General features: G+C 37.4%; 3 protein-coding genes across 8 annotated transcripts in view; all 3 read right to left on the bottom strand.

The window, feature by feature from the left end:
* The window catches only part of LOC121317405 (BMP-2-inducible protein kinase-like), a 56,661-nt gene extending 47,596 nt beyond the window's left edge, over nucleotides 1–9,065 (bottom strand). For 3 of the 4 annotated variants that reach the window (XM_041253305.1, XM_041253313.1, XM_041253331.1), the window contains exon 1: nucleotides 8,255–9,065. In XM_041253305.1, the coding sequence (XP_041109239.1) occupies nucleotides 8,255–8,405 (151 nt within the window). In that variant the 5' untranslated portion in view covers nucleotides 8,406–9,065. Of the gene's footprint in view, nucleotides 1–4,602; nucleotides 6,903–8,254 lie in introns of those variants that run through there. The other variant, XM_041253322.1, reaches the window with a different exon arrangement.
* Nucleotides 9,066–18,712: 9,647 nt separating this feature from the next.
* On the bottom strand, nucleotides 18,713–31,153 carry LOC121317399 (annexin A3-like). The gene is made up of 13 exons (XM_041253292.1): nucleotides 30,960–31,153; nucleotides 27,895–27,943; nucleotides 26,775–26,862; nucleotides 26,397–26,491; nucleotides 25,831–25,944; nucleotides 25,607–25,697; nucleotides 25,174–25,253; nucleotides 25,016–25,072; nucleotides 22,573–22,666; nucleotides 22,392–22,487; nucleotides 21,852–21,910; nucleotides 21,020–21,142; nucleotides 18,713–20,430 (listed from the first exon to the last, which is right to left on the bottom strand). The coding sequence occupies exons 2-13, from the start codon at nucleotides 27,907–27,909 to the stop codon at nucleotides 20,371–20,373; spliced, it is 972 nt and encodes a 323-aa protein (XP_041109226.1). The 5' UTR covers nucleotides 27,910–27,943; nucleotides 30,960–31,153; the 3' UTR covers nucleotides 18,713–20,370.
* A 2,813-nt stretch (nucleotides 31,154–33,966) lies between these two features.
* Nucleotides 33,967–126,808, bottom strand: LOC121317383 (extracellular matrix organizing protein FRAS1-like). Of its 3 annotated transcripts, XM_041253277.1 has the most exons (74): nucleotides 125,925–126,808; nucleotides 123,095–123,126; nucleotides 98,537–98,644; nucleotides 98,230–98,322; nucleotides 97,348–97,507; nucleotides 95,804–95,937; nucleotides 94,950–95,033; nucleotides 94,116–94,217; nucleotides 93,762–93,953; nucleotides 92,776–92,865; nucleotides 92,437–92,475; nucleotides 92,194–92,341; nucleotides 90,781–90,924; nucleotides 90,092–90,226; nucleotides 87,971–88,114; nucleotides 87,366–87,506; nucleotides 86,364–86,504; nucleotides 85,663–85,836; nucleotides 84,362–84,502; nucleotides 83,216–83,359; nucleotides 79,216–79,368; nucleotides 77,832–77,978; nucleotides 77,253–77,399; nucleotides 75,814–75,954; nucleotides 75,544–75,684; nucleotides 75,101–75,241; nucleotides 74,731–75,001; nucleotides 74,133–74,217; nucleotides 71,288–71,608; nucleotides 67,390–67,549; nucleotides 66,708–66,886; nucleotides 65,077–65,196; nucleotides 64,543–64,657; nucleotides 64,111–64,248; nucleotides 63,608–63,640; nucleotides 61,971–62,102; nucleotides 61,558–61,683; nucleotides 60,695–60,942; nucleotides 59,565–59,713; nucleotides 59,042–59,204; nucleotides 58,658–58,790; nucleotides 58,038–58,228; nucleotides 57,368–57,521; nucleotides 56,231–56,494; nucleotides 55,894–56,082; nucleotides 55,383–55,502; nucleotides 55,048–55,227; nucleotides 54,235–54,359; nucleotides 52,784–52,924; nucleotides 51,999–52,226; nucleotides 51,723–51,836; nucleotides 50,880–51,030; nucleotides 50,346–50,505; nucleotides 49,847–50,015; nucleotides 49,261–49,507; nucleotides 48,564–48,908; nucleotides 47,619–47,779; nucleotides 47,098–47,245; nucleotides 45,611–45,816; nucleotides 45,070–45,226; nucleotides 44,771–44,971; nucleotides 44,310–44,497; nucleotides 43,293–43,568; nucleotides 41,649–41,881; nucleotides 40,935–41,095; nucleotides 40,183–40,397; nucleotides 39,751–39,901; nucleotides 39,248–39,355; nucleotides 38,656–38,815; nucleotides 38,448–38,564; nucleotides 38,012–38,178; nucleotides 37,124–37,329; nucleotides 36,774–36,920; nucleotides 33,967–36,359 (listed from the first exon to the last, which is right to left on the bottom strand). In XM_041253277.1, exons 1-74 carry the CDS (start codon nucleotides 125,998–126,000, stop codon nucleotides 35,775–35,777), a joined length of 12,030 nt encoding a protein of 4,009 aa, XP_041109211.1. In that variant the 5' UTR covers nucleotides 126,001–126,808; the 3' UTR covers nucleotides 33,967–35,774. The 3 variants fall into 3 exon arrangements, with proteins under 3 accessions (XP_041109211.1, XP_041109194.1, XP_041109202.1); XM_041253260.1 differs by lacking the exon at nucleotides 71,288–71,608; XM_041253268.1 differs by lacking the exons at nucleotides 63,608–63,640; nucleotides 71,288–71,608.
* Between the last annotated feature and the right edge of the window lie 6,969 nt (nucleotides 126,809–133,777).

Below are 133,777 nucleotides of genomic sequence, written 5' to 3'. Positions count from 1 at the left end.
TTTCAACCCAATTTATGCTGCTTTAATATACATTTATTACAAGTTTCTGTTTTGTATTATAAGTATTATTATTCTGAAGAAGCCAAAACATAAGTGTGATTTTAAACTAGACTTGTAAATTTAATTTATTTTATGTATCTTTCAAAAGGTCACTGCATCAAACAAGTTATTTGACACTCAGAACTAGCCATGATTAGGATGATTATGCCAAGTGGCTTTGACAAGGATGCTTCCATTAAATAATTTTATTTGATAAATCTAAGTGCTTAAACAAAAAGAAGTGCAACAAGCCTAGTGGCAACTGGCTGAATTCACATTAATTCGAATTCCAAAATACACCTGACAGTAGCATATTTTAGAAACTGGTTCCCTACTTTATGCAATTCAAGGTATTTTAACGCACATAAAGCACGTACATGACCTCAAAACCCACCCAGCATGCTCAGATTTCTAGTTTGCGTCCATACTGTCCACTGACGAGGAACTCCACCTGCATACCCAAAACAACTGCTTTAGCCATATACAATTATGGTTTTTTTTTCTAATATTAATAAAATAACACTGATGAACAAAAAAGGCAGTAGTAAGTTTTTAAATGTAGCTTATATACACACACAGTAATGGTTTCTCACTTTCATTTTGCTTTGAATTGTTCATACCAGTAACTAAAACAGACAACCCACAAAAGAAAACAAATAGGATTTTCTTGAACTCATGAAACAAATAACAAGATTCTAAATAAGGGAGTCTCTGGCTCTTTTTTACATGGGTGAAGTCAGCACACATTGTCCTGTTTTGTATGCTGCCCCTGTCTGCTAAGGATCTTTCTGGAACCTATTTACTTAAAACAGAAAATAAACTCTTTGATGTTTAGTTGTTTTAGAAATTATTTTGTAAACAAACATAATGCCTCAGGCCAATGTGACCGGACATGTTTATCCATGAAACTTTGCATACTTTAAGAAAATACTTTCAATTGGTCTTTTATTGTATTTGTAGTACTAGTATGTCTAAAATTGGTTGTACCTGTCTGAAGAGTTGTTTGTAAAAGGGCTTACAAAAATCTGTACAACAAGGCTTAGGTTAGTAGACTCATTGCCTCTGCAAGTAACAGCCTCTCTGATAATGTACCACAGTTATACTTAATTCTGCACTATGCTTGTATTTTTGTGCATTAAAATTGCCAAACTATGAGTTTAATTTACATATATTAAAATAAGAATAAAATCAGTAATAAACAGTTTTGAATCGGGGGGGGGGGGGGGGGGGGGGGGGGGGGGGGGGGGGGGGGGGGGGGGGGGGGGGGGGGGGGGGGGGGGGGGGGGTATACACACTTTACGTGTGGATTATGATGCGTAGCAGTTCTGGTTTCTGATTAAGTTAATTGTATGTTGAAGCAGAATCTGTGCAAGTCGAAGCCACATCCCAAGTTAGCTGGTACTTTGCAAACATTTGGCAATCGATGCGCTGACGGAAATAGGATCCAATACAGAAGGTATGAACATGACATCAGCATAAAACAGGCCAGGTTTATTCGCAAAAAGAAAAGAACTGACAGAACTGTACGGTGCACGCCATCGGGAGATGTGTCAAAAATCACACTGGACATTTTCCATCAATGTGTTCCATAAGTTTACCAACTAAATCATCACCATTTTCTGTCAAATATTTACAATTGAGTGTTTTTTAGCCGATTGACAGTCAGTACTGTTGCACAAAGTCACCAATACAAACATCTCTGCAATAAACACTGGCTGAATTTGTGTTGTTTTAGTTAAACTGCTACAAACTATTCAGTTTTTCAAAATTTCTAAAAAATTGGTTCAAGTAAATTAAAATGCAACAGTTTAACAACTGACAAATGGTCCTTGAATGGATTTAAAAAGTAATAATTAACAGAGTGTAAAATCAAGTTATACATCCCACATTTCATTTGTATTAACCTATTTTATTTAAGCTTATCAAAGTACCCAAACAAGTTCAAGACTTCCATTACATGAGAGTAGGTGTTTAAAAAAAAATTGCAGCCGATATTGGGCTCAGCTATCGCCAAGATAAGCACCAACTAAGACACAGCTTATTTTACTGTAAACTAACGTGATCCATTTCCGTCCACCTGATGATGTAGATAGCCTTCTGCCTTGTGTTGATTGCTGAAGTGTAATGCTGACTCTACAGATCAGCCTATTTTGCCTCCCTAGTGCACCAGCACACACAACAGCTGCAACGCTGGCTCCAGGTATCAACCACAGGGTGGCCTTCCTAGCGCATCAGCATGACAACCGTCTGGACTGAACTGAGTAGGGTACTTATCTGAGTAATTTGTTTTGGTATGTAGGTCTAACTATTCACAAACCACCATTTGCAACATCCTAGACCATTAAATGTACATTATTTGCAGGAAGAATTACAACTATGATACTATTAAAAATGTTCCATAATTTGAAAAACCAAAGGAAATCTATTTAATTTTTTTTTTAAATCTGATTTAAATAAAAAAAAATACAAGCACATATACATATATATATATATATATATATATATATATATATATATATATATATATATATATATATATATACATACATACATACATACATACATACACACACATATTATATATACACACACACACACCCCCAGAGAAAAACGTTTACACTAAAGCTCAGTCTAAGTACGTTTCCTTAAGCTTATTTCTAACTAATCAGTTATTTGAATAGACTTTCGCAGGATTTGTTCCAACCCATGAAAATAAAAACAAAAAAGGCCTCTCAGGGGTGGTTTCAACAGTCAGTGAAAAAGAAACTACATTTTCAAATAAGGGTAAGCAGTGTTTTGCTTTCACTGTTCTGGTAACTAGGCAGTTAATTCAAACCAGCATTGACTATGACATTTCAATCTGCGTAATGCACACTAAAACAAAAAAAAAAAAAAAAAAAAGTATTGAAAACTTCTTGGCTTTAATAGATATTCTGTGCATTGTTCAGGAAGAAAACATCCACAGTTATTGTAATGCAACACTCTTTAGGGAAACCAAGGAAGAACAAACCATCACTCAGCTTGAACCAGGGCCAGAGTTACAGAAATCCTTGACACATATGCATCCTGTGCTTATCAATGAATTTCTTGATATATTTTACAGAGCACATCTCTTAACCCTTGTCACTCCTTTGGGGTGCAAACATAGCTCAGCAAAGTAAACAAGCATGCCATCAATCAGACAGATCAGCCGTCACAGAATGCTTTTCAAACAGCAGAATTGTTTCCCACCAGCATGCCCAGTTGCATGGGACTATATATAAACCTAATAATATACTACGCTATATTAATATAACATGTACTGTACACTGTAGGCTAAAAAAAAAAAATCTAGCAAATGCCCTTTGTGTGAGCAGCACTGCAAACAATGAGGACAAGGTAAATTTTCTGTGAAGCTTTAAAACTATCAAAATGAATCACCAGTACTACAGCAATGAAGTAACCTCACTGTTTTCTATGCTAACATTTTATTTATCTTTGTTTTTATTAAATTGCCTGTATTCTTATGGTTGTAATGGTTTAATGACAGCTATGTACAGCATGGTTAATCATCTTCAAAACTGAGAGCACAGCAAATCTTACAAATACAAAACTAAATATGTGACTATAGTGCAAGCGCATTACATGACAGGAAATGCTTGGAACGTCTGGTCTGTCCACAGCTAACACTTTTTGTTCCTGGTGCTAGAAGCCTTCACAAACATAAACAGAGGGTCATAGTCAATGCTGGTTTGAAGAAACATGATTTGTGTTTACTTTTATAAGTAACAGTTTTTAATTAACAGTAGCTGCGTTTGCCTACCCTTTTCAGCGCTTTGCAGAAACTACATGAACAGAGAACAGCGGATATAACCGTACTGTCTTATCTTTGAAGCCTTCTGGGCATCCTACAGTATGAACTTACTGCAACAGAATGTTTTGAATGTATACTGCACGCCCCAAGCTACAGGGAAGCAAAACAAAGGGGGAAATAGTGCTGTAACATCACATTGTTAGCATTTAACAGGACACACACACAAAGCTACAAACAAGGATCTGTACCTTTAGATAGCAGGCTCATATTTAGTGGAAAAGCTGTGCACATCACACAACCCAAATATTAGCATAGCTGTGTCATGGGGCCCCACTACTGACAAGGAGTAAGGGAATTACGTAACAGTAAAGAACATACTGGAACTGAATTAATATTTTTTAAAACATTGATTTATGCAAGTTATGATAGAATTAAATATAAATTATGTAACCGACTAAACACAAAAAGATATTGAATCTAAATCAGTGCAATACATTTTCTTAGTAGATGATTTAAATGTGATCACACCACGCTGTCATCTTCCACTTGAATATGATCATTTATTTTGTGCTTTCTTGCTTTTAATAAGGACATATTTCCTTGGCAAATGCAAACCCTACTTTACTATTGTTACTGTAGGCACTGTAGCTGCATCAGCAACACAGTGACAATGCTTAATTCCATTGACCTCAAAAACAAACGCTGTATACAAATGAGAATCACTTTGTCCTAACAATATTTAATACAGAAATGTACTGCCAGACACACACCACTAAAAACCTTCTGCATGCAGTAGGATTCAGGTAAACGGCAGCCATAGTCAATGATGTTGGCATCCATAAATGGTTACATGTTTTTCAATAGGAGTTTTTGACAGAGATCCAAAACATTTGTTTTACTTGTTAAACATGAACCACAGTGATTTCCTTCCATTTGGTCATGGAACACAAGTAAGCTATCAGACACGAATGCTCTTAGCAGAAGATATTACATTTGTCAACAAAACAAACGGTAAATCCACACAGTACAGTAGCTTCCCAAAACTGACAAAGTACAAAACTCCTTGAAAAAAAAAAAAAAAGAAAATGACATTTCTTCTTGGCACATTGTAGAGTATATTGACAATTATCAAGCCAAGGGTAATTCCGGTATTGCCCGAGACTTACTGAACTAGGAAAGGAAATCAGAACTGCATGATTTATAAAAATAAATAGTTAAATATTTTTTAAGATTGATTCACAGTTGATGCTGTGACGATCCAGCGGTCATCTACTGTCTGATAGAAGCCTTCTAGATCTGGAAGCTGATAATACCGGTCATTTTCCAAAACGTGCTAGGAATACAGTTACTCTACGGTTAACAACAGCAAGGACATGCAATTGCAGAAGATCATTTGCTAGCAATCAAATTAGCCCCATATTCAATTGACTGAAACAAGTCACAATCTCTTTGCATAGTGTAGAAGCTCCAGCAACCATTTACAGACATCTATATGTCTCCCACTGCCCTCCAAAGCAGGGAGAGGAACATTTACTCAGAGTGCTCCAGTGGGAATACAGACTGGGGGAGGTGGGGGTACTTCAAACAGGAACAGCACAGTTACAATAGCTGGCTGTTTTGTTAGCATAGTCCTGCCCTTTTTTATTTTCTAAGGGTGTTCAGAGACACCATCTGCTTTATAAAAAGACAACAGCAATGTAAATGTTCAGTCATGCTTTTTTCATCTACAGTACAAACTGTATTGCTGAAGAACAATTACCGACTGTCTGCCAACTGGAAAACTTGATGAACCCTCCCCCTCCCTTCTAACATACATAGATACAAACTGCCAAGCTGTGAAACTTCATTCTTTATTTAGGAGCATCATCAATGTTTTTTTTTTTCTTCTTTTTTCAATTTATATTTATTGTACACAACCTGCTAGAACAAGGGACACCTCATTATTTCAGACAACCTGTGTCTCCAGACATATCCGGTTTAGCAAGGGGCTACTGTACTAAAAACTATGGATTGCAGTATATGCACATCTACAGTAAACATTTCTATATTTAGCATGCATTTGCATACTGTAGGTTTTGTGTGTATTACTGCATCTAATATCACTTTTGCAGGATGTCCCATTTTAAACTAACTCAAAGGTACCCAGGCTGTTGACTCCAGATACAGTAGGTGCTACTGCACGTGGTGCCAAAGTCACTTCTCTGGGTAAATCTGCCATGGGCAGCACCACTATTTTGATGTGCATTACAACTCAAACATGTGGATGGAGAATCAGTACCACAAATGTAAGGTCTCGCATGACAAGATTGAGTGAGCTCATAAGCAAAGCCGTTGCTTTTCACTGAAGGTCAAATGTTGTCATTCAGTAGACAGAAACAAGGTCAACCTCATGCCACACCCATTCTTCAAAACGGATTCGCGAGAACCTATTGTTTTTTGTTTTTTTCAGATAGATTGTAGTTGTGTCTGAACATGTATTTTTTTTTTTTTTTCACTTCTCAGCGAGAAACATTTTTGGCCTAGTGCGACACAGGCTACGCCTTGCTTATGGAATTTTTATTCACCCTATCATGACAAATTAATATAATACTTTACCTTGCTTTCGATACCCAGATTACTTGGCAAGGGATCTACTGGAGATACTTTTATATTTATATTTTTATTAAATAAAATAAATTGCACCAAATTACTTTGAACTGTAACGCCTTCACCAATGTGTTGAAGAATGCAGAACACACTAAAATGCTTTATTAATGTGACATGCCATATAGGTGTTTGGTGTATTGTTTCATTAATACAATAGCTTTCTCCCTAATTGCCACTTACAGTACCAGGAAGTAGCATCACATAGTATTTGCAGTGATATTGAACAACTGAATATAAACTGAACGAAAGTCATTAGTAAGTTGTACCTTCAGACCAAATCAAAACAGTTCAACTTAATGATTTAATTTAATTGTCTAATCAAAAATGCTTTCTTTTACATTACCAGTTTCAAAGCCCATCTGCTAGTCCTCATTAAAACAGTGATTAAGGGTATATTTTTAAAGTGTTTACTCCTCTTTTTTTTTTTTTTTTTTTTTTTTTAAGGACTAGTTTAAGGGAAAAAAAATGTTTTTGTTTTCCCTAAAATAAGTTAGACTGGAGTAAACGTTTTGAAAATATATCACATTACATTTTAAGGAGTGAAAACTAAAAGCTTTAAAAGTAGTTATCTTATTACGATTACGGTTCTGTATTTATTTATTTCCACTTTAAGGATATAGCTATGCTGCAAAAAAAAAAAAAAAAAAAAAAAATGCTGCTTTCCAGAAAGTGGATGGGTTTAGGTTTTAGGAAGTAGCAAAGTTTAATGTTGTGCTGTTCATAATCAGAATTTCCCCATTTAAGTAAAAAAAAAAAAAAAAAAAAAAAAAAACACAACAGCAACAACAGATCCTCAACATATATAAAAAGGAAACTATAAAAGAGGGATGTGATGCCACAGCAATGTTAAGCATCTCTACAGTACTGTGTAGAAAGTTCTGGTAAGTTACAATAATAAAACCAAACCAGATGGTGACATAGGACACACTGCAGTCATCGTTACATGCTCATTCCACACAAATGTACCCTTAATAAACAAGTGGTTAAACATATGTTCTGTAGCTTATGCATAGCAGGCCAACATGATCCCAATTTTCTAGAATGTTCATAAACCAGAAGATACTTTTACTGGTGTATAATTCCTCCTATGTTCCAATGGAAATGCAGACACAGTGTATGATTACAGTGTAATTTACACCATTCCGAGATCAGCTAACGGAGTACAGAACGTAGGTAAATATTTAGGGCCAGTGGCCTCTACTGTTTTTTTTTTTTTTTTTTTTTTTTTTTTTAAATTCAACATTATCGATAGAGGCCGATGTTGATGTTCCTGTTGTATGAGATTCTTCGAGAAGTTAATTGAGATCACCTTTTTTTTTTTTTTTATTTGCTATAAAACAATGATTTCGATGAGTTAGACAGATAACTGTAACTGGACTGTTTTACCAGCTCTGTGGGCTGCCTTGTAATGTTAAACAATCCTCCATGTTGAAATACGAACTTTACTTACAATATAAATGTTGTTCTACAACCCTCTATAAATAAGTCAATGTTTATTGAAAGTGACTACTTGCATATGGTATCCTGGAACAGCGTGGGTTTATATTTTAAACATACATCTCGAGGTTTAATTACGCAGACAAATTATAACTCTGTCTGTTCTTACAAAGGGTGGTGCTTTGGGCAACTGCTAGTGCTACACTAGACACGATAGATAAGAAGGATATTAAACCTGGCAAAACATACTAATATTTGGAAATGTAGTTCTATACAAACCCAGGCACTCCAGTACACATTTTAAAAGTAGAAAGAAAATGGTAAAAAAAAACATCGTACCTTCAGCAATCAATTCTTCCACGGTGACTTGGTATCGGCCCACACCAAACACTCTTCCAATGTAATTACTGACTCCGGAACCCGAACCGGACCCAGATCCACCTCCTAGTCCTCCACTCTCTGACCTTGGCATACGGGAGAACTTCTTCATTCTTGAAAACTAAATCACCGCCTCCCAAACACTACTTATTGTACCGAGCCACTGCAACTCCAGTTCAAGTGTGTGATTGTCGGTGTGTCTCTTGCCTAGCACTTCATAGCACAATTCTATGTGCTTTCTAAATTTCCAATTCGAATAGCAAAGTGGACCTGTACAAACCATTAAGCTCAAATCAGGTGGGTGTAATAACTTCCCATGTAGATTTTTTTTTAAATAATGTTGATTACTGAGTTTCAGTTTTCAAATGACAAATTGAAACTGAAATAGTTAAAAGAATTGTGTAATATATGTATAATCCAACTTGAGCTCACTAAACCCCCTAATTATATTGCTTGGGTTCAGGAGTGAAAAAATATTGTTATGAAAACTCAGGCACAATTAAGCCAAAGCAAAGGAAACGCCTCCTCTCTCGTCTCCGTTCAACACAACAACACGACTTCCCCACTTCCTTTTACAGTGTGACACTTACACACTAACGTAGCGAAACTGCAGCTACATTCACCTAACAAAACACATTACTAACGATTTCCATCAATATTTCCGAAAATAAATCCTATACGGTCATTTCAAGTCTTGCAGCATTATTCTCTGGTCCATTCCGTTAAACTTCGAACTCTCGTGACTACCAGCACAAAAACGGTGGGTGGTTTGTTATTACCCAATACGCCTAAATAAACCTAAGTCAGCCAATTCCTGCTTTGTCCCTGTGGCGATTGGTGAATAAAGCTAGCGTTTAGGCACTGCCTTTCTCTGATGGGACAAAAGAAATGCCAGTCAAAACGTCTCCTCTTCTTCCATGTTTGGTTGAGGAGGAGCCAGGAGGCACTGACAGCTTCAAAAAGCGGCGAAGCGGCGGGCAGTGTCAGGAAGGTAGAATCTGAACGGGTGTAGGCATGAAAATCTCGCTCACTCAGGATGACACGGATCATTGCTTATTGTCACTAACACATACATCGTTTCTTTTATACAACATAACTCACCTTGAAAGCCAGAATCGCATTGTATTGAATTCTGTTGAACTGTGGTTGACTTGTTAAATATCGTATGTAAAACCAAAAAAAATACTGGGCCCATTCACAAAACTGTAAGGCATGTTTTAGTTTATATAAACATGCTCTTTAACTAAATAGTGCTTTGAATAATGAGAATACCGTAATAAACGCAATCTAAACCATTACAAAATAGTTAATGAACAGTAACAAATTGTAAACTATGTAAACGTTCCTTAAAACAAAATTGTCATAGTTTAGCATTGCAGTATGTACAGCCTATTTTATCATAAGATAGTTTACATTCCACAAAAGTAATTTCTAGCTATAAATCCCTGAAAACATGTTTGCCATGTGTAAGATAAAAAAAAAGTGAGTTCTTTTTTTTTTTTTTTTTAACCTGGTGTTGCTTATTCTAGTTTATATTAAGCACCCAATAGAAATTATTAAAGGTAATGGTTGTGATTAAGATATACCAATAATAAATTCCTATAATATTACCATACTATAAATGGTCTGTTCTGGTCCAAGGGTAAGGTAGTTGACAGAGGTATACAACATTCCTCTCCAAAGCCATACTCCAAGGTGGTTACAATCAAATACATTTTTAAAATATTGAGCCCATGCAGTTCAACAGAGTTAGTTTTACTAACAGATGTGTAGTTTTGGAGTCAATGTCATCCAGTTTTACATCTCTGTTCCCACTTGCTTGTGCCAAGTACGGATTCCGAGAATAAACATACTGGTCACATAGTTTGCATGCAATATCACATATGCATTCATAAGCCTTGGCATACAGTGCCTATAGACAGTCTACACCCTCTTTCAAAATTTTCACTTTTTGTTGCCTTATAGCCTGGAATTAAAATACATTAAAAAATATTGTTTTTTTTTTTTCATGTATCTACACAACCCTACAACTTCCAAGTGAAAATAATATTCTAGAACTTTGTAGAAAATTAATAAAAAATAAAAACTGAAATAATATGTAATAGCAACACTAAATTAGCTCAGGTTTAACAAGTGCCTTCAAAAATCACACACCAAGTTAAGTGGCCTCCACCTGTGTCACACATCAAGTTAAGTGGCCTCCACCTGCATTTCAAAGCAAAGATTCAAACATGAGCACCAAGGAGCTTTCAGAAGAACTCAGGGACAAAGTTGTTGAAAGGCACAGATCAAGGGATGGGTATAAAAAAAAAAAATATCAAAGGCCTTGACTATCCCTTGGAGCACGGTCAAGAAGATTATTAAGAAGTGGAAGGTGTATGGCACCACCAAGACCTTGCCAAGATCAGACCATTCCTCCAAACTGGATAACTGAGCAAGAAGGCGACTGATCAGAGAAGCTACCGAGAGGTCAATGGCAACTTTGCAAGAGCTATGGCCAACATTGGTCAAAGTGTGAATGTGATAACAATATCCTAAGCACTCCACAAATCTGGCCTGTATGGTAGGGTGGCAAGAAGGAAGCCATTACTCAAGAGATCCCATTTGAAGTATGCAACAAAACACTCAGGAGATTCTGTAGCCATGTGGCAAAAAGTTTTGTGGTCTGACAAAAATAAAATTAAACTTTTTGGCCTAAATGCAAAGCTTTATGTTTGGCGCAAACCCAACACAGCACATTACCCAAAGAACACCATCCCTACTGTGAAGCATGGTGGTGGCAGCATCATGTTATGGGGATGTTTCTCATCAGCAGGGATTGGGGCACTTGACAGTATAGAAGGGAAAATTAATGGAGCAATGTACAGAAAAGTCCTTGAGAAAAACCTGCTGCCCTCTGCAAGAAAGCTGAAACTGGGATGGAAGTTCATCTTTCAGCATGACAACGATCCAAAACACACAGCCAAAGCTACACTGGAGTGGCTAAGGAACAAAAAGGTAAATGTCCTTGAGTGGCCCAGTCAGAGCCCCGACCTAAATCCAATTGAAAATTTGTGGCATGGCTTGAAGATTGCTGTCCATCAACACTCCCCAAGGAACTTGACAGAGCTTGAACAGTTTTGTAAAGAAGAATGGTCAAATATTGACAAATCTAGGTGTGCAAAGTTAGTGTGTGTGTGTGTGTGTGTGTGTCTCTCTCTCTCTCTCTCTCTCTCTCTCTCTCTCTCTCTCTCTAATATATATATATATATATATGTGTGTGTGTGTGTGTGTGTATATGAATGTTGTTTTTGCTGTAGTTTCACCAAAACAAGATAGTATAGTATATGTGCAGCCCATGAATCATCATACACATTGTATTTCATATTTGGAATTCTTAGCATCAGTGAATAAGCATTTCAGTGTATCTAAAAAGTTCAATACATTATTTTAAAAGTATGTACAGTATGTGCATGAAATATTCAGATTCAATCCAGAACATTGGGCTGCTTGTTTGCATAGACACTGTCAGGTGATAGCTGTGAGGAAGCTCCCTGGGACTCCAGGTGCAATCCCTCCTAAGAGGTGCTGTTCCCTCACTGAGGAGGTCAGGGTTAAAGAGACAAAAATGATCCTTATTCTTCCAGTTTTATCAACATAATTTGTTGCTGCTACGAACAGAACAGCATTCTTAAATCTCAATCTTTATAAGGAGAGAGGAGTTATTAATATCTTATTGGAAAAGTGAGTTCCATTGATATGGCCATCTTTCATTTGAAGATATATTGTAGCGGGGAAACTAAACAAAGCTGAACTGTGTGTGTTAGCAACATTTATCTTCTTCCAGGTGTTGGACATTTTCATTAACTGGTCACAATGTACGGAGACCTCATAATGTACATTTTGTGAAGTTTCGGGGGCTAACATTTGATGAGGACTTGGATTATTGGTGTTTCATTTTCATATACAGTAAAGTACTTGCACATCTCTTTATCTCTCTCTCCCAGATTCAAATCTGTCAGTCCTAGTCTTGGGCTTGTGCCCAGTTTCCTCTCTCTTGTTGAACCTTTTTGCACTTGCTGGCACCACTTTAATTCCCTATTTGTGCCAGGGCACCCAGAATGTGCCCTCACTGCTGTATACCAAGACAAAGAGCCCCAACAAAGAGAAGAAGCAGTACAAAACACAGAGTGACACACAGGGAGAGAAGAAACAGTACAAAAGAACAGGCTGCCATCATCTGAGTGCTGTGGCAACACTGGAGTCCTTGTGCATCTTTAACACAGTAAATGCTTTAAAAACAAATCCAAAACCACACCAATAAAATACAATGATTTCCAGATGCATCTGGTAGTATAATCATCATGATTATTTCTCCAGCATGTTAATCTTTAAATACCTGCAAAAGAACGGATACAGCAGAGTGAGTTAACATTTGTATGAAAGCAGCAGTGTCTCTCAGTTAGGTTCAGCTATATACTTCATTCCTCGGTTTTATCAGTCTTTTATAGTTTTGCATTCTGTGTACTTCAGCAAAAACAGATACTAATGTCTGTCCATTTTGTTTAAATTCCCACATTGAAGCCTTCTTGAGCAAAACAGGCATGTTTCTGCTACTGCGTGCCACAGCAGAAGGTTATGAACTTCAAATTTCACTGTAAGTTGTAAACAAACCAAAAAAAAGCTATACAATGAAGATATTCTTTTAAAACCCTTTTTACAGGAAATGTTTTATTCATGTTACAACTTCCTTAAGTACTATGTGTAAGAAATGATATATTTCTAAAACCTTGTGGGTACTGTGCCTTTAAATGTCATTATATTTAAATACATGCAGGTTTATTACATGCCAATAAATGGAGTCAGTTTGTCAATAAAGTGGATAGGCTAAAATTCAGCCAGAGCGATCACCAGATACAGCACTCCTCTCTGAGAACAGACAATTGGTACACACATGCGATAAGGGCAGATTAGTTTAGCCAGTGAAATAGATGTTTTTAATGAAAAAGCTATCAGTAGTGAGTACAAGTGTTGTTATGCCTGTCAGAATCACTGCCAAACTTACAGGTTTTGTCTTTTTGTATACTTCTACTTGACTTGAATGTGTTTGCTATTCCCTATCCCCTCCAGTGCAAGCAGTATGACATTGCTATAGCTAATATTGTGTGGAAACTTTCTTTTTTAAACACATAAGAACATAAGAAAGTTTACAAACGAGAGGCGGCCATTTGGCCCAAAGCTCATTTGGTTGTGAGTAGCTTATTGACCCCAGAATCTCATCAAGCAGCTTCTTGATATATCCCAGGGTGTCAGCTTCAACAACATTACCGGAGAGTTGGTTCCAGACCTTTACAATTCTCTGTGAAAAAAGTGCCTCCTATTTTCTGTTCTGAATGCCCCTTTGTCTAATCTCCATTTGTGACCCCTGGTCCTTGTTTCTTTTTTCAGGTCGAAAAAGTCCCTTGGGTCGACATCGTCAATACCTTTTAGAATTTTGAATGTTTGAATCAGGTCGCCGCATCGTCTTCTTTGTTCAAGACTGCATAGATTCAATTATTTCAGCCTGTCTGCTTATGGCATGCCTTTTAAACCCGGAATAATTCTGGTCGCAGCAATATCCTTTTTGTAGCGAGGTGACCAGAATTGAAGACATTATTTAAGATGAGGTCTTACTAATGCATTGTACAGTTTTAACATTACTTCCCTTGATTTAAATTCAACACTTTTCACAATATATCCGAGCATCTTGTTTACCCGTTTTATAGCTTCCCCACATTGTCTAGATGAAGACATGAAGAAAACACACCAGCCTGGAATTCAGAACCAAACTAAGCTGGTTCTTAAAATGTAACATAATAGTATTTGACCATTCAGATCTAGAGTTTGTGTGGTCCATTTAAATCAGTGCTAACCAAGATAAGGAAAATAAATATTTTGAGTGTGCGTCTTTATCACTAATCCCCCTTGCTTGTGTTTGGCTCTTTGCTTGTGTTGTACACATCAATTAGGATATACAGATAAACTGAAGTCAAATCTGTTTTTTTTTTGTTTTCTTTTCTAATATCTATCACTCTGCAAGGTCTTTCCAGTGAAACTACAGCAGTTGGTACCAAGATTCAGCAGAAACATTTATATGGTGCTGTATCTGTATATTACAGATTTAAGTATGAAATACAAGAAAAGAACTTCAACAGAACAAAAGGTGGACTAGTGATAGTATTGCCACGGTGTAAATAAGAAAATTGATTTTTAAACCTGGGCTAGCACTCTAAATGTGTCTCTATTATCAAGTTGTCACACATACGTATCAACAAAACCTTTTTCAGCTTAATTGACTCTTTTACCATGCATGGCAGTAGAAACGTGGTAGTGAGGAAAGGTAATGACAAGACTGCTCCAATGACAGATATGTGTGTTGGCAGTATTTTTAATGTTTAGTAAAACTTATCTCACGACTATATGGATTTAATTTAGAACAATCCGCTTTTGCCTGGAGGCATTGCTTCAGCTCAATAAGCAATAACAAAGCCAATGTCACCTCTCATGAATGATACCTGGGCTGGACACAAAAATGGAAACACCTGCAATGGCACTGCCATTGATTTCATATGACAAGACTGAAAAGATGTGTAAATTATTCTGGAGGGATTCATGAACATTCCTCAATTATTAGCACCCTATTTATTCCTTTAGAGGTTAGGGGTGGAAATCTGCGGAAAAGTGTTTCCCAGAATGGCTTGAATAAGAAAGCAATTATCAATCTTCTCCAAGTACCGTCTGCCTTTGTATCTATGGAGCAAGAGACTGGCTTGCAGTAGGAATATACAGCTTTTATATATTAGGAGAGGAATTCTGTTTGCATAACAAACTCATCAATCATGAAAGAGGCAACCAGTCCATTATTGCAGGTGTTCCTTTTTTTGCCCAGCTCCTGTATATTTTGTATTCTTATTCTCTTGGCACCAATACAACTTGAGATGAAAAAGACTTTCATTAGATGATGGAGGTTATGTATGTACAGTACTAACAAATGTAGTTCCTCTGGGCATTGACTTCTCAGTATTACACATTATTTTGTAATAGCTTAATAACCTACCAAGTACACATCTGCCTAGTTGTACAATCTACTGACTGGTGTTAGCCAGTGAAAGTTGAGGAAGAATGACTTGTTAAAATGAGCTCTCACATTTTATGATACTGCATGTTTGTGAGGATTGCAGTGAGATCTTGCTTTTTTTTCAGTTTTGAGTTGTCATACTAAAACAACACACGCAGGTATTCCCAAATGGCTATATTAGTCAAAACTGAACCATCTTTGTAATCTGATATATTAGCCTTGTACAACCTTGCTGTGTTATCAAATGACACATACTGTTTTTTATCTTTATGAAAACCTGTGGCTGTATGCAATATCGCAACCCCATTACATATCCCATACTGTTGATAGCAATGGTATTCACTATAGAAAGCGATGATCACTGTAAAACTGCCAATCTTGCTGCAGGTTAATGACACATTTCCATCTTGGCTTGTGACAAAAATGGGGGCTGTGGCTGTTTCCATCTGCTGTTCACAATAGAATCTGTAAACAGACATTACAAAAGGGAAAGAATTGCCTGTGGTAAATGTATGACTTTTTTGGTATAAATTATAAGTCTGTCACCTACTTAAGACACTCCTAAGAACTGTGCCCTTTGGTTGACAGCCTCCATGTTTTTTTTTGTTTGTTTTCTTCCCAGCTTCCTATGTCCTTTACTTTGGATGCTTACAACCCTAACTGGGGCTGACCATGATTCTCAATTCTTATTTCATGAACACCGACCGACCCCTTGCAGTATAACCTTTTCTCTCTTGCACTGCTTTCCAGGCCTAGTTATAGACAGGTCACTGCACTGAACAGCTTGTTCTAGGTCAGTTTCAAAGGATGTATATATAAAAAAATTTAAAAAAAAAACACAATGGCGTTTCTGCTGGAAAACAACTAAATAATATACAAGAGGTTGTATGCCGATGTATAGGAAAAGAGGGTTTTGTGCTTTGAACTTATCACTACTGACTAAAACAGCCAGCACTCTTCCTGATCAGCTGTATCCTGTAGCCCCTGTATAGACTTCCTCTTCGATTGTTTATTAATCGCTTGCCTAGCAACATCAACAGACAATCGTTTGGCCATTGATTTAAAAAAAAAAAAAAAAAAAAAAACCTGTAAGAAAGATGAAAAAAATACACCAACTACATGTTTTTTTAGATGATCAGATTAAAAAAAGTGCAAACAAGGGTGATTTTAATCTACATGTTGGGGAAATTCATAAAGCCATTTAGTCATCAGCATTATTCCTCAAATGAGAACACACATTCATTTTACAGTATTAGAAATGAAAACCTAAGAGCCCTTGAATTAAATTACACAAAAACATAAACAAAGTTATTGACTAAACTAAATATAAAATGATCTATATCGTAATATATATATATATATAATATATATCATATATTTATAATTTGGATATATATATATAATTAATTAAAAAATAAATTTTAAAAATCCAAACAAATTGGTTAGTACAGTAGCAATCCCTTTTCCTGTGGTAACTCACAAAAAAACAAACATATAATGTAGCTTCAAACACTCTACAAATGAAGCTTTCTCCAAAGAATATTTTGACAGGTTTTGTTTAACATTTTATTGAATTTCCATTGTAAGAAGTTCATATTGAAATGTGTTTGAACTTGGAATGAGACCTGGATTTCAGGGGAATACCAGCATGTCTAGAACTCAATCTGCAACAGTGCTCTCATTTTTGTTGACCTAAAGGTTTTTTTTTGTTTTTTTTAATGCTGGCTCTGAATCAAAAGAAAATGTACTGATTTTTATAATCATCCATAAACACTATCATAAGAGCCTAAAGACAGACATCTTACACTACTGTTAAAAATGACATTTTAATTAAATGTTTATGTAGACGTTTTTCTTGAGCCCTGCATGGTTTATATCGCGGAGGTAGGGGTAGTTTTGTTGTAAAGACAGATGGCCTACTTTGGAAAATGTTTTCTATCAGGTTTGATTTTATTTTGCCTGTCCAACACACTGCTGTCCAGGTTTGGGTTTCAGTTTTGTTTCTAATCTCATGAGCTCAAGTGTAGATTGAAATGAGATTTCACTTGAGCAGAAGCAACAGTGACTCAATCTCAGCTTCCAATGTGGGAGGAAACCTGTGTTCCTACAGGTATAACTACCTTTGGAGAATGTAAACAAAGCTCTCATTGTGTAAAGTAACACCGAAGACCAAACCAGGAAATTATACAGTAAAAAGACACCAAGGAATTCTATTTTGCATAGTTATGCAGCTTTCAATGGGAACTGCTCTACTTAAGTAGAAAGAAGGAATTAGGGTGCAGAAACACTTAATTAGAAGCGTCATCTGGTCACAAACCTGTGAAGAACAAACAAATATTGCCTCTTAATACAAAATAAAACCGACATGCATGTTTTTATATTTGCCATCTCAAATAAGTTACGCTAAATGCAAAGATTCCATGATTCCATTTGTATTTTGGAAAGAGAACCTAATAAAATGCAAATAATGAGTACCAGCTGCAAAAAGACCATTATTTTCATGGAGTTATAGTCCCATTCTTTGTATACTGTGTTGATAAGAAAACCATAAAATGCAGATGCATCAAATAAAACTAAATGGCTCTTAATTTGCCTAGACAATACAATCTGCCAATTGCAGAATCCTAATAGGAAAGGACAGGACTACATGCTTCTTACTTCCTATTTCAATTGCTATTTCTTTTAGAATTCCCAGAAGGGGAAATTCTAGTCTCGCGCTGGTGGAAATTCCAAGAAATGCTGGTTTGCTTGTAGCCAGCAATATGTCATTTCGTTTTGGAGGACACATTAAAAGGATTCTACGGTAGGTTAGAAAAAACACAGCATGGGGTAAAGTAACTATTTTCAGCCAACAGAAGACTACCTTAGGCATGAAAAGGATAATTTTGTTTGCAGTAATGCAGATGTATGACACAATTAAACAAAACAATATTGCAGAAGGCTAATTACCAGTATTTGGCTATTCTACTACAAATAAACTAATTGGGGTCTGAAATGTGAGCACTGTCCAATGTATGAAACATTTCTCCTCACTGCAGTGTCCCCACACATCACAGACTGTCTGAGGGCATGCGAGTGTCCTCCGATCTCACAAGCCCAAAGCCAGAATCGCTTTTCCACAGAGCAATCCAGCGTAGAGGTGGGCAGGCTACTGATCCCGAAGAACAGACCAGCCCTGCCTCTTATCCACTCTGAATTTGCTTGCTTTCTGGCCAGTAGGGTTCACTGTTGCAAGATGAGGATAAGCAATCCCTGCTGTTTTCCCACCCCCCACCCCATGAGCGTCAGAGCCAATGTGACACCCCCCCCCTCGGGGGTCCCCAGCAAAGTTCGGCCTGTTTGCAGAGCCTGGATACAAACTGATGCCGCCCAAGCTGTGTAACATCCTGCACTCCCAGTGGCAGCACTTTAACTGGATGAGCCCCTCGGGGACCAACCCCACAACCACTGGTGGCGTTTTATTTTCCATTCAACTTTACAAATAAATGTTAATGACAGTAATGAAGATAACAGTTGAGCAGAAAAGCTTGAATTGTATTGGTAAACAGTATTCATTTGCTTTCCTCCTGTGTTAATGAATCAAAGATGTGTTTTCAAGTGGGGTTTTTTTTTTTTTAAACTGCCAAAGAATATCTTATTCTCTGGCAATTTTCTGAAATTTCCAAAACTTTCACAGTAAAATGATTACAGTATATAAAACAATTGACTTTGGAGGTTCAGAGAGATTAGACAGTGTGCACAGCGGAAAACACACACACAGGAAGTGAAACCGTTTACTCATTTTTTTTTCTTAAGCTTTGCACTCACATAAGAACATAAAAACTTAGACAACTAAAATAAAAAAATGGGACTTTTCTCACTGCTCCTTAGTCACTGAGGAAGAATATCACCTGTCTGACAAAAGGATAATTTGAACAAGTCTGTTGCAAAATGCGCGTCTATCTTTCGTAACATGAACATTGTAAATTAGATGATCCAGAAATATGCCAGTGTTACCACTATGATACAGAAACATTTTACAAACGTCTATATAAAATCATTAAACAGATCTATTGGTACAGAACAAACCATGACCTTAAAATATACAGATGGTTGGAGAATAAGAAAACCAATGCACAGTTTACACTCAAAACACAAGTTTTCTTCTACTGTTTATTCTAAACTATCCACAATGGAGATAATGGCCGGATTAATTAGCGATGCAGCTAGAAAGGCGGACAAAGTGCACCTGTCTGTCGAGGACGACTCTGCAGTGTAATCACTATCAAATGAGTAAACATTGCAGAGGCTTGTAATGACTCTCAATAAACCTCTACAGTACAAATAAATAAAAAAAGAACAAACCAGAAGTGTTGGAAGGGGGAATGGGTCAACAGCAAAGGTGCTAATAATTTACACTCTAAAATCAGCAAGTGACTTCTATCTCTATAGCTTTCAAAAACGCTCCCTTACCTTAAACTTACAATAGGTCTGAGTGGTTTCCCTCCCTTTGCTGTTTGTGTACTACATTTGCTTTCTTGTCACTTGCTGAATGCTTTGTTAATATTGAAGGTTTTGGCTGTTGGACTGAATTAACCATATCAGTGTAACTTAATATACAACAGTTCCACCTACTGGTAAGAAAAAAAAACAGAGGAAAACAAGTAAGCTAGCTGGCCCCTTGCTTTCAGATTTTAACACAGCACACTTGAATGGTTCAAGGTTCATCACCTGCTTAAGTAAGAATGGTAAATAATTCCATATGGACAGATTAACATATAAAAAAAGCCAGATTCTATGCTTATCATTACATTTTAATGAGTCACTAACATACAGTAGATTGTTGCTTCTTTTGTCACAAAATACAAGCTGGGTATGGTTTTCACCTTGCAAAACAAGCTGAGAAAGGAATTAGGACAGAGGTGTTCAGATGCAATACATCCCAATCTTGAATGCAATAACAGCAACATATTCTAAGGGAAAAAGCAATCCATTTAGAAATTTAGTCCTCATCTCCGCAGATCTTCAGCAGACATGTACAATAGTCTCCAGAAACTTCAGACTAGAATAAAAAAAATAGAAATTTGGTTCAGACAAAAAAAAAAAAAAAAAAAAAAATGCAATATTTAAGCCTTATTCAGTTAAAACACACCTAGTGTAGAAAACTGAATGGAGAGAACACCCTTCTTTCAAACTATGAGCAGAATCTCCACAAGACAGTACACTGACAACGCAATCATGTTTCATCCAGCAGGTGGGGCTTTTTTCTTTTTCACTTTAATACCATGAAAGCAGCAAGATGGCGGCATCTACTGCTATGGCTTTCAAAAACACTCCCTTACCTTACAATAGTTCTGGGTTTGTGTTTCCTATTGACGTCTCACACTACAATAGCACTGTGCAGTATATTGTAGTTATCTAGATACCATATATGTAAAATTCTATATTGTCACGTACATGTGGGCGACTTCCACTATCCATGCTGACAGAACTATTCATCCCATAGGGTAGAATAGTAGTTACATCTCTGGCCTGATTTAGTTACTTAATCACTCAATCAAGTTACACACCTTTGTTCTTATAATTGCTTCCCCTCCACGAAGCCTTGCACTTGAATTGAAATGATTTAGCACCGATAAATTGTCTCTCACCTTGATGCTGGAGTGCAGGGAATAGCCAAACAGTTTTTTGTATTCAGCACGAATGTCCAGCAAGTCAATTTCAGACCTGGAAATCATTATTCTGCTGAGAGTGGCCTCATCTGTGCCTCCACCCTGAAAATGAACATCATCATCCCAGGCCTTAGTGCTAAAATGGAAGACTCCAAACTTCCATCCAAAACAGTAAGCGTCCTGAGCAACTGTGTGACTTAACTTATATTTAAGCAGTAATTTGTTTTCAAGTGGTAAACATTCCAAATACTAATAAACAACGAGGCCTACCAAAAGGTTGTGATGGTGTATAATACCAAATATTCCCATTGTGATAAATGATATTTCATTTTTATATAAAAATAAAAAACACACAGATTTGGCCATAATAAGGATCCCACTGGCCACTACAATTAAGGCCATTAGTGGTTTAAAAAACATTACATTTCCAAATCATAGCACCTAAAACAAAGGGCCACGTGCACTGGAACACAACAGTTGCACTAGTATTACAGCAACATTTCTATTATTATTTACCACATTTACATAATTATAACTGTGTGTATGAAGACCTATAGAATGTAAAAGAGCCCCAGAAGAGTGAAAATGTACCATAGTTTCTTTTAAATACCACTATTTAATGTACAGTGTATCTGAAAGCTAGGCAAAGTTTTCTTTAGAGGTACACCCCTTTTCTAGTAGAACACAGCGAAGATATCAAGAGCCAGCCAGGGAGTGTTACATGCAAGCCATTGTCTTTCAAACTGTGTGTAATTCATTAAATGTGAAGGTTGCGAAAAAGCCAAGGCTTTCATTTTGTTGGGTAGTTTACCGTCATACTCTTGTAGAGTCTCTCAGCAAAGTAGGCTGGAGTGTTGACCACACATTTCACTGTAAACAAAAACATCACCATCAGTAATTCCATTTTATACCTTTGCTTCAGTTCTGGGGCAGTCAACTGAATCTAAAAAGTAAAAAGTCAGTCATGTGAACCACTTTTATTGCACAAAGACGGACTCCATTGAACTTACTGTGTGAATTCTGAATGCAACTGGTTGCACCTGAGCTTATTTAGGAGTGTCATAGCAAAGGGGGTGAATACTTGTTTAATGAAGACAGGTTTTTATTTTTAATTGATTTGTCATCCCCCCAGCCCCATTTTTTCACACATTGAAAGTGTTGAGTAGGTTGTGAAAATCAATCAAAAGGAAAAAAAAAAAAAAAAAAAAAAAAAAAAAAAATCAAAGGAAAATCAAGGAAAAAATCCAATTTAAATGTTTCAAGATTTCAAGCTGTAACACAACAATCTGTACTATATATACCCGACAACAAAAATAAATAAATTATGTGAAAAGCATGCAATTCCCCATACCAACAGCCACCAGCAGGTCCTCTAGGTTGCCAGACATTTCTCCTTTTATGCTCTCCACGATATTCGTCTTGCTCACAATTTTGTACTCATCGAATGCTACAAAAATGATAAACATCAAGTTTTAGCAACATATTCAATCGTGTGTAAAGCATGGTGTGTCTGTATTCAATTTATAATGTACTTTTTCTTAATTGTGGGATGCTCCTTTTGCACAGGATATCAATAAATTTGCTTTCATCTGTCCCCCATTTCTTCTCCCCAGCATCATAAAGGGCCTGCCGAGTTGAAAAGAGAGGCATTTTTAAGAAAGATTGCACTGAAACAGATTTCATTTCAAACAAGTAACACAAGCATGAATATTGCTAAAGACAACAATGGCTTGGACATCGTCCAACTCACAACACATCTATCATATCATTTTATAATTATATATACACACATACACAGTACCATGAAAAAGTATTTGCCTTCCTGTCTGATTTTCTGCATTTTTGCATATCTGACACAATGTTATCACATCTTCAACCAAAATCTAATATTAGATAAAAGGGAGCCTGAGTGAACAAATAACACAAATTGTTGATACTTATTTCATTTATTAAAGAAAGTTATACAACACCCAATGCCCCTGTGATAAAAAGTAATCGCCCCCTTAGACTCAATAACTGGTTACGCCACCTTTAGCAGCAATAACTGCAACCAAACGCTTCCTGTAGTTATTGATCAGTCTCTCACAGCACCATGGAGGAATTTCGGCCCACTCCTTCATGCAGAACTGCTTCAACTCTGTGGCATTTGTGGGTTTTTGAGCATAAACGGCTCGTTTCAGGTCCTGCCACAACATCTCAATGGGGTTTAGGTCTGGACTTTGACTAGGCCATTCCAAAACTTTAAATTTCTTGTTCTTCAACCACTCTGATGTAGACTTGCTTGTGTGTTTCCAATCATTGTCTTGCTGCATGACCCTCACGGATGGATGGCCAGACACTGTCCTGTAGAATTCTGATACAGAGCACAATTCATGGTTCCTTCAATGATGGCAAGTCATCCAGGTCCTGATGCAGCAAAGCATCTCCAAATCATGACACTACTATCACCATGCTTGACCATTGGTATGAGGTTCTTGCTGTGGAATGCAGTGTTAGGCTATCACAAAACATAACAGGGCTCGTGCTGGCCAAAAAGTTTCTCTTTTGACTAATCTGTCCATAGAACATTGTTCCAGAACTCTTGAGGATCATCCAGGTGCTTTGGCAAACTTGAGACGAGCATTCATGTTCTTCTTAGTGAGCAGTGGTTTCCGCCTTGCTGCTCTGCCTTGAATCCCATTTTTGCCCAGTGTCTTTCTGATGGTGGAGTCATGAACACTAACCTTAGCTGAGGCGAGAGGCCTGCAGATCCTGCATGTTGGTCTAGGGTTCTTCGTGACTTCCTGGACGATTTTACGCCTTGCTTTTGGAGAGATTTTGGCAGGACGGCCACTCCTGGGAAGATTCACTACTGTCCCAAACTTTCTACATTTGGACAATATGGCTCAGATTGTGGTTTGGTGGTGCCACAGAGCCTTAGAAATGGCTTTGTCCCTTTCCAGACTGATAGGCATCAACAACTTTTTTTCAGGAATTTCTTTTGATCGTGGCATGATGTGCCTCTAGAACCTGTGTGCTGACAACTTCACTATGATGGTAAGGGCCAAAGTTAGTCAGATTTGTATCACACCGGACTGGCCCAAATCAGACCTGATTGTTAACCAAAGTATTTAAACAGCTGACCCTAGTTATCCCTTTAATTGGGTTCAGTTAACTAGGGGGACAATATCTTTTTCACACCTGAAGATTGCATGTTTAAATATCTTGCACACCAAACAAATGAAAGAAGCACCAAACTTTGGTGTAATTTTTTACTCTCAGACTCCCTCTATACACTACTACAACCCACAAACAGATCTGAATAAAATCAATGTGAAAAATATGCAAAAATGCAGAAAAAATCAGACAGAATGCAAATACTTTCACAGCACTGTGTGTGTGTGTGTGTGTGTGTGTGTGTGTATATATATATTATATATATATATATATATATATATATATATATATGATGGCGAAGTGCTTCACGGCACACAAAAACAAATATATTATAAATATATATCTATATATATATATATTATATATATTGTTTGCGGCCAGAAGAAAGCTTTGTTTGTACAATACAGTACTTAAAATATCATGGATGAGATTCTGAACTACACAGAATTCACAAACATACTAGAGTTTGTTTATGACAAAAACATTCCCTGTGACACATTAGAACATGAACACAACTAGTCTGTTCTTTGTTTTATTTAGTTTTTTGGGGGTTTAAAAGCTCTTGAACAAGCTTTAAAAATGGCACTACTGTTAAAATTAAAGTAAAAATGTACCATAATCAAAATGGGCATTTTCATGCAAGTTTCAGACTTGTTCTCACTGTCAGGGCGGGGCATGCTGCATGGCTCTTTTCCATGCACACCACCTACCCTGCAACCTTTTCCTCCTATACATGGGGCATCAGCCAACACAAAACACCTCCCCATGTGGGGCTACCATGATAGCCAAGCCAGAAGTACATTTTAATTTAGAATATACCTTTGCATCTACTTTAGCCTGCTCTTGATTGAAATTGATGCTTTCATCCCGTTTGCCCTGTTAAACAAAAAGAAAAAAGGCCAATTAAACTAGTCTGGTAGCTGATTAAAATGCATTCTGTTACGTTTTTATATTTCAGCACAATCGCCTTTATTTACCTGCAACAAAATAAGCATTGCTTTCCCGAACTCCCCAGATATATCCGAAGTAAGGTCATCAGTCAGGCTTCTCTGGTTTTCTGGAAGATGGAAGAACAAAATGTCAACAATAAAGGAAGCAACTATGAAACTGCTTTCATATTGCATACAGCATTCTTCATACATCTCCAAGATCGCTTTAGTAAACCACCACAGTTGTATGAACATTAAATCAAAAAGATTTAAATCTCCAGGGATCTCTCAGTCAAAGTCAACGACAATCACAGTGTCCTCCTATTAATAAACCAGGTCAGGGAATTTGAGTGCTTATTTAGACCCTGTCATAAAACCTGGAACTGCTTTAATTCCCTCCCTGATACGTCTAATTTTCCCCAAGGTGTGTATAATACAGACTGCTAGAACACATGCAGAACCTTGCTTGCGTTGCACATACCCGCCTGGTATGCTTCGGCAAGCTCCTTTATCTGCAGATTAGTTCTGGAGGCAAGGATTTCTATTAATGTACTTTCTGTGGTTCCAGGCCCCTGCAAAAAAAGGATTGCTAAATCATAACAGTCTACCACCGGTTGTCTGATTGTCTGGCTGTTGAGGTTTTGGCATGGCGTTCGTATCCCAATCTACAGTAACATCATTCTATATGAAGAGCTGCGTTCTTACTTTGAGTGCTCCTTTTATTTTGCTGGCATCAAAGGCTGCCGGATGCATCATCAACCCAACCATAACATTTTCAAAGTCACCACATAGGTCTCCTTTTAGGTCATCTATTAGGTTCTAATCCAAACAGGGTAGAAATAAAACATTTAAATTATAAAGCATTTATGCTGGATTAAAATCAGCACTTGCAGTGATTAGACAAAAAAAAAAAAAAAAAAATGGAAAAGCCTGCCAAGTGGACTACAATTGGATAGTAGTAGCCAGTTTCCACAGATCACAAGATAATGTGACGACAATAGCAACAAAAAGGTATGCTGATGTTTAATATCTAGTTTTCTGTGAAAACTATGCAAAGGGAACTCCATGGAAATCAGATAAAATTGTCATTGACCAGGTCCATTCCATGAGTTCAGTACTATCACTAACCAGCTTGAGATGGATGGTTCGGGATAACCATCCATCAGATCTGTATCAATGCTGGGTACACCCTATTGACTGTGTTACTAACTCTCATAAGGGAATCATTTGGAATACTGTATGCATCACTTTCATTAAATGTAATCTCTTACCCTTCCAGTGGCTTCTTTGTATTCTTTAAGGATAATCTGACGCTGAGCATTACTTCTCTGCGTTATAGTATCAATCACAACAGATTCTGTGGTGCCTAAAAAGTTGAATTTGTGATTTCATAATTATTTACATTAATCTTCATGTAGTCAAGATTAAATCTGTCCAATCATTGTACTTTATATAATTACTTTTAAAAAATTCAGGTATCCCCCCAGTGAAAATATACCTTGAATTGAACATGCTACTAACATGAGAGTAGCAGCCTGGCAGTCTACAAGGAATTAAGAAACTACCCCTCACGAATCTGGTACAGAGTGCAATCGAAAAGATAAAAGGAAAAAAAAAAAAACACAAAAAAGAAATAAACACCATCATACCAATGCCTTCAATCGCATTCCGAAGAGCTTTGACATCTGCTGCTGCACTGAAGTTGGAATATGCTTTAATTGTTCCTCTCTGGCCAGCCTTCATGTAAATCAGGAGATGTGTTGTCAGCAGAAGCACCAAGTAACAGTTATTTATTTTCATCATTTGTTACATTTCTGACAATTAACATGTATATTCTAAAATTGTTCACTTTTAACTTTAAAACCCTAATAAAACAGGTGGTAATACAGAAGGCATGAGAAAAGCTTGTGAGATGCGATTCAACCTGGACCTGAAGGACCAATAACATACTCTAGACCTTATACTGCACTATTTAACATGTACTTAGCAAAAATAAAACCATCAGCCAGAAACATGATACAGCAGATAGTGTCTGCCACAGAATGAAAACAGTACTTTCAAACTTTCTGCAAACTAAATCAATAAGGTTGCCAAAGCTAAAATGACACAAATCAGCAAGAATATATAAGAATATATTAGACTGAATAATATAAATAAAGTTACCAACAAATTCAACAACCAAAGCAGTCGATGGAGTGTTTCATTTAGTTTTTTTAATTCAGAAGGAGATCAAACGGAATACAAAAATGAAGTATTGTACATGATACTTGCTTCTGTCAAATGCTTAATTTAAAATAAAATCCATGGCAATGTTATAGGCAACTCCGTCAATTGGATCCAATATATGTAAATACTTTACATTGCTGAACTAGAACATGTGAATGACTACATGGTGTGTTTTTAGGTCTCTCCCATGTTTGCAAATGTGTTTAGTGAATATATGGTAGCTACTGGTCTTGGGCTACAAACAGATGTAATTGTAACAAAATGCAATTTTTAAAATTTAGAATTTTGCACTATAGCTAAACATGCCCCACCAGCAATTTAGATAAAGTCTACAGTTCTTGTTTAGCACAATATAATTTTCTTCCCATCAACCAATTTTGAAATGTCAGAAGTCAAATCTAGCCATGGACTTAAGAAGTTGATATGTACAACGCACACAAGTTAACAACTTGGCTTTCACTTAACATTAACTGTATCTTGAAACAGCCTGTTTAACAATGATGAAAAGAGGTACGGCATGCAGAGAATAATTCCAGTACTTACCCACACTGATGCCATTGCACAAGTTTATGTTTTTGGAAAGAAGAATGATCTGAAAAAAAGAGAACGGTGCATTTACCTGCTCTAATGCAGACTGCTTCTATGGTTTCTTTATTAAAATTACCCCTCAGAGGGGGCTCCCAAGTGGCACATCCAGTAAAGGCACTCCACACAGAGGTGCCCTATAGCCTGGAGATCACAAATTCAAATCCAGCCTATGTCACTGCCAACCACAACCAGGAGTTCCTAGGGGGTGGTGCACAATTGGCCCAATGCATTGTTCACATACCCTAGTCTCATATCTTGTAAAGCACTTTGTGATTGTGGTCCACTATGAAAGGCACAATATAAATATTATTATTATTATTATAGCAACAAGGCACTGATTGGCTAGAGAGATGAGAGATTAGATGTGCCATTAGCACAAGAGAATGTGAGCATGATGTTTCCTTTTCTGTTTGTTTATTTTTCAGTAATATTTTGCTACAAAATTACTGATAGTCACATTAAAAATTGCATATATAAAATGAACAATACATTCAATTTTTGAGCAATAAAATGTTTAAAGCAGCAATTCTAATAGTTCATTTCAAGCAGAATGTTTCCAATATTGTAATCTGGTTATACCAGCATCTTCTGCTAATCCACTGTGCAAAAATGTATCAAGTAAACACCATTCTTCAGCCTCTGCACCATTTCAAATCATGTTTATATTAATAGTAATACTACTACTAATAATATTTTAAAAAGTGAATGTATTATATTGCTTTATTATTTCTAAAAGTCAGATGTGAAAGATCAAGTAATTTTTGAAGCACAATCCTATTTGGGTATGTGAAAACAAGAGACTAGAACTATTTTAGCCTATGAGCCATTGAATATTACTTTATGAAGTTTGCATATGTACTGGTCTCGGTCTTAAACTGCTGGTCCTGACTACATCACTGCTTGGCAGCAACAACACCCTCGCTGGTCGCCATAGCCATTCCTGTGCTTCTCAACAGAAACTACAGTTTTACTGGGAGACATCAGGTATGTAGCGTGTTTTTGTCATGTAATCTATGCACAAATCATACTCAATCACAAGGCTCTAAATTGTCAACAAAACAATTCTATAAGGCACTGAGGAAGACGAAAGTGTAGGATGCGGTGTAATTTTGCTTAGGCAACAACACAGTTTAACTTAAAAAAAAAACTATTTGTTTATACAGAAAATGCAGTTTTGTTTCAACCAGCAGCTTAATGCCGGGTTTACACTGCACGATTTTTGCTGATCGCCGACAAGCAGAGGAGTCGGTGACTAATTCCTTAAAATCTGGGACATAAAAAGAGGTTGTCGGGGACAAAATGGTCCATAAGTGCTAGAGTGTCTACGATGCCCCGTTAATAGCTTCTGTGATCTCCCGACACCCTGACAAATTTCTAACATGTCAGAGAACTCTAGTCCCCGACAAAGCAAATCGTGAAGTGTGTGAGGGGCTACGGGCCGATTTCTTGTCGAATGCTGCCAGCAGCCAATAGGACAAGCTAGCAATAATGGCAACGAAGAGAAAGGTTGTGCCCCTCTTTGACATAGGCGGCATTTCCTATCATGATCGCTCATTGAAGGTACCTGATTAGTAAATCATTGTTACAACGCCGAAGCAGACACTGTGCGTGGTAGTGTGTGCTCTCATGGCAATCAATTTCTACAGTCACTCGTATTCGATATCACTTTCAAACCCGTACTGTATGCTTGTATTTCTAATTTATTCAAAATACGAGGAGGGGTGCGCGTCTGTGTGTGTGAGAAATAGAGAGAATGTAGATTACGTTGTTGCATATTTAAACCTATAACAAACTTGTAGTAGCCTACTATTAAAGTTGTATTCTAGTCTGTTCAAAATCGCAACACTCGCTCGTAGTGCAATATGTATTATTTTAAAAAAGTGTTCAAACTATTCATTAGAATTTGGTATTCTGATGAAGTTCGCTTGACGGCCAATCTAATAAATAGTTTGTACTACGAGCGAGCGTTGCGCTTTTTGAACAGATTAGATTTTATTATTTTGGATGCACCTCGACCCGTACTGGCCCACGTCTATTAAGCCAATTGCGCGTCCAAATTGATCTTCTCCGCGTTTAGTTTTATTTCTGTGCAAAACAATCCACAGATAACAACGATCGCCACCTCGTTTGAGTCCACGATTCTCCCAAATGATGTCTACGATTCTGCGATGAAAATAGGCGCAGTTCGCGACACGATATCTCGTGTAGAGTGTGGACCTTGCAATCCCCGATCTACAGTGAGAAATCGTATCTCAATCGGAGTGTGAGTGGCGCTGCGTACCCCGATTGCAAAAATCGTGCAGAAGCCCGGCTTCATTTTTTGCTTTAGGAGCTAATGGCTCTTAAGCAAAAAAAAAAAAAAAAAGTCGACAAATCCAATTGTTGGGTGCCACTTTAACAGCAAGTTGGTTGCTACCATATTAAACTGCTTAAAATATAACAACTTGTTAAGACACGAAAGTGATACTAAAACAGTAACTGGTGAGAAGTCGTAGCTCAATTAAAATAATTACATGCTATGCTCCTCACGATTTAGCAAGATACACCTGTTCCTGTGATTACCCTTTATTTTATATATACACAGGTTTTTTTTTTTTGTTTTTTTTTAATTAATTTTACAAAATTGAGTATAGAAATAACTGCCTGTGCACTATGCAAACTTCAATTGGTGTTTTTTTTTTTGTTTTGTTCTTTTTACACCTGTAATTTTCAGAACACGTTTCCAATACTGTTGTAGTCGACTGTCGTCGTTTTTAATAAATAACTTCGCTGTCTGTCAATGTATGAACATCTGCCATTTCACAATCACACACTCCGCTTAATATATTGCACAACTACTACAGAAACTACCTCAAATTTAAGCATGTACGGTATAAGTTGACAAGCGTTGTACACTCGTTACATTTGTTTTCTTATATACACACACATTATATATAATATAATACGTTTTTATTTTGTGTTCAATACAGCATGTTTGCAAACATGCAACAATCTCAAGAGAAGGCTGTAGAATCTCTTACCTGCACTACAGCTGCTGTATCTGGAAAGTTTCTGTGTCCCTCCCAGGATTCCTCTCACCAAGCCTCTCCCTCACCCACCCTTCAGAAAGGAAATTATGGGAGCTGGTAATATAAATCGTTATGCTTGTTTTTGCTTAAATGACACACCACAGTTGGTTCAACTGCCATTTTAATTTCTTCAATACGCCCTTAACCTGTGTGTATACGTGTTCAGCGCTATTACTGGTGCTTAAAGTATTCTCGTTTTAAATCTTGCGTAATCTGAAAGCACAAACCACACATGTTAAAGAGCAACACACTCTCCACTTATTTAATACAATAAATACTAAAGTGAAATCGTCTTACTTATTATGTATTCTACTAACTAAGATGCTACGTAACTGAGGCATTTATATATTGTGTTATTTAGTACACATTATATAGTTACTGTACATAACAACTAAGACGCAGTTATTTAGGATTAGGCCTAATTAGTTCCATAAACATTATACTGCATGAACAATATCACTTAATAATTAAATCTTTAAGCAGTGTTAGTAATAAAGACATCTACTGATGTTTATGGTATGACACCACATGTTTGATCAATACCATGGCAGTGAAACAGCATTGCCTCTATTTTAGTACCTTACATACTAATTAAGGGCATTTCACCTTAGTACTTATAGTACTAAGCAGGCTTGAGAGTGGGGTGAAAGTACAGCGGGTAACCAACATTCTGCAACATTCATGCAAGGAAATGAATAGGCCATATTTATTACAGTATCAGCAGCTGGCAAGTTCATGCATTACTATCGATCTACACAAACAAAAACAGCCGTTGCTGTTTGCCTGCTTGGAACAGGAATAACATCTTGCCGCATCCATTTTGCTTAAACATACAGGTTGCATAGAGGTTTAGTAGCTATGCAAATGTGCCACTGCAAAGCCAGTGTCACAGACTCTTAATGACTACACTCACACCTTTGAGATATGAAACCGCTCCTAATTTACCACCTGATGAATTACAAACCAAAACCTGATATATTGTAGTTCTCTTACAAACAGTAGCACAGCTGCACAATCTATAGGATATATGTTATATATTCAATTGAATGCACAATTCTGCATCTGTATAAAAAGTTTAAAAGGTTGTTCCCATTCAGTTCATGAAGGTGTTAACCTTGCAGCCCTCGTTTATTAAGGCTACCATGGTGCAGGGTTTGGACAATGCTTTATTATATTTGTGTCTTCTTTCACATGCTTGCTTTTTGCTACACTTTGCACTCTCTCACTGTGATTTATCTATGCTTTATTAGACTGCTACTGTTGTATACCACAGTAGACTTGTGCAAGGACTGTACTGTGTTGTGATTAGAAAAGAAAACCCTGATTGTTCTTGTTATCAATAACCTCCTACTGCTGCAGCACGTTCTAGAATTATTATGTCTGTTGGCCTCACAGCGTGACATAGTGGCAAGAAGACTTTAAAAGACTTGGCCCAGATATCTAAAACTGTTTAGTGGAATATTAACAAGATTGATTGTCAAAATATAGACTTCTCTTGGGACACAACTTAATAGACCTCTCAGTCATCTCTCTATTTAGAGAACAATAGCAACATTTGTAGAAATAGCAATCTGTACAATGTGTGTTTGTGTGTAAGCGAGAGGAGAAAGAAAAAGCTGGGACGGAAAACAGGCACACTTGCAGATTTAACCCATTAGGTACCAAATTCATTTTTCTTGGCTGTATTTATGTACCAGCAATTTGATACCTTCTAAATCAATATTTATCCACAGAAAAAATGTCAATCCTTTGTTTTGGCTACACATGTTTGTGTTCTGATTTGAGAACCAGTGAAATGTCACACCTGCTATGAATCTCAACATAGACAATTGAGCTTTATCATTACTGTGGGCAGTGATGATAAAGCTATATTGAGGAGTCACAAAAGCACCTCCAAGGCTATATTTGCAGAAGTATCAGTTGCATTTAGACTTAACAAAATAACTTAAAGTAATTTATCATAACAGCATAGTTAAAGAGAAAATTTAAACAACAGGTGGATAGATGCTAGTTACAATTCTCCAAAAAAATAACAAAGTTGCCTAGCTGTCCTCAAATGAGGACAGTGGCACTTAACGTGTTAAGCAGATTATGATTATGAATGTATCCACTCTCTGCTCAATACTGCAGTACAGTACAGTACCTAAGCTTATATAATTACATACTTTAACATCACTCCACCCCACCCATGGTAGGTTTGGTATTGGAACCTGATGTATTCACATGGGGTATTGCGTATTGTTGATCCCAGTACCATAAAACTGAGTTAAAAATGAAAATGATAACATCTCTTTAAATTATTAAAGTCTGAGAAGGTTATTCAAGTAGTTTATTAGTAATACAGTGTTTAACTAAATAAATCTATAATCTTAGCATAAATTTACTGGACTTGAATTTCATACAAAAAAAACCTAATTGAACATGTTCCACAAACAAGAACATTCAATTTACTGGGCTAGCTGTGATTGGCTGAGTCAGTATAGTAAAGCCTTGCTTAAGGCCCTGACTCAGAACAAAGTCATCATCAATATAAAGGCCACACCTGCTTTCCCAAATGTTTCCAACCTCTATTAAATTGGGTGTATAATAGATCTAACATGCTGGAAACTACCAACTGTTTTTTTTCTAAAAACATTTTCAGACTCTCTAAAAACTTGAATGTAAAATGATGGAACTTTTGATTTACACCGATATATCGTCAATACTAAGACCACCCAGCCCTTTAACTGGCCTTAACAGAGAGGTTTCACTGTAAATGCAACAATTCAATGTGCTATTCAGAACTTTTCAGAATATTTGTTTTACTTCTGTGAATTAAATTAGTTCAATGTTAAATGTTACGCAAATGAAAACAACATATCCCTGAAAGAAACATCTTGTAGATTTTTTTTTGCAGACTTTTTCATTAAAAGGGACACTGACTTGTGGTATAGGTAATTATTATACAAAGATATGCATGGTAAGTGACTTGACTTTTATTAGTAAAAACATATGCAGTAATTCAACAATCAAAAGCCAACATGACACTTTTAGTTGTTTGAAATGAACAGAAGTCAGCACCACAGAGGATCATTCATTCATTCAGTCAGTCAGGCAGGCAGTCAGGCAGCTGTTCTTGTGATTTCTGTATTCACTGCTGTAAACAGCATGGTCGGTTACAGTTTAATAATGACACTGATGGTTCAATACAAAAACAGGAGTAAATTCAGTGCTATGGCACCACCTCTCAAAATGGGGTCCCAATGGTTCACATAGAATAATAATAATAATAATAATAATAATAATAATAATAATAATAATAATAATAATAATAATAATAACAGTTCCCAATATGATTCCTCACACAGCACCATAATATTTTAGCACACACCATGAAGATAATTTTATTTATACCAATGAAAATATAAAAAGTACAATACATAATACATTATACATGTATAATAATAATATTAAATAATCCAAGATAACAAAGTGGAGTCCTGAAAGAACTAGTATTCTACAAGCAAATGCCAGATTTTTTAAAAAAATAGCCAGCCATTGTTAATGATTAAAAAGTAACCCTTTTTTTGTTGCTGATTTAGAATGGAATTCCGTCTGTTATATATTGCATTTCAATTGCTTTGTTTAGCTCTTAAATTAGTAGAGTGTATTCTAAACTAATGACCTGCCAAACATAATCAATTAAAAAAATATTTTTGTTATGTTATTTTCAATGGTGTTAAATAGAAAATACAAAATGGCCAATGGTTGTGCTAGAAATAAAAAAATAATAATTACAACAGCAACGAGTTCAGGCAATGATGGTATCTTAATTCAGCAATATATGTAACTAGCTTCCATTTTTTTAATTATGTAATTGACTTTTATACCATTATGTTCAACATTTCTGGACCCCTGTTATAGGCTCTCGACCACTAACACACATTTAAACACCTGATACTAACCCCAATTGTCCTGGATCCCCTAACATGCCTCCTTCAAGGAATTGCACTTTTTAAAATATACACAGCTCATCCAGGTCAATACATACACCTTGAGTGCATAATACTTGTGTAAATTATAGTGGTTAGTTAATTATAGTCGTTGTACAGTCTCAAATAATAATACGTACCAATAGCTAATTAAACATATAGTCAGGGCTAAATACAATCAAAGAGTGCCTGAGCTACCAAGAGATTGTTTTCTTTATGAACAAAACCACTGCCCAAAGTGCTGGTCTACTGGTGTTAATCAATATATTTTGTGGTTGTGTTATGTTATAGTGTAAAATATGTAACTTGTTTAATTTCTAGAGAAAAAAGCCTTGGTAATAGGAAATTGCCTAGTCATATGATTGACAGTAACACCAAAGTTTTGAAATGATATCATGTAACATTTATATACCTATAAAATATAAAATACAAGGTTTTGTTTTTCATTGTTTGGTTACGAACAAGTTTAGAATAAATAAAGCTCATGATTTAAAACTGTATTTTTATAGCACTAAAAATACTTTCGTTTGCAAATTGTTTTATTGTAATTTTAGAGTGTGATGAGACACAAAATCAGTGAATCAGTTCTTGAAAAAAACTAGATAAGAATCAGGCGATGGTCAATAGCGTAGATGAGGTAGCTCAGTTGTGAAGTGAAAAACACTGCGTAGCTAACCAGCACTTATACTACTTTTCCCTTTTTCCATATTTATATAAAAATACAAGAATTACAATTTGTTTTATTACAAATATATATATTTTTTTTAACAAGATTACAAAAACAAAAAAATATATATCAAACTTCTGTGCCATCATGTAAATTGTTATGAACTTTGACCTCTAGATTTACTTGCTTGACCTTGACCCCTTTCACTTTGCAGGCCTCATTTTTATTCAGTATATTGACGTTCCTCGCTGTGCAGTGATTGCTGTTGAGGTTCTTCTCTAGGCTGTCCACATTCCGCAGGCAGACTTCCACTTTCGTGTTCAGAGGGTACTCCTCTGCCAGGTTTTTGGCAGGCATCTTCTTTTTCCCTTGTCTTCGGCATTTTTTGAACAGGAAGCAAGAGGCCAGGAAGATGAGGAACAGCACCGTTACTGTGGCAACAACACCACCAATGGAGCTGCCTGTTTGGGAGGCTGAGGCTGCGGCCTCCACTTCCAAGCTCAGAGACTTCATATTGGTGCCGTTCTTCACCTGATCCCCCTTGTTGTCGTAGATCAGCGATTCATCCAGGGTGAGTTGGCCGCTCTTGTCCACCAGATCCCTCCGGCTGCGTTTCAGCTGGTACGTCAGCGACCGTTGAATCCTGGGCCCCGACACTGACTTGGGCCCGATGACGTAGATCACTTGTAAATACCACTGATGGCCGGCCTCCACCTTTTAAAGAACAATAAATAAAAGCTCTGTAAAATTTTACACACATTGCAGTTTGATAAGTAACTAATGTAAATAAGGCCACTGTGAACAGGATGTCACCTCAAAAGCTCAGTTCAATTGATTCCTAAACACTGTTTGTAAGTAGTCTATGCATATTAGTATACAGTAAGTAAGTAATATGATATATGTGACATATAAAGTATTAAATGTGAAATCTCACCAACTGAATAACTGTAAAACTTACAGTTAATTTTCTAGTGTTACACAACATATTTTGAAATAAACTTCTAAATTGACTTCCTGACTTTATGAAATAACTGCCTGATCTGCAGTGTTCATTTAGCTTGTCTTCAAGAACAGCAACACAAATCCTATTGTAATACAGTACATAGAAAGGCACTTCTCTATGCTAACCTTGTAGAGGGCATCAACCTTCATTGTGAAGCCGTCCACTCCAGGCATCTCAGTCATGGAGTGGAGATCGGTCAGGTCAGAGGCGAAGTTAGCATCGAAGGGAACGTCATGGAAGTACCGGTCACAAACCTCAGGCTGGTTTCGATCCTAAAGAAACAAGATTCTCAGTTGTTTAGAAATAGTTCAAAATCAGATTAACATTTCCATATGACATCACATTTTAGTTTACTACTGATATTTGTATTTCTGATTTAGTTTGTTAGCATGCAAAAATGTGCATCACGCATATATGGTGGCTACAGCTCTGTCTGAAATGCTGCCACTGTATGCAGTAACAGTCTTAAACGCACCAGTATGAGGAACCTGTGTTTCAGGTGCTTGTTGGGCTGAATACAGCCGTACTGTGGGCCCTCGTTATAAAGAGTGCCAGTGGGGTCGAAGAAAGGCACGTATCCGTCTTTGCCAGTGCACAGATACACCTTCTCTAGCTGCAGCTTGTAGGCAGAGTTCAGGTTCTGTTCAGGATTCCAGAGGACACGACCATAGAGGGTCTGACCTGTTGGAAGAGAATAAAGGAATGTAGATACAAAAATGAAGAGATTGCAACTAAAAAATACAACAGTACCATGAATAATGGAAATGCTAGTCATACTGAAACAGAAAACACCATTCATCATAGACCATCTCTCTTCAATAGTCAATCAATTTGTTACTGCTTTTGTGAAACCAGACATTTTTATTTTGTGATAACATAGAGCATGCCCAGGGGAATAAACATTGATGAGGTACTAATAAAATAAAAGAATACAGCTGGTTATCACACATTAGGTGCTCCCTGTTCCAGAAATGTAAGTCACATGACCTCAATATGGCATATTAGGTTCTTAGCAGTATGAAGTAAATCAAAGCTTTAGGTTTTTATCATCTGGAAACCAAAAGGCAACATGACCACAATACGTCAGCCACCATCTTAGCTCAGAGCAGGTTGAAGGGTGCTGTTAGATCCAAGGCTTTTCCATAACATTGAAAATATGAAGTTGCCAGCTGAAATAGTTAATGAGATATTAGCAGTTGAAGTAGCAGTGGCTGTGGAATTACAATTATATAATAATTTCATATAAGAAGCTTATATATGCCTGGAGATGGTTTCTCCAAGGACTCTTACACTGCTGGCTCCACCTGCTCTATCTATTTACGTTTTGCCTTCTCTAATGAAGTGATACATCTATTTAAGTTACCCATAGAGAAAGCTCCTTTGTAATCCATTTCAGTCATGGACATTTCTGCTGTGGCTGGGTCCATCATGAAGATCTTCTCATTGTTACACAGCTGGAACTCTGTGTTTAAAGAATAGACTACTGGAACTGGGCGGCTTGTCTGCTGGAATGCAATTGGGACCAGGAACCTAATCAAGAATGGGCAGAAACAAATATTTAGGAAAGAACGCATCGACATTTCAGAAAAGCTTATAAAATCTGTTCAGACAGAAATTATTTTTTTCAGAAAGACATGAAAAAATTATATCGGCAGGTAAAATTATTTTGTAATACTTTACGAACTGATGCAAACATCCAAGTTATAACGTCTCTTCTCAGAGCAATAGAGCAGTATTACAACAGTTTCCAGTTCATTAAAGGGAATCTGCCCTACATATGCAAACAATATCTGAATTACTTCTCTGGGGCATGCGCTGTGCAGGCCAGAGGCTTGTCCCCAGGGTCGATCCATGGCTGAGTGGGCTGTACAGTACAGGGGATGAGGACAACTGAGTATTCCCCTGAGTAGTCCTTCCTGCAAAACAACACAATGTATTCAGTGAGAAGACAGTCATGCCAGCAGAAACAGTATTACACTAATAGACGTTTCAGAAACTCCATCTTACCTGCTGTAAGAACTGGTTGCCCTCCACAGCTGATATGGGGAATCGAAGGACTGGGCGCTCCACAGCAACTGTAGCTCAAACTCAATACCTCCCAGGTGGTCAGGGGCCATCAGGTGAGACTTCTGACCAGGCAGGGTGTGGTGCTCCATCACAAACTGACCTAACAGGAAGGAACCATAATTACAGTGTGTGTCAATCACCTGAATCAAAATTCCTGGCAGCCTGCCTGAGACCTCAAGCTGGAAATAATATTCCTATGCAAAATAAGGCTACTTCCTCCCAAGAATATAAAACAAAATCCATTAAAAAATAAAGGCACATTCCACATATTCACTAACATATAATATCAATAATATTCATTGGGATAAAGTATTGCCTGATCAATACTGTATTGCATCTTTACCCGAAGACGTGCTTCTCTTATTAACCTAATGCTATAATTAATATGTGTTTTTTTTTTTTTTTTTTTTTTTTTTTTTTTTTTTTACTGTTTCCTATTCAAGTGGTCAAAAAAAGCAAATAAATGACTTTTTCTAAGTATGCACACTATAAACTCACAAAATGTTATCCTCAGGATGGAGGAATGTCTTACCTCTGAATTTTACATAAGTTTTGAATTCAATGACAAGACAGCCGTCTTCCCTGATGTAGATTCTGATTATCTGAAGTCTTGCTGACAGCACACTGTCAGTCTGTATACCTGCATGAGGCAAAATGGGATTAGATGACATAGAAGTATTTGTTGTAGTTATAAACTAGTTTTAAAACCAAGCAATGAACACAAATGTCTTGATAAATGAAACCAAACATATACTGTACATATGATATTCTGTGTTCTGTGTGCAGTAACTAACACTAAGGATTTATTTTTAGGGGCTTTATGTTTATAGCATTTATTTATATGTAATAAAAATAAATAAACAACAACTAGTATCTCTTGACTGTCTATCCTAAGACTAAAATAATGTTGGGTCACACTGCCTCCTACAATACTATCTGTCAGAGGCAGAACCAATAGAATTTCTTTTAATTTTACCCTTTAAGTAAATCCAAATGGCAAGCAAGGTTTAAACCCTACACTAGGAAACTGCTTACCTGTTCTCCAGAGGACTGTATCATAGAAGAATGAAAACTCCATCTCTGTGTGATGCTCAAGGGATGCCCAGCCTCTTGGTGCTGTCACATAAATATATGACACATACAGTGGAACCTGTATTGTCAGGAAGGACTGCGCAGAGTCTCTCACCTGGTGAAAGATAAAATACCATCATTGATACAGTCAGGTTCCTCTCAAAAATAGATGCACAGAAAACTAAACAAAATTCCTAAACAGACAAATCAATTTTACAGTACAGCGAAACCTCAATTAAGTGCCTCAGTCATTAACTTGAATATTGCAACATATTCAGGTATTTCAGTTTTTTTGTGTGTTTTTTTTTTAAATCTAATTAGTATAATGAAAAGAAAAGCAATGGAACACAGAGTGCTCACTACCGTTCCCTTGACATTGACCACTGCAGTACGAACCTGGAAGTCAGCCGTTACAGATCCTCCACAGACATCGATCAGTTCTGTCATGTCATAGTAGGCATCAAATGTCCAGATGCAGCTCTTGAGGTTAAGGTGTTTGTACAGCTGGATGGTCTTGGGTTCCCGCACACTGGGGTTAAACTGATAGGGCCGGTCGAAACCAGGGCCCAGGGAAATACTGTCGTAGAAAATGTCATCAAGAAAACCAGTCTCTGAAACACAAACCAAACAAAATGGTTTGGTCTTGTCTTTCTCCTTCATATTGAAAGCTAGACAGGGTTCACAGAGGACGTATCATGAACCTTCGTAGGGTACTGTAGTTATATCACAAATGAGGAAGCCCAAATTAATTGTTTACGACCATCTTCATGAGTGAAATAACCACAGCGCTTGTTAAAGAGTATTCATTTTTTTAATGTATTGCATTGATTTTAAATACTAAAAAGTAATTAAATCACTAGATTTATGAACAACTGTTGTATAATTAAAATACTCCCCATTTCCTTACCTAGTTGATCCTACAGTGAAAAAAAACTTCCTACAGTGATTTGAGACTGAGATGGCATCTACATTCCATCTCCAAAAAGCCATTGTTGCTTCCTCACTGTATTGTGCTGTCCTTATTCTTCTACACAACAATTTGGAGCAAGGGTCCAGAGCAATTGTGAATGAGAAACACTTATGGAGTCAGCGCAAACAATGCTTGATGACAAACACAATGAAACAATAAGATGACTTTCGTCTCTCACCAGAGATGCCCTCCAGGTCTCGAAGCGTGACCAGGTTGGAACAGATGTGCTGATGTCTGTAGATGGACTCAGACAGCAGGAAGTTGAGGTTAAGCAGTGGCATGGTGGAGATCAGAGGCAGCATGCCATCCTGGTGAGGGATCTGCACTGAAATATGGATTCTAGAATGCAAACCGATGTAGACTGATATTAGCAGGGAAAATGTGCTACTCTACCAGGTTTATATATTTCCTTAGCGTATATATTTCCTTAGCTTACTTTTTAGAAGCTTAATCTTTTTTTTTTTTTTTTTTTTTTTTTTAAGAATCTCGTGAAAAGATTTTAGCAACATTCTTAGAAAAAGATAGTGAGCATATTTTTTTTTAAAAAACAGTCTGGCGTGTCTTGAATACTGCAAAAAGTGCCCACAATTTATAATTACCATTCCATAAAGCAAGATACTCAATATTGTGTAATTGTGGAGACTAAAACAATAATTAATGTATTCATGTTTTCCAAAAAATTGTAAAATACATTAAAAAGAACAAATGCTGATTTTGATTTGATAATACATCAATAAATATTGGTCAATTTATTGTAAGAATGTATAGTTTCCTAATTTTTTTTTTCCCCCAATAAAAAAAAAAAAGTTTATTTATTCAACCTATAATGAATGAATGAATGAATGAATAACTAATTTAACTTCAGAGGATAATCACCCCTTTGGCAGGTTACCTGTTTGGATGCTCTTTGTGCTTGACGTCCAGGTATTTGAGTGTTGCTATGAAGGACTGTGCCTGGTAGCCTCTTGCTGTGCCTGCCACTACTGGAGTGTGGCAGATAGAGCCCTCTGTTCCAATAGTGACAATGTTGCTTCTCAATGGAGTGCCCACATGGCCTGTATTGTCAACAGCCTTGGCCACACAACGCACATGGAAACGACGGCTGAAGTAAACACTGTCCAGGACCTGCAGATTCAAAAAGCGGGAACTGAGCAAGGGCAGCAAATGTGAAGCAATTCACTTTTGACTCAAACAGCAGTGCAGCATCTAACTTGCTTTCTGTAAAACATTCATTTGAAAAAGGCTAAGGAGATTTTCACCTATTATAATACTGCAGGTTTCAATCAACTGTGCGCCTTTCATTAACCCTTTGAGTAGTGAGTTGTAGAATGTTTTGATGGGCCCACTGAAGTGAGTTTTTTTATATTTTTCATAATTTTTCATATTTACACTCCTCACATCGATACATTTGTTAGTAGGCCTATTAGCAATTTATTACACAATAAAAATATGTAAACAATTTCTTATCGTAAATAAACAAAACAAATAAATATGAATCATTATTTTGTCATAGGGAAAGGTTTTGACAAAAATAGTAGGTAATCAATAAACAATAAACAACGATCCGGATCAATGACAACACGTCATGAAAAAAAGAGAGAGAGAGAGAATCATATCCAGATAAAGACATGCTGAGGGTGAAGACAGTGAGGAAAATGAAGGTCAATGATCCGTGTCACGTTGTCTGTGCTTGGGTGTCTCCTCGACTGGATGACCTACCTTGTGTGATATTTTCTACAAGCTGTGAGATGAAGCAGTGCCTGATCTTGCTGAAAGGGATTATTTTTTTAGATGTAGTTTTGTGGAGAATGAAGGCGATCAACATGGCCATGTCAAACAAGTGGAACAATAACTTCTTGTACCACTTGAGAGACTTTGTTGCACAATCGACAAAACTAAGTCTTCGCTGGACACCTGTAACTTGATGTTGAATATAAATATTCTTCACTGACACACTCACTGGCACCTGATTCAGTAGAAGAATTTAAATCTCAATCAGAATTGGAATTCAATATCATTTCTAGTACTTCTTTCCCACAGACCATTTTTCGCAGTTTTCCAGACATTGTTGACGTTTTATGACTGGGTTTGTTGTGTATAATTCCATAAATATCTGGCAGATGGCGCAAGAAACCTCTACAAGGTGTTACTAGTGTTACAATATCACAGCAGGTTCAAGTTCAAAGTTCAGAATTTGCATAACGTACCGGTACGTTCGTACTCCCTGAGGACTATTAATTTAATGACGTACCAGTACATTCGTATTACTCAAAGGGTTAAAAGCTGAATAATTAACAACAGATGGTTCTCTTAAAGCAAGTGCAAAGGCAAAGGACGATACTGTCAGAGAGGAAAGTTTAAACGGTATAAAGATAATAAGAAACTGTTAACAGATCTTATTATCTTTAACAGATCTTAAATAGAAAAAGCTTGTAAGTCTCAGCACATAAAAAAAAAGAAAGTTGTCCGTTTGATTGATGGTACTAAATCAGTCCCTCCACATCACTGAATAGCAGCAATAATGCTCTTGACTGACCATGTGGTTGACGCTGGTGTATGGGGTATTGTCAGTTACAGTCTCAAACGGTGATCTAGCTCCACTGATGTCAGTGGGAGCAGCCACTTCCCAGCTAAAGCGGATAGATGACTGGTTAATTCCCGCTTCGTCGCAGCGCTCCTTCACTACAGGGTACTTGGGGTAGTGTGGGTCACAAGGGGTCACACAGACCAGTGGGTAGCCGGGGGGTGGAGTCTTCTTACTACCCTCCTTGGTCACCTCTTGAACATGATCATAGTCGGACAAGGAAACCACCTGTAAAGGAACAAAACGGGTGACTCTGCCAGAACAAAATAAGCTGTCTATAAATAGGGCTTGAACTTTTCATTTTTTTTTATTTTCCAAATCTCTATCACCCTTTAAATGTTAATTAGTCACTGTTAAGCAGTCTCTGCATCTTAATAAAGAGAAAACTATTCATTGCAAACTGGGTTTAAGATTTTTTTTTTTTCTTTGCTACAAATCAAGTGTATTTTTAATTATGGACTTGCTATCAGAAAATCTGTCAGGACAACTCTCTTAAATGAGTGAAAAGAATAAAAGCACAACTATCCTAATGAAATGTAATTAGGATCTAGGATGAATAATTAACAAAACAGATTCTGGCTCAGACAAGATATGAAGGAATTAACAGTTTTTTAGGAGTTTAATTAGGAAACAGAATCAGCTCATAATTAGTTTAAAGGGACGTTATATGATCAAAAATAGAAACCCCAAAACGTCAAGCCCTATTTATAAAAATAAGAAAGGAACCAAACATACAACATTCACCCACTAGGTGGCATTATGCTCCAGGCAATGTTAACTAGGACTTATAAAAGGTAAATATTACAACTTTAAAGTAAGAATTAAGTTATAATGTGTAAAATTCATTCAAATTTACATTATACTTCTATTTCTGGAAAATACATATTTAAAAAAAAAAAAAAAAAGATACTTCCATTTTTATAAACGTGTTTAAAATGTGTATCTTAAACTTTTACCGTTATGACTTACAATTGGCAGAGCTGGCAGTATAAGACTTCCTGCTGCCTCCTGGTCCAGAATAGTCACTGTTGCTGTGGTGATTTCTCCCAGCACTGCTTCTACTGGGTCATCAGGGCCCAGGACCAATGAGAACAACTCGTGCCACTCCCTGTCCTCATTGGACAGAATCTCCACATTAAAGAGGATGCGGTCAGTGCCTGCAGAACATACAGTAGTTGCACAGGGTCATATTTAGTTATCCACAAAAAAAGATTTGCGTTCATTTCTAAATCAGATGCAAAACTGTTTTCATTTGTGAGTCTGCTTATCAAATAAACAAAATAGCAAAGAGTAAAATTTTACAAAAATACTGTAAGATACTGCTGTCAAATGGCATAAAGTTGAGGGGTTTTGAAACAAATTTTTAACATTCCCATTACAAGTTGTATTCTTTTTGATTGGCACTGTGTTTAAACAGATAGCACACTCACCAGGGCTGAATTTCAGCACCCTGCTCTTGGGATTGTAGTCGACTCCAGACTGGGCTGACCCGTCTCTGGTGCTGCAGCGAACCTTCGAAGTCCGGTTCTGGTCTCCTTTCCTGATCACTTTGATGTTCAGAACTGCAATGCCGTCTGGACCCGGGGGCTCCCGCACCTGGTATGTCGGCTCCTCAAATTCAATTGTTGGTGCTGATGTGTGTATATATAGATATGAAAGAGAAAGATTTAAATAAGATTGCAGCAGTTTTTGTTTTACACTTTTTAGGTTCCAGTGCTCCGCTGCTTACCGTCCTCATCATTGGTAATGGTGATGGTGGCCACTTCATTTTTGCCGACTCTGGCTCCACTCCAGTGGTTTCCAAGGGGATTGCTGAGGTAAACTTGGAACTGCTCCTCTGGTTCAAACACAGAGTCGTCATTTATAAGAACAGTGCAGTTTTTCACCTGGAAGAAAATCAAAAGACTGTTTTGCCCACTTCATATTTGTGCTTTATTACTTAAGCTACATGTTATACATGATAAAATACTAAGGGGTTGGAAAACCTATTAGAGCCTAGGACAGCAATGGGTTAGCCTGAATCTGGGCTAGATCTGAAGAATTGTTACTGCTGTAGCCATTCATATGTTACTCTGAACTCCCATTTTCAGCAGAGTAAGGATTGGTTTTGTTTGCTTTTTTCTTTAATGGTGGAATCCTTTCAACAGCCACCAGATCTTGCACTGGAATTAAGTTGACAGATTTATTGGTCATGTTCCTATCCATTGGCAGCAGATCAACATCAGCGTGATTTGAACCCGGACTGACAGTACAAGTAATAATAATTGTACCTTTTCTCCTTTGAGGAAAGTAATTCGAGAATCATCTGAGTTCCTCCTCTCCTCAAAGTCATCCATCACCATAGCAGACTGCATCCTGGTGTAACACCTCACAGAAGACTCGAATGTCAGGTCTCCAGTGCGGATAACAGGAATGCTCAAGACTGCTTCATTCTCCTTCACTGAATACACATCTTTACCAAACTGCATGCTGGGAACTGAAGTAAAGACATATCAGTAATAATGCATACTATATATTGGAATCTCTAATCCAACAGCTAAGGATATTTTTTGTACATCTCCTGCTCACTAACCTACTATTTGGGGTGTAAAAAAACTTGACATGGATTGTTATGCAATTGTACAAAACAATGAAGAACTTAAACTTGGTCTGGGTATTTGTGCAATGTGATGTTTCTCACTCATATATTTCCTAGGAACAACTTTAACCAGCGTGGTTACACCCTGCAGTCCATGATATACTAATAAGTTAGACATGTGTATAGAAGAAGAAACTTCTTAACAAATTGTAGGGGTGAGTTTGTCAAGAAGAATATCTACATTTGTTTGTGTTTGAGTTTTAAAATGTCCGACTTGTAGTAGGGTGAAATAATCTGCTCACACAATATGACATTAGAGGTTTCCCTGCTTCTGCCTGAATATAAAGCATAATACAATAGCCCTTTACCTCTATCTTTGTCTTTTTATGTAAGCAGCTATGACTGGTTACACTCTCCCAGGAGAAGTGCTTCATTCTGCTATGTGGCTGTAACCCCCTGTTACTGAGGGCACATTTCTTGTCATAGTCAAGCTGTTCAGGGGTTGCAGGGCAATTTGTGATTTATTACACAAGGGTAGCACAGATTACAGCTGGTTAGTGTGATCATTTTAACTTCTCTAACTGCTCATACCAACTTACTTAATTGCTGATATTTTAGGTTGAATGGAGAAGTATGATATGCTTGAGTTGCATAAAGACACAGACACCTTCTATATAAAATGACTAACACATTGTAAACACAAGACATGTAAGAAACAAAAGGCTATTTCATGAGTAGAAGGTAACACAGAATAGCATGCAAATTACCAATGGGGATACCAGTATAACATGCTAAAATCACCTGGCAGAAATATTAACGGACAACAGCATTTCCAGCTATGGCAATGCCATGGATAGGAAGCACATTGTGCACAGTGGATGCCCTTGCTTTATCACGGTCCCTAAAATAGTGACCACTGATAGAAGCACTGCATTTTCATTAAAGATGATGTGTTAAGGGAAGTGTAAATCCTGGTGTGTAGATTGCTCCATGGTATTTCCTTTGCTGCTGTTAAAATGAAAATGGACACACAGACAATATGGTATATTTATGGACGTGTATTTACAGATATTAACAAATCATGACATTTCTGTTGTATTTACACCCAAAACCTTTTTAGCAATAAAATCCTATATTTTATAAAGAGCCAGTGAATACTGTGAGCGACTCTTAGCCTACCATCCTGGAATGTGTCTGTGATGACGACAGTAGCCTGGAAAGGTTTGGTGAGTTCGGCCCCATGCGCTGAGCTGAGGAACACCACAAAAGACTCTGTGCCTTCAATGGTGGGATTGTGAGTGTCATCTAGTATAGTCAGGCTACAGACCTGCAGAGATAATTACACAGTCTGTATCATACAATTTAAGGAGAACATATGAACTTTGCTCCTCGTGGCCCTAAACAGAGTTATGGAACTGCTTAATAAGCCATTGGTCTTCTTCATGAACACGTTAACTTTCATTTTGATGAATTACTATACATACTTTTTTTTTTTTTATATAATTTATGCTCCTGTTTCAAAACTCTATCAAGATTGAATAATAAAAAAAACAAACACATTGTGAATGAAAGCCTCATGAATAGGACCTAATAAAATGTTATGCAGCGCAACATACAAAATATACATGCTTATACGTCCCTACAAAGTGACATAATTCAAGGGATTCATTTCCCGCTAAGACACCAGCACAGGGCCTCACCTCTTCAGTTTTCCCAGGCCTGAACTCCACCTTTTTGGAGCTAGGGATGTAGTCCACTCCCGGGGTGGCGGAGGTGGGATCGGAAGGTCGGGTGGCGCACCAAACTGAGGTCACTGTCGAAAGGTCACTGCCATGTCTTAAAACAGGAATTTCAATGGTGCCTAAAAAGACAATTGCAATCACATTTTAATATATAAATTCACACAAATCATTTAGCTGGATAACATACATCTTTTTAATACATGCATGAGGAAACTGTTAGTGTCTCTTGAACCGCTACTCAGTTATAGAATGTCTTCTTGTAGTTGTTCTTCCTGTCTCAGCTCTGTATACAAGTGCTAGTCGGTGTTAAAGTTTAAACCTGAGCTCCTCTGCTGTTACAGAAAGAAAGAAGAAAAACATTTTCATATTACCTGAAAAAAACCTAGCATAACTACCAGCAGGGCACACTATGACCAGCATGACAATACAACACATTTGAAAAAATATTGCACTGTGTACAGATATGATACCATGGTGTTGTGGACTGCCAACGTGCATTGAATCAAACCACTGTGATGCCATTGTTATGTAAAGATGAAAATAATACAAGTATAGTACTAATCTACCTAATGACTCAGGCCATTGCAGCTTCCCTTGTGTTACCATATTTAATACAGCCTATTAGTGCAAAACCATTTCATTGGAGTTGATTTATATACTTCATTCACAGCACAAACTGAATGCAGCTTTATTGGGTGAATTTTATTTTTCAAAAATGTAAATAATTAGCATTAGATCCAGGGCTACTCAAAATTAAGATCAATGCAAGCACAACAAAAAATGTGCTACACTAGAGGGAGAATGCAAGTGGAATTATATTGACTACAGGAGGGGATTAAATGTTGCCATGGAAACAACATGTTTTACCAGGGGTAATGGATTTGGCAGTGTTCTGATGTTTACCTGCATCCTCACTGAATGTAAAAGAAGCATTCCCCAGGAACACTGTGGAGGCGTCATTGGGCCCATCAATTATCACCTTGGCAGTGGCCACGCCACCCAACCGCGCGTTGTCCGAGGTGTCCGCTAGGGCGATCTCAAACTCCTCTTCCCCTTCATACTCGCTGTCGTCAATCAGCTTCACATCACAGGTGGACATGCTCACCCCCGGCCCGAAGACCACACGGTTCTCACTGCTCATTCCCCTGGACTTGAAATCCGACCCAGACTCCAGAGCATGCAGGCTGCTGCCCTGGGCCGATTTCGAAACAGTGTAGCACAGAGCAGATACAGTGCTGCTGGTATCACCTGGACAAGAATATGATAAAACTGCGTTGATGAGATTAATGACAAGGGGATACAGCAGAGCATTACCTGAAACAAAAGGTTGAAGGCTAAGAGAGTCTGGAGATCCTGGCTCACCCACTTGAACAAAATGACTGAATAATTAATACGTGATAGATAAATAAATGATAAGAGAATACACCACACTGTACACCGTGTATGTAAAGTACAACTTGACCACTTAGCAGGCACTTCTTTTCTTTTCTATGCCAACCACTTAACATTTATTTTATCCATCATTATTCCAAATTGTATATTAACTGAACTGGCCAGTATAGGTAATTAAGAAAATGGTCACATTATGCTTGAAACTCACCTTTTCGTTTAATGGGTGCAAAGAAGAATCCAGCGCTTTCATTAACGTGATAAGCCTTCTGGTCGAACTGCAGAGTGGGCTCGTCCTCAGTGTCGTTGATGTTCACTTTGGCTCTGGTGATCTTCCCCAGTAGGGCATAGGCTGGCATACTGAGCTCCACATTGAAACTCTCAATGTTTTCAAAGACCTGATCATCATTGATTGCAATGGTGCAGGCTTTGGTGTCCTCTCTCTCGTCAAACTGGACCTGTTGGGCGGGTGGGTAGGGGGTGGGTGGGAAGAGAAACTGGGTGAGCAGTGAACACAATCTGCAGTACTGCGCTGCTTAACACTAGTAATACTACCAAACATACAATGATTTGAATGTTTTTAACATATCATGGATTCACCATGACTTTAGACTTGTTTTGTATAGATTTAAGTAATAATCTATTATGTGAACAAGACGTTGATAAATAAAACAATAAATAAAATGAATAAAGTTTGTGTACACTATTGGTGCATCACAGTTCTTAAAGACATGTATACAATTACACATTTCACTAGCAGTGTTTTTTTTTTTGTGGTTCGTGGCCAGTGAACCAACCTGTCCAGCATATTCCATATAGTCTTGCTGCCCTGGCTTTGAGTCGATGCTGGAGGTGGAGGTGGCAGTACCCTGTTCAGTGCGACACAGGATGATGGCATACTGGTTCAGATTGCCACTCCTCTTCACTGTTACACTGACAGTGCCTGCTTTTTCACTGACGTTGAAGCTGCAACCACAAGTAAACAAAACATAGAAATCTGAACATCAAAAGCAGTTTTTATAATTCATCCATTCCATTCCACCTATTATGAAATAGGAAAATGGGTTAAATGAAAAAAAAAAAAACTTTTTTAATTAGCTGAATGGCAGTTTGCATAACTAGTAGTAACACATATGAAATCACTGTGATTTTAGGTATGCCTAGTACTGAGTAATTATGCAGTTGTTATATATTGCTGTATGTGTTGTTAATGGAGGTCCTCCTTTTGCATTCAGAAAGTTTTTGTTTCCAGTCTGTTTTGGATGAAAGAGCTTTAAAAACCTTTGAATGGCTTACTTGGTGTATTGAAAGCTGATCAGAGACCACTGAATGTGGAACACATTGTCTCTGACAACATTTGGTTTATTGTCCTTGACCAGAAACTTGAAAGTGTCCATAGTCTCCTGAATTCTCTCCTTGTTTAAGACATAGTGAATCAAACCCAGGTTAATGTCCGCTGTAAAGACAATAAGAGAAATATTTAAGGTGCTCACTGTTAATCAAATACTACAGTGTGGAATGAAGTATCATGTGCATTCTAGAGGCTTTTTGTAACGTACATTCCTAGACAATATTTCTAATGGGGGATGGCGGGGGTCTTTGCATTTTGTGATGTATTTAGGAGCAGCATCCTTGGCCTCCATTTATTTGGACTTCTTACTGTATCAAAGTACTGTGAAAGCACTGTCCACTGAAAACTATTCGTTTTGAAACCAGGCGTTGAGAAGTGAAAGGGTAAATAGCATTTTTTTATTTTATTGAATTCATTCCGAGTGGTCTAACATTGCACAGAACAGGTTCACCTGATATAATAAGCAGTCCGAGCTGTACCTTGTGTGAATGTTGTAATGGGAGCTCCAGGTTTGAGTTTGGTCTCCAGGTACCCATGCTTTGGTGTGGCAGTGATCTCATAAACCAGCTGTTTGTCCTCCGTATCAGGGTCCATTGCGAGCAGCTCTTTCTTAGTGATTAGATTGGTGGCCTGTTATGAAGGACAGAGTTCAAACAATTAATGCCAGGCAGTCTTGAGTCAACTATCCACTAAAATGCTAAATGAAAAATGAAAGAAGTATATGTATGTTTGTTGTATTCATGTATTTTGTTTGTGCTATTCCGAAGGCACAATTTAAAAGGTTGTTTCAATCTTTGTCCAGTAGATGGCGACACAGTGATTAAAAACAAAAAATGAGAAGAAATGTCAACATGTCAACAGAAAATGAGCAAGATCATCTGCAAAGTATGTGACAGCTGGTGATATATACATGTTAAATGCATTTCACATCTACTGATTTTCTAGTAAAATACTGATAGCTTTCATTTTGCAGTTTTATCATCTGCAATATGAATTTTGCAATACAAGAACATATTACTCATGTATTTCAAAGGGGGTTTTGTCTTTCAAAATATTTAAAAAAAAAAAAATATGCAAAATGTAGCCATTACCTTCACGAAGGTCGAGAGATATTTTCATGATATATTTCCAGCTTCAGAGAAATTGGACCACTCTGAGATGAAAGACTTTGCAAACACAGTATGACTTTCCATAAGTAGAACTGCAGTTATTTTAAGCAGTGCCACACAGGCCAGAGAAATAAGCCAAACAAAAACGAATGAGTTGGAAAGTGGAGGAATTTTGATAGTACAAAGCATTTCTTTTGTAAAGACAAATGTTACCTTTCCCTCCATATACTCCAGCCACTGCAATCCGCGGTTGGTTACAATTCTCGGAGTACCATCATCAACTGGAAGGATGTCTATTTTAAACCTCTGAGGAGCAGCTGTCACAATCTGAAAAAAATAAATAAACAAAAGGAGAAAAAACAAGTTCATGAGAAATTAGTTGCTTAGTTCTAGTTTTGTAAAATTAACAGGTGTTTTACCTCTTTAAAAAAAAGTAGTTAATTATAGACTAGAGTAAATGCTTGGCCCACACGTCAATCTTCCACTCACCTCCTTCTCTCCCTCTTCCACCATGAAGAACTGATTGGTCCCGTCAGACACTGTGAAGGTAAAACGATCCTTGAGGGAATTGCTGCCGTCGTGGTTGTAGCTGACGCGGTTCTGATAGATGTCGTCCATGGTGAAGGAGTTTGTTTGCCGATAGTGCTGGCCGTTGTTGGTGCGTTCGATTGTACCGTGACGAGGAACTTGCATAATGGTGAAGGTAACAGATTCAGCCTGTGTTGGTTAGGTTTAGAAAATCAACAATGAAATAAAGCACATCTAAGTGTATGCATATAGAGTGTGCCAACCCTACAACCCCACAACCCCAATGTTGTAGGCTGCCATTTGTGTCCACTGGAAAAATTACAGGAGTTGGACAGAAAATGTGAAACTACTGCAATAACACTGTCAAATTACGTTAAAGTGTTTGCTACATGTTTACTAAAATATTTTGCATTTGCAAAACACTGTTAAGAGTATTAAGTACCAAACTAGTAAACTACTATAACTTCTGTCTATGTCTGCAAAAAACAAAATATTTTTAATACTTTTATTAAGGTCACAGTGCAATTCCCACAGTTTTTATTTCATCACAATTGCCGCACTTTCTTGTTGCTAGTTTGGTAACATAGAGTTTGACCAAAAATGAAACATGTTTACTTTGGCTTGTTTTGTTTATATATACCTGCCTCTCTGAAATGTATTAAATTGATTTCTAACTTCCTCAAACTTAGTGCCTATGTTCCCAGGCCGAGTACAGAAACCAGGCTGCTTCGCCGCTCGGAGCTCACCTCGGTGTCAGCATCAGTAGCCTTGAGTTCAAACTCAGTGATGGTCTTTCTCACACCCTCCTGCACATGCATTCCTGGATTCTGGACCAATGGCAAGGAGTCATCCACAGGGTGAATAGTGATGTAAAAAGTTTGGGCAACCTGGAAGTCACAGGGTGACTGTTAGGACAGCCTTCACTGTGGGGGGATAGCCTTAAAGTACAGTACATAGAGCTAACACATATAGTTATGCTTAGATAAAATGAATTACTAACACTGTAGGTTTTACATGTTTCTAGCTAAAAGATGCACACTTTAACAGTTTAGTGTTTGATGTTATTTTTTTTCAAAGTCACTAATTAACAAGAAATACTAAATGCTTCTCCCAGATATTTCACTGCTGCACTTCTTCACATTCCTGCATTCTACTCCAATGAAGAGGTCTCATGAAGGAACACTTGGGCAAATTAACCAATAACATTGAATGGGCACCAATGCAATTCAAGCCCACTAAATCAAGGCGCATCTCTATAACACTGTGACAATTTTTTTTTTTTTTTTCATTCCTGGGTAGTAAGTGTTATTTCCTAATTACTTATGCCTCAAAAGTATAGAAAATGGCTATTATTCCCCACAAACTTTGCTTTTGTGACCAGGACAGTGATATTTCAAAATATCACTATTTCCAATGGGAAAACGGGCAAATGTGTGTCTTTTCGTTCACATAAAGTCAGAAAAAAACATATGAATCCAAATTAACATGTATTTATACTAAAGTAATACAAAAATGACTACAAAAGATTTAGAAGTGAGTAGTTTTTCGAGATTTACGATTATACTGTAAATTTACTAACCACCTAGTCTTAGTTAGTGCTTATCTTGGCGAGAGCCAAATTCAAATCAGCATAAAGTTCAACATCTACTCTAATGTAATGGAAATCCAGAGGAATCAAGCTGCTTCTGGGAATTACATAATAACTCTTATAAGCCTCACACTTTGGCATTCCTTCTCAGTAACCAATCAGTGCTTTTCTGTTGACTCAGGCAGGTTTTCAATATCTCTGTGTCTCTTCCTACGGTGGAAGCTGAGCAGTAAAATATCTGTAAGATACTTGCTTGCCATGATGTGTAAGCATTTTACATAGGACCATGTGAGACCTACATGCAATAAATATCAGGCAAGATTTACTGGAACCATTAGCCCTATGCACTTAAAAATCAAAGCTTCAACAGCCCATAAACTGTTTGATAAATAAACATATCCATAAACATGCATTTACCTAAGAAAAACTACTGCAAGAAATGCTTTTGCTCATTGGTTTTAGGGGTTATCTAACGGTTAATATCCTGTTTTAAACAGTCAGAGGTCTTGTAAGGTACTGTAGTCAAAAAGAATTCATAATAGAGGAAACATAATAAACAATAACCAGTTTCTAATTTCATGTTTGGAAATCAAACGTGTGTGTGTGTACCTCATTTGCCCCGTCAGACACGACGAAGGTGAAGCTGTCAGAGTGCTTCTCCTCTTCGCTGGTATGAACATACTGGATGCTACGTGAGGCCAAGTCAGCTTGAGTGAATGTGCTTATCCTTGACCCTGCAAACAAGATAAGAACGGTAAAATAGACACCACTGACAAGCGCACTTTAAATGACGTGCTTACTTATTACAGCACAACCTATTACAACAAGAGATTGGCTGTAATGTGGTGATTGGCTCTCTTTGTTTCCCTTTTACCTTTCCCCATTTGAACAGAATTCTACATAGAGTCTCTACAGATTGGAGCACAAAGGAGTGAGGATGAAGGAGGATAGTCAATACTGTTCAGCAATTGCAGCTGCAGAAAACTATTGGCTCTTGCTTTCTTGGGTTTTTTCAGAGTGAGGAAGCAGATGGTAGTTTTCCATGCTCTCTCTGGAATAAGATGCTTTGATGTTTAATACTGATTATTGTTGAAAGTATAGGAAAAATCTCATTGTTACCGCCACCTACTGAGTATTCATGGAACAGCAATCACTTATTGTTTCCCTGTCATGCGAGGTGAATACAGATAATAAATGTTATTATTCTGGTTCACCAGAATTGTTCTTAGAAGACAGAATAGTGTTTTGCTCACTCTGTATTCTGTAAGTATTAGCAATAAAAGTAGCCTTTGGTATTGGCTTGTGAAATGAAGGGGAAATCACAGTACTGCATTCATTTCTTGAAATTGTTGCCATTGTTTTCACGTAAAAAGTTGTCAAACAATTTGAATGAATTTGAGTTAGAAAAGAAGGTCTTTGTACCTGGTGAAGCCGCATGCTCCAGGCGCCCCAGGTGTGTCTGCTTGGTGATCCGGTACACCAGGTCTCCCGGCTCACTGTCCTGGTCTGTGGCTGACAGCTGCAGGGTTGTGATTTTCTTCAATGAGTTCTCATCCAGCACCAGTCCTTTGTTAACTATAACAGTGGGGGGGAGTCTGTCCTCTGCAACACAGACCACACACACAAAGTCAGTGTTACTTTACATTTAATCAGATAACAATGTTAGGATGCAAAATCACAATAGTGACTGTACCTTGTAACTTGTACCTGAAAGATATGGCTACCTTTTCACAAACAAGTGCAGTGAAAGGACTTACCCAGAATGCTAATATAGAATGATTGATCAATCAATTTGTTTCTTTCCAAGTCAGCAAGGTCAAACTCAAAAGCAAAGCTTCCTCCTGACTCTCCTTTTTCATGCCTGTACTCCACAAAACCTGGAAAAGATCAAAACTTTAAAAGTCACGCATCAGTCACTTGTATTTTCTGAAGCTTATTGGTCAGCTGAACATACTGTGTGTATAGTTTTCATTTTTTAAGCTTCCAATGAAGAGTACACATGAATGGGCTGCATAATTTAGCACTGACCTGATGTTCTGACACCAATATTGCGCTCTGTAAGTCAGTTTTGTTTTATGTTCAGAAATAATAAAAACAGATGCATCTCTTTACATTTTTCCCTATTCCTCAGAGAACTAATTTAGTAAGATTTTTATGCATTACATCTTGCATGCACACAATCCCTTTCCCCAGTCAACTGTTTAGTTGCTCTGGAGAATTTCTCAATTTCAGATTTGCAATAACAAAAGCAAGAACATTAACCCCTACCTTTATTGATGTCAGCCTGTGTGAAGCTCTTAACAGGTCCTTTGACTGAGATCTGGACAAGGTTTCCATTCTTGGACAGCTGCAGTCTGCCAGCTGTAGGGTCCTTAGTCATTGTGTACTTCACTTTCAGCTCATCAGAGTCAATGTCTGTGGCTCTCAAATGCTGATCTGTGATCTTAGCTACAGAGCCTAAATACACACACACACACACACACACATATATATAAATGTTTATTATATTTCATATTCTTTTAAAAGCACATTGCAGATAGTTTGCCCAATATACAGCATGCTTGCTTGGTAGGGCATTTCATTTAGATGGTAAATGTCCCCCTACCTGCTGCAAGCTGAAGGTCTCTGTTAACAGTGAGCCTTGGAGTTTCGCTCTTCTGTACGTTCATTGTGAACTCCATCCTCCCGTTCTCAGTGTAGAGGCCGTCAGTGATGGAGAAGCGGAACTCATCACTATGGACACTCAGACTGTCAGGGGTGTAGACAATCAGCTCATCCAGAACATCCTGGTACGTGAAAGACGAGCCCTGGGACAGGACACGCCCATTGTCCAGGGGCTCCGAGTAGAACTGCCTCCGGCGCAGCTTACCTGTGAGGCACACATGAAGTATAAAGTGGGTCAGAATCCTTTATATGTCCTGAAAACAGGCATTGGCTAAAAACTGGTCCTTTATCCCAGGTAACATGCATGAAAAGATGCACACCAAAAGATTAAAGAACACCTACAGATTCCACCCGGATGTGAAACAGTGAACCAGGCCTGCCTGGGGTAATAGTGAGAAACAAAGGACCGATCCCCACCACACTGATTATGGAGACCAAAGAAATATGATGAGTGATGAGAAACAATTTGCACGCTTTAGACAAAAAATGTAAAGAACATTTATAGCATGTTTCAATCTTTTTTTTTTTTTGGTCAAAGACCAACTCATTCAGTAATCAAATATTTCTGTAATCATGAACTGAGCTCTTTTTAATCCCCTGAAGTGAGTACTGTATGTTTTAATGCAGCAGAAATGCAAATATTCATCACCTTGAGGATTGCAGCTGTTCAGAACACTTTCACTCTTTAATTAAAGATTGTTTTTTAAAGTCTCTTGAGATGAATGGAATAAAGGACGTCGCTGAGACTGTCATCAACTTCTTTTATGACTCAGAGAACCTCTCTTTGAACCATCAAAATAAGTTTTGTGATTGACGTTTCATTATAAAGAACTCATTTTGTGTGACATTAAATTTTAAAAACATGAGAAATCTGATTAGGTGTAAGATCATCCTTTAATGCCACTACCATGCCTGCTATGATTTGCTATGACCTCAGACGGCACCACACATGAAGAAAATGAAGAAATGGTCTCCTGGCTCACTAGGTTGACCTGCTTGTGTGAGTTTGTGTGAGTTTCTCATATTCTCTCAGCACCGTGATTCTAAAGGACCCTAATCCTGGGAGATGGGGACTCACCATAGTCTGGCTTCTTGGTGACAGTGAACACCAGTTCATTGTCTGGAGTATCAAGATCCAGCAGCGTCAATGAAGTGTTCCTGATCACCACGCCAGACGCTTCCTCCACCTGCACGCTGCTCACAGACATCTTTGGGGGTTCATCGTTCTTACTCTGAAACAAGCAAAACCAAAAGGACCTTATTAACCCTTTCAGCGTTATTGAATGGTTTATAATTTTAAAGAGGTAAATACAAATAAGCAGCATGCTAAATGTTGGAACCTTTCCATTTTTCAGTAATTCATTTCTACCTGTTAAGTTTGCAATAGCACGCTATAAACAATGACAGCACATTTTTAACTGTAATGACACACACTGGAGTATATTTCAGAGATCAAAATAGTGCAGATCAAAATTCATTTCTGCCTTTAAACATATAAATCCAATTTAATGCCCAATTTTCAGTTGTTTTTTTATTGTATTTACTGATGTTAATAAGATTTAATAGAGTATGTGAAAATGGCAGGTGAAAAGATCATTAAACGAGATGCAATCAACTTCATCATCAACATCTGAGCATGGTGACACAGTATAATAAATAAATATCGGTGATGCTGTTGATTCTGTTAATTTTGTGATAGCGTAATCTGTCTCGCAAGGAAATGTTGCTTTGAACTGTAGTTACTGTACCCGGATGTCAATATCAATAGTGAAAGCCTCTGTCTGACTGGAACCATCAGTAATGTAGAAGCTAAAGCTGTCCCGAAGATGTTCAACGGTTTGATGGACACTCTGCACATAGTAAATGTTGTTAGAGATGATATCCTCAAGGGAGAAGACAACATCAGGCGTGACAGTCACTGCCGCTCCAGATTTTCCATCTAAAAAACAGATGTCAAAATGTAAGGTAAGCATGACAGGTACAGCAACAAAACCTGCATGTTATAATCAATTAATTCATATTGTAAATATTTAATCAGGGAAGCAAACAGATGGATATAAACAGTTATTTGAGTAGTATGAACTGGGTATGAAAAACTAATGCTAAATGTTAATAAATGTTAATAATTGATTGTACAACAGGAATGTCCATTCTTTACAGAGGTAAACTGTGCATAACAGATTCTAGTATTCCACTGTGAAATGTGGAGAAGCAAAAGAAAGAACAGGCAAGTTTGGTAAACTATATAGCACAAGCATGGGATAATCACCGGGAAAACTGCCAATTTACCATGGTGAACGTTCATATTGTCAGCTAAAAAAAAAAAAGCAATGATGCAGCCTGTAAAATACAGAGCACAGCCACACACCACTGTTTGAGTTTTCAATGTAGCCGTATTTAGGTGGTGTGATTAGTTGTATCAACAAGTCCTTCTTCGAAGTGTCTGGATCCGTTGCTAAAATATTCCTTGATGACAGCAGTACTCTGCCACCCTCTTCCACCTGCGTGAAGTGAAAAGAAGAAGATAGAAGGTATACTAAAAAGAAGACCAATGTTTATTATTATGTTTTCATCTAAGACATTGCACAATTCAGTGCATAAGGTGTTCACATTTTAACAATTAACAATGCTAAAAAGATACCCAAACAGCATGTAGACATCATGCTATTCCTGGACATGCTTATTTCAAGCATGCCCAGCCTGACTGTGCTTCATACGGATAACCCAGTAAATCAGCTTGGCTATAACGTACCGTGATTCCACTGCTGACTGTGGCAACTGGAGGCTGCTGCTGGATGGACTTTATAGTGATAGTGAACATTTGGTTGTCAAGGTGATTGTTGTCAGCGTCGTAGACAACATAATGAAAGATATCAGTGACAGGCTGACTACCAGTCTCAAAAGAAGTGGTGTAGCTGTTAGGACAGAAAGTTTACATTAAAATTCCCTCAGAGTATATTTTATAATTTCTGATGTTTGAATATGGTAATCATAAAAACGTTCCTTACTACATTTTGATCTATTGCCCCAGTAAATCATATTTTTTTTGTTGCATGAATTTTGCAGATTGATTTGAAAATCAAAACTGATTTTCGCTATAAAAACAAATAACGTTCTTAATAAGGGAGACAAATTGATGGTACATTCAGTATGGGGACATGCAAAGCTCATTAAATTACGGCTATTTTACATCAGCTGTGTTTTATGGTTTTAATGAAATCGTCTTATTAAAGCATTTCTCTAGAAAGCTAACTTTCTACCTTAGCATTTGTTACCTTATTCTTTGGCGATTAATGTCCTCCATGGTAAACGATGAAAACTCAGAGAGTTCATGTATCTGGCTAAATTCTGTCATTGTGAGCATCCCGTACATGGGCAAAGAAATCAGCTGAATCCTTATCTTGTCATCTGGAGAGTTGTTATCCTGAAAATAATGCAAACAATTCAAATGTTAACATTTAAAGCTGTACAGAAACATAAACACATTGTAACCTTACCAGATAGCATTAAAGTTAAACGGCATATGAATTTTTATGCAGTTGTATTGCTATTAGACAGAGGTCAGTCCATCAATCAAAGCTGGTCAAGAGCTGTATCTGTCTGGACTGGTAACAAAGGGCATTTAGTCAAGGGCCTCAGAATTTCAGATAGGAGACAGCCACAAGATTTGAAATTAACAATTCTTTACTGCATTTGACAAATGATCATGCCCATAATGAAAAGCAATATAATCTGGCCCATGGCCTTGTCCATTGGAGCTCGATAGCCACCCCTCTACGCTGGCTGAACTGTGATGTAATGTATATTGATTGAATGATAACTAATGCCAGCAGGGAGGACAAGTGGCACTCTGGGCCACCTTCCCCACAGACAAGTCGTGCTGCAAGGTGGAAGCAGGAGAGAAGGACCAAACAAAGAAATGACAAGGATGCGTAGACGAGGGAGCTATTTAAAGGAACAGTTTGATTACGTATGTGATTAGTGGGTGGATTCTCCTTTCAGAAACATAGCATAGTTTCCAAAAAATTCAAACAATTAATCCAGGCTTGACCAAACCCTTTAGCCAAGCTTGTAAATGTTAACTGAAAGCAACTGACAACTAAAGCCAGAGTTCAGCAATTTTTCCTCTTTTAACCTTTTTGGCCAATGAAGGGGCTCAAATTTGCCATTATAAAACCTGCAGCACATATCATGAAAGCACTACGAAGTGTGGTAACCAAGAGTGGTAACTCCCACAATCATGATGAAGCAGCCTGGTATGAATAACTCAGGAAAATCATACAGCTTAAAAAATTCATTGGGTAGCCGAAAACTGTCAATGGGGTATGTGTTAAAGACTTTTGAGGTGGGCTGAAACAGCCCAAATGTTTTTTCTGAAGGGTTTAGTTCAGCAAAACACGCTTACAACATATGCAATGTGAGATCTTCCAATGACAGTGGTGCTCGTCTCAGATACTTCTATCGAAAGCAAAGAACCAGAAGCCAGTTTTGGTCCACCATTCCCAGTCACTGACACCAACACCCTCACTTGCGTTGTTACTGTAGTGACCCCATCAGTCACAGAGAACTCAATGCTGTCCTCTTCTGTGGTTTCCCCATCGTGTAAATACTGAAGGGTGTTCTGGGTGATATCATCAAATTTAAAGATGTCTCCTGCAGCAGATTAAGAGAGCATTAAGAACCCAGGGAGATGATACAAAGTGTGTGCCAAGATTCAGTGTGAAGAATGAATTGAAGGGAAAAAGGACAGTGTGAAAGATAACAATAAAATGACCACACAGGTATTCTATATCAATGTCTGTTTTTAGGTACAATATACACTATTTTGAAGCGTGCTTTTTCTACAGCAAACAGACATAAACTCCTAAAGACTTTCTTGAGTGGAAAGAGTTTATAACTAAGACAGCTTCCAGGTGATTAATTATTTTGAGGAGTTGCTGCCGGATTCTGTCAAGTGTATGTTGCAAATGGCCTGTTGCCCTTAATCCTGAAATATGTAGCATAGGCTCATAAGACATGGTACAATATGATGTGACATGTCTTCTAAAAAAAAAAAAAGGAAAATAAAAGAGAACAGCTGAACAGTTATTTTAAATCAAGCAGTTTTAAGGAGACAATATAGATCTATACCAGCTTTAAGTAAGTGCTAAATCAAAAGGAACCTGGGAATGCTTAAACTGAAGAAAAAGTATCTAGCCCACAGCTTCCTTTTTAATAACTGGGGGTAAAGGACTAAATACAGTATCAACTAAATACATGAAAACTTGCCACTTCTCATTTGAGTCTGGAAGCCATAGTCAGACTTCATCAAGCTGCCATGCCGAGGTGCCTCCATTAGCTCAAAGATGAGGTCCTCTGGGTCTGTATCTGCATCCCTGACTGCCAGCTGCTGACCTGAGGAAAGAAGTTGCCCCAAGGGTTACAGTTTAATTAAAATCCAAAATAGAGCCTGAACAATATGTTCAGTTCTATCAATATACTGCATAAGCATAAGGCTTTGATGATAACATTATCAAAGCTATTTATAACTACTGTATAGATATATTATAACAACCTCAGGTACAGCATGGCAACACATATCCACTTATAGGAGTTCACAGGGGGAAAGAGAACGGAATGAATGCTTCTTTCTTTAACAGTGGGCTGCTAGAGTGAAGAAGCCTGGCATATGTTTGTCTTACCTACAGGTACTCTGCCACCCTGGCTAACCTCAATGGAAGGATCAGAGATTTGGAAGACAGGCGACTGCTGATGGTTAGAGAGCAAGTGAATAGTAAACTCCATTTCTGGAGTGGTGTGTTCTCCATCAGATACTAAAACATAATGAAAGAGGAGATACTGTAACACTGAATTCTAAACAGATTCAGTGTGTTAAACAAGCACCATAAATAAAACAGGCAATGCTGCAATAGCTGACAATGCCTCAACATCATTATATTTAAAACATGTTAAATGCAGAATCCCTTACTCATCGTATGAAACATACAGTATCTCTGCCATTACACAGTAAAAAGATCCAATACCCTTATATGAAAAAGTAGTGTCAGTGATATACTGTTAACAGTATACATTAGATGCAGTTTTGGCTTTGACACAGATTATATTTGAAATATGCTGTATTATTTATTCAACTAATTTTAGCATCCTTACTGCACCCATAACTCAATCAAATCAGTATAATTCACTTCAAGGATAATGCATTTTGTTTAAACATTTTGTTCTTTACAATTAGGGATAGCTGCCATTTAAAATGTTTTCTTAGTTTTCTAGCGAATGAATGTAGGGATGTGGTGAAGTAAAGAGAAGGAAACTGAGTTATGATCAATGTACTATACAGAGAAAGACATACTGAATCAGTCCATTATTAGTACAGCAGGTTTACGAAGGGCGGTTTTCAGTACATCTACCAACAAGCTTGTAAACTCAATTGGTACGTTTATTGAAATGATTATTACTGTATGTATAAATTGACTGTACTTTGGAAGATTACCAACAACAGTTCTTTGTCATTAGTAAGTAAAACTGTTTTTAAAATCATAAAATGAAGCCCACAGCCATTGCCTTCTTTTCAGCTTCATTTTTTGGTTCACATGCCAAAGCTTTTTATTTGGTGGCACACACATGTCTGATGAGGCCCATGCATTGCGTTTTACATGTTGCAATCTTTTTAAATCTGCAACATATAAAATTACATGCCTGCAGCAGTACAAGGTCTAAGCGACACATCCTATACTATTACCTCAATAGAATATTTGTATTGTTCTAAGTGTAAACCTGAGAACAAAAGTAGCCTGATCATTACATGCCTATGGGGACACATGTTTTACTATAAATACTTTGTCTGTGGTTTTCTATTTCCCCAGTGGAATCTTTACAAAGTGCAAATTCACGTTAGATTAATAATAGTACTATATGCTGCTACACCCATACAGTTTAATATGGATTTAAAGCTGGTGTCATTCAACATGAAGATTTTTTTTTTTTTTTTACAAGAAAGGCAAAGAAGTATATGCTTCTGATCCCAATATAGATATTGAAACCTGTTATCACATTAAACCAGTGTGACATTCATTACTTCACCCAATTATAACCAAAGGCAGATCATTTTATACAATGCCAATGTTTTTAGTCTTTTTGATGAAGAACACAAACAATAGTTAAGTAGAAAAGTCATTAGGAAACAATTAGTGATCACTGAAGTGGGTACTGGTGTTCTTTAGAGATGTCATTATTTTTCTTAGGAAATGGGTTCGAAAAGAGGACAGCTGCTAACAATGCTATTGACCCAGAACCCAAAGGTGCAGTGTTATACTGATACCTGTCAAATAGACATTCACTGACTCAGGTAGACCTGGAGAAATAAGATGTTGTTATTAAGAAGCTAAATCTCAATATAATTTAAGCTGTCCTCTACTTTTTTGCTTATCTATTTGAAATGTCATATTAGTTAAACGTACATGAAAACGTCAGACATTAGTCTAGGAGTTAGACATTAAACATCTCAATACAACATTTGCACATCTAAAATCCAACATTTTCTTCAGTCTAAACATATTTTTAAAACACATGTCTGCTTATATAATTAAAATGTTAATGGGACAAATAAAATATAGATAAATGAAATCATGTTATTGCAAAGAGTTGATTTTTCAGGAAAAGGGTATTTTTATTGTCTTATTTTTATTTATTAGTTTAAATTGTTATTATTGTGTTAACATTAATTTAAACAATTTACTTCAAGTACAGGTATGTTAAAAATCCAGTGTGTTATAATTGTCTGTGTGTAAGTGATATGATTTCTGAAGGTCAGGTCTCACTCACCTGTGAATGAATAGAGGTAAAGCTCTCGGAGGTGGGAGGGGGCCATGGGGGGCCTATACAGGATTTGGCCCTGATTAATTTCTGCCTGAGTGAAAAACTGAACTGGGGTGTAGGGCCTGTCCTGGTGCTCAATAGCACCTGAAAGAAACAACAGAACAATATCATCCAAGAGACCTGTTTCTTCATTAATATTACCATCATGGATGGTCTGTACAATGTACAACAAAAAAAATCTACAAAAAAAAATAAAAAAAAATAATTTCTGAAAATATACATCCCCTGTGAATTTCTCATCTCTAGGATAAAACTACAATACAATAAAGCAACAAACAAGTAATACCTGTAAAGTAGCCTCAAATCAGTGCTGTTTTCGAGAGACGATTGTTATCTTTCATAATTTATCATTTATGTAGTTGCTCGACAAACTCTTACCTTGTCCCTGCGACAGTGGTTTGGTGACATTATAGACAAGTTTTTCGCTTGGAGCTTCTGTGTCCACAAAGGAGAGTGCAGCAGGTTCAATCACTGTGACTCGGTCTTCAAGAGCCTGCAGATTTAAAAAATACATCCACACAATTCCAGTACATACCGAGGGATTGAAATGTCTATTTTATTCTAAAGAATGTATAAAAGCCCTGGACTGTCAATGTGAACCTCACAGCTTAAATAACAGTATAGTTTTCTACAGGGTCGTAAAGCAATAGCAGCTTCAGTGGGTTCCTCCTTTTGCAGAGACATTTTTACATAATGAAATGCATCAATGCCACGTTTTGAATACACGGTAAACATGTACTAAATGGACAGATCTTATCAGCCAGTAACCTAAGAATGGATTTTTGAACAGCATCTGTCTTTAACAGCCATTGATGTCCAGTCCCTGTCAGTTAATTTAAAAGTTACTCATTATCATCAATCCTCATTTTTCTTCACTTTCTAACAGACCGAAAGGAGGCACGTTAATCTTACTGTTATTTGTAGGGTTGTTCCTGGAGACAGCTGGGGGAATCCTGGTGTCTGGGGCATCACCCTAATCCTGAACGTGTGGCTGTCGCTCAGTGCTTGCTGTGGCTTTCCCCCCGTCGATACCTGAAGAGGTCACAAGAAAGGGATGGTTTAGATGTCTATTCAACAGTATACTTCTTCTCATTAGGGAATTAGCCATGCCAGACTTTATTATGAGGTTTATTTTTAGATTATCTTTTTTTTTTTAATCTACGGTATAATGTGCGACATTTACTTGCTGAGACATCTTTCGAAAGTAAACAATTATACACTTGAATTGATTTTGGCTGCTTTCTATACTATGCAACCCTTCAGTGTTAAAAAAAAAAAAAATTAAGAAAAGAAACAAAAACTAGTTTCTGGTTCAGGCAAGTTAAATATTCTTGGAACACATTTTTATATGTTTTTTATATGTTATTTGTCGTAATGAAGTTCAGAGAATGGAAGATGTCACAGGTCAGAGTCAACATCTCTCATTAATCCAACTCAACGTAGCTGAACAGGCAGCAATGCCAAATGAACTTGCCTGCAGGTTTGTAAACTGGCAAAACGTCATGACACACTGGGGTCTAAAGTATTTTAATGACTTAAACAGCACCGGGCCTACGAACTGACTCCCTTCAAACTTGTAAACCTTTTCCAATGTAATTTCATTGTACTAAGCATTAAACTAATGTTCATAATTATTACAAAGGGCAGTAGTACTTAGATCTGCCCATGTAAAATCTAGTTAACAGCCTTTAGTGAGACATGGTTCAGTCAAATCTCATTCATCAAGGAACTCACTGGAAATGAGACCTCAGTAATGATTCACTTTCTAAATAAAAAAATGCAGCCACCATGCAGGGTTTGTGTTTTTATTCACTATTGACTTGTTTGGTCATTTTATAAAATACTCAATATAACCCATTACCAAAAAGTGAAAAACAAAGACATATACTGAGCATCAAAAGAAATGTATCACATATTTGTGCACCAAAAGAAACATATTACTTATATTTGAGCATCACAAGAAACTTGTTACTTATATTTGGATAAAATTAACTAGATGTGATCGCAAAATGACAAACTGTTTTAGATCAGGTGCAGCGACTTTTTATTGTGCTGATTAACAATCGACATCATGAAGATGCTACAAAATGATCTGTCGATCTTGGGCAGGTGTTGTGACTCTTGGTCTCCCAGTTCGTGGCCTGTCATTGACAGAGTGTGTCTGGTTATACCGTCTCGGCAGGTTTGAAATTGCTGACTGTGAGCACCCAAGACGTCGAGCCACTGTATACTGCCCTAGTCCAGCCTCCAACATCTCGATTGCACGAAAGTGCTGCTCTCTTGATAGATGTAGCTTTTTTTTCTGTGATTTTCTTTAATGCTTTTATTCAAGATTGCAATTCAGCAGCTGAAATCACTCCATCTCCAGTGTCTAATTAACAGTCTCACTAATTAGGTGATTAAGTGCATATGCTTCAGTCATAGTCACTCAAGCGTGTCATGGTCAAGGATGAATGATCGCGTGATAAGTTTCTTTTGATGCTCGGTATATTTCAAGCCATTTTTTTAAATTGAACTGCTAAAACCAGAGCCCCCAGTTTCACCTGGAACTGGAAGGTGTCACTCGGAGCCCCTGAGCCAGAATGCCTATACCACACAATCCCATCATTGACGTCCTGTTGGGTGAACGAGGTGGTGACAGTGGCTACTCTCCCGTCAGGCAAACGCTGCCAACCATCTGCTGGGCTGTCAGCTGGCATTGGCACCAGCAAGATAACGTCACCTAGAAAAAGCAACAGAAGCGTGAACTTAACATTTTGATAAGGATGTTTCTTGGGGTACAGCTATGGCCAAAAGTTTTGCATCACCTAGAATTTTAGGATTGAGACAATTTTAAAAAATAACTATATGAACATAATCTAGAGCTTTTGTTTAACATCATGCAGTCAAAGAAACTGCAAAATGATATTGCAATAGTTGAAAGCCCTAATAGTAGTACCAAAACTCTGATAGTATTTCATGTTACATTTTGAAATATCAAATTCTTCAATTTTTTTCATTAAGTATATAGATAATTACAAACTCGTATGTTAACGTAACATTATTCAGCAGGGTTTTCGTCCGACTTTATGAAGCAAATTAGTTAATTCTATAAAATGATGCAAAACATTTGTCCAGAACTATAATTGTCACATTGCTTTTGGGCCATATAACATTGATACTGTAAGTTACATTTTCAAAATATGAAACAAACAGTAATTTCAGTAAGACAAATGACATAATTACCAAATCTGAGGCTTTCTTTGGAAGAAGCGATTGTGTAAATAATCTCAGAGTCACTGGAGCCTCGTTCTTCTGCCTTTAAGTATTTGCTTGTGATTTGTAGCATTCCACCCTCAGGCACCAAAGCTAATGAGTTGGACATCAAATGAGGGCCTTTATCATTCTGTACAAATACAATATTTGTAATGTTTTTTATTTGTGGTTTACATTTGTGTACAAGCTATGCTAGGCTGAGATTTGTGTTACAGGCATTTCACATTTGTATTATATACATGTACAGATACATTATGTTTTCAAAATAAATGTTCATGTTGAATAGCTACCGTAACTGTGAGTTACATAACTTTAAGGATGTACCAAAAAAACAAAAATTCAGCCATAAACAACAATGTTCTATGTGCCCCCCCCCCCACTTCCTCTCCAGTAATCAGAGGTTATCCAGCAGTCTTCCCTGACATGAAGGCCTGTTGAATAGTAGTAGCAGGTGTGGAGCACTACAGTGGAAATTCCATTCTGCTGAACTGGGGCTCAGGTGGTACTGTGTACATTCTTCACTTTCTGAGGTGCAATATGATCAACATTGTTCACATTCAAAGAAACAAATTCCTACAATGTTTATCAGGGTGGCTCAGTTTAGTTGAGCAAGTCACAAAAACATAAATAAACACAATATGAAGTAAAATGTGCTTCTGCAGGGGAAGCAAAGAGGCTGCAAATCTGACATCCAGAACATTGTGTGATTAGAGAAGTACTAAGGAATGTATGCAAACCACACAGCCCTGACAGTCAAAATGCAGCCTGATAAACTAATTGGTCTCTTTCAGCACTTAACAACTAGACAAAGAATCACCTATATAATAGTACTGTTGTTGAAGAAGACAAAGAGGCTTGAATCTGAAGAACAAAACTATCATTTGAAGGCTGTCAAAGGTTTTATTTTCCAAGTTATGATTAAAATCTCCATATTTGTAATCTCTTTGTTCTTAACTTTTGACCCCAGCCTTCATTGTTGTTTAGTTCTTGGAGCTTCAGATAAAATACACACAGCCCCACATTAGTGAGGTCATAGTCACACTGTATGCCAAAGGGTGGCCCAATTTCAACTGTACTAAAGATACTATATCTAAGCAAATCTGGCAGGTTTTTTATTATACTCAATCTCTGGGTTTGAACAGACAAAGTGTATGTGGCATATTTGTCACATCTTTTTTTTTTTTTTTTCCCAGTGCAATTACAGGAGATCATTCTTCCATACATAGAAATGAGAAAACAGTGCTGCTTTGGAACCAATCAGAACATATACAGAACATTTACACGGGTGTACATTCTTGCCTGACCCTCAGGATTACACGACCAGTACCATCAGAACCAGAACTATAGCCATGATCAACATTGGTCTGAATGGTATTATATTTCAGATATCCATGAAGTTTTTTGTGTATGTTTAGTTTTCCCTTTCTGTATTTTGCCTGTTCACTAGACAATTACATGCCATGCTTTGACATGTTCTGTACCAATAATTAATACACAACATCAGTAAAGTAGCAGTGACTAACACTCCACCTCCACAATGATGCCATGGTGTCATGTGATGTTGTGGCAAGAGTACAGTTAAGGAATGTCACTCACACAGTGCAAAAGAACCCCCAGCATTACTCAAATACAAAGACTAAGTATCTCAGTGTCCCAGGTCTCTCATTGAGGACCATACAATAGTTTAGGGTCTCCCAAGCCAAGACAGGCTTTATGCATTCCATGTCCTGATTATCATTTTCTTCCTTTAGAATACAATGTACCAGTAGTGTAAAAAAAAAAAAAAAACAGGCAGTAACTTTAACAGTGGTGTATAACTTATATGTCATAGAAGAAAGATGTTTTTATAGCTTGTGGGTTTTTTTTTTTTTGTGGATGTCAAATGAAACAAAAAACAGCAGTACAGTGATTTTGTGCACTGGAATTTCTTTTGTGTGCGTTTATGCTCTACATCAAAGTTCAAGCGCCAGTGCAGCACAAGGCCATTCTAAATCTTTGATTATTCATGGCTGCCAGGGAAGGAAAGGCCAGCTATTGTTCACAAACTCTTCAGAAGAGCCAGCTTGCTGAAGGTATTAAGATTAAATGCAATCACTAACTGAAAGGCATGGCATTGCTGGAACACCTGTTTTCCCAGGGTTGAGAAAGGTCACTGTTCTCACGTAAATCAATCAAACAATTGTTTTTATTCATTTTCCAATTTTTCACCCAATTTTGGAATGCCCAATTATTATTCAACCTGGCTCACTGCTGCAACCCCCAAACTAACCTGGGAGAGACCAAGAAGAGCACTAAAAGGCTTTCACCAAGGAGTTATTTGGCTGCTTCAGTATTATTCATTTAAAGTTAATCATTATAATGTTTAAGTTGAGTAAGCGGCAAAACACAGGTGTTTTAAAATAGCTTATAACCAAAGGTGCAGGTAAAAAAAAAAAATCCTTCAATATTTTGGCCTGGCAGTACAGTTAATCAATGTATTTTTGTATTAGTGTAATATCTTTATTGTGACAGATAGTGATTGTCACAGCAATTTAACAAACACAGACAATAGGTGGGACTTCCCATCTTGGTCAACAAACTTATTCCCCAGCTACTCAACAAGTGGTGCTTATGGCCAAGCAAACCTTGACCTACACATGTAGTTTAATCAAAACTGGACAAACGATTCACCAAAAATCTTCTTATTGTATATTCAGCGCATTTGGAATGTCCAGCATCTTAAAGAGACACAGATTTTTATGCTGGAGGAAAATCTATCAAGTTACACAGTTGAATTAGATTAGATTAGATTTCTGTATGCATAATATAACCACCCACATGAAGCCTCGGTGCCCACATCCTCATTAAGATCTTATTAGAGATCAGTAACCGGCTTATCAATGCAATTTATCTGGATGATTCGCCTATGCAAACTTTGGGGGATTTAAATGATATTAGTATGTAACAATGTCATTACCATTCAAAGGATATCTGTGATTAACTCAGTTGGTGTTATAAAGACATTTGTCAACACAAAAGCATTTGGAATGTAACATGAGAATTACTATCAAAGAGAACTTGTGCAAATCTTGTCTACAAAGCCTGGAGCTAAGATAGCATTTGAATCAATGGCAGAGTTTGGACCAAGACCAAAAGACTCCTTCTGTCTAGACATCTTAAGAGACAAGGCCTGTCTTGTAGTGGTTCCCCAGGCGATTAAGGAAAGCTGATCATTAAGTAAGAAAACTGCCCTGGATGCTAGCAAGGCACCAGGAGGCAGTTGGCTATAAAACCAGTAATCTTAGTATCATACATGTCCTGCACCAAGAACATAAAAACACATTGCCAGTGTGGCAAAAACAGGTCACCGTGACATCAACAGCAACTATAAGAGGACCTAATAGCACATGAACAAGCACATGTTAAACAAAATCATCAGCTCAGCTAGTCTCTTCACAGCTTTCCATGATCTACATCTTGTAAGCAATGTACTGTTCTGAAGATACTGTATAGGTTTCATTAAGCTAACTAATCAGCAGAACACTTTCAACAGTACCTTCTGACACCTTGTTTTTCAGGACAAACATAAAAATGTGAGTGTGGCATATGAGTAGGCATCTCAGCTCTATCCCTGGGGTTATACATTTCCCTGCAGGGGATAATAAAGATATCCTGTCTTTCACTTTGATCAGCTAGGCTTGTCTGAGAAACTTTAACCCTGCAACCCAAAGTAATTAATGCAGCAACTGTGATATATGTACTTATTATGCTGTGTAATTCAGCCATCAGAATGGCACTGACAGATAAACCGGGCATTCTTTTCCTTTTAAGAGAATATGTGTGCCCAAATTATTGTAGGGGAATGCAGTTTACAGTGTATGCTCCTAACCTTTTGATTAATCGTAATCTGGAGTAGAATGTTCTGGAAGCTGTGGCCATCATTCATCTGCAGAAGCACCAGGTCTTGTTGGCTGTCAGTGCCATCGTGAACGTACTGCAGCTGCCCACGCTCCAGGTCATCCGGCCTGAACTGCTGCACAGCCACGTCACCATGGAGACGGACCAGGCGGCCATGCTTGGGAGGATCCAACACCATGACCAGAATGTCTTGAAGATTGTCATCATCTTCAATCTTCAACAGCGAACTGGAAATGGTACCTGCTTCTCCTTTGTTGACCAGCAAAGCTTCATTTGTCAATACATATGGAGCCTACATAAAACAAGAAAAAAATGCATTAACTATTTTAGTTTTCATTTTTAACATATATCCCTAAACATTCCAAATGGCCACTAGTTGAGACATACCAGGTTTATATTAAAACTTGTAACTAGATGTACTAAAGTGTTGCACCTGTCGCAATAGTCACAAACCAGTTGGAAGTCTTGTGTAAAATGTTCTAAATAAGTGCAATTCTATTTGCGACTTTTTAGGGAATGCTTTGTGGCAGCAGTTTTTCTATGCAATTCAAGCTTAGATAAATATGTCCTGCAGGAAGTTATAAAAAAGGGGGCAGAGAGGTGCAAATGAGGGTTCTCAAATATTGTAATGAGATATACAAAAGTTTCCGGCAATTGCATGAAGTTGTTCAGAACATTTGTAAACATATTTTAAACAGTAGTAATTGTTGCTGACATTTCCCAGTCCGCTTTTTCTTGTGTGTTGACAGTTGTTCTCAATGCATTTCTGAGGCGAACACCTAAAAAAAAAGTACCTCATTTTCACAACAGGCAGGGTGTACTTACAAGCCTTGAAAACAAATTTCTATGACATCTCTGGTTTCCCCAACGTGTTGGGAGCAATAGACTGCACACATGTGCCACTAACCCCTCCAATTCATTCGGAGAATCTGTATAGGACCATGATCAATTTGTTGTCAACAGTATATGCTACTACATAGGCCAAAGTAAAAAAATAAATAAACAAATAATAATAATAATAATAAATAATAATAATAATAATAATAATAATAATAATAATAATAATAATAATAATAATAATAATAATAATAATAATAATGCTACAATCATTTAGTTTCAATTTAAAATAATCTTTTATTCGCACTGTACACCAGTGTGTACAATGCAGCAGCATAATTTATTGTCTATTACTGGTAGGCTAAAGTAAAACAAAAGTGCTCTAGGTATTCATTTGATTTTACTACAGTACTGTATACAGTATGGGTCTCCTGTACAGATTTATATTTTTACATAATGTAATGTGTAGCCTACCCAAAACACGTTAGTGTTATTTCAGCGTAATGATTTACATTTAAAATGCATTGAGCACTATAAATGTATGTGTGTGCAATTTTATTGTAATGTTTTGAAACCCGACACCTCTTTATGTAGGACAAACATGTCTGGCTTAGTGAGGGGCTACTGTATGATGATGAAAAGCTTTCTGGGCGTGAAGGTGGGAGCCCCACTACAGATTCTGATGGGATTAAACTCCCTTTCAGTTTTATATATAACGGTATTAAAATAGGTAAAATGAAGATGGAACAGAATGCAGTGTACAGATGATGTTTACATTTAACAAAAACAACGTTACACTTTGGACACCCTTTTTAGGTTTCCTTTGATTGTTACTGAATGACCTGTATCTTCAAGTCAAAAATGCAAGATGATTCAAAATATAAACTTTTAAAAACTTGTTTTCCCTTTGCCAAACCATGCAAAATACTTCAAGCCGTCTCATTCACCTCAAGTGGATTGCTTATATCCCAGGGCCAAGCCCTGGTCATATCTTTATTGCTGCCTTGTTTTGACTATAAAACTAGTACCAGTGGTAAAACTATGAAAGCAATAGTGTCTGAAAACCCCCTTCAACACGCTCCTTCTTGAGTTCTTTTACCTCCAGTTTTAAAAGAGCTGTACCAACCCTATTAGCTTAGGCCACCAAGGTGGTGAGGAAGTTTTTATTCGCTCCTTCGCTTTTTAATTTGGTGTTGTGTATAAGTGCTCACTAAAAAGGAGAACAGTTATACTGCAGGTAACTAACAACTGTGTAGATAAAACTTAACTGACTTGCCAATTCACCTCAACCACAGTCTCTGCATCGTAACTGTTATGGTGTCTGCTTCAACTAACCAAAAAAACACAAAGTTAACTAAGCTGCCCACAAGTAGCTGTAGTAAGTTTCAGCATTCCATTAGCACGTTTATAGAGTTTACTGAATCACCGTGTCCAAAAGGCAATTTGGTAAAAAGCTATGTCTGTTAATTTGTACAAGTGCCCTATTCAATTAAGGTATTTTCTCAAGAGCAGGGCTGGGCATGAGGACTATTATGTGCCAGCAATGTCATGAAAAAAACAATCTTACTATAACTATGAAGCTGGCTCTACAAGTGACTTGCATTGCTAGCAACCATACTGTCCATACGCTTTATCCTAATTGATTTTGGTGGGAAGTTAAAAAAAAAAAAAAAAACCAACGCCAATGAGTAACAGGAAAAAAATGGCAGTACATCATGTAATGTTCAATACACCTCTGTACAATTAAAAAAAAACTTGCAGATTCATTAGATTGAATCAGTGCAGCCTTGGCTGCTCATAGTGCATCCTTCTGGACTGTATTTTGTTAGACCTGGCTGGAAATGCTGCAGGAGAGCAACAACATGCGGCAGACTGCTCAGGTGTAGCTTTCTACGCTCAATACTTGTCTGGGAGGACACTGCAGTACATTAGTATCTATAACTCCATACAAGCTCAGGAAGTGTTAATTCCCACATTACCTGCAGAGACACTGCCTGGACATTAATTGGTTTTGGCTGGGAGAACAGCTGCTGATCGCTGACTTTCAGGATGAACTGGCCACTCCTGAAACAATTCAAGCCAAGTTATTAATTAGCTGCCTGCTGGATACAAACCGTTATCACTTGTGAAGACAGATGTAGCTAATCTTGATGAATTTGCAAGCTTACCACCTGACACTACAGAGTTTAAAAAGCAAATGAATAAAGATTAATAATGTGACACAAATCATTAGCTCATTTTCACCAAACGGTGTAAACATTTGTTGCTTCTTAAGACAGGTGGACGATTATTTAAGAGGTCATTCATTTGTAGAAAAAGAGAAAATCTGCTCATATCTACAGTGTATTTAGGTGGCTACGTATGAGACACAATTAACGTAATCCAACAATGTAGATCAATCAACTATATTAAATTATTTGAGATTGGTGCGCCTTTGTTCTTAAATAATATGCATACACACTTTAAACAAGGAAAGGCCAAGATTCCTTTGGAATCCAGCTCAAATACATTTACTTTTCGCAACAGAGACTGTGGGAGCAAAGCACCAACAACATGATTACAGCACATAAAACTTACTTAGATTTTTCCTTGGCATGGATAAATCGCACTGCCTGCTCCCTGAGGTCTCTGAAAGTAAACGTGTCATCCCTGTTCAATCGCACTTCATTCCCTTTCACCATCTTCACCAGCCTCCCATTGTCTGGGAGCTGAACAAGGTAGAACATGAGATTCTCAACACTGGAGTCGGGGTCATGGGCACTCATGAAAGAGAAGTCCAAGGGCTTCGTTCCACCAATCTTCACAATCAAAGTTCCATTCACATGCAGAATGGGTGCTTGGGTGTTTGCTGCAGGAAACCAGTCATAAGTAAGTTTTATGTTATTTGACGGTAGTTTGGGAAGGATTTTCTGAGAGGCCAGATTCACAAATAAAAACACCTACACACCTTCACACATTCTGGTTTTCGTGTTGCCATAGAAACCGTGGCCACAGTCAGAAGTACAACGGCCATTCCTCAGGAAAGAGTTCATGTTGCAGCTCTTGCACTGTTGTGAACTCTCACACTCCAGGCAGCCAGAAGAACAGGCTGCAAAATAATAATAATAATAATAATAATAATAATAATAATAATAATAATAATAATAATAATAAAAAATAAATGACAATATCAATAAATAATAATATCCATAAAAAGGTTTTACAATTTGAAAAAAAAACAGGATAGACAGGTTTTTTTTTAACACATGTTCCTCAGAAAATATTTTTGAAACAATTTAAATACCAGTAAACTTAAAAGAAAATTGGGCCACCTGTTTCCTGTGTTTACCAAAATATAATTTTACACAAACACGTATGCAAATAACTGAAAGAGTCAGAGAGAGTGCTCACCGGTGCATTTTCGCAGCGACTGATCCATGAAATGCTGTTTCCCACACTCCCGCACACACTGTCCCCTCAGCACAGAGTAAGGTTGTTCACACAGCCTACATCGATTAAGTCCATCACACATCTGGCAATTTTCATCACATCCTGGTAAGATAAAGATAAATACTGACTTTCCTATGTAGCCAATGATGATGACATCAACTAGCACCATGCACAGTACATTCTACAGTGAATCAGTATACAGTAAAAACAAAATAAATAGCATATACTAACTCTGGCACCTGTCTCCCTCCTGATAAAAACCCACTGAGCACTGCTCCATACAAGCGCCTTCTTGTAGTATATATCCATCCATGCACTGCAGGCAGTCTATGCTAAGGGGGCCTTTACAGGCATTGCAGCTCCAGTCACACTCTGAAAAGACATGGGAATACACCAAACAAGAGTTAAGGAGTTTATATTTCTACAGTAAGAGAACTTCAAGCAGTGTTAAAGACAAATACAAGGCAGTGTCGTGTCACAAGCCTTTATTTGTAAAAACACAGTTTATTCAATTATCTCATGGAACTATATTGTAATGGCATTCTGAATTGATTAAGTATCTGTGGCATTCTCCGATAGTCAGGTCTAGCTATAATTTTTAAGTTTTGGTTTTTTTTGCAACTCATATACCCTTGTGGACTGTGGGATTGTTGTTTGTTTCTTGTATTGATGTATGTTATGGTTCATACACTTTTTTAACCAATAAAATCAAGGGACCCTACTTTGAAGTATTGAATATTCTGAATTACAGGATGCCCATGACCTATTAAAACAGTCACATTTTCCAGGGATTTACATCTGTATTTTACAAAGGTATATTATATACAATCCACTACCTCTCTCACAGTGCTGAGTACAAAGAAGCACCTGGAATGGCTTTTTCGGTCCTTGTAAACAACATTAACCCTGTTCAACAAACACTAAACAGCAGAAGAGTTCACTTGAAATAAAAATAATTGGTAACTGCAAGCCCTCACCTGCACTTAAAATAGATGTAAAAATTGAATCTTGCTCATTATGAAGCAAACCTTTGTGTGAGTGCCAGAAGACACTGCTTCCAATAGCCAGTAAGTCTTTGAAGGGTCAGTTTGTTAACTCTTGTTCATAAAAAAAGGATTTATGGTAATCCTGTACAAAGCACCCAAAACAAATATTAGGAACCAGTTATTATAAAAGAACACTTTCCATGTACAAGAGCAAAATTACCCTTGCACTAGCCTACACCTGCTTGAAGATTTAAAGAGAAAGAAAGCAGTGCTTGAACTAACAAGACCTCATTCCTTTCTTACACCATTCATTCCATTTTTCATCATCATCTTTTCTATAATTAAATACATTTTGTTATGTAACATGTAATGATTATTTGTATTAAAATGGTATTAGAATAAACTCTAACAACAGTAATTAAGCTGTTAACTATTCATTTCTAAAATCTGTCTCAGCTAAATGAAAGATATCTGAAGAAATATTGAAACATGCTTAATTAAATCAACAGGAGGTACATTTTCTAAGGAAACCTGGGTGACCCCTCCCTCCAAAAAGAAAAATGTGACTGTTACACTTTCCCTCAAAATCAAAAATCTGACGCCCAATCCAAAAGTGTCAGTCATGAAAGGTGTTATTGACAGGTCCAGCAAGCCTTCATATCCACAATGTGATGCATTTCTCACCTTTGCAGGTCCTAGAGGTGAAGTCTAGGTAGTACTGCTGGGCACAGCTCTCATACTGACACTCCCCGAAGAGCAGGACCTTCTGAGGGTCTCTACAAGATGTGCAGGACCCCGCAGACTCACATGTCAAGCAGTTCCTGTTACACGCTGTAAAAGAAAGAGGCGCATCATTCCGTGTCCTCAAGCGGAACTAGTCCAGATATGGACATCACGCCCCTTCCTAAAGTATGTATGCTTTTTCATTGACTACATGTACAGCTAACCTCAGGGAATCAGGTCTTACTTTAAGTCCCTCATCTGTTTGCATTAGAGCAGAGGTTTCTGCAGGCCTGCTGATTAAGGAGGTTTATGGACATGCAGTCTGGTAGGAAAGTTAACATGTAGAACCTAGAAAAATACAAGGGCCAGACCACTGCAAGGCAAAGCAGCTGAAAGCCTTTCCTCTAGCAGCACCATTTATTAATTCATTAGCGACTCATTCAGCATGAAGCTTAAAAAGCAAAATCAGAGTAGAGTTTACTTGGAGAAACTGAACTGAAACACCTGGCCCACTGAATGTGAATCCATATAGATAATTACCCTGACAGACCCGATTCTCATCACTGTAGTATCCAGAGTAACAATGAGAGCTGCACAAGCCACTATGAGACAAGACCAAGCCAGCCTCACAAGAGGTACAAGCAAGATATCCTCCTCCACTGCACGTTTTACATGAGGAATGACACCCTGGAAAAGAAGGGTAAATAGTATATTAACAGGGAGAAACAAATGGCACACACAATACCAACAGGCAGTCAAATGGCTGTTACAAACCAGAACCAGAACACAATGCATTCCATATAGTTAAAGCACATCATTTGTGGTAAAGAATGCTGTAAATAAGTTCTCTCACAGCTGGATTTATATATAATTCACAATCATTGTAAAGGAGTTTAAAATAATATCTGGACTATATATAAAACAGCATTTTTTGAGCCTCAGCTATATCCATGTTGCTGGTTTATATTGTGGGCGGCACAGCGGTGTGGTGGTTAGTGCTGCTGTCTCACAGCGCCAGTGTCCCGGGTTTGAATCTGGCCTAGGGGGTCTGTCTGTGTGGAGTTTGCATATTCTCCCCGTGTTCACGTGGGTTTTCTCCAGGTACTCCAGTTTCCTCTCACAGTCCAAAGACATACTGGTTAGGTTCTAAATTGCCTTGTGCGTGTGGTGCCCTGCGATGGACTGGCATCCCATCCAGGGTGTAGTCCTGCCTTGCGCTCTGTGTATGCCGGGTTAGACTCTGGCTCACCACGACCCTATTAAGGATTAAGCAGTGGATGGATGGATGGTTTATATTGTCTTAAATAGAATCTCTTACTACCTATTAGCTAATGTTAATTGCTGACAAACCACACAATGGAAAAGCAGTATACTGTACTAATGTAATTCATTTAGAATGTTGTTCATCTTACAGGCTAAAGTGTAACAATATACTGTATACAATATACATCTTGCTTTAATTACTTTGATATTGTTCTCCTCTGGCACTAATGAATCTTACTGGAGGCTGGGGCTTCTCCAAGCTCTTGCTAATGTTTGTCCCGATGATTGCACCAGGAGCTTTGACTGGAGCAATCAGAAGCTGTCTGGATCTAGATGAATGCATTTCCGACCTTGCAGCTAGACTCTGATATCACCACAACTCTGCTAGAGACATCTGATGATTTCAACATAGCTGGCTTTCCGTGGCTGTTGATGGCCATTCACACATTGTAATTACATCAAGTATACGTGAGGATTGTAGACATCCTTGCAAAAGGGAACTAAAGTATAAATGGCAGCAGTCAAACAACAGGTGTAACAGTGGTACTACTAGTAACATGCACTGCTTGGAGTAACAACAAGTGTAGTTACTAATCAGCTTTTTAGCAGTACAACGAAGGTGTGCTGTATAATCATGTACAGAACCCATTACGATACTTACTTTTACAAGCCCCTCTATCTGTGTAGTATCCTGATGGGCATTCTGAGACGCACTCCTCACCCAGCAAGAGACCTCTGGGATCCTTACACCACAGACAGACATTGCCATTGTTCTGCTGGTCAGCCACACAACGCTGGCACTGGGAGTGGCAATCTGTCAAACGATATGGAGAATTTACAATCAAAACAAGAGGGATTTGATCTGCAATCAATGTGCTTTATTGTATGTGAGTTTATCTCTGTGAAACAGTTCTGAAGTCTGATTACAATAAAAGTATTTGTGTACAGTATGTCTTTAGAGTCAGGTCTAAAGAAAATGACGGTTGCTTTTTGAAGTACGGTATTTGCTGTAAATCTTCATGTCAACAATGTACTTGGCATCCAATTTATAAAAACAGAAGTGAAAGCCTGAAGCACAATGAGAACATCCACGCAATGCATATTGCTAAAAATCTCCACAGTTGAACTGTCTTTCTTTGTATCTCTGTAATTCAGACCCCTGGGCATTGAGTTGGTATTTACCATGAAGGAGACAATGCCAAGAATGGCATTCTCTGAAAGATTACGCAGGATAAATAAGCACATTCACTTCTGAAAAGGCAAATGGCTTCTGCCCTTCCACTGAAACTACAGTACAGAATTCCCTAAGTTTTACAAAGGTCCTTTGTGCAGCAATAGAACCTGGAAGGAGAGTTCTGGGAGACAACCATCTACTTAAATCATAGGCTAGGTGCACTTGAAAGGTGAACAATTGCAACAAATTACTGGCTTTTGAGAGAAAAGTGATTGGTTTCTAAGGGTCTGACAGCTGGCACATACAGCACAATGAGTTTTTTTTCTTAGAAGCCTTATTCCTGAAAATACCCTGAAATAGATTTAACTGCATTCTGTCATGTGAAGCTTTTATTGCTGTACACCCTTACAAAATCAAACTTAAGCTAGTTTTTTTTCAGCCGAAAACTATTGTTTCACTGAATTGCTGTTGATGCTACAGTAACTGCAGTTTGTTAATGAAAACTATGGATAGAAATTTTTATATCAATTTAAAATTTGCTTTTGTAAGGCTGCTTCGGTGAACAAAAAAAAAAAAAAAAAAAAAAAACACTTCCCCTTGCTGTAGCTGAAACACAGAAAACAACATGGTGGTGAATAATGACTTCGACGAGATGTGCGGCGATATGACTTTCGGACAGCAAAATTAGGATCTTCTCTCAGTTGTGTTTTTCCTCAATTTGTAGCAAAAGTAGGTTGTTGTTCAGTTGCTTGTTATTCTGAGTGCTTCATAAATGATCTGTTAGTTCTACAGTTGCCTGACTGCCTGTCACCACAGGCCATAACAGTGAAATAAATAATGCAGTCCCAGTCTCCCTGAAGGTAGCAATGAGATGCAACTGTTATGCTGGAGATGCACAAGTAATTTATATTGACCTGTTTGGAACAAAACCCCAGACTGGAATGGATCATGCGCACCATATTCCTACATTCACCAATACTTAGAGAAGGGGACGGCACCTCTCACCCTTCCTGACCGGGTCTTTGTTTCTGCTACGTTCTAAACTGTTTATTTGAACCAACTAATCCTCCATCCAGACCCTATAGCAGGTGAGGGCTTCATTAACCCTTTTAAATCTGGTACAGAATGACCCCCTCAGGCCCAGGGAGGCATCAAGATAAAAAGCAATGAAAAGAGCTCACCTGTGACTAAACCTCATATTTTAAACAGTGCCTCCCCATGTTTGTTCCATGTTCTTGTTAAAATGAATGTAAATTCCAGACGGCTCAGCTAAACTTCCAACAATGGAGAACAATTACATGCTTTAGGTTCTCCCACACTCATCATTTTTCCACCACAAATTTTAAAGGTCAAAGGTTGCCATATTTTAGAAATGCTACAATCAATTAGACTTATACACCAATAATCACTACTGTAGAATGTAACCAATTCAACAACCTCATTTACAATATATCAGAAAAAACAGTGGAAGGAATGAGCTATTGTGCAGCAACATGAAATAACTTTAGTTTTATTTAGAAATGAAGCCTTTACAAGTGAAGCAGCCAATGCAATGGCCGATTAGTTATTTGTGTTTATTTTGAATGGTCATTAAAATGTGTGTATCCTCTTTCTCTACGTCCCTTCTTGCTTGCTTACCTGCTTACTTAGTTCCTATGCTGATTTAGAAGGAACTGAAGCAATAACAGTCACTGGCTTAGTTTACAGACCAGAATTTCCAAACCAAAAAGTCCAATACATTCAGTGTACAAATGCCAGGTTCTCCATCCATGCCTCAGGAAACTGCAGCTTAAATCTGACAACCCTAATACTTCTCAATACCCATCTGCCCTCAGGGAAGCCAGCACTGGCGTTGTGCAACAGTTTTACTCTCTTTTAAATCAAAATTAGTAACTGTGATCGAAATGGGATTTTTTTTAAATTAAAAGTCAACAACATCTAATAATTGATCATGTGAACTGAAACACTTCTCCCCCTTCCTCTACGTTTACTTTTTTTTCATTTGTAGCTGTAATTATAACTTGCAGATGTTCTGCTAATCCCTTAATCAGCACTAATGATGTTGCCGTCGCTTTCTTTTTTACACATTGACTTAACTGAGGAGATAGTTTACAGTAGCAAAACCTCTTTGTAAATGTTACCATTTTAATATATCAAAAGCTAACACAAGTTAAAACAAATCCTTTGTCTTTTTATTCATATAAATTGCATACTAAGGCAGCATTTCTTTTATATCATATACCGCTGTAAAGTTTATATGAGCTAGATGGGTAGAACATTTCAGCATCAAAGGAAAGCAAAAACTGTGCAAACTTTGAACATATCTACAAGCAGGCAAAATAGCAATCTTTCACTATACAGCCTATAGAAAATAACTTGAATTGAAGTGGAGCAATTTGAATGGGATTTGGATCATTTTGATTGTCTTTTTGGTTTTATATCTCATCTAGACAGATTGAAGTAAGCATTTTCTAATTTGAAAGAATCCTTAAAGGTTATTTTACTTTTCTATGAGATAAAAAAAAAAAATCCTTGAATTCATAACACACAAAATGAAAGGTTTTGTGACAGAGTTAAAAGTGATAAAAGGTAAATGCTTGCAGCCTCCTTGTCTTCATGTTCTAATCATTGATGGCTCTGTTTCTCCCGCTATGTTTGCAACTTCAGACAGATCCTCCACACTGTGACTCAAAGCAGTTTAAAACAACATGAGTCTTTCCATTAATGGAAACCATATATTTAACTGTGGTGTTTATCTTAAGATACCCATGGCTACATAATATTCCATACATCTGGTTAGTGTGCAATGGTTTCAACCATTTTTGAAGATATATCTGATAACACAGTTTTCCACATTGCTTTATTTTAACATGGCTACCATTATCATTAGCATTATCGTTAGTTTAACGACATCTAGATAGAAACAAACGTAAAAAAAGATACAAAATATTTCTTTAGGATCATCCAGTATCCTGCACGGTCGTATTTAGGAGAAGTGACTGTATTTTTCAACATGCTTTTACCTTTGGGTGCTTATGAATGTTTTATTAATCAAGGATATTATCATTGTTAAAACACACATTTGGAATCAGCTGGACTTATTATATAGTAGTTTCTAAAATATTATATGTGGATCTATTTGGAACGGGGTCTGACAACAAGGACGTGTACATGTTTGATTTTATTTTTCCTTTTAAACAAAACCTTATATCACAGACCTCATCTCAATTCAGAATTGAACAACCCTAATTTACTTTGTTGAAGCATATGTGAGGAAAAGCAAAGAAAACTCCCCTGCAGCCTGGTAACTGGTAATGATGGGTTTGTCTGGACTCAGGCACAGGGAAGTTATCTACCAATAATGTAACTTTCCCAGAATCACACAATGGTCCCCATGGTAACTCACATTTTCAGATGCTGCTGATCCCCTTCAATTAAGCACTGTAAATCAATAAGACCTGCTATTTTTATATTAACAGACTCTTACCGACACAGTATCCAACTGCATTCAAGTACTGTCCCTGTGGACAGCTGGTTCTGCAGTAGCCATTGAGCAGCGTGGCGTGAGGGAGACATGATGTACACTCAGCGTCAGAGGGGCCACTGCACTCCTTACAGGATGGATGACAGGCTGAGTAAAAATAACAGGTGAAGTTTCAAATCTATGATATCTTATTGATAACACAGATTGATTAATTCTGCCCACAATTTAATACATTCCTAGCATCAAATACAAGAACTATACTGCCTTAAAACCCTTTAGGGTTGTTCCAATGTTAAAAATCCCGCCGGCAACCTAACCCTGTAAATCCTTTTACTCAGGCACTGACAAGGTTCGAAAGAGGAGATTCGGGGAGGATATGAGCTCCTATTCATGTATGTCTGGAATTGTAGCCTGGCGCTAGAGAGCCGTCAATGTGATTGTTTTGCAATGTTACTGCTGCGCTCTATGACAGACCTACCTCTGTGCAGTAAACAGACATTTTCAGATAAAATGTTTACAGAAGAAGAGAAATTGCGACATTGCAGGCACAAGAACCGACAAAGATATATTTGTTTTTTTCATCTTAACAGTGTTTGTGGATCAGTTGCACATCACAAGTCAGCAGTGGCGACATTTCAGATTTCAGTAAGGGGGGGGGGGGGGGGGGGCAACTGGGGTCCAGAGGTCGCTTAGGGCGCTGGAAGCTCTTGATTTCTTCGCAGATTATTTTCTATATTTTTTTACAAATCATACAATAACAAAATTACCAACACAGGACAAACAGTCAACTTTTAGTCATCTGCAAGTCATGTGTTAGGGTTAGGTTGAGGATAGAGGCACATGTCTAACCCCCGGATCTCAGCAATATAACTTTATTACCCATTACCCACATATGGAACATATTAACAAGACACAGCGGCCTAACCATAAAAAAAAAAAAAAAAAAAAAAAAAAAAAAAAAAAAAACACTGAATTACCACAGATAATTATCCAACTTTGCTGATTAACCCACTTCTGTTGTATAAAGACATTTGACACTGTGGTTAGAGGGTGTGAACAGTAATAAAATAAAACCTGTTACTCTTTCAGCTCAGAGGTTCCAGTTCCATTCGGATTGGTGCATAAGGGACAATAGGGAAGTGCACTTACTGTTACAAGCGTTGTCCTGACTATACAGCCCGTTTGGGCACTGCTGTAAACACGTTCCTTCATAGAAGACCGCTGGGGGTGCGCAGTCTGTGCAGTTCTGAGCATTTTTCCCTGTACATGTCAAGCATGTGGCATGACATTCTAAAGGTTAGGGAAGAAAGTACAAAACAATGTTAGCTTGACATGTAAATAGACTTGAGGATTTCTAGTAAAATACTGCAATAAGGAGATTTGTCTTCAATCTGAATAGTGCTGCGTTGCCAGTTTATGAACAATGGGCTTACAAAAACAGAAAAGTGGAATAAACAATTTGTCCATATAAAAGCTTTGGGCTTAAAGACAGTACATAGTAACCTCTAACACTTTTCAGCTTACAGTAAGCTGTCAGCATTCAGAAAAGCCTTGTCTGAAAATTAATTGTATTGAGAAACCTACAACATGCACACACACAATTTTCACACTGAAAATGCCATCTGCAGTACATTATAAACTAGCACTTCGTATAAGGCTCTACTGTTCATGTTTCATTGCCAAAAAATACCCTCACAGCTGGACTTGTTAACATGACATTTTTACTTATTCGTTTGTTTCAAAGTGGTTCATGCAATGGGGTGCGTTTGAAACACTGGAGCTGGCCGGGACATGTACTACATTCAAGCAGACAGGTTGTTAAATATGTTCGCCTCTCTTGGAATTGTTACTAACTATTTCCAGTTCGTCATAATGGAGATAATCCCTGCATCTTATTGCATAGCAAATTAATGACGCACGGTAGCCTAAGGAGTCACAACGTGTGTTTTAACATGCACACCCTGCACATTCACCTTTGAGCAAACAATATATTTGAACTTCTTTTTAAATATGATTCTCATTTTCAATACCTAACTACACTTTTGTTTCACAGATTGAATGTAATTTAAAAAACATTCTGATAACAGTTTAAAAAATGTGTGCATGCAAAAATAGGATATTTCCAAGATGTTTGTGCAAAGAATATTTTTAAATAAATAAACATACTTCTACACCCTGTAAAGCCCCTGTGATTATAAATATTTCATAAATTATTTTCCTTTTATGTAATAAGCACATCATTCTCTTGGCCTGAATTGCATATCGACACATTGGATATGGTTAGATTAAGAATTTTAACAAACAGCTTGTATACTGCAGAAGCATATAGGTTTATCTGCGTTGATCTAGAAGTAAGTGCCAAAGTGCCAAGTTAAAACATTTTTTGTGGAACAGGCCTCCATGTTAGGATAGCACCTTGAAACGAAGGGGTGTTAGGATTGTCATTCTACCTTTGCATATGTTGTGAGTGTCGCGGTACAGCTGGGGTTTACACTGGGAGACACACACTCCTTGAGGGAGCCCGTTTTCTTTCCGATGGGAGTGCAGCACCTCTTCTGGTTTTAGGCACTGGGTGCAGTCAGAGTGCTTCGGACCCACACAGGAGCGGCAGGTCTGGTGGCAGCCTAAAGAGAATGGATAAAACACAGTCTAAGAAATATCCATTAAAACATACTTTATTCTTTCCTTTTTTTAAATCATTGTAGGTTTCCAAAACATTTTGTTCTTGCTCCTGGAGTCTTACCTAACCTTAAAAAACGATAAAAAAAAGAAAAAAGAATTGTAATGGATTTGACCCTAATCAGTTTCCTTGAAAGCCTTTTTTTTATTTTTTATTAAAAGACTTTTATGCAAAGCTGAGGCCTTCAACGTCATTGGTTTCAGTTACAAATGCAACCAGCAGACGAGCACTAAAAAGCACAGTAAAAAGATCCACTGGTAGTGGATGTTAGGACTGCTTAGGATAAATGTATGCATTTAGCAAATAGTGAGGCTTTTCATACTGATTACACTGAACTCCAGGGTGATCGGTGTTGTTGGATACCTGCACTTCTTAAGTGGTTGAATGCACAATATGTCCTGGATATAGTGCATTATTACTTAGACAGAGAAATTGATATTCTTCATGTAATACTGTGCCTGTGATACCTACCTTTACAGACCCCTTGCTGAGGGTAGAACCCCTCCCCACAGCTGGGTATGCACTGGCCTTGGTGCAGCACCAGAGAGCTGGGGCAGAGACTGCACTGAGTGGCTGAGGGACCTGCACAAGCAGCACAGGAGCTGTGGCAGGCTTCAGGAGAAGCAGAAAAAACGAAATCAGACACAAGCTCTGAAACAAAGACATGCACTGCAATATACTGCACATACAGACAGTATTAAGATTACGTTGTATTTGGGATAAATATATATATATATATATATATATCATGTATTTATAATTAAATTCAATTACAGAGATTTTGATACTTGAAAAATATGTAATAAAAAATTCCTTACCAAGATTAATAACAATTAGATGAGTTCTCAGTTGTTCTCAGTATAAATGTAAAAATGTGCTGAATGTATGTACAGACAAATGGACAGGCACCCATATCCCCATATGTATATCATAAGTGTGATCCCTCGCATTCAGTTTTATTAGGATCCTGTAGTACATGGCACAGCTTGGATAAACACATGTTAAAACTGGGTCCATAGCGACAGCAGAGTCTGTTGCGGAACAAAATGACTGATTTATAAAATAAAGTCCTGGACCTTTAAAAAAAAGGACAGACCAAAGCACTTGCCATTTTATCCATTCCAAAGATCTCTACTTGCACACCTGATATGCCTGTAGTTATCACTTCATTCTGAGAAGCGTAAGTGTGACCATTGCCCTGTAGTTATCACTTAATTCTGAGAAGCGTGAGTAAGTGCGACCATCTCCACAATATCACTATCTGTAGTGTAAAGTGTCGAACTCTGTGCTATGATAAAATCTGTTTATTTTATTGCAGTGCCTACAGTTACAATATTACTGTATGGAGACAAAGTGACCTGTTGCTGTACTATTTGTGCTTAAATACAACTATATTTGAAACTGCATGATGCTTTGTGCACGTACCACTTCATCATGATGCCAGATAATCGAGTTCCTTTGAGCACCACTTACATGTGCACCTGCCAGCAGTGTCTCTGTAGAATCCACCAGGGCAATGGGAGACACACTTCCCATGATGCAGCACTCTTCCAGAAGGGCAGCTCAGACACTTTGGGTTGTCTGGGTTACATGTCTGGCAAGACTGGTCACATGCTTGAGTAATAAACACAAATAATGTATGTTTATATTGAAAAGCAACATTTTATATTAATATGTATGCATTTAGCTGTACATCAATTCAGTGTTATTAGTGTAGTCCCTCATGAGACATGTATTGAATTCCCAGTATTGTTGTCAAACTGTACATTATGGTTTGTGACTTAATAACTGGTTCTGGTACTATGGGAGATATTCCAGAATTAGTTATCATAACTGCTCATAAATAAACTACCCTTGAATTAAACTAAAACAAATATGCAATATTAAATGGGAGCTGCAGAATAGTTTTTGCTACTGAGTAATTAATTAATTTAATATGGTTTTCCAAAACAAGAGTAAAGCCTTTGATTTCTGAAGTGCTATTCAGAAATACGCAATATCATATTACAATACGCAATAATATAGTATGAAAAAAAATACAGTGGATATATAACATTCTTATTCTGGTATTTATTTACCATAGCAGTTTCCACTGTTGACGTAAAACCCCTGTCCGCAGCTCACCACACAGGTCCCAGCCTTGAGCATGTGTGATGGATCTTCACAGGAGAGGCAGTCTCTTTCAGCAGGGCCTCTGCATGAAGCGCATGACTCATGGCAAGCTGCAGAAAAGAAAAGGGGACAGCCATTTTAAAGTTTAAACTGTGGGAATTATTTTTAAAGCTTTGTTTTTTTTTTTTGTTTGTTTTTTTTTAGTTTAGTTTGTGTTTATTTGAGTGTGTAGATACATATTATTAGGAAACAGAAGGGCTTTTTTAAAAACTGACATACTTTGTAACCCCGGGGTAACTTACAAGACTTCATGTGCCTCAGTCTGGTTATCTACTGCAAAAGAGACTTGCCAAGGTTAGCTCTGTCTACTGTCTTGAGCTATTTGCTTACTAAGCGGCCTAATGAAAATCCAATATAAGGCCCAACACAGAGGCCTAATGAAAAGCCAATATAAGCCCCAACAGAGAACTACTTATGACAAGTTAATCATTAGAAACTTCAGAACTTTCATTTACCAACCAGGAAGCTCCATTCCAACCACCACCACACAACATAAAACAAATAAATAGAAGGAAAGTAAAACAATAACAAGGTACATACATCTCTGACTACAAATGCACTGTTTACAGATTTCTAACATCTAATTATTGGCCATTGTCTTGGAACCTCTGTAGGAAGCGATCAACTACTAGACAGCAATGCACTCTGACCAGGGTTCTTTTATTATGTATGGAATTCTACAGGTACAGAATTCTATTTCTTAGATACTGGCAGTATGGTACAGACACATAAATCATGAAACGCCACACACTGTGGGCAGAGAGGCAGCACATTTTATTCAACTTCTAGCTTATAGCTCAATTTCCTTTTTAAATAGTTTGTCATTTGGACCACTGGACTGACAGTCAGATGGACTTCTCCATACTTACACTTGGTAATACCTGACAATCAATACCAGGCAAGCTCACATTAAACAGCTAGCTTCACAAATCTTCACAAATCTGTAGCCCATATGGTTAAATGACTGTAAACTGCTTTAAAATTAATTGTATTACTATGGTCATTAAAGTGTGAAATTAAACTTTAAATCCTTTTGTTAATTGCTGCAGGCTTGATACACAATTTTTAAATGGCTTGTTTAGGAGCTATTTATTGCCATCTCTTAATAAGGCACAATGCAGAAATGACTTTAAGTGAGTGGAATTAAGATTCCACGTTAATAGTGTTTTTTTTTATTGCTAATGTTTGCTGCGTAAGTTGAAGTTTTCAGAAAAACGCTGTTTCTGTATAATAGTAATTGTGTACATTTAATAACAATTCTGATACATGCTACTATATATATATATATATATATATATATATATATATATATATATATATATATATATAAACTCGCTTTTTTAGGAAATTATCAGAACCACAGCTTAGTTCAGTCTGATATAAATCCATCTTATACAAATGCAGTACCCAAGAAGCAAAATACACAATTCTATATTATTATTATTATCTTACTTTAACATCCATGACCCTTTTAGTAATTCTAAAATGTCATAACACTCACAACATTCACTTTATGCATTAAAATGTCCTAGTCTATTGATAAAGAAGCCAACAGAACATCCATTTTGAACTTAACCCAATAAAACAGACACATGAAAAATAGGGTCAGTTCAGAGTGCTCATTGCTATTGTTTATATTACTGAACATTTAAAGCCATGAATGATTTGAGGTAATCCACATTCTCTGTCATTCTTGCCTAAATTGGGTCCATTTTAGAAACCCTCTGAAAAGCCAGTGGATGGAAATGATTTGCATTCCCTCTGAACCAGGAAAGATTGAAGCTGGGTCTTGTCACACTCATTTGTACAAACACAAAGCTGCACCACAGGTTTCTAAGTTTCAGGACTTCAATTCCAGATATGAAAAGGGATATTTCCATAAAACTGTTGACTCCTTAATTACAGATCTGTCTCATTCTCAGTCTTCAATAAATGTACCCATTGCATCTATCAGTTAGAAGAATAAACTTCATTATTTTAAACAGTTGCAAAAAATGAAATAGTTTGTTTGTAATAAATGTGATTACCTGTACACTGCCGCTGATTCTGGTAGAATCCGTCTCCACAGGCTGTCACGCACTTTCCATATTTCATCAGTCGACCCTTCCCGCACAAGGTGCACTCAAATTCATTCTTACAAGCAGCACAAGTCTCCTTACAGGCTACAGAGGAACAAGAAAAATACCATCTGTAATATTCCATATGAAAGAGGTTTACGTTGCTTAGAACATTCTTTACTATGCTACTTTCTTATGTGAGGTGGGGAAGCATGCCACTAATGCCAGGCCTCTGTGCATTGCACAACCCTAAGAACCATTTCAGAAAACTAGCCTGGAGTAATCTTTTAAGAAACCATTTTTGCTGGAAACAAGAAACACCACAAATGTAGAGTATGTTCATTTCTTACTGACTTACACAATTCAACTGCAATCTTATGGTCTGTGAAATCCAAAGCTAACAACCTTATCTCTCACATACTATTTCAACTTTGGAATGCATTCAGCCCTTGCCAGTGATTTAAAGTCAAAATGTGGCAGCCTTTAAAATGTGCTAATTGCAAGAGATTACAATCGCCAAGGTCTTGTGTGTTGTAAGGGGTAAGTGTGAGTGTGTCAGTTCTGTCATGAACAGTTCAGAAAGAAAGAAATGACTAAGTAACCATGCTGGGAGCTTATTTTCCATGCCGTGGCTACTCATTACTTTGTGGTTGGCATACCTTTACATACTCTGCCATTCTCGTGGAATCCAGGTTCACAAGCTTGCACACAGCGGCCATTCTGCAGAAGCAATCGACTGTCACGGCAGCTTTCACAGTGATCAGGGGAATGGGAGCAGGTTAAGCAGTCTGAGTGGCACTGGACTGGGACACAAAAAAAAGAATGGAATTTTAACACTGTGGCCAAGTTTAGCCGTGAAAATTGGTACCGGACAGCCTTCTCCCTAAAAGTGCCTTGTCATATCTGTAACATGGCAACATACCAGAGTAGGGATAACTGAATCAGATACTGTAGACATTAAAGAGGGTTTCTTATTGTAAGGTTAGTAAATGCATAATATTCTGTAATTGAGTTTTCAGGATCTGTAATGCTGTTCCAGGGGGTGAAAATTGAAATGTATCCTGCTCAGTTGGTTTGGATGAGTTCCTTTATATTCATGTCTTTTAGAATGTATGGCAAAGCCCTCAATAGTGAGGCAGTAAGACTGAAGGACACTTCATTAACAATATTTCATACAGATGGGTTGCCAAATTGTGCTTGTAGTAGCTTAGAGAAAATAGATTATTATCCTTATCACAGCTGTGAGGATACAAACAAAGCAGGAAATGAATGCAGCCGAGCAGGAACTATAAACTGTGGATTCAAATTTGCATTCTAGTTTCTGCTGCTGTCAAGAAAATAACATTATTATGAACCCAAACTCATTTGAAGCCAAGAATATATCTTATACACCACAAACTGGTAAATAAAGTGTATCAATGTGGGCTAGAAAGGACAGCTTTGGAGAGAATGAAAAATCTCTATAACAGGCCAGTTGTGTACAACTTGGCTAATATGATTTGGGAATAATACCCTTTATGGTACTTCTGTTATGTAGCTTTTACTGACTCATTGGACTTGCTGGTCTGTTTGGATTTAACGAAAGCAGGCAACCATTTCATTACTGATCTCCCAAAATGCTTTTTCAGAATTAATGTGAACACAGCACAGGATTAATGCAACGAAGAGAGCAATAACACTTTATTACCCATAATAACCTCTAAAAGCCATTCTTATTAATTAGTCAGCTAAAGAAGTGTTTACAATTAACAAATAAAATGCTCTCAAGTGTATAAAGAACAATATATGAGGCAGCAGAAATTACCAGCTAGATAATTACAAATTGTACTGGATAATAGAAGTCTGCTTGAAATCTGTTTAATGTTACAGCAGTAACATTCAAGCTGGACGGAGAGGTTTTATAAGTTTAATTCCATTCACCAAAAGTACAGTATAGCGGAGTGATTTAACCTCATCCTAAAACAAATCCCACCCTAACAAAAACATAATAATAAAATAATGACTATACACAAGTGTATTGATTGTATACAGGACTGTTTAAATACATCTTAAAGAAGTCCGATGTTTGTTACCTGGTCTGCACTGTGGGCAGCACTTGCCCTCCACTGCCACAGCTAAGGTGCCCACAGGGCAGGAGGGACAGGAGCGTTGGAAACACAGCGCTTGTGAATCCCTGCATTCACACTCTCGACACACACCCTCTCGCCACTTCTCTAAATTCTAAAACAGGGAGAAAAAGGGTCTTGCAGTCAGTTTTGTTTAAATGTGTGAAAAAGATTAAGCTAGAGTGGTAGAACATTTAAAGCTATACTTACAGCAAGATGCTTTTCACCTCTGAGGTCAGACTGTGGTCCCTAGGTCAAAACAAATTGCATTACATAATGATATTTACAGTGACAGGGTTATAGGAAAAACAAATGATAATGTTTTAGAAGTATAGTAATGAGGAATTGAAAAATCTATAGTATTCATTGCTTAAAAAATAAAATGCTTTTTTTGAAAAAAAAAAAAGATAAAAAGCCCTGCCATGCGGTAGGATCTGTCTTTCAGATTTAGTATTTGTAAGCAAGTCTAATGTTTATGCATATATCTAGAACAACGCCACACACAGTAGTACACACGTGTCACCACTTGTTTTAACCCTCATGATTCACCTCTTTGGACTGTTCCTTGTAAACACAGAAACTGCTCATGGAGAGGCATTCTGGACAGCACTTTCCTGGTAAATATATCAACTCTTCACCCTGTAGAAAATTCACAAACTCTTTTTACATGAACTTCCTACAGTAAAGTTAGTTTTAGCACACAAACTTAGTTTTCAGTCTGCATACAATTTATCACAGATGTTCTTGCGACAGTAAAAATGTTAGAGAAGGCCAAAGGAAATACATTATGTGCAATTATTTATTTATTTTTATAAAAATGAAGACAACATCACAGCACAGGCTATGTATGTAACATTGACACTGTTCACTTAAACTGATATAATTATCCTTTCTGCTCTCCTGGTTGTGGGCAATGTTTCACCTTGTTTTATTTAGTTGGTTGAATGTTGCTTAATAATAGCTTTTGCAACGGGTGAGTAAAACAATTTCAGACAAAACCTGGAAATACAACTCCTGTTGTGTGCATAATGAAAGAGCTACACACAAATGTAGCTTTAAGGAAGAGATATACATGTCTTCACAGGGGTTGTTTTCTGAGATTTCAGACGTGTTTGCTGTAGGTTTCTATTTCTCCTTTGTTCTGTTACTTGAGATATTCAACGAGAGTGCAAGGGGATCCGCAGTCAGGATGGAAAGAATGAGAAAATGATACTGTTGACAGTTCCAATCAACACAATTAAAAAAAGCCACACTGCTCAAAATTCCCAAGAGGGCATTGGAATGCTTTGCTAATATATAGAACTGCTAGGGTTCAGTTAATACCACTGTATCCTCATCAAGCTGCCTAAACCAATTTGGATTTCCAATATTAAGCTCTGTTTGGTAGTAAAAATACAAACTATAAGATTTTCAGCCTAAAAAGTACAGAAAATACAGAACAGACCATATCTGACAGTCATAGACTATTAAATGTACACATCTATTCTGACACAGTTTCACTAAACCAGTTTCACTAGAGACACAACTGCTCTTACCCATATGCACTCCACTTTGGCACACTCTGTTTTCTGGCATATGACCTGGCTGCGTTCACACATGCAGAACTCACAACCGGTGCCATTCCACATCTCGCCATGGTACCAGATGGTGCCCTCGTACAGGCAGTTTCCTTTGGATGATACACACTCTTCACAGCACTGGCCAGCTCTCTTCACTTTGTTCTGGCCCTAGAACATACAGAGGAAAAGGGGAACCAATCAATACTACCACATGACATTATCACATAAGTGTTTAGTTTTAGACCACAGGTTAAATAACCCAACATACACGATCACTGTTGCAAGTAGTAATGTACCTATGAGTGTAAACAACTAAGCAGGTGAACCTACCCTCTCACAGGTGCTTGCCGGACAGGTCTGGGTATGGCAACGGGCCTCTCCCCCATCACAGATACAGGTGGTACAAGCATTCTTCTTCCACTGTTCCCCATGCTTCAGGAGAACATAAGAAATGTGGTGAACGAGCAGAGGCAGATCAGTCAATCAAGGCTCGTCCTTTCCTGACACATCACTTGCCCCAAAGGGCAGAATAAAATAGTTTTAAATGTTTCTAGTGTTTTAGATATTCACCCGATAAACTATTCTATGCTGACAGGCAATCTGTATACAACAGCCAACGCCGCTCAATGCAATATCAATTATCAGACTGTTTTCCCCAAATCATTTTTGACCAATTTTGAAGAAACACGTTTCTGGAAGCATGTTTCATTGACCATGTTGGGTTTCATTTCCATCCCAGTTTATATTATAAATTAAATTGTGATTTCTGATAGCAAGAAATACATATATGCCCTCTTATTACACTGAACTTCATCACAATTCGACAGGCTCAGATAAAGGTATCAAAGGACTGAAATCCCACACTAGTGTGAATGCTACAGAAGATCCAATGGTTATCTCTCTGATTCTCTTTGTTCAGGGGATTGAGAGATTGCTGGTGTGAAAAAGTCTAGCTTTATCAGGTATCAGGTTGCATGCCAAGAAAGTTAGCGAGCCAAAGGATCCATTTTTAATTTTCACTTCTAACAACTCTTTATTTCAGTTTTCATCCACCTTCAAAGCCTGCTGGGATTTCTTATCAGAGCGAGCTGAGCGCCAGCAGTGGGAGAAAAGCAGCTGTGCTCCTGACTAGAAATGGTTGTTGTCCAGTTCACTCAAGGTTACCTTGTACTCTTTCTTAGATACCAGGCAGGAGTTTGTCACACACTGTGGGCAACACTTTCCAGGATAGATAATCAAATTCTCATCCTATAGGGAGACACAAAAGAACAAACTGGAAGAGTTAAAGTAGCAAAATAAACTGTAAATGATATTCAGAGGCAATGCAAATGTTTTGTACAAAGGAACACACTGGGAAAATGTACAGTACTCTGGGTAAAAAAGGGATTCCAAACTTCTGTTCTGTGGTTGATTTTTTTTTTAGCATGTGAACATACTAAGTGCTTGTTTCACAGGCTGGCAGTTGATCTAAAATGACATCCATAAACACTGTGCATGATGCTCAAATACTGTAACACCCTCCTTCTATAAACTACCTTTTGTGCAGTGTTTGAAGTACTGATTGTGACACAGATTTACCCAGGTCAGTACCAGTGTGCTTAATGTTTCTGCAATACTCTGTAATATGTGCCCCTAATCCCCTGCATTGCCATGGCTGGTAAAGCTGTGGCCGGCTCATTTTTCTGCTGGGGTTTCTTCTGTGTAGTATTTAATGATTTACAAATTTTCATTTTCAAACATTTTACGGGCCCCTCTAATGTTTCTGCATTTCCAAGGGATAATGTGTAACTGTTCACAATGGTTTCTTTCACACCTGTTTGATATCACATTTTGTTCAGTTGTCATGTTTTATAGCTACTACAGTATTATAGTAATCAGAAATAGCAAAGAAAAACAACATACATAAAACGATACCAGGCAGAATATTAAATATTATGAGCATGGAACTGTACAGTATAAACAGTACATTTAATAGCAGTATACAAAGCCACTAATGAAATAAAGTATAGGGTACAGACCTTCTTGCACACTACAGGGTGGCACTCAGCAGCATAACATTCAGTGGCTCCATTATTACAGATACACTTTGAACATGGTGTGGGTTTCCACTCCTCCCCATCCTGATACTCCTGTCCTTCGAATGAGCATGTCTCTGTGGGGAAGTATAGGGCCATTAACAGCATCAATACTCTAAGGCATCCACTGATCTACAAATAAACTAATCTTATGAAAATTAGAACCTTAACCGTGCTCTCACAGACAGAAAACTGGCCGTGAGTTGTCTTTTCATCCATTACAATTGCGTGAAGCAGCCTCATTTGAATACAGATGGCATTGTGTAAAACAATAATTTACCTCCACTAGCCAACCTGAGCTTTCACATGCAATTGAACTAAAAGCTGCTGATTAGAAACACTTCTTGGGACATTTCACCAAAGATAAATCACTTTCTAGTCTCTATCTCCCTCATCAACTCACTCCTAATACATTTGTAAGAGGTTTCAAGATTCAAGACTGTACAACGATACAGACTACTAAGAAACTATGCTGGTACAGTCATTTTTAACTCTGTTAAAAAAAAAAAAAAAGTGTTATTGTCCACTGTTGTTGAAGTAAATGGGTAAAAAAAAAAAAAAATCATTATTTTATTTTGACAACAACACCCTTTCAAAAAGAAGACAGGAAGAAAACTGGTAAATGACAGTATTCACAAATTAGAAAAAATAACACAATGTCCTTATAGAAAAATAAGCAAGGCTGTTCTAACATGTAAAGCTGTCTACTTGCTGTTTCTGCTACCTTCCAGCACACACAAGTGCAAAACACATTTTGTTGTCTTGGTTTAACTCAGGATTTGTACAGTGATGAAGGCATTAGCTGAAGGCCGAAGGCACTGTGTACTTAATTTTAATTTTTTTTTACCTCAGAATTTAAAATTGAGTTGTTAGCTTCTGGATGAATAGTGTGATTCCTTGCAGTGAGCTATACAAGGGACTCAGTAATGTATATTGCTTGTGGTTAAGTTATGTGTTTGAGAGTGTATGTGTGTTTTTGGTGTTGATTCAATTATGCAACAGACTATCTTGAAAGCTCGACAGTTCCCAGAAAATCAAAACCTGCTCTTATGCTGGTCTTCTTCATTTTAAATTACCAGCTGTGTAAATTATTACCATATATCAGCAATAAGCATACTCCACCACAAGAGTTACAGTAACAGGGATTGACCCAGATGGTTTCTCAGGACTGTTCATCTTCTACTCCCTTACAGGGCTTAATAGAGCTGGTCTAAAAAAGGAGACTGTTAAACAAAAAGGTCATGGCACTATGAAGAAAGTTAATAAAATTAAAAAAAAAAAAACTTTAGAATTAATTAGAAAGCAACAGGAACACACTAATTTCAAATATTTCATTTTCTTATGCTATGAAAAAATTAAAATAATAAACCAACCAGTGTTGTACAGCATGTCTGAAAACACAGTTTAAAGTTAATAATGCAAATTCAGGTTATTTAAGTTGTTCCCTTGGATCCTCCTGATTTTTTTAGAGTTACAGTAAGACTTACCTCCAGTCCTCACACATACAGGACAGCACTCTCCAAATGGCGTATACTGCATTTCTTCTCTCCCACAAGAAAGGGGAGGGCAGCGCCTGAGACCACATTCAACTTTCCCATTAGTGCAGGAGCACACAGTGCACTGAGAGCTCATCCACTCACTCTCATCCTGTGACAAGGCAAACAACAACAACATTTAGAACCATTAACCTCTGTATGCCTTCAAGGGTCTGCCCCTTGTGATGAAAAGTCAGCAAGGAATATAACAGCATTAAGCAGGGAGTGTTTTAAAAAGTGTGAGTTTGTTGTTTAAGTTTTCTATTACCTTCTTTCATTTCCTACGTATTATCAACATCTTTCATTATAAGCGTCATAAAAAAATTGTTACCTGCAGCCCGATTTAGTCCATGTTTACTCCTACAGTACATTTTCATACAGTATTAGGGGAACTATGCTAATATATGAGATTTACTGTCAAAAAGTTTTGAGTTTTACACTTTTTTTATTGTAAAAATGAGGAATAATATACAGGTAGAACACTATACTACGTATGCAGAAGCATTTGCTTCAGACATTTAAAAATATGAACCAGGTTTTAATGTGTATTTTGTTTCATGTATGGGTAAATTCTCTTTAAAGTTTACATTGACTCCCTGAAGTGAATGTGGTGCGTAACAGCAAGCGTGTTCTTCCAATGTGAGCTGAATGAGTCCTCAGGAAAGCCAACAGAAATATTAAACAGCCTGTACGGCACACTGGCACATAACACCACAAACGTGCTTTGCATGAGGAAAAAACTAAACAGGCAACCATTATAAGTGTATGCTTTGATAACTTTTGTGGTCTATTAATTCTACTGAAAACATAATGATCAAACAGTGCAGCACTTACCCCATAGATCTGTTCCTCATGCTGACAAAAGCCTTGGGTTCGAGGGGCACACTCAGGACAACATTTATTTGGTGGTATTCTGAAGAGTTCCCCCTAGCATAACAAAATTGTATCATTTTAAGAACTAAAACTTTGATTAGAGGAATGTATAAGACCCTACAGTAATTTACATTTTTACAAAGAGAATAAAACACAATAGTTTAAATATGTGCACACTATAGAAAGATGCTGTGGGGTGTTTTAACCACATACACATAACCATGTAAATATTAAATCCAATTTTCTATTATCTTCTGAAAGAAATTACCTTTTGGACATCACACTGGGGATTGTAGCAGTGAGTTGTCTTGCAGATCACAATATCACTAAAACAGCTGCACTCTTGGCAAGAATCAGGATTCCATACTGTATTATTCTACAAATAAATGAATTGTGGATTACTATCATTACAGAAACCATCACAAACTGCCAAATATACTCCTTGTAAATGACATACATCTCAGCAAACTTAACCATGGCATAGTTACGATATTTACAAACACATTGTTCTCACCAAGAGTCTAACAGCCATTCTATGGGTGATTAATGAGTCGTGTGGTAAAACTCATCTGTGATTTTAGATTTCATCACTCTTACCTATTGGCACAAACTACTGATCACACCAAGCAAACTGTACTGTGAATAGATCAAGAAATATTATCACACTGATAAATCCAATTTAGTATCAGGACATATCATGTGTCTCACCCAGACTGTCCCAGACTTTATCAGGTCTAAAAGCTGAACAAGTTACGACAGTCATCAATCTAAATCAGACTCAGCAACTGAAGTGCCAAATAGCACAAATATCTTTATGAACCATCATGAAACTGTAATGCAATGGACAGCTTGGGAGATACCATCTGAATCCAAAGAGTATCTTTAGCTAACCAGCATTACATGTCAACTGCAAATGGTTTGCCAAGTGCTAAGCAATGCGAGTTAGATTTATTTGGTACTACAGGATCAAAATGATATGTGGCAGCTGCTATCAAGATAAAAATACTACCAAACTACGGACGTTACCCTGGTAATGGGGTCTTTCCAGCACTATCTGAGTTCATTTTCTAAGTAATTTACATCTACTGTGTAAAATATCAAGTGTCCTTGTTCTGGCTCTTAGTATGGCTTTACAAAAGCCAACTATCTAAATGTAAATGATTATGCCTCAGTAGATTTTCTTCATTTGAAAGTTACCTTAAAGAGTAAGTAGCGATGTTCAGAAAAACCCTCACGTGTTGCTACAACTGTTTAAATAATGTACCTGCAATTTTTCTTTTCATGGTTAACATTCTGACAACTTTATATACTTATAACTTTAAAGTCTACATCAAAGCTCTTTTCAAAATGTTGGCTCTAGTGCACTGATAGTGTCAGGATTATCGCCCACATTGTCAAACAGGTAACACAGCAATAATGATCCATGATGTGGTACGGAACAGAAAAACCAGAGCACTTGTTCTGTTTTTATTTATTATTCTTGCAGTGATTTAGAGGACAAATCTCAAACCCAAGAGCACTAGAGTGGACATTTTGAAAAGAGCTGTGTGGGAGTTGCTAAGGCATATAAAATCTGTCACAGAAAGTAAGCAGCTCACATACAGGTCCTCTGTCATTGGTAATATGGTAGCATGCAGGTAAGCTGAAATTTCAAGATCGGAAAATTTCAAAACCAGATTCTAGGTCTTCTGAACTGGCAATGTGCAGAGCATGAAAAGTGCCAGGAAGTCACAGTTTACCATCAGTTCTTAATATATCACTCCCATGAAACGTACACTCCCCAGGAGTACATTTTTGGCATAATGACCATGGCACCCTCCGTAATTCTCAATGTGTCTTTTCAGATGATATACTAATGAGGACTGATATAGAGCAGCATGTTTCACATACTTTTTGAAAGTGTGGAAGAGGACTAGTATGAGAATTGCTCCCTTGTGCCTTCACTTTTACAGTCAGATTTATGCAAGCCTAGTCTTTGTGTGCAACACAATTAAAAACTGCAGCACAGCAGAAACAATTTGTGTCCAATTATATTTCCTGTCGGATACAAGTACGGTATGCAGAATGTATTATTGCATGCACTACCCAATTGTACAGTAATGTGTAGTTTGACACGTGTTTTACTGACTCTCTATCTTGGTTACTTGGGATAGGATCATAAAGGTGAACAAGTTTCAGAATTTCCTCCAGCCTGACATTTCTTTTTAGTTTTTAGTTTTTAGCTGGTTTTGCGTTCTCACTGCAAAAAAAAAGAAATAAAAATAAAATAATAATTGTTGGCCTGAGCATCAAGCATCTAGCAAATGTTTAAATTATTACAGGGAAAATAATTCCTGTGTTGTAATAAAGCATTTTCTCTGGCATCTTGCTGGCAGGAACCTGTAGGTGAACGATACAGTCATCCTCAAGTTACAATATCTACACTGGATGCATGCTGGCACACAATGCAAACTAAATCAGCTTGAGTGATTACATATGCTTGATCCGCATGATTTAAGAGTACGGTTATATTTAAAACTCTGCCTGCTGTTTTAAAGTGTCCTGACTGTGAGAAATGTATGGCCGAGTGCATCTGTCTGGTCCCACCATGCCGAGAAGGCTGTAATATGTTGAAGGTACCAGTAACCTGACAACCTGTCTGCATAACTCCAACTATGCCATTTCAATTCATGTATGGCCCTCATGACAGTAAATTTGGCAGGAAAGTTCTAACTGACTTTGGGCAGCTATTGTAAGCTGCTGCTAATGCCCATTCAAAAACAATACTATTTATTGAAAGATCTTTTACATGGAAGGCATTTAGTGGTTCACCTAATCCATATGACAGAACCACACTATTGCACAAACACAAGGAAACCAGGATTTCCTTAGGCCTTATATCATAGCAGATGAGGAGCACATGGTACTTTCAGACATCATACCTAGAAAGTGAATAGCAAGAAGGGTTACTTAAAAGACTGAAGAAAGCTTAGAGCTGAGCTATCATACAGGATGCATGCAAATTAGTTCTTTTGAGCAAAACACCTAAAAACAATGGCAATAATGATCAGTCAAAACACTGCATAGGTACTGTAGGGACCAAAACCTCAGCACACTGGCTCAATGAAACTGTCCATAACTTGCATCATTTCATAGCACCTGGAGACAGTAATGATATTTAACACTGACAAAGGAGCAGGAATTTACTGAACATCCCAAAATGGAATTACCGGTATTCAGGGTCAATAACTGCAAGGCATTTCAGGTAAGCCTTTCATATGACTCCAGTAAGTCACTGGCAAAAATAATAATTCCAAACCCTGCCAATAGCTCTGTGTGACTTAATGGCCTAAATGTACAGGGTAGTAAATAATTTGATTTGAGGGTCTGCTTAATTCATCCCTTTGCAATGCCCTGCCGGTTCTAAAAACGCAGCTAACACCAGTTTACTACAGTAGCTGTTTAACAGTACAGCTAAAGGAGGGAAATTAGCCAAGCTATGTCTCATTCCTACCAATGTGCTTAGCAGACCCATACCATTTCATGTTGTTGCTCTTACCAAAGGACTCTAATATCACATTTCTACACTGTACTTTTTTTCTTCGTTTTTCTTTAACAAAGTGTGTGGATACATGGATATGAAGATTAATCTGCCAGAAATAACCAGCTACCATACAACTCCCGTAGATCTTTGACAAAACAAACAACAGCACAAATCAGCTGCTGATGAGAATAATATTGAGTTGAGTGAAAGCATTATTTAATCCTGTCATTAAAAATGGTACTGTATGCAGTACATGTTTCATCTATATAAAATGTATGACTTAAAAAGGCAGCTCATTCCACTTACAGCAGATCAGCTCAATCAGAACGCAGAAGTATTTCAATGGCAGTTGTTAAAAATAGAGACCTGTTTCACATGTTTGATAACTCTGAAATTATATACTCAGTATGCCTTTAGACTTAACATATCAAAGGCTCCATAAATAGGGATAAATGACAGACGATTAACATACTGCAGCTGTGATGAGTGACAGCCTCTGTGTGTACAGTAACCAACAGCTTTTGTTTTCTTCTTTATTGAAGTTCACTTAGTATTATTTAACTTTATTTCCTTTATTATGCAGTGTTGAATACAGTATTGTGAAATACATTGTCCACCTAGACTCTCACATGAGATTTTGAAATAAGCTGCTCTTATATCAACATATGAAAAAGTGCCTCTTACAAAATGTTTGTTTACTCTACTGGGCACAACCTATTAAAAAGCTCAGTGAGAAAGCAGCTTTACTGATCTTGAGTAGTGGTTCTGACTCAGGAAATGGAAAGACAACAGAGTTTTTTTTTATAAATACAATATGCAGGAGTTAGGAAAACACCAATACATCCAACAACACTGTTTTCATATTCAGTGAAAGTCATTAACTGCCGCTCATGCATTCTTTATGAATGCATTACCTAGAACAGATCCATCCCAAACTTAACCGAAGACTGTACATTCATTATCCAGAGAGTTTAACCATACAGCACTATTCCAAAGCCTATTCTTTTTTAGATTAAATCACATAATTTGCTAATTAATTTCATGGGTTGGTGTGGCAGGGCAGGGCCCTGTCTGTAAATATTGTGCTGTGGTGATTTGGTGGTGGTTGGCAGGGATGGGGTTAATTTCCTATCCCTGCCAAAATACATGTAAGAATGTGGCTGGCACTAATTGAATAATTGATAATTAGGCTCCAGCCACATGCTATAAAAAAAGGGGGAAATTACTTTGTTTGATGGAGGTGTTTTGGGGTGAGTGTTTCTGTGTTCAGTGAAGGCTCTGCCCAGCCTGAACAGTTTTTTTGTTTGACCTTTTATTTTGGTTCTGCGAGCCATGTTTTGTTTGACTTTTTGATTTACTTTTTGTGGATTAAAACAGCGCAGCAGCGTTTTCACTGCAGTTTATTGTCTCTGAGTCTCTGTCCTCCTGGCTATCCTGTCACACTTGACCATTTTGATGGTAAACTGTATAAGTATTACTGCATATGGTTTTAAATAGTGTTGTGTAAGTCAGAAGTGAAACAAGGCAGCTAGGCATATTACAAAGTAAATTACTGATGCACTCCCCTAGTGGTCAATTTTATCTGGCCTCATCACAGAAATTCCACCTTGGTGGTAAACGTTGTTGAACACGCCGCCATGTTATCTCTTCTGATAGACCTGTTTTCCCATCTAAAGTAAGCAGATTCCTTGGATAACTAAAATCAAACTAGTGCTTTAAGTGAGGCTGACAACGAGATCAAGCCCGTTGTCTGAAATTTCACACAATGTGAGATTTCCCATTGATGTTCTCAAATATCTGCTAAGATTACAATGTAAACACTAGAGCAGACAATGAGCTATATTGAATGTTAGCCTTTGGTGCACGTTTTTTTTTACCGCAGAGCTGCACTTCATTACAAAGGACAGGTTTAACATGTCCTTTTCCATCTGCTTTGTGCCATGTGAAGGGAGGCCAAACTATTCACTTGAAAAATAAGTGCTAAAAGCAACAGCCTGTCACTCATACAGCTGTACAGTAATCACAAATGTTAGTGTGAAATGCTAAAACCGAACTGTTTCTCTATCTAACTTAAAAGCTTCCCTTACAAAATATATATATGGAAGGAAGTTGCTCTCAAATAACACAACAGCTGTAAGCAAGTTAGCTATGTTTTATTACTACTATATTGCAGGAATTACAAACTTGACAATAACCAGTAAAACACTGCATTAAAAGGCAAATATTATCTGTAATCCTTGAACACAACTGAATGCTGGTTTTCATGCACTGTATGATGTTGTAATCAGATACTGTTGAATGTTAGTTTGTTAAATAATTATGTACAATAAGATTGAATGTAAGAATGCAAAAGCTTACAAGTATCAAACCATGTAATCATATGGAAGTCTGCTTCTTGCAGAAGGGTTTCCAGCTCCATTCATGCTGTTTGAGTGTGAGCCCCAGGGCTACTCAGGGATGCAATTACAGGTTTACAGGTTCACTGTCGGGGTTAAAGCAAATCAAGCTTCATTGCCATAAATCTGTCACTCCCGCCAGGCAACAGGAATCAGCAGAAACAGTGAGATGGGATATCTTTTCAGAGGAATGGTCCCCCTGTCTCAGCAACCAAGTGTCTCCATACAAACATGCTGAGAGGACTGAGAATGTATTTGTTTTGAAGATACATTGCAGGATTTAATAATTGGTTGAGAGGTGCACCAATCTCAGATCCATCTATCATGCATTTACTTTGTTGAGTCTTAACTGCAGAAATAAAAAAAACCTTTTGGATAATGTCTTTCTCAGAGTGAGCCAATTTTCTTCTTACCTGGGGACCTTTTTTTTTTGCCGTACTATCGTACCGAGGCCATCAGCCAACAATGAAAATATATTGCAAAACTAGCACATCAACTGATTCGTCACACAAATGGGGCCACGGTTAAACCTAACTCAAGCTACCGCTGTGGAAAAAAATATGAATGAGTTTTAGTTTGTTTTATCAAGCTGTCAGATTGTTATTGACTGATACTCCATAATTGTGTAAGCAAGGGAAACTGAGGGACCACAGTGTGTTGTACTGGGCAATTTACATGTTTTATTCCATTTAATTAATACTTAAGAACTTCACATTTCTGAAAAGTAATTACTCGGAAAATGCAAGTTTCAGCACACCCCTAGTAATGCGTTCAACTATTCTGCAACAGGAATTTTTAAAGCGGGAGTACCTGTCTTCTTGTTCCTTTGTGTAAATCATGTGTAGCCACACCAGCTTAACTTTTATACATTACTGGATGGTCACAAATTAAATGGAGATTACAACTGCACCTCAAGACAAGAACTAACTGGCACAGCTAATTTGGTTAAGAGACCCTACAATAAACTCACTCCCTGCTGCAGCAGTAGCTGTCTAGTAGCCTGGGGCCTTGATTCAATAAAAATGATGACACTGCCATAAGAATAGCTACTGAATCACAAACGTTTAAAAAGTATTATATTCCCAATCAATGCCAGACATTGTCGAATAGTTTTATGTGGTTTATTTAATTGATGCTTTTGATCTACAATCTCTCCTCCAAGGTATACATTTTAGATATTCTTTATGCTCAAAGCAGATGTCACAGCATAATTAATCCAGGACACTTCCAGATTTAGAAATCCCAGATATACTCCTTTTAGTACCTCCAGCTCAGGCAGGGTGGTTTATGTTTGTGTTCGTGTTTTTCAAGACATCAAAAAACAGCTGTTACTGGCGCCAATCACAGAATGCAAAGTCTGTTTTAACTGCATTGAAACTGAATATTGAAAGTAACTATTGAACTCATCGATAAGACTATGAATGCACATTGCATTCCTTACATTGATTAGCAAAGGTCTGACCTGTACCGAGTTTATTCAGTTAATGAATGAGGTTATCCCTATCATCTGACTGGCCCGATACGCAACAGCAAACGTGATACAAATAGCCAGATATTTATACCCAGTCACATGTACTGTAGTGTGTACAGCATTAGTTTAAAAAATATATATTTTCACCTTAAATCCTGTCTCAGGTATTTTACCTTGAAAGTGTCAATGAATGTGTTTACAATGACTTAAACTTTCTTCATCTAAATTCCAGTCTTCTTTTAGCATCATTTCAGGCATACATAACAAGCTGTCAGGTTTATATTTGACAGTGGCTAGGTAATTTGTTTCTACTGACTCCATGAGAGTCAGTTTACTAAGGGGAGCAATGCGCTTGCCTTTAACCTCTGCTCTGGTCACAAGTGAAATGAGTTTGGGTGGTCTGCTTTGCTCCCGAGAGGGGTATAAAATGATAAGCAAATAAGTATCTGTTACCGGGGTCTGTTCTCCTAAATGATTGGTGTAGCTAATTGACTCATGCCTAAGGATGAGATCTTCAGTAAAACATATTTTCAATGGTTTTGGAAGACCTTGGCCTAGACTAAATCTACCCCTGGGGTGTCAAACTCAATAACTGGATGGTCTTCTGGTTTCCACCCACCCAAGCGCAATTCTTAATTGGTCAAATTATTTGATTAATTGGACCCATTTAATACTCCTCTCCAGGCCTCAAAATGTTTTATAGGTACTGTACCTATAAACCATTTTGTAACTGTAAAAGGTCTTGAAAAATATTAAATATGTCCAGTTGAACAAATAATTAGATCAGTTATGTTAATTGAGAGCTCAAGTTGGAATGAAAACCAGAAGACCTTGCGGCCCTCGAAGACTCGAGTAAGACATCCCTGATTTTCTAACCTCTTGTTGCATGTAGTGTAGTTAGATTCCACAGGTTAAGGTGTCTTCTCATCCTGAGAAAGGCAGCGAGCATGGGACTGCAGGTGTGGTGTATGAATACAATGCAGGGTGCAGCCTTTGCCCAGTACAGCAATGCACTGTGGTCCCCATCCTCCTCCCATTCTGTGTTTGTGTTAATTACTTGGGTTTGTGGATTCAGCATTTCTGAGACAGTTGAATAAACATGTGCTCTCAAGTTCAGTAATGAGAGGTACAGTAAGTGTACACTGCTGTGGTTACACTATGTAACACAATTTTTGTTCCTGGGTAGTAAGTGTTATTTCCTAATTGCTTATGCCTCAAAAGTATAGAAAATGGCTATTATTCCCCACAAACTTTGCTTTTGTGACCAGGACAGTGATATTTCAAAATATCACTATTTCCAATGGGAAAACGGGCAAATGTGTGTCTCTTCGTTCACATAAAGTCAGAAAAAAACAACATATGAATCCAAATTAACATGTATTTGTACTAAAGTAATGACAAAAATGACTACAAAAGATTTAGAAGTGAGTAGTTTTTCGAGAGTTACGATTATACTGTATTTACAAAAACTAATATTTACCAAGGCTGACAAATCACTGTTTGCCTTCTTTCAGAAAGACAGCTAGCAGGAAGAAGTGCTGAAGTGCATCAGCTAACATTGGTTTTCGAGACACAGAGCACAATGGAAAGGTTAGGACATAGATGTCTGCACTTAACAGTGATATCCGGTAGGATAAAAGTAACTTTATCACCCTTTTAAGCCATTTCTTTCTAAAGGTTCAAGTAAGGTAGCAATTTCAAAACAAACCATGCATTTTAGCTTAACAACTCTCAGTGATTTGCAAATCTCAAGCAGTGTGGAAAATTTCAGGCATTTCAATACATTATGGCAGAATGAACGCAACTAAACCATCTGGTAAAAGATTTCACTTGTGCCCTGGAATAAGCCTGTACAGTCGAATAGTGTGCATCAACAAAAATACAGTATAGCAACAACCCATAGATACAAATTAAATCATTCCGTTTTCGATTCCACCCTACAGTAGTTCGAGTCTAAGTTAACACTTAATACTGGTTTGCACTGGTCATAATTCCACTAGTGTACCATTGACACTACTTTTACAGACAAAAGAGTTAAAAGACTCTAACCTTGGTATTTGTTTTCAAAAGTTGACAAAATGGTTAATACCTCCATGTATCAAATTAGTCTATGGAAATTAAAGATTTAGCATCTACAGTTAATCCATCCCTGTGCCACGTTCGTTGACCTCTCTGTGGCCTTTGACAATTTCGATCATCAAATCCTGCTGAAAAGTCCATGTGTCTTGGCTTGAGAAAAAAAAAAAAATCCTTCTGTATATGGCACCCAATTTAGCTGCTGTTCCCTCTTTAGCAGAAGAAGAAAGAAAGAAAGAAAGAAAGAAAGAAAGAAAGAAAGAAAGAAACCCCTTCTCTTCAGCATGGTGGCCACTGTGATCACACTTACCTTGTAAGTTCACCACAGTAAATTTGCACAGTAATTTTGCTGTTTTCATTTACCATAGTTTAATTATGCTTTACCATACTTCTGTAATATTTCATAATAAAAAAGATTAGAATCCCTGCATTTCCCACATTGGATTAATGGTGCAATGACTTCAACAAACAAATATTCTTCTGGTTAAAATCCAATCAATAAGATACAGCCCAACTGACTCTACAAATCCCCAAGAATGATCCACATGTCAGTGTCACTATAAAACATTCTTGGCTTTGATTTCTCCCCTGAGAAACACAGGCAATTGAAACACTGAGATACATTAAACATATTTGTTATTGTTCTCTTCAGGGTAAATGTTTTATTCAACCTTCATTCACAGTGGTTTATGTCACAGGTACTTGAAAGGAATAGCCAAACATTTTCATTATAGATTGTAACCAGTAAAACTTTAAAATGCATGTATACGAAATATACTACAGAATAAAATTAATTAGATTTTAAAGTCAAATTTTTATACAGGATAATTAGGTTTTGTACAGCATTTCTTTAATGGATATTTTGAGAAACTGTTGGGACAAATCTGACTGTAAAAAAGATGAAAATACTACTTTAAGTTGTTTCCTTGTCTGAATCAAAAGAAGAATGTATTAAATATTGTAGAACGGCATTATAAGAGAGAGAGATCTCTGGAGTAAAATTAAATTCTGTACCATACCAAATTACAGTATCTTACAAAGCAAAGGAAAAAAATGCTTTTCTTTGCAGCAGAATATGTTTTCTTTATTACAGAAGTCGGTTTCATTTTCAATATAGAGTAGCGTACATTATCTTTAATTCTTCTGATAAACATTAACATGGTTATTAAACGTCTACATTAACTCCGCACTACTTAACATCTTAGCAGATGAGGAAGTAAGAAAGCTTGTGTCTACAGTAGCTATAAAACGCTAATGCACAGAGCAATGCATATTTTATGGAATTTATAAATCCTCAGGCTGTACTAGCCCCTCTCTGTAATGGCTAAGCTGCTTCTACCTATAGTTATACAAAGTCCAATGCAAATACAACAAACACAGTATGCTGGTTACCTACAGCTCTTGTCATGTCTACATTCACATTCTGGTATTGATAACATGACCACACTTTAAATAATAAAAGCCATCTTTAAATATACGTGTACATGCATACAAACACTGAGAATTTATAATATATGTACATGTGTCTTCTGTAAGTAGAGCACAGCCCACGCATATTAAAGTTTATGAATTCAATCCCGTATTCATGATTAAATATATACCCCACAGTATTGTGTGTATGCACTAATGAACCCAAGATTATCACAATGTTTACACGGCATGAACAGATCTACAGCTAATAGCATTACAAGCATGCTGAAAAGTACACTTTCCTGCAATTAGCATTTTCGAAAAACTTCCCTTGTTGGAGAATAGTGTAAAACAATTACAGTAACGGTATTAGGCTACAATATAATAAAACAATCCACAATGTAAACAGCAATGGTATCACTCATGTTAAGTTTCTTTTTAAATATTTTTGGGCCACTGTAGACATTGGTAGACATATGGTTTCTGTCCAAGTGGCCCTGAGTTCCAGTCCAAGGCTGCAGGTGGCAGAATTCTAGTGGTCTAATCTTCACCATAAGAAACAGAGAATTGGAACATGCTGGCAAGAGTTCAAGGCAGCAGTCCAGGTCTTTACTTTTTACATCACAAAGTAGAACACAAATACAGAACTAAAAAGCAGTTGAGGTGTCTGTCACTTGTGGATAAGAGCACACATATTGGATAATGTTAAACAAGTCGTTTTTTCTTTGTCAGGTGTTAAGCAAGTAACGTGCTCTAAAATATTTTTTTAAAAAACACTCCATTACCAGGGTTTATAAGTAAATTCCTCTTGAATCAACTGTTCAAAAGCACTACTAGTTTTCTTCAGTCTATTGCAAGTAATATATGCAGGTGGTGTCAGTATACATGAAAACAAATTCTGTGTCGCCCTGTTCCAGAACTCTGTCCCTCAGAACAAAATACTAAACCTTTTTTTTTTTTTTTTTACCTTTCTTTCCTCTAATTTGCATTCTGATTTTTATGTTGGCCACAGGAGACCTGTTGTCGTAGATCAGTACAAAGCTCCCATCATATCATAAAATCTTCATATTCCTTTAATACCCTATTCTTTGTTGAACCTGGAGTGTATCTTGATAATTACTGCAAGGCACGTCTGAAAAGCAGATAAAAATAGACATTTCCACCAAACATCAGGTTATGCTACATAATGCAACTTATGTTAGAAGAGATACTATTGATGTTAAGGTGTCCAACCTTTGGAAATATGTCCCTTTACTCTGACGCACCACAGCCACCACCTATTAGATGAGGAAGAACCTCTGCATTAGATCATTTCACATCAAAATGACTTTTTGTAATGGAGACACAAACACATGCTGTATCTGTTCTGTCAACTTTGCCTTCATATACAGTAATGTGGATGATGTCATGCATTAAGTGGACAGTTTTTAAAATCACCTGTCATTTAATCCAGCTCAAAGAATATGTTGTCGGTTTGAACCTCTCAGAAGACAAGATACGATGGTTTGCTTGAAAGCAAGATCAGGAGGACAGAAATGAAAGCAAAAATAGAACATTTTGTATTTTTTTACTTTCTTTGTATATCAGCAAGGCATCTAACACAAAGGCCTCTTTCATAGCCTTCAGAGAACACATTGTAGAGTAATTCTGGTAATAACTAATTTTAAAATTCTTATTGTTGAAGATATGTAGTTTATGTAAACCGACACAAGGTTGTTCATTCATCTTTCAGCCCAATATGAATTGTGCCAACTGTCTTACACAAAGTAACATTCTAAAGATACTGTGAAAACCAATAAACTAGGAGACTTACTGGCTGTGAATGATCACATATGTTTTTTTTTTACTATAATACACTGTTCAAAGATAAAAACAATATGCAGCAATATACATCAACATACTATTAACAATTAACCTTTTATAACCATTAATAGCCATTATATATTACGTTTCCCTTAATATTTATATTAGACTTGCTTATTTCAGTACAATTGAAATTGCATTTCATGACTGTAATTTTATACCCATTTGATGATAGTCTTACAGTAAATTGTAAGATATCCCTATAAGACACTATTCTAGGCATCTCTAGGCATAAGTAAGACAGTTTACAACCCCCCACCCCCCCACCCCCTTACGCTCCTAGACTGAGAAATATAATACAGCAGTTTGCTGTCCCCCTCAGACTCGTTTGTTAATGAGATGTTTGGACATAGATAAAGCCGTTAACTACTGTGCTACTAAGAAAACATACAAAACAAAACCAAGGCTATAGTGAGTTATGAGAAGTGCTTTGCCCCAAGAATGACACTTTCTTAATACACTACCCAATTTGTTCTTCCATAAACAAGCACTAAAAATCACAAGTATTTGGCAGATACCTGTTGCTTCATGTCCTTTGTCTTGGAATTTATGTAAGTTATTTGTACACTTAACCTTTCAGGTGATCTCAATTCAAAGACAAGACCCCAAATATAAACGATAATGTGTTGTTCAGGAATACCAGATTTAAGTACGCTAATAATTTTAATTTTAAGGCCATGTGAAAAAAAAAATTATATATATATATATATATGAATATAGTGAATACAGTTATCTGTTCCTAGTTCTTTTTTTGTAGGATTTCTATAGGGAAGTTTCGGTCACTAAAACTTCTCTGCTAGTTCAAATTGAAAATCGGACAAGTGGATTTGAAACATTGGAATCTACAGCCACACACCCATTGTTTGTGCTTCATAATGTGGGATTCAGTGGCATGAATGGGAAGAATGTGACAGTGTCCCATTAAAGACTACATCAATTTAATGAAGCCCCTCAAATATTCTCTCCATAAACTGACCCTGAATTCTCTTAATGGTTTGCTTTGTCCAGTACGTAGACAATGACAGCAGGCAATAAAAATGAAGCTGTCAACACTTATGCATGTTCCACATAAGGAACCTGATTGACAACAGATATTATTCTAAGATAGCTAGCTTTACATTCTCTGTACCTTCACGCCCCTGTGACAAATTGTTAGGAAACAGTAGTCTTTAGTAAAGTGTGACTGCTTCTGAGATTACAGTCAAGGTGCACTCTCCAAATATTGCTGTGTTCCTCAAAGCACATTAACGGATATTATGACATCCTTGATGAAACATGTGCAGTTATACAGCATTTTTATGACAAACATCCAAGATTATGAAGAAGTAAAAGCACCAGTTTTATTAAAACTAAAAGTATTTGACTCATTTTATGCCCCTAGACATTAAAAAAGATACACTGATAAATTGTTCAGCCAGGGAAAACTGCCCAGGGTGAGGATAGTTAGGAAGTTCTTCTTACAGTGGTTCAGCCACAAGCACTCAACACCATGCATTATAATGAAAGAGACAGGGATAGCAAAAACAGTGTGATCTGCAACAGGTTTTTCTGTAGCAATCTGCTATCCCCAGGTTAAACAGACATACATTATTATGGCATAATAAGACACACGAACACGTGTACAATTTTAGGTGTTCTTTTTTTTTGTTGTTTTTTGTTTTGTGGACAGCTTAAGGCTACCGTTTACATGCCTTGTCATTATAGTGCAGTGGAAAACAGTGCCCAATGTACCAAGTCAAAAAATTACCATGCTACCACTTGAGAGATCAAATTCAGGGTTTGAAATGTCCTTTTTATCTGCCATTCCACATTGCCTTCCAGTGTTCCAGCTCTTTTAAATATTTCTGTTTGTTTGAGAAAAACTATAACCTTTATATAAACCGAGAATGTCTGTGCTCCCTTGAAATGGTACTGGGGTCCACAGCATGGTTTATACTGTTACACAAAGTCAACATGGTTACAGCTTAGAGGAGTGCTGTATGCAGTTACTCTCCTCAACAAAGTCAGATAAAACAGCATTTATTAAAATAAAATAGACTATGATTTCAAAATAGAAAGCTGATTGGAGAGATACTTAAGACAACCTTTTACACCACTGTCCTGTGCAAATTAATTCTCAGGCCTTCCTGCAAACACTGTAGCTATATCCACCAACTGCACTGTCCAATTTATACATCCCCCCATACTTCATAGACATGCATAGCTATTTTAAAATTACAAACTAACAAACTGTTATCTATTACATACTCAAGAGGGAATTACTCACATCATATCATTTTTTTAGTCTTTTGGATTGGACTTTCCCACTGGTTGCTATGTCATTCCACAGGGGCCATTTTTATAATCACACCTGAGATATCAAATAGATGCAGCAGCAATAGAGCAGGTGGTGTGCTGACAATGTTCCAAGATAACCTCCACAAAACGACTGCATGCTAGAAGCAACCCATTACACTTTGAAAAGGAGCCATTCTTTTTTTTATAATCTGCCCTTTACTGAGCTCTAAACACAAATCAGTTATAAATAGAGCAATTTATCTGACAATGAGTTCAGTAAGACTATGAGCCACTTTCACAGTCTTTGTTCTGAGGTGATTTTGGCAAAGGAAAAACTAAACTGAATCTTTAAAACGCAATAGGCTGCATCACATCCTACATGATTACCATTAATTAAAGTGTTTTTGAAGCATGGTGGCTGGATGCTCAAGAAAGTGCTTAGCAATTTATTATTTAAATTACATGTGTACTTTTTGCAAAACCAAAGCCCTAACAATTAGAAGAGTTTGAAAATGAATTGTCAGCCAGGACGTAATGGAACACAAACATAATCGTAGTCATTATCAGTCATTTTAAATTCTTATATTAGGGTAATTGTGGCAAAGTGGCTTCCAGTGCGCAGGTGTAGAGGTGATGCAGTGCTCAGACAACCACAACAAACAGTGTTCACGGTCCAAACAGTTTCTTTAACAGTTTGGCAATGTTAAATAATAATGCTGGCACAATGTGTAATTGCACAGCCAAACAATACATGGTTTCAGTCCCGAAATAATAATACACAAAGGCAATGCACAGGCTCCTGTGTTGGTGGTGAATACAGTTAAGTGTGACTGGTGCAGTGTTTGTAGTCCGGGTTGGATGCAGTGCTCCCGTGCTGCTGTTGAATTCACAGTTAAGTGTGACTGGTGCAGTGTTTGTAGTCCGGGTTGGATGCAGTGCTCCCGTGCTGCTGTTGAATACACAGTTAAGTGTAACTGGTGCAGTGTTTGTAATCCAGGTTGGATGCTGGCTTAACAGCGACAGCTCCCAGTTTGCTTAGCCATCTAACAATTGTTAATAACAAACACTAATACAAAACACTCACGGTTACTTTCAGTTTCGCTCGTCCTTTATAGGTCTTTCCATAACCATAACAAGGGAACAGATCGCTCGGCCGCACACCCTGATATACCTTCAGTCATGCCCCCTTTGGTAGCAATCCGCCTACCACAGTAAGGCGCTGACTTCTAGTCGACTTCCGACTGATGCTGGAATGAGCTGTCAAACCATCCAGTCCAGGGCACACTGTTCCTGTTATACCGTGCCCTCACAGGTCGGGAGGGAGATGGTTGACTCTGATTCATTCGCTCTCTGTCACAGTAATGTATTAAAGCATGTCATTTTCTCTTTATCCAGGTAACCTACATTAGGAACTTATTGTACAGTTATGGTGAAAAATTTTGCATCACCACTAATTTTTACATTTGTATCAGTTTTTCATAAAGTATATGGAAAACTACAAATAGTTGCAATTCAATATGTTAACATAACATTAGTCTGCAGGTTTCATTTGACTTTATGAGGCAAAGTTAGTAAATTCTATAGGGTGATGCAAAACCTTTGACCATAGCTGTACATACATACATATAGATGATATCACACATAATACACACTGTATAACTTATGTTTACTTGATTTACCATTAACATGTTTTTATTTGAGAGCCATTCATTAAACTAACAAAACACTTTACAGATGCCATGTACTGCAGTCTACTTTAGAACATAATTTTAAGAGGTATTATAAAACAGAAAAATAGTAGTTGTTTTTTTTGTTTAAATACAAGCACAGATAGCAACTACACAAGCAACCTTCCAATCTTGTAAATTCTATTCCCATGTATAATTTACAGGTCTTAAAAGCAGTGCTTTGAAGTGCCTGCACGTCCATAATGAAAGTGTAAAGCCTATAATAACAGAGCTGGTCTCAAATGTAAAGCAGTTAAGGCCAGCTTGTTTTTTTTTATTATTACACATAAGTTCATGTTTTATTGCCATGGTTAAGGAAATTATGGTTTGCTTTTAGATTCCAGACACAGAACCAGAAGTTCCTGGGAGTTTCACACAGGTGTTGCTTCCAGGTGAACAGTTCTAATCCATTTTTCCCTGAATGAGTTAGACTGTATAATTGATCAAATATCTAGTTGCAGGTTCACTTCCTGCAGTATTATTGATAGAAGCTGCTACTCGTGTTAGGAAGCAGCAGTCCTTAGTAAAGTTGGAGTGCTATTGATACGATAGTCAAGGTGCAACCTTTAAATATTGTTGTGTTCTTAAAGCCTGTTAATGGATAGACTGGCATCCTTGTTGAAAAATGTACAGTTTATATGACAATTAACCAAGATCCTGTCAAATTAAAGGCACCAGTAAAATTGACCCCTTTGGGTAATGGCAATTGAATGGGGGAACTAAATGACAAAGAAAGCTTGTGTTTTGATGTTTTAATGAGGAGCAGCTCAGAATGGAGAATTCAAACAGGACAGCTCAGAGGAGGCGCCTTTGCAGTATGAATCAAAATAACAGAAGAAAGACAAAATAATTATTTTAGGATATTATCTAAAGAGCCACTTCACTCTACAAATGAACTCTCGAAAATCATCACCTCTTAACATCATTTGATGCTGCAGGAGAATTTCAACTGCTTGTGCTTTCACAGTTCCCACACACACAAATAAAAAAAAGCTTCTATAATCAGGTTTGATTCCCTAACTGACAGCCATCTGAACCATGCTTTCTACCAAGCTCCCCTGCTACCTTCCAGATATGTCCTTTGTGGAAGAAGACGAGAAACACCTGGGTTAAGAAAGTTACTAATACCTGATTATTATTGTATTGCTTAGAATGTAACATTTATAAGTGACGAGGGTAAATCAGGTGGAAATGTATGTTATGCAACAAACTGCATTAGTTGTAAATGAATAAACAACCGTGTGTTATTCTGCCTTTGATATATATATAAATATAATGATTATATATATATATATATATATCTATATATATATATATATCTAGTATATATATATTTTTACGTACGACTTAGGTAAATCCGTTGACTGAGATATATATTTATATATATATATATATAATAATATATATATATATATATATATATATATATATATATATATATAGTCGTAGTCAAAAGTTTACATACCCCAGTGGAAATTTATAATTTCTAGAAATTTCTCAAAAATAAATAATTATAGGAACAATCTTTTGCAGCAAAAGTTTTACTTTTGTGGATGATGGGAAAAAAAATTACAATGTTTACAGTTATTTATTTCAGCAATTTTTAGCAAAACTCCAAAAATGCTAATTCAAAAGTATTCATATCCTGACAAGGAAAATTAATTAATAGCTAGCTGAGGCACCTTTAGCAATAATAACCTCTTTTAAATGATTAGGATATTTGTCAATGAGCTTTTGGCGTGATTCTTCAGTGACTGTTGACCATTCTTCATTGCGAAATTGTTCCAGTTCATTCTCAATCGGATTTAGATCGGGACTTTGAGTAGGCCATTCCAGAACGTTGATTTTACTCTTCTTTAATCATTCTGAAGTAGATTTTGATGTGTGCTTTGGATCTTTGTTGTGTTGGAATGTACAGATGTGCTTTAAACCAAGTTTTGTGGTGGAGGTCTTCAGATTATTGGCTAATTTCTTTGGTATGCTATGGAACACTGATTTTTATTTCATCACTCAACAAAACCTTTGACCAGAACTCATATCCATTATTAAAATGCCATTTAGCAAACTTTAAATGATTGTCCTTGTGATGATTTTCCTAAGAGTGACTTTTTCCTTGGCCTGCGACCATTGAGACCTTCACCATGCAATACTCGACCTATGGTTGAAATGGAAACCCCAATCTCACTTGCAGTCAATTCACTTTGAATATATTTACAATATTTACAATTAGGACATCAACCGAAGACTCAACGAATGACAGAAACTAAACACATACATTGATCAGTTTCTTAGAATTAAAAAACAACCACAGAATGTCACTCATATTTAATCCCTGATTGCTGGCACACACAGAATGTACACACTCATGTTACAATCTTGTACTTGAAAACCAATTACCTGAATCTATCACAATCAAAATATTCAACTTGAACAAAAGTTATACAGCGTACAAACAGCCAGACAAGTGGAATTCACATTACAATGGACTTACCCTACAAAGTTTTATGTTCTTCATATTTTCCAGAAATGATTTATCTTTGTTTATGTTCCATTAACTATTAGCAATTGTCCTATTAGAAAAGTAAAGCAACCACCAACTTCTCTTCACCTTCAAACAGCTTTTAGTTTCACTGTAGATAGAATCTGTCTAAACAAACAGAAAAGACAGCTTTGGCTTATGTTTTGCTGTGTTTATTAAGCAAAGGGTGTTACCTAGGCAATGCCAGCTCCTGTTCCTTTGAAAAACTGCAGTCTCAGGGGTCAGATACTCCCTTATACTGAAAGAAAGGGAGTATAGCACTCTTCTTAAATCACTGGAAGTATACTATAATCTTTGATCCATTTACTACTATTCCTGACATTCACACAATGGGATAATAATGGGAGTACCAGAGGCCAGAATGACCAGTTATACCTTATGGTATTAAATACAAATATTTATTTATTTATTTATTTATTTAAATTTTCTGTTGAGTGGCTTAATTTACCAAATAAAAGATCAAATGACGAAGTCGTAAACATATTTTGATTAAGAAATACAACTGCAGCTTCTTATGGATACTGGTTTATATCTGGCACTTGCTGACTCTTAAAGTGTCAGCTCACTTGTACAAACTCTAATGGATAATCCACAATCTGTTATCAGGTAATAATTCACAGCTGTACATTCCTGGATTCTATAACTGTATTTAAGATAGTGGAAAGTAAAATAAAAAAAAAATCCACCTTGACAAACACTATCATTAAAGGCTCAGCCAAGGCCCATTCCCCTGAGTTTCAAGCAATTCAGTCCAGAAGGCAACAGGCACTGTAGGTAAGTATGGGATAACTTTATCACAAGAAAGATTTTGCCTTGCATACTTTCTCTGGACTTTAAGCAGCTGAAACCTTTATTTGGTCAAGTAAACAAACTCCACGGGGACACCAATGAGAAAAGCAACTCTCTGAAAATGTTAAGATTATAATTAAAAGTGAAAAAAAAACAACTAAACAATGGAAAAAAAAAACTACTCAAGTTCATGTAAATGATTTGTTCCTGAGTTTAAATGTTTAAATGTTAACCAAATGTTAACCTTTAGTATTTTGTTTAACCAGTTTTCAAAAATATGTATAAAAAGTATAAACCTCAGGTATTGACTCAAATAATCAGGTTCCAAGTAGAGCAGTCATTACGCCAAAAAGAAAATGTCCTCATGCTCAAAAAGTACATTATCAAGTCGGTACTCAAGACATTACAGCTTACATGTTGTTTAAAAGAATAGCACTCTGGCTCACATAGGGTCTCATGATCTCAAGATTTACAGAATAAGTTAAATGTTTAAGGTATAACTACATTTATAAAAATGAAACAGAATCTAACATCTCTTGTGTAGATTAAGTGTGCATTCATAGATTATATTTACTGTACATGCATGCATACATTCATACACACACACACACACACACACACACACACACACACACACACACACAGAGAGACACACGCATACACACACACCCTAAAGACCATTACCAGACATGTTTGTTCTGGTAATGTACCTGTTATTAGTACAACCTTTTATTCTAAAACAACAACATATTGGCCAAAAGTAACCAACCTTGGCTGCCAATAACTGTCTCTACACAATTTCTCCTGAACAAAAGGCAATGAGAGGACAAATATTCTCCATTACTCCTCTGCCCTATCAGAAATCACCACCGGTTACACACTCAATTCCTCACGCTCTGCCTCTCTCTTTGATCCCTGTCCTGAACACTCAAAACATGGCTTCTTGACTTCTGAATAATTTTGCAGGCCTTCTAATTTATTTTTGTCAGGTTACATACTGGGGGCACTGGCTAACTGTGCTACCAAAATACTGTCTTCAGCAACAGCTTTGGGGTGTACATATCTGGTACATTTTCTTTTTTTCTTTTTTTTAAAAGCAGGAAAAGGAATAACACATTCACAGGTCCCCTGGTTAGAAAAGCTCCAGAAGAATACACAGTATAATCTTCTCATGCTACCATGACTCTTGAATCTTCTTATTAGATCAAAACCTAACAAGGTTTGTGACATGCCCCATGAGGTTATTTCTAGTTCAGTATCAATAACTAGCAGGCTCTTGCTAACACCAGATAAGTTCCTAATTTAGATCCCACAGTCCATTATTATAGTATACCATAAAAACATTCCATCCCTCCCAAGTCTCAATCACGTAGTATAAAAGGGATGCCAAACCCTTTGTTTGTTGTGGGAGTTTAGAAGTGCTGAGAGTTACAGGCTGTTGTCTCAGCTATAGCGCCAAGGTGGCTGTTGCTGGGGTTCATGTTACTTTTTGTTTGCATTGTTGTTTTGTTTGTTTAACCTTTTTATTTTGTTTAATAAAAGTGTGCTTCACCGATCTCTCTGAGTCTCCCTCCTGCTGGTAACCAGTCATTAAGAGGTCCAGCTTTTACACTTTTCAGAGTCATGGTGGAGCAGCAGAAGATTAAATAAAACAAAAGGCCTTATTTTCAAAGCATGTACACATGTTTTCAACTAACTCCTGAAATGAAAATCCACAACTCGAGAGTGCTTAAGAGACCTTGGGGAAATTCACAAAGCCAATTACTCCTAACTGTTATCTGCACAATTTTTCTAAAAAGGAAAAAAAAAAAATATATATATATATATATATATATATATATATATATATATATATATATATATATATATATATATATATATATAAACAAATAAGAAGAAATAAACAACAAAAATAGTGTTGATTCTAGTTTTGTAAAATTAGGTGTTCGATACAGAAAATATGGCCCATGGAACATTCCATCCTGTAAATTGTTATGCTTAAAGAAATGTAAACATGCACAAGTATTCATGTCTTACAGGCAAGGTTATTTGCAAAACACTGCTGGGAACGCAAGCACTGGAGCACTAATGCCTAATCTTTATTTAGTGCTGTGATTGTGTTGATGAAGGTATATAATTACAATACCGGACTATCCTCAGTGTAGTGTTTTCAGAGACGGGTATTGTGAAAGATAAACAATACAGGACTTCTATCTCATCACTGTCAAACCAAAGTACGCCAGCTTCCTTAGCTAGACTTCAACACATTTGGTTCACCTCAATTTAAGACCTCAAGTAGGTCAATGGAAAACACTGTTTGGAGAAGAAACACTGTCAAACGCTTTAAACCCCTTTCACATTGGCACGTCTATCTAGGTCCGGACCCGGATCCTGACTAGCTGGGTCACAACCTTGTGTAGTGTGAAAACATGTACCTGTGACCCACCTCAGGATGTGGGTTGACACGCTTTGACTCGGGTTGAGCAAGACAAAATGAATGATGGCAGAAGAAATAACAAACAGCCAGGCCTGCGTGAAGGTTTCACTTCAGCAAGGAATGTTTTTATTTATTCTGTTTAGCCATATTTTTGTTGCTTCAGACATGCCATGAGCCCGACTGCAGCAGGGATGAAGAAACATTTGCTGTAACCAGTTTGGTTCAATCCAGAGAAGCTTAGATGGAAGCGTCTGTAACAAGCTGCTTCAGGAGCGTTGATACGCATATTGTTTACTTGCCATCTGTCATCCAGGTCAACCCTGCTTTATCAAAAGCAGTGTGGATCACGTACCTGACCCACATGACACCGGGTCCTGATCCTGGTAGGTTTCAGGTAGAGAATGCCAGTGTGAAAGGGGCTTTACAAGTACAGTCTACATTTATCCCTAAATTATTGATATTAATAAAGGTACAAAACTCAAGCATGCACACTTTATGTGTCTTCCTAACAACTAGTAAAAGAGATCCAAATAAATGAGCCCATCCACCCACTCAGCTACCCACATCTTTGCCTCAAAACACCTTGAGTACAAAACACAGAATTCATTCAAGTCTGATCATTTGATGGATTTGTTGTTGAAAGAAAGTGTAAAGGGTGTTTTACGCATTGAAAAAATATGACTTACGCGTAATATTTTAATTGAATGTGTAACGAATACACATAGCAATTGCACGATATCAAATTCAACCTGTGCTGTTGGTTCCCGGTGTCTTCGTGGTCAGTTGTGAATGTACTTCATGCCAAGCACGGTAGCAAGAAAAATGACGGGACAGCTTGTAGTCTGTCTGTGACCAACAAGTGTCTAAATTGGAGAATAAATTACTCAACGGCCCAAAACCTTATCTGGAATGCTGAGTTTAACCAAAGGTATTTGAATGTAGAGACCTAAATGAGTTAATCACTGCAAGGAGTTTTGTTTCCACCGCTTATTCTCGAGCCCTCCAGCATCAGGGCCATTCTTCCAGGTGTTAATGTCTTTCATGGGTCCCTATCATCTGTTTTGAAGTCGACAACGTTCTCTTCCTGAATGTGTTAAAACATGGTGGCTGTTCGACCTGCCTTTTTTCCCTCTCCTTTATCACAAAGTCAAAGGAAACACCAAAACACCAAACACAAAACAATGTACCTGCCTCGCTCTGCTGAAATGTCGCTCTGCTGAAAAATCTCGTGAGACACAAGCACGATTCCTGCTCCAGTTTACATGGGTTTTTACAGCTATTTTTATTGTGAGAAAGCAATCGACCCTGCCCTTAAAATCTCGCTGACCAAAGGACGTTGTTTTGCTGTTTCATAATGTATTCGCATGACACATTGTCATGGCTGTAGAGTCGATTTTCACGTACATGTAAACCCAGCCTGTGTTCTAAAACAAATATATAAATTGCTGTCAAGCACACAATATAATACTACGTTAGTCTTTGTATTCATTTTCTGAAGTAAATGCAACATGTAAACAATACCTGATCATTTCTGTCATAAATACCTCAAGTAAACGACATCTGTTCATTTTGTAACATTTATAATTACAAAACAGTTTAAATATAGGCCTAAGTCTTGTTCTAGTAGTTTACAATAGCTGACCTGCACTATCTATTATTATCGGTATCTAATCGGTATTGGCCGATATGGGTAGATAACCATCGGCTATCGGTATCGGCCAAGAAAATCTTATCGGTGCACCCCTAAGGAGAGGTATACAACTCCATAGCTCCAACTAAGGAGGCCTACAGAACAAATATAATATTTAATTCAACAGTGTAAGGCTTCACATATATTGCTACTCAAGTAAGCCAGTTGCAGACAAATCTGAATAAGAACTTTCGAAACAAGCTCAGGTGTTCTTGCTTCCAATCAAAATGTAAATCCATGCTGTCCAATACTTCACTTGTTAAGCAGTGTGATGTGTATAACCTTTTCTACATGCAGAAAGGAGCTTCCCCAAGTGTCACACTCAAGCACTGTTTTTTCCTAAACAAGAGTGCATTATTTATGAAGCACATCAGACCTGAATCAACTGTTATATCTAATACTCTTGACTGTTAATGTATTAAGCCACAGTGTCATCACTCTGAAGTAGTCCGGTGATGTGCTGGTACATTATTATTGATGAGACAAAGACTGTGAGCTTAGAAGCTATTCAAATGGAACATTTTATTGGCAGGTTAATACTACAGTGAAGTACAAATCAATCTTTAATTTACAACATCTGTAACATAAGACAGACAGACAAAGAGCCAGTAAAAAAAATCAGACATACCGAAAACAGTGAGCCTTGATAGAGACACGCACCTGTGGGGAGAAAAACAAAACCGTTTGTATTCTAAAAATGATCAACAGACCCCAAACATGTAAACACTCTATATGCAAAGGTCATTAGTTCACACCGAAATAGACACCCTACTGTATGTACCAACCTAATGGCTCACTGTTGATTCACAGCAAGTTTAAAACAAGCAGCAGTCCGAAATATCCCAGGGTAAATAATACAGAGTGAAGCCAGGACAGTTTTCAAGAACAGAAAATCACAACCCGTTCAAAACAAGATGAGCCTGCAACTGGGATATTTTTTAACCTTATAAAGGGGAGAAATACAAGATTCAATAAAAATGTCCATTACTATTAAATCCATTTTCCAATATCAGTGAGATTTCCACAGGGAATAAATTAGGGGACATGCAAGTGATATATATGTTGCATAATATAATCAGGTAACTGACAAAGGAAATGATTTATGTAGGAATAAACCTAGAATAAATTGGTACAAAGCCTGTTCCGTGGATTACACACTGTGGTTATGCGACAAGAGCAATTATTTATGTTTTTCACCCACTGCATTACAGTAGATACTCAAAACAATCCCAATTGTGTTGGCCTGTGATTTTGTGTTATTATAGTGGATTGAAATATGCTTGTGGAATTAAGCATGCAATAATAAATAACAAATGGTCCGTGAAGAAATCTATGCTTTTACAGTTGTATTAAGGTTGGGTGTCGGTATCATTTTGTTCAAATGCACTTTGAGAGTAATCACCTGTATTCTGTAAAACAAAACGCATGTTTGCAATTAAACTACATCATTCTGTTGATCACAAAATACACAGAATAGCCTTAGAAAAAAAAACTGATTTGGCCTCCAGTCTCATACCAGCATTGATTCAGCCCTATAAGATATCAGAAGTGGGGTGTGGTCTGTTAAGAAGTTCAACTGGAGGCCTCGAAGAAACATCTGGAGCCGCAGGAAGGGTCTATTGGTACAAACAACACTGTATATCCTGTTATAAACTGCTAATATACAAATGTCAAAGGTTTTAAAGTCCATCAAATGAGATGTTAAAACAACATTTTGCATTTATAAATTGGGAGCATAGCCATCCCTTGGCACTGCAACCAGTTTGTCCTGTTTAAATTGGCAATGTAGGATCTGGCCCATGGCTAAAGTCCCCTTGGCATCTAATTTACAACCCAAAGACACTGAGAGAAGCAAGCCTCTGTGTTTCAGAGTAGAACACTCTCTTTAAACAGCTGTGCCAAATAGATGCAATGCAAAAAAACAGGCTGGGGTTGAACCCATTATGACTACAAATAGGGCAGGGTACCAGTTGAATTCAGGACACAGCAAGCAAATGAGCAAAAGCTTTACTATTAATCAAAGAGACCTTGGTAAAATAATTGCCCATGTTTTTTCAGGAGGTTCTTGATGCTTTTTAATGGGGCTTGTTTAATGTAGACATACCGGGACACTGGATTCGATAAAAGGAAAGAATCAATTAAGGTTTTGCTTTATCAGTGATGTAAGAGATAGCAGGTGATTACTTGGTACATACTCCCAAATCATCACCCTTCTTGGCCTGCTTGCTGTTTCATGGGGCTGCATTCCAATAAAATGCCATGAATGAACTACAGATTCAGTTGGGGCTATGGATGGTTGTGATTCAACAAGCCTTTTCAGTCTAATGCACTTTTGCTTAAAGGAATGCCAGCATGGTGATGGTAGAAGTTGACTAATGTAACCTAACACACTGCAGTAACTGAGGAACCTTTTTCCAAAAGAATATACCTACTGTAAGCAATAAAACAATGCACCATCATGGGGGGGAAAGGGTACATGTTTAGCAGGAAAGAAACCTCTCTATCTGTGTTATAATCTTCGACTCAAAATACTCTAGATGTGCCAAAAAGTACAGTTCTATATTTATGATGATCTTCTGGACTATTGCCAGTATTCCATAAAAGGAATTGTAACACATATTGACTGTTTTTCAGAATGGATACCCATTACCCAGCATAAACAGTATAAAAAGATGCATTGCTATTACAATAAATAAATAAATAAATGTAGACAAAACGATACATTGTGAAAAGGGAAACGCCAGTTGAATTTTGCATATTTACTATTTTACCAGAAAAGCATAATATGTTTTTTCAAGTGCAAAAATAGACTCGAGTTATACCTGTCAAAATAGAAACATAAATTGATCTTGGCAAACTTACATAAAAATGTAGCACATTAGGAGGGCAGTTATGTTATTCGGTGTTAAGATGATCAATAATGCAGGTTTATTTGATATGACAAATGACTGGTGTTTTAAGAATGTACCTAGTTTACACGAGCGCTACCAATCTGTTCTGGTTATAATCTATGTGTGTTGATCTTAACAAACTTGTCTTGCATTCCCTCTATTTGTTATTGGTAATGTCACCGTAATTAAAAATAAACAACAGCCTAATGTGACTTTACTGCTCGAATTCATACCCTACATTCTTTCTCCATCGCCTTCAACACAGTCAATTCTGCATACTGTACTTACAGTGGGCTACTCTTCACTAATTTAGCTGTCTCTTAAAAAAACGAATGAGAAGAATGCAGCGAAAATAAATAATTACAAAATGCTTTCTACTGTATTTCCAATACTAACTGCATCGTACTTCAGTAGGCTAAAACAAATCAAACACTGTAACTAAATATCATCACCGGCAACGTATTAAAGCCAATTCTGCACAAGAATTAATGATTTGTCTCAAATTTAAATGATAAATATAAACATTGCTTTTAAAAAGCCACTTTCAATCGTGCATTGTATACTAACCTTGTGTTCCAAGAGGTAGAGTTACCAGCCCAATCAGAACAGCAACGAAGATCCAGAAGTTCGGGTCCATGGTCATGCTGAAAGTGCGCAATTTATATATAAAAAGAAAATCCCTTTTCAAGGCACACTGCAAGTTCCAGAAAACATTATTCAGTTCTTACTGTGTGAAAACGTTGAAACCCACGTGTATAGAATTGTAATGCACAAGTGCGGTGGGCTCTGGTGTTTCTTTGAACGTTGTAATTTAATTGAACCGTCTTCTTGTTCGCAAATGCATGGGTGCCAGGTAGCATCTGCCGTACGGTATGTGTTTATATGCAATATTCAGTATTATTACATGCAATGCAAGTTGTCTAGTTTAGTTCAGGGCAGTCCTCCGAATTCACATCCATACAAGCCTGAGACTCCAGCTGTTGAGAATCTGATGACAAAAGCAAATCTAAAGCAGGTTTTCACCAAGTATCCTACAGTTCACTCGATACCATTACGTTGCACTAGGTAAGTAACTCTAGCAGAATAATAAACTACAAACACTGTGTATAGAAACGCCTGCAGAACTCAACGCGACAAAAATGACCAATCCAAAACGAAGAGAGGCACCTTTTCAATACCTTTTTATTTATTTATTTATTTATTTATTTTAGGAAAGTTGCACTTCATCCAAGCAGCAAGTCTTGTCCAGACTGACTGGACTGCAAGATACCGGTTGTTGCAATATACTTTTGCCTCAAAGCAATGTTTCCAACTGCAAATCCAGAAACATAGCAGAAGAGAAGAACGCGATGCAAATGTATTATGTATAGCAGTACAAATAATAGAAATGTTTCTTTAAAAAAAAATCTAATAAAACACTGCGGCTGGATTTGTGTATGATTCAGAATGCTGGAGAGAGATCGCAGTGTGTGAAAATGGATTAATCGAGCCGGAGCTGAGATTCCATAGGGTCACGTGGGAGCAACCTGATCCCTAGTCACTGCTGTAACTTTGCTTTTGCCTTTAATGCTTTAGCTCCAAAAAGTATAAAGGCGCTGGCCAGCTCCAAGGCTTGTCAGTGTTGAATGTGTGTTCGCAGACTAAAGCTATGAGTCTGACCTAATCTGATGCTTTAAGTGTACACACCATTAACACCTGTTAATATGTGCTGTTAATGTATCTGCTTTGCTCTGTTATAGGTTGTCGAATGTTGTTATAACCTAATTGCCACACCTTACTATTAAAAATAGTATGTTACATTATAGTTGAAAAAAACCTGTAAAACCCATGGTGTACCATAGTAAACCTGGTTTAAATAGATGTGTCCCAGTGAAAATGCTTCTGCTCTGTTTTTAATGCTTTTTCAACTATGGAAACCTAGCTAGGGAAAAATAGTGGCCAAATCAAGCAGTTAAATCTTGCCTATCTTCTGCTGAAAAGTTGTATTGTTCTGCACCATGTATTTTTCCCTCAACAGCCGTGTCTATAATCCAGCGTGCCCTGGCTCTTGCAGCTTTTCATAAGCAGCTATAGGTCACATACAAGTAGTGATAACCCATTATTTGTTTCTATTAATAACAATTGTACTTAATGCAAACTATTTAATGACATATTCTATACTTATTATGAACAAACAAAAGGAGCCAGATCTCAGTCTTTTTTTTTTCTTTTCCAATTTTTTTCTTTTTCAAAAAGGAAAAAGCACACAATAAGGTTTCCAAACCAGAAATGAATTATTCAGACAATACATTTTGCAGGATGTAATAGTGCAAAATACTGAATGAGCAACAATATTATTATTATTGAAACTGAAAAATAAAATTGTTATGGTCTGCCATTTCTGTAGTGTTTGAAGCCATATATGATGCATTTACAAAATAAATACCAATGAAAATGTCTTCCCGACAAGCGAATCAGCATGTAGCTAGGACTGGTTCATTTTACATTTGGGAAATCAGTCCTTTAAATGTCATGCTATATAATAAAAGTTCTATTTAAAGCATTAACGGCTGAATTGTGCTGCTTAACACACAGTACAAATCCACCCATGCCGTCATGTCAGAAACTGTATTTAAACTTGTTACCAGCTGAATAGATAGACTGTATAAATTAAATAACTAATGCACTCGGATTAAAGTATTTAAAACATTGTGCAAACATGTTTTAAATACTCATTGTAATATACTGACACAATACATACAGTAAGCATTTTCTTTACTTCAAATAAAATGTACTTTTAAATGCTCTGTTTCACTGTATAAAAAACATCTGACAGTATAATAGCTTACAACATAATGTTATAAAGACTATTACATGTTTTTTTTTTTATTATTATTATTAAGAAATTATGCATTATACATTCCAGAATGTATATAGTTTGTAATATAGTAGCTAAAATATTTGAAAACAGAAACTTAAAACTAAAAAGGTGACATCATTGATGAAGGATCCTCATTGTAACAGATTGTTGTTAAAGCTAATAGCCTGGGATTATTGCTGGATTTCACAGTGTGTCAATATATATAACATGAGGTAACATGTTAAAATAAAGAACTGAATAATTAACTGGCAGGAGTGCCAATAAAAGCCACATAGGTAGCTAACAGAGGGGGCACAGGAAACTCCTTGTCATTAACAGCTAAGCCATGAACTATACATGTTCCTGAAAGCTAGCAGTTGTCTCACTTTAGTCTTTAAAAGCTTTCTATGCTGTGTGATACTCTTGATGTTTTGGAAAATATTTGCCCAAAACCAAAATATAAAGCAATTCCGATCTTTTTAAGTAGGTTATAGCACTTTCAAATCGGTCTTAAGATAAGAGCTAGTTTTAAGACACAAAACAACGGATTTATTAAAAGAAAAAAAAAAAAAATTAGAAAAGTTTAATTCAAGGTAAGTTCATTGGCCAAATCTATTTGGTAATACTTGTAATATTGTAATATTAATAGTTTTATTTCCATTACAAAAAAAAATGGTGCAAATTGCACTTATATGTAAAAAACATGATTAATTAGACAAACATGATTCTATATAAAGATATTGCATATATATATATATATATATATATATATATATATATATATATATTATATATATATATTGAATTCATATCTCAAAAGTCTTAAAAAATTTAATTTGTATCAAATCCAAATTAATTGTTTAAAGAAAATGAAAATTCAAATCCAGAATTACTTCACAATTTAAATAAAACATTGGTTTTGAACTTAGAAATACTGTAAAATGGTCTCCTATACCGGTTTATAGCAGCTGGCCTGAATGCTACAAGCTTGACACATAAAGATCATGTTTCTAAATTCTTTTAACAGTTGTGGTAGCTATTTTAGTAAACACATAATTAATCATATCAAAAAGAACCACTGAGAACTGCGAGGTTCCATTAGGATCATAAAACCCATGAAGAGCCCTACAGTTATATTGAAACACTTCCCTTTTTCTTTCATGCATCTTTTATTTATTTATCTGAGGCACCAGCCAACCAGTTATACAATTTTCACAAGCAGCCACAGACATTTTGCAGGCAAAGTTTATAAAGTTTATATAATGTGTCTTGTTTGGTTGTCAGTTACTTACTGTACACCTCTTGTAAGAAACTCTGTCAAGCAACAATGTTTGAGTTTCCATTAAAGGAACTGCATGGTGGGTACCACCTAGTGTTCAGACATGGTAACTTACATATTTACAAAAATATTACCCAAGGACATGGATGTTTTCAGTAGGGAAGCTGCATTATGTCTGTATCTGCCAGTAGGAAGTAAAGTATCTGATGATTTACGATGTAAGCACTTAGGACGTGGGGCAGTGACCTTTACTTCCATTTTTGTTGGCTGAGAGCAAGTAACATTGTAACTACAAAATAGAAAAGAAAAAAAGAAAAGAAGATAGGTGATTTATAGGTGATTTATGTTTTCATAATAACCCTTGAAACACTCACATCTCTTTCAGCATAAATAAGTGTGACAGGTTGGTTTGTGTGGTGACGTCAGACCATGAAGAAACACACAGAGTGGTGAGTGAATTATGAATGCATCGGTGGCCCATTTTTATAAATGAACAAATAAACTGGCTGAACAAAACAAAACACTTCACAAAACAAAATGGCACTTTGGCCAAAACAGACAGACAACACAGACACGAAACGAAACACTAAATAAAATAAGTATGGCACTGGTGCTAAGTCAGCATGCGTTGCAATTGTTATTATTTATTTATTTATTTATTCCTCTCTCTCTCTCTCTCTCTCTCTCTCTCTCTCTCTCTCTCTCTCTCTCTCTCTCTCTCTTCACTTCTGCATGTGAAGTGATTGTGCAATCCCTGTGCCTAAATGCAAATATACATTTTATACCACCTGTGCTACATAACCCACACCCTGTGTATTACTACAATAATACATATAACAGACAACATACAACACAAAAATACACACAGGGACGGGCCACCCCGCCACAATAAGCTAGACAGGTTAAGAAATAGGACATCTGTATGTCTAAAGACCTATAATGACAAGCTGTTACTGTACATTTTCAACATTGTTGTAACAATTGAAAATACATTGGTGTGCTCTGTGCTTAGTGCACTTGATGTGCACAGTGCTCGGTGCATAGCGCCTCGGTGCATTCGGTGCACACAGTGCTCGGTGCAGTCGATGATTAGTGCAGTCGGTGCACTCGGTGCTTAGTGCGCACGGTGCTCGGTGCATATCGCCTTGGTGTACTCGTGCACTCAGTGCACATGGTGCTCAGTGTGCACGATGCATAGTGCATTAGGTTTGAATAGAACCCCAGTGATACTCGGTGCACACGGCGCTAGGTTCACTTGGTGCGCATGGAACTCTGTGCACCTCGTGCCCATAGCGCTCCGTTGTTTGGTGCGCACTCTGTTTGGTGCATTATGTGAGCATAGCACTCTGGTGCAAGTGGGCCAATTAGTGCATAGTGCTTGGCGTACTCAGTAGTGGCAACTATGACGAGCACCCCATGGTTCCATGCACATCCTAAGGCGAATATACTACAGTCCCAGTGCCCACGGCGGCAATGGGAAACCGATCCCCTCCACAGAGCACAAGGAATTTCATATTCTCCACTCAGTCTAGCCAGGCGACTGGTTCACTACCATGAACTTATGGGACGCATATTTTCACATTCCCATCCGTCAAGAGCGCAGGAAGTACCTTTTCAAAGTGCTTGAAGTCTATCCTTGCCCCCTGAGATAGCAGGGGATCAGAGTACTCAACTGTCTTGTCGACTGACTGATTTGCGCTCAGTCTCGAGAGGGAGCAGTGGCCCACATGATGATTGTGACACAGCATCTGGCGAGGCTGGGCCTCACCATCAATGATGTGAAGAGTCAGTTTATACCGGTGCAGTACTTGGGGCTCCAGCTGGACTCCAGTATGATGCACCCATACCTGTCGGACGACAGAGTAGCAGCTATTTAGGGCTGCTCTCTCTCTGTTCCAACAAGATAGAAGGTCCCCTTGGTGCGGTTCCAAAAACTGTTGGGTCTGATGGCTGCAGCTGTATCAGCCGTAGAGCTGGGTCTATTACATATGCGCCTGCTCCAAGCAAGGCTCAATGCGTTCCACTTAAACCCCAAGTGCAACAGAACCTGCTGTCCCTACGGGCGATGCATCTGGTGAATTGGGCATCAGGGTGCGCATCCATCAGAGTGGCAACTCCACCAGCAGGTGGTGAAGCGCATTTGGGAACAGTTTGGGAAGGCGCAGGTCGAGCTCTTTGCCTCAGCGGAGATGACGCATTGCCCCCTGTGGTATTCCACTCAGCATCAACTTACTAGCCCACGTCTGGCCCAGGACACTCCTTTACATGTTTCCACCAGTACAGTTGATCCCGGCCTTCTTGAAGAAGGTCCGGTTAGAGAAAGTGACAGTTCTCCCAGTGGCCCTTCGGTGGCCCAGGAGACTCTGGTTCTCGACCCTATGCCAGCTCATACAAGGCCAGCCCTGGGAGGTCCCGCTTTGTCTGGATCTCCTCAGTCAGAATAGAGGCACTCTCTGGCATCCAGAACCTGGGAGGTTCCAATTATGGGTCTGGCCCCTGAACAGGACCGCTGGACATCCCTAGGGCTATCAGATGAAGTTGTAGTTACTCTGCAGAGCACTAGAAAAGACTGTAGGTCGCTGTATGCCTATAAGTGGAAGTATTTCCAGAATTGGTGTCTGACTAGAAGTCATGACCCAGTTTCTTGCCCCATGCCAGTTATCTTGTAGTTTCTGCAAGAACTTCTTGATGCTGGTAGGTTACCTTCCACATTGAAGGTGAATTTAGGAGCTATTTCTGCATGGCATGTCCCTGAAAAAAACTATATGCTAAAAATATAAAACTGAAAGATCATACTTGGATAAGTCTCCACCCCCCTGAGTTAATACTTGGTGGAAGCACCTTTGGCAGCAATTATAGCTGTGAGTCTGTTAGGATAGGTCTCTACCAACTTTGCACACCTAGATTTGGCATTATTTGACCATTATTCTTTACAAAACTGTTCAAGCTCTTTCAAGTTCCTTGAGGAGTGTTGATGGATAGCAATCTTCAAGTCATGCCACATATTTTCGCTTGGATTTAGGTCAGGGCTCTGTCTGGGCCACTCAAGGACATTTACCTTTTTGTTTCTTAGCCACCCCAGTGTAGCTTTGGCTGTGTGCTTTGGATCGCTGTCATGCTGAAAGTTGAACTTCTGTCCCAGTTTCAGCTTTCTTGCAGAGGGCAGCAGGTTTTCCTTAAGGACTTCTCTGTACTTTGCTCTATTAATTTTCCCTTCTATTTTGACAAATTCCCCAGTCCCTGCCGATGAGAAACATCCCCATATCATGATGCTGCCACCACCATGCTTCACAGTAGTGTTATTTGGGTGATGCACTGTGTTGGGTTTGTGCCAAACATAATGCTTTGCATTTAGACCAAAAAGTTCCATTTTAGTTTCATCAGACCACAAAACATTTTGCCACTTGGCTACATAATCTCCTAAGTGTTTTTTTGCATACTTCAAACAGGATTCAAGATGGGCTTTCTTGAGTAATGGCTTCCTTCTTGCCACCCTACCATACAGGCCAGATTTGTGGAATACTTGGGATATTGTTGTCACATGCACACTTTGACCAGTCTTGGCTGTAAAAGCCTGTAGCTCTTGTAAAGTTGCCATTGGCCTCTTTGCAGCCTCTTTGATCAGTCTCCTTCTTGCTCGGTCATCCAGTTTGGAGGGATGGCCTGATCTAGGCAGGGTCTTTGTGGTGCCATACACCTTCTGCTTCTTAATAATCGTCTTGACCGAGCTCCAAGGGATATTCAAGGCCTTTGATATTTTTTTTATATCCATCCCCTGATCTGTGCCTTTCAACAACTTTGTCTTCTTCTTTTGAAAGCACCTTGGTGCTCATGGTTGAGTCTTTGCTTTGAAATGCACTACCCAGTAGAGGAACTTACAGGAACTGCTGAATTTATCCTGAAATCATGTGAATCACTACAACTTTTTGAAGGTAATTGGTTATACCTGAGCTAATCTAGGATTGCTATTACAAGGGGGGTGGACACTTATCCAACCAAGCTATTTCAGTTTTTATTTTTAATTCATTTTCTACAAATTTCTAGAATATATTTTTCACTTGGAAGTTGTGGGGTAGGATGTGTAGATAAATGAAAAAAAAAAAACTATTTTAATGCATTTTAATTCCAGGCTATAAGGCAACAAAAGGTGAAAAATTTGAAAGGGGGTGTAGACTTTCTATAGGCACTGGCTCAGGCAGCTGGCTCTTTGGCAGCTGGCTATATATATATATATATATATATATATATATATATATATATATATATATATATATATATATATATATATATATATATATTAGT

Source organism: Polyodon spathula, chromosome 1, assembly GCF_017654505.1.
Source record: "Polyodon spathula isolate WHYD16114869_AA chromosome 1, ASM1765450v1, whole genome shotgun sequence".
Taxonomy (NCBI): Eukaryota; Metazoa; Chordata; class Actinopteri; order Acipenseriformes; family Polyodontidae; genus Polyodon; species Polyodon spathula.
This window is presented reverse-complemented; position numbering and strand designations above follow the sequence as displayed.

Excerpts from the sequence above, each read along its gene's own strand:
- LOC121317399 (XM_041253292.1), bottom strand. Across the intron at positions 21,911-22,391 it reads GGACCTGCTGGTGGCTGTTG|TGAAATGTGTGGTCAACACT; the intron begins GTATGGGGAATT and ends TTTTGTTTACAG. Across the intron at positions 21,143-21,851 it reads GACTCTACAAGAGTATGACG|GGTGGAGGCACAGATGAGGC; the intron begins GTAAACTACCCA and ends GTTCATTTTCAG.
- LOC121317383 (XM_041253277.1), bottom strand. The coding sequence starts at position 126,000 with ATGACCATGGACCCGAACTTCTGGATCTTCGTTGCTGTTCTGATTGGG. Across the intron at positions 98,645-123,094 it reads ATCAAGGCTCACTGTTTTCG|AATAATACAGTATGGAATCC; the intron begins GTATGTCTGATT and ends ATTTATTTGTAG. Across the intron at positions 38,179-38,447 it reads ACAGCGCATGCCCCAGAGAA|GTTCCTGGTCCCAATTGCAT; the intron begins GTAATTCAGATA and ends ATTCTTGATTAG.